General features: G+C 41.4%; 1 protein-coding gene across 2 annotated transcripts; it reads left to right on the forward strand.

The window, feature by feature from the left end:
- The first annotated feature begins 23,362 nt into the window (after positions 1–23,362).
- Positions 23,363–63,117, forward strand: MFAP3L (microfibril associated protein 3 like). 2 transcript variants are annotated; one of them, XM_059374073.1, is made up of 3 exons: positions 23,363–23,451; positions 44,768–45,194; positions 57,307–63,117. In XM_059374073.1, the coding sequence occupies exons 2-3, from the start codon at positions 44,900–44,902 to the stop codon at positions 58,239–58,241; spliced, it is 1,230 nt and encodes a 409-aa protein (XP_059230056.1). In that variant the 5' UTR covers positions 23,363–23,451; positions 44,768–44,899; the 3' UTR covers positions 58,242–63,117. The 2 variants fall into 2 exon arrangements, with proteins under 2 accessions (XP_059230056.1, XP_059230046.1); XM_059374063.1 differs by having other exon boundaries at positions 23,382–24,260.
- The last annotated feature ends 81,062 nt before the right edge of the window (positions 63,118–144,179 follow it).

The following is a 144,179-nucleotide window of genomic DNA, read 5'->3' on the forward strand; positions in this document are numbered from 1 at the left end:
TGAAAACCAGTGATTTCTACCTACTATTGGGCCGGCATCTCATTCTCCCCATTCTTGCTTCTGTAAATCCCCTAAGCCCCCAAAAGAGCTTGTGCTCCCCCATCAGCACCCCCATCCTCTGCCTTCCCTGCCCCAGCCTCACAGTGGGGCTCCTTCCCAGCCTCTGCCCTCACAGAAGCCCGTGCCCACACAGTTTACTTCTGGTGACCAGACAGCAAGCTGACAGGGTCCTTGCAGTCTTAGGACCAGTGGAGAGAGCAGCCCTACCCACCACGGTTCAGCCCTGAAGTGCTGCCATAACCACAGCTTGCAAAAGCGTGTAAACCACATAGCAGGTTAGCCCTGAAGCTAGTTAATCTGAGGCCACGTAGTGTAATAGCACTGAATGAGAAAACTGTTACTTACCTACCGGTAGATTGTTCCATTGAATCATCTATGCGATGATCAAAGGAACTCCCACGTGAGAGTATTGTACTTGAATCATATAAAACTGCTGTAAACAGATAAACGTCTTAGCGTTAGCTGTGACCCTCCTGGTCCCATTTTTTGTGTTTCTTTCTTTTTCATTCTCACCCCTGAACTCTATTTCTCCATTCAGTCAAGACTGGTCCTTGGCAGGTGGTGCCGGAACAGGGACCTGAGCACTTGGGATTATTAGCCTATGCCACAGCAGGTGAGGAATTCCTCTGGGGTAAGGAGGTCTTGGCATTTGGAATTGGTACATGAAGAAGCGCTTGTGCATTGGAAGTAAGAAATTATGGGACAGTTAAATTCTAAGAATTGTGTACTTTTTGTACAAGGGCTTAAATCTATGTTAAAGGCCCATGGGACAAAAGTTAGTGATGCTCAAACAGAAAGATTTCTTAAATTTGTCCAAGAAGTTTGCCCCTGGTTTCCTGAGGAGGGCACAGTTAATCTTCCTACCTGGGAAAAGATAGGAGAACAGCTTAAAGATGATGACTCTGTACATGGTCTTACCAAGGCTCTTGTTGATACTTTTTCTTTGTGGAACTGTGTATGTGATTGCCTTGATCTGATCCATGAATTGGAAAAGGTCTTGGGCTTTTTACAACCCCTTTCTGGAACTGGGTTAAGGAAAAAGTCTTCTACTAAAAATATTTTAAAGAAGTGCCTTTCCGAGCCCATCTTTTTTTTTTTTTTTAAGATTTTATTTATTTATTTTCTTTTCACTAGAGAGATCACAAGTAGACAGAGAGGGAGAGAGAGAGGGAAGCAGGCTCCCTGCTGAGTAGAGAGCCCAATTCAGGACTCAATCCCAGGACCCTAAGATCATGACTTGAGCCGAAGGCAGTGGCTTAACCCACTGAGCCACCCAGGAACCTTCCAAGCCCATCTTATCATCCAGTCAGCGCACTCCTGTGATTCAGATGGCTATAACTGAAGCCAACTGTTGTTCGTCTTCCTCAGGATTGAGACTTTAAGGAATATTCCCAAGCAGCTGCCAAAACTCCCTTTGTTTCAGGGAAAGTCCCGGTCTTCTCTGGCCCCACATGGACTGCCTAACCCCTCCCCTGTGTTGGTGCGTACTCCTCTGTTGGAGCTGATGAGCTCTGAAACCAGGAAACCTTTCTCTGTCTTCTGGCAGCAGGTTCTCTTCTGTTCCCCGCTTCTGTTTCTGCACCAACTAGGGTGCAGCCTGCACAACCGGCCTCTAGACCATCCTTGGTGCCTCCTGCACCAGGGCTCTTCCCCTCTTCACTGTCAAGGAGCAAGAAGAGCACCCCCTGGACTTAGCACCACCCACTCCAGATTTCCCCACCTGTGTCTCAGGTAAAAATTGAAAATGGGGTGGGCCCAGGTGGAACTGTTGCAGAAGTTCTGAGGCAACTGAGAAATTCAAGCGGCCTGCGGAGAGCTGGGAGAATGCAGCTTTATTACCACCTGCAGGCTCAGCAGGATCCTTCCCAAAGTCTGAGCGCATGGCCTTTGCTAGGACAGGTATTTATAGGCAAACTAGGGATTTTTCGCCATTTCTCACAGCTGATTGGCTCAGGGGTCTTGCGGTAGCTCTTAAAGCTATACGGAAGTGACTTGGTGGAGAAGTGCCAAGTCATCCTTGGTGGCTCCTCATCTCAGTGAGGTGCCCATTTGGGGCTTTCTGCCTCATGTCCCCCCTCTTGATGATCGATAGGGATTCCCTAAAGATCATCATTTATATCTGGGGGCGATATCCTCAGAGCACGAGGTTGCAGGCGTTCGGGTACTGGGAGAGTTTCCCTGATAAAGCGAACAAGGCCAGTGAGGATGCAGGGGCCTAGGTTTATTAAGAGGAATAGGGTTAGGAGGGGGCCCGTGAGGGGAAGTAACCACGATGTCCATGTCTGAAGGTTAAATCCCCAGGTGGTGGGTTCTTCTCTGTGCCGTTGAATGCGGTCGCGAAGCTCTTGAAACTTGGACGCAAAAATTCCAGACTTGTTGACATAGTAGCAGCATTCTTCTTGCAGGAAAAGGCATGCCCCCCCCTTTCTCGGCAGTGAGGAGATCTAGAGCTTGTCGGTTCTGTAGGGCAACCGCGGGTAAGGTGGTGAGTTGCATCTGTAAGGATGTCAAGGATCCGCGATTCCTTCCATGTCATCGTTGAGTTCCTGTGAATGCTTATAATAAAAGTTAATAAAAGTTCCAAGACCTGAGGCACCAGTGGCTACCCCAGCAAAGATACCAATGCCCTGGAGGATAGGTAAGGCAACAACAGCTCGTCGGCTCTGGTGGTAGGAAGAGACCCGGAACTGGAGTTGGGGGTCAGAGTACAGCTAGGCTGAGGGTGACAAAAATATAAGTATGCATCCATAGCTGGTGTCATCTTTGTCACGGCACCTAAAGAGAAGGTTGTCCTCGCAGGAGAGAAAGATGTTGGGGGGAACACAGTAGGGAAGGGGGGCTGTAAAGTTAAGGCAATGGTCTTCTGGGGGTTGAGCAAGGACTAGGGGCAGGAAGCAAGTAAGATTGGGTGCCGGAGCCAGGGGAATAAGATTGCTTAGAGGTCCGATGGTTACGGAAAAGTTGGTGACATTTGGTAGTGGCCAGCTGGGCAGAACGGGAATCCTGAACACAGCCAACTGGGTGAGGGGGAGACAGACCCAACAGGCTTTATTGCTGGGATCCTGAGAAAAATTGAACCATATTTGATAGCTGATGCTGATGAGTTGTCTCGTGAGTCCCTGGGTGTCTGGAAGTCCAGTGAGGTGTTGAAGTGAGGTTAGGTTGATTCCTCGGTAATGAGGCTGGGGTACTGGAGTTTGGCTGGCTAGATCCTTTAGTTGAGTCATACCCTGCTCTCGGAGGGCAAGAGATTGGATGCAGCCCCCATCCGAAGAACCAGCCTGGGCTAGATAGGTCCAACATACTGGACCCGATTTTGGATATTTTGTACAGGGGGACCGAGAGGTCTGTGTCAAGATTGCCATCCAGAAAGTCTGGCCAGGAACATGGGAGGAGTTGCAAGTAGTCAGAGTTTTTCCCTGGTAACAGGCCAGAGGCATTAGGTAAAGGATTGAAAGTATAGAGACCTTCCAGAGCCTTTCATGCAGTTACATTTGGTGGAGGTCCTCGGCAGGAAAAGGCAGGAGAAACTTAATAGCCCTAGTAGGAGGCCCCAGCTGGGTCAAAGAAGAAGATGTATTTTAGAGTTTAGGGGCCCTTCTTTAAAGTGACCTTCAGAGGGTTTGATGGTGATGGATGTGGGGTGCAGGTAGCTTGGCCCAGGTTTGTCTTTTTCAGTCTTGAGTGGTGGATCCATGGTGTGATGTCAGAGACCTTGAGAGCGGTAGGGGTTATAAGGATTACTGTTTGTGGACCGGTCCAGGTTGGGTGCAGGGGTTACTGTTTGTGGACCGGTCCAGGTTGGGTGCAGGGGGTTACTGTTTGTGGACCAGCCCAGGTTAGGCACAGAGGTTCATGTTTCCAATCTTTTACCCAGACCTCATCCCCAGGGCAGAAGGAATGGACAGGAGTTCCTAGAGATATGGGGGCTCTAATAGGTGGGCATGTAGCTTTGTGAAGACTTGTCCTAGGGATTTTAGTTGACTCTGGAGGTGTACATCTCCTAGACACTGAGATTGCCTGGGGTGGGAATTAATAGGGGAGGTGGTCTGCCATAAAGCACTTCAAATGAAGAAAACCCATGTTTTTGTGGAGTACAGCAGGAGCGGAGGAGTGCTAAGGGGAGTAACTCTGCCCACCCCAGAGAGGTTTCAGCATGTAATTTGGATAGGGTTTCCTTTAGGGTACGGTTCATGCACTCTACTTTCCCTGAACTCTGTCTGAGTTGATAGGCCATATGGATTTTCCAGGAGATGTTAAGGGCCGAAGTTAGTCCTCGTAAAACTTCAGAGATGAAAGCAGGGCCGTTGTCACTGTGAATGTTGAGCAGGATCCCATATCGGGGAACAATTTCCTGGAGTAGTACCCTGGTGACCTCTTTGGCTCACTCAGTTCAGGTGGAAAATGCTTCAGCCTATCCTGAGAAGGTGCAGACTAAGACCAAAAGGTATTTGATACCTCGGTGAGGGGTCATCTCGGTAAAATCTATCTCTAAATCTTCAAAGGGTGTTGCCCCTATGTACTGTACCCCGGGGTGGGGGTTGGTAGGGCGGGTTATTTTTGGGTTATGTTTAGCACAAGTGACACAACAATCTGTGACCAACTTACACAGAGGTGCGAGTCTGGCAATGTAGAAGTGTTTTGCCAGAAGTTTTTCGAGTCCTGTTTTTCCCAGGTGTGAGGTTGAATGTTGTTCTGCGACTGCATGAGGGGCGAGGGCTGCGGGAAGAAACAGTCGCTCGTTGGGGAGGATCCACCATCCCTGCGGATGTCGGATTGTTCCTTCGGTCTTGGCCCAGCTATCCTCAGCAGCTGTGTACATGGGATTCTGTAGGGAGGGAGTGACGGGGGCTATGATGGCAGGTTGCCCATTCTGTGCAGCTTCTCTGGCCGCCTGATCAGCTAGGTGGTTCCTGGTCACAGGTTCTTTATCCCCTTTCTGGTGTCCCCGACAATGAATGAAGCTAGACTCCAGGGCACCCATACCACCTCTAATAACTGAAGGATTTCCTTTTTACTTTTGGTGGTCTTCCCTTCTGATGTCAGGAAACCCCTATCTTTGTAAATTGCCCCATGTACATGTAAGGCGGTGAAGGCATATCTTGAGTTGGTGTATATGTTGACCTATTTGTCCCTCGATAACTTTAGCACCTGTATTAAGGCCCAGAGTTCAGCCCTTGGAGCAGACCATCCTGTAGGAAGGGCTTTAGCTTCCAGGACCCCTGGGGTCTTGGTGACGGCATAACCTGCTTTCCTTGAACCATTACTCACGAAAGTGTTGCCATCAGTGTATAGGGTGAGGTCAACATTTGTTAAAGGGGAGTCCTTGAAGTCTGGATGGGTGGCATACACTTCAGTAATGATTTCCAGGCAGTTATGTTCTGGTTCTCCTTCTGCCATTGGAAGGTATATGGCTGGGTTGAGAGCCTGTCAGTCTTCAAGGTAATGCGGGAATTTTCCAGGAGTAGTCCTTGATACTGAGTGAGCCTTGCATTTGATATCCATTTTTGACCTTGGCTATTCATTAGAATTACTACTGAGTGGGGAACCTTTATGGTTAGTTGCTGTCCAAGAGTGAGCTTGTCAGCTTCTTTGATAAGGAGTATGGTGGCTGCCAGGGCTCACAGGCAAGGGGGCCATCCAGAAGTGCTGGGATCTAATTTCTTGGACAGGTATGCGATGGGCTTTCCCCAGGGGCCCAAGGGCTGAGTTAGAAGCCTTAAGGCTGTTTTATCCTTTTCAGGACATACAGGCAGAAAGGTTTTCCAGTGTCAAGTAGGCCCAGGGCTGGAGTCTTTACAAGTAGGTCTTAAGTTCCCTAAAGACTTTTTCTTGTATGTCTTTACACTGTAAAGGTTGTGTCTCGGGTCCCGCTTGTATAGATTGTATAGGGGCCTGGCTATGACTGAGAACCCTGGTATCCAGATCCAGCAGAATCCTGCAGCTCCTAGGAACTTGTGTAGGGCCCATCTAGTAGTGGACTGTGGAAGGCTAGCCTTCCATTCTATGCTGAGGGCTCACTTTCCTTGAGTTATTATGAACCCCAAATACATGACTTCTTTTCTGCATAGTTGAGCTTTCTTCCAAGAAACTCAATATCCTCTTTTTGTTATAGGAGGTCGAGTGTTGCTCAGTGGCAGGTCTCTGCAGTTGAGCTGGCAATGAGGAGGTCATTGACGTACTGGAGGACCATGCCTCCAATCTGGTCCTAGGGAATGTCAGCTAGGTCAGAGGCTAGGGCTTCACTGAATATTGTTGGTGAGTTTTTAAATCCTTGTGGGAGCCAGGTCCAAATGAGTTCCATTTGTTGCCCTGTGTCAGTGTCTGTCCATTCAAAAGCAAAAAGGGGCTGACTTACTGGGTCAAGTAGATGCAGAAAAAGGTATCCTTTAAGTCGAGGCAGGTGAACCAGGCAGCGTCCAGTGGGATCTGGCTTAAAAGGGGGTAGGGGCTGGGCACTACTGGGTGTAGGGTTTGAGTAACTTGATTCAGAGCACACAAGTCCTGGATGGGTTGGTAGTCACCATTAGGTTTTTTGACTGGGAGCAGTGGGGTGTTCCAGGGGGATTGGCACTCAATTAGGATGTCTGCCTCTTTCAGTCGCTCCAGATGAGCCTGTATGCCCAACTGAGCTTCCCACAGAGATTGGATATTATCTCTGCCAGTGAGGTTGAGTTCCAATTTTTCGTTCTGTAATAACTGGGGCTTGCCAGATGGTGAGCCCGGGTGGGTTATCTTCTGCCCATACATTGGGAACTGCAGTCCGGAAAGCTTCAAGGTTGACTTCAGGATGGTCTTGTTCAAATAGTCTCCATTCCTCATCTTGGGGTGTGTTTAAGGACATGATTATCCCAGGCTCGGTGGGGCTTAGATTCATGGTGGCCTGTCCTGATGGGTTGAAAGAAAACTATGCCTCTAATTTTGAAAGTAAGTCTCTTCCCAATAGCAGTAGTGGGCTGTCTGGGACATATAGGAATTCATGGGAGACTACATGTCCTCCCAGTTTACAGGTCCAAGATTGACAGAAGGGTTAACCTGTGGCCCAATCCCCCATGGCCCCCATGATGGTTATGGTTCGTCCTTTTAGGGCTGCCACTTCTAGTAGTCACTACTGAGTGCTCTGTTCCAGTGTCGGCCATGAAAGTGATCTTTTGGCCCCCAATGCTCATATCAACATGGGCTCCCGAGGACCTAACATCATTGAGCCTGGTCTCTGTCAGTCTGAATCTATATTTGTTAGCCCAATGAAGTCAGGATCTTGGTTTGCCTGAGTCTCAGGTTGAGTGGAGGGCTTGAATGACCTGGGCTTCCGATTCAGGCATTCATTTTTCCAGTGTCCCATTTCCTTGCAATATGCACATTGACCCTTTTTGAGGGCTCTGTGCTGCTGAGGTCATGCCTCTGATTGTCCTGTTGTTCCATGTAGTTGGAGCCTTGTTGGAGGGCTGCAGCTAGCAGAGTGACTTTCTGTTTCATTTTCTTTTCACCCTTTCATTTGGCTATGGTGTCTAGGTTGCAGTACGCCTTGTTTGCTATTTCTAGTAGTTGAGTGATGTTCATCCCGGCAAAACCATCAAGTTTTTGGAGTTTGAGTTGGATGTCAGGGACTGACTGAGCCATGAACGCTGCATTTACCATTTGTTGGTTCTCTGGTGCCTCTGGATCAAGTGGAGTATATATGCAGAAAGCCTCTCAGAGCCGCTCATAATAAATACCGGGTTTCTCTTCTCTGTCCTGAGTCCTGAGTCACATCAGCCATTTTTGATGTTAGTAGGCCTTTTGGCTCCTTGACAGAGGCCCCACAGGATAGCGTCTTGGTAGTGCTTGATGGCATTCCAGCCTTCCTCTATGTTGAAGCTCCAGCCAGGTCGGTTTTCCAGGGCAGACTCTTGGGCCCCTCCCTCTGGGTTTAAGGTGCCGACTTGTGCCATATCTTTGAGACATTTATGCATCTCCTGGAGAATTTTTCCTCTTTCCTCTGTGTTGAACAAGGTGCGAAGGAGCTGTTGGCAGTCTTCCCAGGCTGGTCGGTGGTCTGGAAGGTGGATTCCATAAGGTTGATCATTGCCCGTGATTTTTCCAAATAGGTGGGAGTGTGATACTTCCAGTTCAGGAGGTCGGTGGTTGTGAAGGGCTGGTAGTAGATAATGGGCCTGCCTGGTTGGGTGTCATCTACTCCAATTATGTCAGGATCTCGGGTTTCTCGGAGGGGCATCTGGTAAGCAAGGATTTCTCACATGAGGAGGTGATGTGTGATGTTCCATGGCTCGTGTTCTGGGGAGGGGTCCCTGTCAGGGACAGTCAGTAAGGAGTCTGGGGAGAGGTCCCCATTAGGAACAGCTGGCAAGGAGGCTGGTGCTGGTTGAGGGGTTACTGGCATCTTGGGGAGTCAGAGATGGTGGGGAAATTGTTGCTGTTGGTGAAACCAGAGGCATCAGTGGGACGACTGATGGTGTAGGAGTGGGTGAAGGCAGAGAAGGTATGTCTGGTGGTGAAATGGAAGGTGGTGGTGTGTTGGGTCCCACTTTGAGTGCAGTTGGGAGGGCTGAGGCAGTTGAGAGGACCGGAGGCCCATAGGATGGTGGGAGTTTGTCATCTGGGTCCCCTTGATGTATAGCCTTATTTCAGATGCCTTTGGTCGATTGTGCGATGAGAATCCTGCACTGTCTCTTGCCATTGACACAGAACTATACCCATGAGGGGAGGGTCCTGGGTATCTCTAACCAGGAACTGATATATGAGAACTTGTCTGGATGTCCTGGGTCTCCCTTGACTACACAATAAATTTGTTGGACAGTGGGGAGGTCTAAGTTTTCTTCTGAAGGCCAGCCATCATAAAAAGTGGGCCACTCCAGCTCACATAGGGTTCTCAGTTTTCCTGGGGTCATATGTACCCTGTAGTCAGCACTAAAGCCTTTCCTGAAGTTTTTTCTTTTCTTTTTTTTTTCTTTAAATATTTTACTTATTTATTTGGACAGACAAAGATCACAAGTAGGCAGAGAGGCAGGCAGAGAGAGAGGAGGAAGCAGGCTCCCCACCAAGCAGAGAACCCGATGTGGGGCTCGATCCCAGGACCCTGGGACCATGACCTGAGCTGAAGGCAGAGGCTTTAACCCACTGAGCTACCCAGACACCCTTTTCCTGAAGTTTTTAAGCATACAAGCTAAGACAGTGGGTTTGCTGGGTTTCCCACCCATTGTGAAAGGTGTCGCAAACAAAGGGTCGGGTACAGCACTCAGGTGCTGCCCTGCTCGTGTTCCTTGTGGGAACTTAGGAGTCTTAGCTAAGGTCTATCCGTATAAACCCTGGACCAGGCTACTCCGTAGAGTAGATGACCATTATGCCATATGACACTCTGCAGGACTCAGGGTGCAGCCCACTCAGACTCCATAGCCGAAGCAGTGGAGCCATACAGACACACTCATACATTCAAGCGTTCCTCAGATTTAAACAGGTTGGACACCCTCCTCTGGTTATCGCTGGCTAATGGGAGGTGATCAATCTCCCCTTCCATCCTGATAGACGGGTCTGACTCGGACAGTGGCCCTGGGGCTTACCTGGTTCGAGGGGTGGATCCAGTCAGTTCTCGCCAGTCTCCTATTGTTGGTCCAGCAGGACGGAGGCAAGCCGCGGCTGTCCAGGAGAACCCAGCCTTGGGTCCACTGAAATCAGCAGGGCACGCCTAAACCCTAGGGTAGGTACTCCGTTGCCCTCCGCGGCCCATCTCCAAATCCACACTGGTGGCACAATGGGCCAGTGTGGTTGGGTTTCCTGGTCAGGGAACCAAAAGTTGTGGAAGTTCTGAGGTGATCGAGAAACTCAAGCGGCATGTGGAGCGCTGGGAGAACGCAGCTTTATTAACGCCAGCGGGCTCAGCGGGATCCTTCCCAAAGTTTGAGCAATGGACTTTTGCTGGGACAGGTATTTATAGGCAAACTAGGGATTTTTCTCCATTTCTCACAGCTGATTGGCTCAGGGGTCTCGTGGTAGTTCTTAAAGCCATGTGGAAGTGACTTGGTGAGAAGTGCCAAGTCATCCTTGGTGGCTCCTCATCTCAGTAAGGTGGCCATTTTGGGCTTTCCACCTTAGAACAAATCAGTATTTGAATTAAGTATTTGAATTGTTGGTTTAATTAAGATAGACATGTCTTTAAAATTAATCAGTACTAAATGTAAAACTTACTCTATCGAGGTTTGCTGAAGGTCAAATAAGCTCATATTATCTCTGTTGTAATTTGTTAGCAAAAAGATGACTAAACTGACAGTTAACTGTCTCTGAAATTTTGATGGCTAATTGTTAAAATCGCTTTCAAAGTCTTTGGTAATCTGAAACTTTAAAGTTTTGCTTGCATGATAAATGGAATTAAATTTGCTGGACATCTAGGTCTTTCCCAATGGGATAAAGTGCTAAATCACTGTTAACTGAGCATAAATTTGTGTTTTTACTTCTTACTGCAAAGAAACTATGGATATTTAAATCTGTTGGTAAACATGTTTTGTGCTTAACTGATTCACAAGTTTGCCAACTGAAGAATTCTGGTATAACAGTTCATAATTGGTTAATACTTAGTCGTCACTGGAGACTAAGGAGTTTCTAAGAAATTTGCAAATTTCTGCTAACTGTGACTAAGACCGATGGAAATAAGGGAAACAACTCTGTATATGGAAAAGTAGGAGATATGTAAGAAAGATATGAGAAATGGGAATACATTTTTGTTGAAGGTATAAGAAGATAATTTGTCCTAAATGAGAGGGTTGTCAGTAAAGAAATGGCTTGGGACAAAATCAGAATGCCCGGGAAACTTGTAGAAGGTTTTTGATGGGAAATCTTTGGAAAGGAATTTTAGGTGTGGTCAGGACGGACTAAGATAGAAATGAATGGATTATAAAGGTACGCTTTATAGGTACACTATATAAAGGTACATATATGTGTATGTGTATATATATATATGTGGTGTGTGTATGTATATATATAGATATATAAATTATATATACACACATACATATATGTACACATGTACATATGTACCACATATGTATATGTGTGTATATATATATGCTGTATATATATATATAAAGGTACACTATAAAAGTACACTTTTGAAAATTCTCTTTTCAAAAGACAAGTTTTCTTGAATTGTTAATCTGCTCTGGTTAAGAAAATGGTGAACAAAGTTTTTCTTTTTTTTTTTTTCTTCTTTTGTCTGCTCAGAAAACCAGTTTTTATGTTTTGTCTTTTATCCTGTCTTCATTACTTGGTTAAACCTTCTCAATATTAAGGGGGTTACATTTTGCTAACAACTATAGAATCCTATGTATTTGCCTTTCAAATTTTTGTCACCTTGGTTAAAAAAAATAAATTTTTGTAATCATCTGTAATGCTATGCAGGCATGTGTCATAACTTCCTAAGGTTTTAACAAACTCCCCAAGATTTAAATTATAAATGAATTCTCTTTAATTCATTAGGCCTTTTTCTTCGGTATGCTAAGTTATTCCTGAAGTACTGTTTAACAAATAATAAGCCTTAGATTACATTTGGATAAATGCTGTAACTATTGTAAAGATAGTATCCGATTCCTAAAGTTTTAGTGTGTTAATACAAGGTCATCATTACTGGATCTTCTGGCTGTTGAAGTGTTATGTGTCACAGGAATAACCTGGTTTCCTTGCCAGCTCTGTTGTAAACTCTCATCAGATCTGGAGCTATGTCCATCCTGAGTTTTCATCATTTATAATTGTTCTAATTCTCTTGTAAAACGAGTTTTATCTTCAGGGAGATTCATATAAGGGACTTTCAGGGCAACACCGGTATTCAATATCTTTAAGATCAAAACTGAAATGGGTAAGAATTTCCAAAACTAACTAAAGCTGCATTCAAACTGAACAAGAACTAGTAGCATGGGACTAAATAAATTAAAAAGATGACTTATAGTGTTATGACCCTTGTTTGAAATATTGCTGGTTCTCTGCTCTTTCATACTAAGGAAACTTTTTCTTAATCTGTGACTTACAGAAATGTAAAAATATTCATTTGTAAACAAATCAAAGCATTCAACTTCTGTATCTGAACCCTCTGAAACACAAAATGTCTCAGTAAGTATTCCTTCTTCCATGGAAATCCTAGTCATTTGCATAAGTCCAATAAGAATCTGTTCTCCTTGTAACAGGACACCATAGGAAACATTGGTTATTTTACCAAGGTTTTGACTGGAATGTCATATTTGAGAAACATGCTTAGACTCAGATATGACCAGACAGCGTAAAGGAGCTAAGGTTGACTTTATGAAACCTGGAATCATTTATGGAACCGTTGGCTTGATACCTTACTTACAGATTTCCCAGCAGCCTCACCAGGTGAGTAAAGGATGCCATTTACTGGCAGGTGCAAGAGCCTCAGGATACGTTGGGAACCTCAGGAGGAGGAGTTTACCCAAGTCTGCAGGTATCTCAGGCATGTCTGATGGCAACCACTGGACGTGGCTTCTGGCCTGCAGAGGATACTGAAAGTTCAACCTAGAGATTCCTCATAAATTTCCATCAAAGCAGATTAAGAAAGATCTGTATGATAATGCACTGTTCTTGCTGAGCTTATGTAAATAATTAGACCAAGTTTGTTAAAACTGAACTTGTTTTTCAAATAAATTAGTCCTGATTTGGCTATCTCTGGAAATGAGGGTTATTTTAGAGAGAAAAATTAGTTTTAATAACACGCCTTTATGGGTGTTAAATTCTAGATTTGGTTGTCCTTAAATGTTTGTTTACCTAAGCTAGATAACTTGAGGTAAACTTCAGAGAAGTTACTCGATAACTCGTGTAAACGATCTTGCCTTTGTCAGTCAGTCAGCCCTAGACAAACAGCCTTACTGAGTGCCCTAGCACTGGCCATCCCAGACATTACCAAGCCCTTCCACTTGTATGTGGATGAAAAGGCAGGGGTGGCTAAAGGAGTTTTGACTCAGACTCTGGGGCCTTGGCAAAGGCCAGTAGCCTATCTTAGCAAGAAACTAGACCTAGTAGTGGCTGGGTTCCCCCTAGCCTCCACATAATTGCTGCCATGGCCTCCTGGTCAAAGATGCAGATATATTTACAGAAATGGACTAAATTAGGATCCCCTATGAAGAGGATTGGGCTAAGACTAGAACAGGAAATAATTCCCCCTTGAAGACTAGGAAGAAATTAGTAAGCCAGATACATCAGATACTCATTTGGGGACATGAGCTTAAAGAGCTTATGGTCAAACAGTTCCAGGTTTCTAAATTAGGGCATACGGCTCAGGATGTGGTTGACAGATGTACTCAATGTGAGGCGGTAAATGCGGGAGAAACCAGAATGGAAAGAGGGAAAAGAGAAAGGAACCAGGAATTTATTGGGAAATAGATTTTACAGAGATGAAACTGGGAAAATACGGGCACAAGTATATGTTAGTTTTTGTAGATGCCTTTTCAGGCTGGGTAAAGGCTTTTTCTGCTGAACATGAGATGGCTGGAATGGTAACCAAAAAGCTACTAGAGGTTTGGGTTACCTCTTGCGATCGGGTCAGACAATGGCCCTGCGTTTGTGAGTTCAGTCTCACAGGTATTGGCCAAAGCCATAGGCACTAATTGGAAACTACATTGTGCCTACCGGCCCTGGAGCTCGGGGCAAATAGAAAGAATGAATCGGACTCTTGAAGAGACCTTGACAAAGTTAATTCTGGAGACTGGAGGTGGGTGGGTGGATCTCCTTCCCTTTGCCCTCCTCAGGGCGCGATGTACACCCTACTTAAATAAGGGGACCCCATTTGAAATAATGTTTGGGAGACACCCCCCCTTGATTACAAGAGGTTGCTATAACAGAAATGACTGATCAGTCTGTACTCCAGTCACTGCAGGCATTACAGTCTGTCTAGCCCACACAAGGATCCTAACTGCCCACACTGAGATGGAGACTGAGCTGGAACCACATCCTTACCAACCTGGGGACTTGGTTTGGATGCGCTGCCACCAAGTGAAAAACTTGGAGCTTCACTGGAAGGGACCCTACATCGTGATCCTGACCACTCCCACTGCTCTCAAGGTCAACTCCCTGGGTCCACTACACCTACATCTGGCCAGCTGACCTGCATGTTATTCTCAAGGACTTTGTTCCAGAATGGAAAAGTTAGTCCGACAAGACAATCCCCTAAAGCTAAGACTGTACCGTTCTCACGTACCCCACTAATGTTACTTATACTATGCCCTCTTCTTACACAAGTATGGGGAATGGAAAGTAACCCTCATTATCCCCCTTCTTCTCTTTACCTTTTGGCCCTGCATTAGGCAGAGTCAGTACAGTTCAACTCATGGTACTCAGACAGCAATACCAACCACTGGACTTTGTTACTGAGCAGCTTGGACCCATGATTGGGTACTTCCTTAGGTTCCTCTGAGAGGGGGAAATGTGGAGGCTAAGAAAAACAAGGCTGTACCCACCCTGAGTCTAGCCCTGACATAAGTGCAGCCATCTTGATGTTCCCGATTATCACAAAATATTTCTTGTGTTCTGACCTACTCAGGTTAGCACTTTAAACAGTCTCTCTCTCTCCTTTAATGATTGATTTTAACCCCTGGATTCAGCTGCCTCCGTCTTTCATAACTCCCCTACACATTCCTTAACTGATCAATGTTGACCCAAGTAGGTAGGGAAAACTCTACGCCCCTACTCAGCAGGAAGAAGTTACAGAAGATGAGACCTTCCACCTTCAACAACCTTAAAGATTTAAGGGTCAAAATTGTTAAGGGGGAAATGTGGAGGCCAAGAAAATTAAGGCCATCCCATCTCAAGTTTAGCTGATGGGGGAAACAGAGGGAGAAGAAAATCATTAAAATTCCTCACCTATTGACAAGCCCTTGAAACAGAGTGGCTCTCCCCTGGGGACTTAACTGCCCTGACCTTGAGATTTTGCTAAGGACAATCCTAGCTTGACCAACCCCCTACCCTGACAGGTCCGACCAGAATCCTGTTAAGTCTACTTTAACAATTACTTTAGGAAACTTTATCTCTAAACCTCTAAGATAGTGTCAAGAATCATTCCCAAGTATATACATCTAAAGGGTCTCACAAGAAGATTTTCATTATTGGTAATGAATAACCTTTTCCTCAGACAACAGCTGGCCCCTCAAGGTCCTGGAGACCTTGCTTCCAAAATTCCTTAGAGACTTATATCATCCATAATCCCCTTCCTTTGTCCTCACCCAGGGCCGAGTCCACCCCTACTCTGCCTTTAAAACCTCTGACTGTAATCTGGCTCGGGGTCCAAGTCCCTACTCCGCTGTGTCCGTATACTTGGGCCCAAGCTTAAGCTTGTCAAATTAACCCTTGTGCGATTGCATCGGTGCTTGACTCCTTGGTGGTCTCTCGGATGCGAAAACTCGGGCATAACACGGTCACTGCCAAAACTTCCAGCTAACAGATGATCCTTTCTGCTCAGGGAGAAGTTCATGTGTTTACAGCGTTGGATTCAGCTGCCTCCACCTTTCCTAACCCCCCTACACATTCCCCAGCTGATCAATGTTGACCTCGGTAGGTAGGGACAACTCTTGAGCCCCCATTCAGCAGTAATAAGTTACAGAAGTTGAGACCTTCCACCTTCAACAACCTTAAAGATTTAAGGGTCAAAACTGTTTTGGGGGGGGGCACCTGGGTGGCTCAGTGGGTTAAAGCCTCTGCCTTCGGCTCAGGTCATGATCCCAGGGTCCTGGGATTGAGCCCCGCATCAGGCTCTCTGCTCAGCAGGGAGCCTGCTTCCTCCTCTCTCTCTCTTCCTGCCTCTCTGCCTGCTTGTGGTCTCTGTCTGTCAAATAAATAAATAAAATCTTTATTAAAAAAAACTCTTTTGGGGGGTATGATGAGGAAATAGAAGGCAAACTGAGGACAGCGGCGGGGGGGGGGGGGGGAAGCTGACGAGCAGCAACCTCTTGGCACCACCCACTCCTGGGTGGGACCTGTGTGACATTCCTGCAGGAATCACCCATCTTTGTTAACACCTTGCTAGAGGGGAAAAACAACCTTAACCTGACAATGGCAAGGCCTCAAGTTCTCTAGTATCTTGTAGGTTTAATTTAGCATATGAAAGTTCTTTGAAACCTCCTCACATTCTTGTCTTAATCAAGCTTTATATACTTTAAACTGTTTAAATCTCTGTACTGATGGTCTGCGCCCAAAAAATATTATGCCAAAGTGCAGCGGAAGGACCCTTTAAAAAAAATCAGTGGTCTGGTCCTGGTCCTGTTTTAATTTCTGTGTATTTTTCCTAGGAACGCTGACGGACCCATGTGACTCCCTGAGCGCCTGGTACACACCTGCAATTGCTCACACTCCAGAGGAACTTCTGGATTCATCCCAAACACCTCATCCCACCATTCTGGAGGCTGAGGATTATGGCCCTAAAGCCTGTTCCTCCACAACAGCCACCTCATGGGAGAGCAACCTGCCAAGCAGTGATCCCAACTTGGGGGCAACTGAAGACCCTCACAGTGCAGGCATGGGAATTGCTGGAGGGTCAGAAAGTTAAGAGTGAACCCAAAACACTTTATCTAGCCATGATAGCACTTGTTGCCTTGCCAGGTATCCACTGCCTATGCCGATACAACTTACTGGGCCATTGCTCAAGCCATCCGAACTTGCCAAACAAGCATTTGATAATATACAAAATTCATTGCACTCAAATGGCCTTACTTCCTTTATTCGATTGCTGTCACCCTAACTTTTGTCCTGTTTGCGTGTCCTTTGCCAGTCTGCATTCCAGTGGGGTTCCCATCCCTCCGGGGGTTCCCATCCCTCCGGCAGCTCCAATCTGGCCTCCATGAGTTTCATATAAAAAATAAAGAAGGTGTGGGGGGGCGGGGGGCGTGGAGACCAGACTGCAAGCTGACAGGGTCCTTGCAATGTTAGGGCCAGTGGAAAGAGCAGCCCTACCCACCACTGTTCAGCCCTAAAGCGCTGCCATAACACAACTTGCAGAAGCCTGTAAACCACACAACATGTTAGCCCTGAAGCTAGTTGATCTGAGGCCACGAAGTGTAATAGCACTGAATGAGAAAACTGTTACTTACCTACCGGTAGATTGTTCCATTGAACCATCTATGCAATGATCAAAGGAACTCCCACGTGAGTGTATTGTATCATAATACACGTGAGTGTATTGAATCATAAAACTGCTGTAAACAAATAAACATCTTAGCTTTGGCTGTGACCCTCCCGGTCCCTTTCTTTGTGTTTCTTTCTCATCCCCACCCCCACCTCCAGTTTCTCCCTTCAGTCAAGGCTGGTCCTTGGCATTTTCTGGTGTTACATTTAACTATAAGCTAAAAAGAAAGAACGTAGACTTTCCTTCCCTCCCTTCCAATTCTAGTATACTTACTAAAGAGAGGCATGAAAATCAACGGCACCCAAATGGGCAATTCACCTTTCCGAGTTTATTTTGGGTTTCTCGTTGTGCGGATGTACCAGGTTATTCCGCCTAAGGTCACAGCGATGCAGCAGATGCTCACCTGGGCTGGAGAGCGCCTCCGGCCTGAGTAGCGTTCTGACCTTGGAACCGTGACCTCCTTGTCAAGTGCAGGGAACAAAGGAATGCCCTTGGGAGACTCCTGGAGGATATGTTGGCTTCCTTCAGATGTTCGCTTTCCCACTAGTTGAACAGTGATTTGTTTGATTACTTGGGTCCCTCTACAGTGTCTTCTGCCACTCTATGGTGGGAAAGTGGATGTCTGGCCTTCTCTCCTTCCCAAGGAAATTATAAACCAAAAACTTCCAGCTATGTGCAAAATATAACTTTTCCAGAATCCAAGAGAGAAGCCCCTGTGAAGTCAAGTTTTTACAGAGGGTTCCCTGCAGAACTCACCCAATCTCCCCAGCCAGTCTTTCCAGGGCCCTTTTCACATCTCGCTTAAGGGATCCCCTCTTCTAACCTTCCTGTGCAAATACTGTTCGCCATTCAGAAAGCCCCTACACACGGGAAAAGATTCCTGGATTCATCCCTATGTGACTCATTGTGTGCACGGAAGTCCTGACATTGGGAGGCTTGGCTGCAATGACCATTAATGTTCCAGGCTGGCAAAGTGTCCAGGACAGTAGGGCTTTGGTGCCGTCCCCCAGGGAGGGCCAGGAAGGGCGTGACCCTTTGAGCTGGAGCTTCTGCCCCTTGTGAGTTGCAGGCACACCATCTGCTCTCCTGATTGTTGCTGCTGGCTAACTGGTTAGACCACACACACGTGCACACACACCTCCAAAGGACCAACACAAATGTTCAGTCTAAACCTATAATGAGGAAGGGAGTATTTTTCTAATAGTGATTCATACTTCTCAAGATGCTTCACTCTCCTTGGCCAGCAAATCACAAGATTGTGGAGAGAAGTATTTGTTTTCTGTCATTCCTCCCCCAGGCCCTGTCCTAATTGTGTCTTTTCAGACTCCCAGGAACAAGGAAAAAGACAAAGGTAGAGTCATAGACCTCTTACTGTCCTCTTGCAGGAAAGGGGTAAGGTCAGAACTTCCACAGCCCCACCCACCCTTTGTCAAAGGAGGCTGAATTGAAGAAAGGTGCTGGTGAATAACATGGGGTCTACATGGTTACTGAATAAAAATCCCTGTGTTTCAACACAGAGAAAGAAGCTCCCTTACTATGGGCTCTTCCATATTCTCCAGATTATAAAATAAGTCAAGGCTATTTAATAAGCACAAACATGAATGATACTTTTTTGAAAGGGACCAATGATACCCTTTCCACTCACATATATCTCTCTGACAAGGAAAAAGAATTACTGGGGCTACTTGAAGTTCTAGACTAACAGTTACTATTTTCCCTTTTATCTGTATGAGGTAGAGCTATGTTTCTCAAATACAGTGTGTGAAATCCCCTTGAGGGCTTGTTAAAATTGCTGCCCCCGAGACCATTCTATCCAGGAGGTCTGGAAGACATTCCCCACCCTGCAGGTGGGGAGGTGTAGCTTCCAAAGCAGGTAGTTAATTAAGTTCCCTCCACAGTTAACTCTAGGTGCTCTGAGCAGACAAGGGGAGCTGGAAGAACTCTAAAGAGTATGTTCATTCCTAAAGGGTTAATCTGCTTTCCAGAGGTGCCATATCTTTAACACACAAAAAAATAAAATCTATTCTAAGGACTAACTATATAATTAGAGGATAATAACAACCCCATGGGGGAAAAAACCACAGTGATAAAGAATAATGGAATTTTTGGGTTAATTACCAATACAATGTTGAGCTTTGTGCAATTAGAGACAGATAATACAAGGACAAAAGACTGGCTCACAACACACTTCCCGGATTTCTGAAACTGAAAAAAATTTACTGCGTTTAAGATCAAGTCCGAGATCTTGCTTATACTATTCAAAAAAGCTGGGGCACCTGTGTGGCTCAGTCGGTTGAAGCCTCTGCCTTCCGCTTGGGTCATGATCCTGGGGTCCTGGGATGGAGCCCTACATCGGGCTCTCTGCTCAGCGGGGAGCCTGCTTCCTCCTCCCTCTACCACTTGTGATCTCTCTCTCTCTCTCTCTGTCAAATGAATAAATAAAATCTTAAAAAAAAAAAAGCATAACTATTCAGCAGGTTGTATGTGATATGACTTTTGTTCTGGTACTTTTTCTTTGCATTCTATTTATAATACTCAAGAGGAATTTTAAAAATGAATGAACTTTAAATATTGTATGGGTACAAATGTCGATCATTCATTTATTAAGTAAAACGTTACTGAAAACTGAAAAGCAAAGACACAAAGATGACTGGGGCAAGCCCTTGTTGTCATATGGCCTACAATGTAATGGAGGAGTTGAAAAAAAAAACAAGGTTAGGTGTCAAAATGAAGACAAAGTATATGGTATATAGGTGAAGTATTCCCAAGGAAGTCATCTTGAGGAGGTCGCAGGGCACCAAGCCTGACCTGGACATTGAAGGCTTAACAGTTGCCAAGGGGTGAACAAGTGCAAAGAAGAAACAAAAGAACTAAAGGAACATGGAGGCATGAATTTGCATAGCAAGTAGTTCGGGTTGGCTAGGATATGGGCCATTAGGAGACATTGGCTGGAGATTAATCTGGAGAGGGAGACAGGGGCCAGTTCATGCTTCAAACTTGGACTTTATCCTGAAGGCACTATGAATCCATGCACTAAGGGCTTAGCAAATATACTAAAATATAATTTGCTCAGAAAGAGAAGTCTGAGGAGGCATGGAGACTGGATTGGAGGAAACATGGGGAGAGAGAGGACTCATTTGGAAGGGATAATGGGCCTGAGAGGGTAGTGCAGGTGGATGGTCCATATGCGGAGATGCCTAAATGTAGGGTGGGCAGTTCCCAGTGGCTAGCTGGATGACAGAGGAAAGACAGATGGATGAATCGAGGATAACATCTTTACTTGTGGTGTGCAGAGTTGAGAAGATGCGGGTACCAGGAACAAGTTAGGACACAGAAGCAGGAGAGTGACTCTTGAGTTGCTCTTGAGTTGTGTTTGGGACATACGGAGTTCAAGTTTCCTGAGGGTCACAGCAATTAAGATATTGGTAGACCACATATAAGAGTCCAAACCCAGGGAGATTTGGACAGAATATAACATTTGGGGCAAAGATACTCAAATGTATCTTTGGGGCAAAGATACTCAAAATATTAATAACCAGTACAGACCAATGGTCAGGCATAGATACTGACCAAAGAGAATAGGTACCTGATTGACCAGAAAGAACTGTGGCAATTAACAGCTTGCATGACCTTATGTGTACACACCAACTGAACACCACCTTGGTACTGTCAGTCATCGAATTAGAAGAGTAGAAGGGAAAGCAGAAGGGAAGAGGCCACAGGACAGAACACTTAAGATGGGGTGGTGAAAAGGAAAAGAACCCGGAGGAACCATCAGAAAGATAGGAAAACTAAGAAAGGTTTAGGTTACGGAAGACTGGGGACCGGGAAGCTTCAGTGGGGAAGGAATGGCAGTATGAACTATTAGAGAGACGCCTTACCCACCTCTTCCCCAGCCAGACTGTTTGTGGTGTAGATGTCTACATGGAACAAGAGCACTGCTCAGGAACTTGGGGGGTCTCAAAGCTGAGGGATGAGGGTGACCCAGCACAAATTAGAGTCTAGGGGGAAACACTTAAGCTCTTCCCAGGAGTGACGGTCCACTAAGAACAGTGTCTCCAATCATGCTGAAGTTGAAACAGGGAGGGATGAGAGGGAGAGGTTGAAATGAAGCCAACCCTTACTGAGGGTGTCTCCCACTATCACAGCAAACCTCACTGAGCAGCTGACCCATCTGCCCATTTTCCTCCTCAGACAGAAAACAGACACCTATCCCACTAACCTGCCTGGGCTCACTGCAAGGCTCTGGGCTTTTGCGTTTATTCACCTCAAACCTGTAAAATCTCTTCCCTGTAATCTTTCTCCACTTCAGTCTTCTCTTCTGTGACAGAGCATTAAAAGCAAGTTTCCCCACACCCTCCTCAAGCCAATTTAAGCCAGCAGGAGAGCATTCTGCTCATTCTCTGAAAAATTGAAAAAAGATGGACAGGGGTCGCAGTGAACACAGAATTGTTGGAAGGAAAAAAAAAGTAGTATGATACTGTGGTATTATTTGAAAGTGACGACATTTAATCTTTGATAAAACAGGAGAAAATTTAGGGTTCTAGTGCAAATGTGAAGAAGTGAAAATTCAGGGTTCTAGTGCGAATGTAAAGAATACTTTATAAAAAGGGTGTCGGTTTCTTTAAAGAAAGAGGGGCTGAGAAGTTCGTAATTATTGAAGATGCCATAAAGCCAATGCTAAACCAGTATTCCTAATTTTAATCTCTGCGGGAAAAATCAGGCTTTGAATCGCCTGTAAGCCAGATCCCACGCACCCAGCCCCTCAACGCGGGCCTGGCTAGGGGTGACCTGTCCACGTGTCGAAGCTATAGCGCACCTCCAGGGCCCTGCTTCCACCGGCCTCCTGACCTTCGATGTCGTGACAAGCGAGCGCAGCCCCATCAACCTTGAGCAGAACGCCGCGTGCGGCATTCTGGCACTGTCCGGAGCATGCTCAGTCGAATCCTGACCCACTTTGCAGGTCCGAGCTCGGGGCAGGGGGTCGGAGGTGCTACTTAGTTCAGTTTGCCAAGGACGGAGAGAAGGAGGAGAGAGACGGGGAGTTGCTTAAAGATGCCTCTCTCTCCTTGTCAGCGGTCCCTGACCCGGCGGCGGAACATGCCCAGTCTGGCACAGGAGCCACCGGGAACGTCCGTGTGGAAAGTCCACCCTTCCGCGTTTTCTCAGCAACCAAGAGAAGGGGGCGGTACTGGAGCGAAAGGGTCAGATTGAAGGCGTGGCCAAGGGGCGGCCCGAAAAGAGCCGGGGAGGAGGAGTCTGGTCCCAGCCCCAGAAATTGTCTCTCTCAAGTCTAAAAAATAAAAAGTGGGGGTGGTGGTGGGGGTGGTGTGCTTACAGCGCGGAATGGTGCTGCCGAAGTTCTGCGGGCGTTTTTAAAAAATAATTTTAGAATAACATGTCTTACTTCAAAAGCACGGGACTGTCCGTTACAGAATACTTAGAAACAGTAAATAATCAAAAAAGAAGAAAATTAAAAATCCTGTGGAACCCCACCACTCAGAAGCCACCGGGGAACATCCTGCTGTACTTTCTCGCAGCCGCTTCTGTGTGGTCTTTGGAAGTGACAGCATAGGCACCCGGAAAGGCCTGCGAAGCTTTTGATGGCCAGGTGGCCTCCCAGGTGGCCTCCCAGGTGACCGTGGAGTAGGCAGGTCCGGAGGCTGGACGCTCGTCTTCTCCCGTGTCCCAGGAGGGTAACCCAGGAACGACACTGCGACGCGACGCTCAGGAGAGTAGCGCTGGAAGCAGGGCGCTCCCCGACAATTATCAGTCACCTGCCCAAGCACCGCAGCGTCGGAAACGAGCCCTCGGCCCCAGGGACACCCTAGGCGCGCTGGAGCCGATCCCGGGAGACCTAGGCCAGCCGCAGAGCCAGCGCCGGCAGAAGGAGGGACTCCCGGGCACGCTCAGCCCGCCCCCCACCCCCGCGGGCGGACCCCGCGGCTCTCCCAGGTCCGCCCGGCACCGCCCGCTCCGCCCCGCGCCGGTGGCTTCTGCGAAAACCCGGCGGCGACACCCCGCGCGGCCACGCGCCTCCGCGCAGCCCTGCGAGTCGCACTGGGCATGCTCGGCACCGGCCGGCTCCGGCTGCTGTAGGTGGGGAGCTCCGCACTCCCGGCCACCCGCGGCGCAGCCCGCATCGCTGCCCGGCGCGGGCGGACTCAGCTTGCCCGCAGTAGGCGCTCCCGGGCATCGGGCGCGGGGCGTGGAGCGGGGACAGCTCGCAGACTGGCCATGGCGAGGGGCGCAAGGCGGCCACCTGAGTGGCGCGGCGGCGTCAGGTTAGCAGGGGCGCCCGGACAGCAGGGGCGGGGGGGCGAGGGTGGCAGGGAGCCCGGCACGGGGTGGGCGGCCAGGTCGCTGTGGCCGCTGGGGCCGAGGAACTTTCGGGCGCTTAGGCTGGCGGAGCCTAGGGAGGAGGCGTCGTGCAGGAGGCGCCGCGAGGTCCCAGTAGCGAGCTCCTGCGGGTCGTAGGATGCTTCGAGATCCGTGCGGGGTGGGACCTGGGGGGCGGTGGGCTGGAGACAGCCAGCCACCTCTCAGGCTAGTGCCATAATCTTTCTACGGCGAAGAGCGCGGTGTCTACCGTGTGCTGCCGAGGAGCCTCCCAAACCTCCGGCGGGCAAGGGAAGCCAAGCAGCGGCGGTGGCCTTCGCCGGACTCCAGATCGCTCTGGTCACCGTGCCTCAGTTTCCCCGGGACGGGGATAGGGTATACTGTCCCGTGGCCCGGAGGCCCCGAGTTCGGGTTCTGTGCCCAGTCTGGAGAGTGCTGCGTCCTGATGCTGCAGGAGTGCGGGAAGCTGTGGGTGCAGCAAGCCGCGGGTGCAGCAAGCCGCCGCCTCGCGACTGGAGCTCTCGGAGTTTGTCGCATTTGACTCCATAGCAAGTTAACATCGCATTGCTTCATGGCGTGGAATGGGGAAACGTGCTTCATCAGCTTAAAAAAAAAAAAAGAAAAGTAATTGCAAAGCCGATTTATTTTAAGCTCGACTATTAACTTGTCTTTGCCTCCAAAAAAACCCTTGAGCTTGCAAGTTGCAAGATTTATGAACCAAGCTAGCAAAAAACAAAAAGAAGAAGAAGAAGAAGTATGTAGGTTCATTATCTGCTCACTGTAGAAAATAATCTATTATGGTTGAATTGTCATTGTTTTTAAGGATACTTGTTAGCAGAAAAGTTTGGTTACTGTAGCAGTCTTTATTTTGTGTTAGCATATATTAAGAACTTGGAAATCTAGCTTTGGAGAAGCTGAGTGTTTTTTGTAAAGGTTTCTCACTTTTGCTTCTAGATGAAACACATTTTTTTTTTTTTCAGTTGCTACTATGGTGAACATAGTAAAATTGTTCAGGATGAAATGTAAGATGGAAGAAGATTTATATTGAGAAGGGAGAATGTTGGAACGATGTGGTTTTACTGGCATTTCACTTTTACAGAAAAATGAAGTTTGTAGATCCCACTGGGGTTTCTACTGTTGGTTCTTCCTGAAACATTTAGTACCATTACCACTTTTAGGATTATTGGATTTAATCCCAGCAAGGTAAACAATCTTTGTTCTAGTGGGAACCTGTTCTACCTCTCAGGCTATATCCTTGAGTCTGTTCCCGGAAGTACCACTTAGTAGGTTCAGTTGTTTTATTTATTACGCTTATTACAAAACTTGTTTGCATTCTTGACAGACCTTAATAGACTTTGGAGGTGCGTTGACTTTTTGTTGGTTTGTGAATAGCCTTTAATGTTTGTTCTGGTCTGAGATGGCTCCCGCTCTAATTCCAGATCCTCTGTGTGATTTCCTCAGTGAGCTTTATGCTTACCCTATACATCACCAAGATTTAAGAACAGGGAAGGTTTGAAATGTCCGGACAACAGCAATAGCAACAACCTGATTAGTATTTCTACTACTTAGGCCTGAAGTCCTCCATGTTAGCTCAGTTGGTTGGTCGGTGGTGTTCATGGCCCCTAAATGTACTTCTAAATACAGTTACAGAACAGTTTAGAAGTTAGGAAAAAACACCTAACACCAGCACTGAGAAATTGCACATCCCTTCTCTGTAAAACTGCGCCAAGTTGAAAGTCGGCCTTGAAGCATGGCATCCATGAACAGCTGATCCGTAGAGCAAGTCTTCTGTTCTCAGGCTGTGTTCCCAAGGATCAGGCAGTGATGTCTCCCCCTTAGCCTTGGCTTCTTCCTGACCTAGAGGAAGCAGCAAAGCTTCAGCGTCCCTCTTTGTCAATGTGAGCTTTAATACGGATCAGTAGGCCCCTTTTTGGATCTAAAAAATCTCATTTTTTTCAAGATTAGGAAAAGCAGTGAAATTGAACAAAAGGCGTGTTTGAACGTCATTTATTGCTTCAGAAATTCCGCAAAAGAATGGGGTTTCCTAAACTAAAATGACCCAAACTGACAGGATTTAGATCGAAGAGGGCTTTTACTCTTGCTGATGAAGAAAAAATAGCAAAGTAGACTTTGTATTCAAATTAGGAAATAGGTGATAATTTCTTCTTTTTTGGTGCCTCTTGGGTTCTTTCAGCTCAGCTGCTAGGCAAATAATTTTTCGTCTTATTTCTGTACTGTATGGTGGTATCAATGACATGAGATATTCACAGCAAACTATTGGCCTTTAAAAATAGATCTTCCAGCATTCACATGGCCATAATTTATTCAACCTCTCATTTGACTTGTCATTTGAATAGTTGAGTAGATAAGGCTATTTAAATTTTGTTTAATTTTGGACTTTTTGTTCTATTTTTTTAAATGAAAAACTTCTAGATACTGAAATACCAAATAAATATTGTGGTAAAGTGGCTTTTAACCTCCAACGTAGTACAGTCAGATGTGTTAGATGGGTATCATCTTTGGGAATTCAGAAGTCATTCAGAGAGTATCACTTCGCTCACCTAAACGAGCACTTGGGGTGCCGCTTGCCCTTTTCCAGCCACGCCCAGGAGGACACTTAAAACTGAAATGTTTTGATCCATGGTGACTTACATTAAAGTTAGAAATGTCTTTTTTTTTTTTTTTTAAGATTTTATTTATTTATTTGCCAGAAAGAGAGGGAGAGGGAGAGAGAGAGAGCGCGCACAAGCGAGCACAGGCAGGCAGAGTGGCAGCAGAGGCAGAGGGAGAAGCAGGCTCCCGGCCGAGCAAGGAGCCCGATGTGGGACTCAATCCCAGGACCCTGGGATCATGACCTGAGCTGAATGCAGCTGCTTAACCAACTGAGCCACCCAGGCGTCCCAAAGTTAGAAATGTCTTAAGAAAATATCCTTAGATGTGAATGGTTTAAGTTTGCTATAATATGTCCCTGGAATGGTTAAAGAATTCAGGAGTTTGACTGATAATGTGTTAAGACCCAGTTAAGAGCTGTCGGAACTAGTTTCTAAGCTATACTCAAAACAGAAGCCGTGTGAATTTACTATGTTGCCTCTGCCTCTACCTGAGGTCTTGACTTATTAAAATAATCACCTTCATTTTTCTTCCCCACAGTGTTTAATAGTTAGGCCCCAGGGCTGCAGAAATGAATAAGACTTAGTGACTCAGAATCTAGTCAGACAGACATACTTGAGGACAAGTAAACTATAGTGCAAGGTATGTGCTCCAGGAGAGGTATTTGTACATGGGACTAAGGAGACAAGAGAAATGAGCCCCTTGGGTTGGAGGAAGAGGAGGGCCCTGTGAAAACGGTGGTATTTCCATAGGATCTTAAGGATTGCCTTAGGAATTTGGGTAGAAGTCTTCTAACTGTCCAGGCAGAAGGAACACTACTATGGTAGTTAGAATAATGACCCCCGCAAAGATGTCCACTCTGTGACCTTGCAGATGTGATTAAGTTGAAGATTTGGAAATGGAGAGATTATCTGGATCATTCCATGGGCCGAATGTAATCATGAGAGTCTGGATAGGTGAAGCAGGAAAGCCGAAGTCAGTGTCAGAGTGAGTGAGGCCATGTGAAATAGATTTTGACTGGCCGTTGCTGACTTTGAAGATGGGAGGGGGCCACGACTCAAGAATGCAGGCAGCCTCTAGAAGCTGGCAAAGGCAGGGAAACAGATGCTGTTCTGGAGCAACCAGAAGGAACACAGCACTGCCAGTTCTCGTTTAGCCTGGTGAGATCCCCTTTGAACTTTTAACCCACATAACTGAAAGATGATACATTTGTATGTTGAAGTCACTAAGTTTACGACTTAGTGTCATAGAAAGGAGCAATAGAAAGCTAATACAACCATTATGCAAAGAAAGACTTGGTGTGATGGAATATTGAGCAGAGGCAGGAGAAGGGGAATGCAATGGTCCTTTCATTGTGATGGTGCCATGCAAAGGAGTTTGGATTTTATCTTGTCACATGTAGAGAAGCAGTGGGAAACCAGCTAAGCATTTTTAAACAGGAACATGGGAGGAACAGACTGCTGCCAGACTTATCTTCCTAAAAAAGCAATATATGGCTAAACTCCAAGTTTCATACAGCTTTTTGACAAAGGGTGTCCAGCCAGAAGTGGTCAGTGACAGAAATCTAGAACCCGCATGATATATAATTCAGTTCTCCGAATTGTTCTGAAATGGCATTTATATACATCTGTGAAATTAATAGCTGAAGAGACTCTTTTTCACAATTTGTAGAAGAAGGTCATAGAAAATAAAGTAGAAGGGCCAAGTCACATTTTGATTCCTTTGTTTCTGCCCATTGTCCTCTTAGCACACAGCTGCTCTGCTGACTGTATACCGCGCAGACATAACCAGGGAGCCATGAGAGCCCAAATCTAGTGAGCTTTCTCTAGTGCAGTTCACTTGAGATGATGTAATGTCACCTGGGCCAGCTCTGACTGGTTGCTGTTTCTTGTGGGGTGTTTGTGGGCTTGTACAGGCTCAGCTGGGAAATGGCCAAAATCAATTAGTAATCTTCACTATAGGCTCCGTATTTGCCAGGGTATGGATGAAAGCTATGATTCTAGATGACCTAACTTCTGTAAGAAATTCAGTCATTCTTTCCAAACATATTTGTTGACTCTTCAATATAAGGGCTTAATTTCTGTCCTAGAAAAACTTGTAGTTGGTCGAGTTGCCATCTCTGTGTCTGGAAAACCTCACCTGAAGAAATCTACCTTAGTGTTAAAGAGTGGCTCTGAACTGAAGTTAAACTATATGTTAGAAAAAATTGGTAAGAGAAAAAATACTTTCCTGACAACATGGAAGCCCCATGGCTACCTGGGGGAATCCTGGAGGGCTTTTTTTTTTTTTTTAATTAAATTTTTTATTTTTTATAAACATATATTTTTATCCCCAGGAGTACAGGTCTGTTTCTGGAGGGCTTTTGAACCAAGACTTAAAAGCCAAGTAGGGGTTTGCCGGATGTGTAAGGAAATGAAGGGCAGCATGGCCAGCCGGACACATGCGAGGAAGTCAGGAAAGAAGAGAGGCCAGGGATGTTCCAGAGATGAGAATAGTAGGAGATCAGTAGGAGTCAGAGCATGAAGGATCAGGTATGTCCTGCCAAGGACTTTAGCTTTATACTACTGACAAAGATGTGGAATATGTGCTAAGTCTGATCTTTCGTAGTCTGCTGACTTTGGCAACAGCCTGGTCTGTGGATTGGAGACAGGCAAGACTAGGGGCTGGGCAGTGAGGAAGGAGTCTAGTAGAGGGGTGCCCATCAGAGATCATGAGCACATAAAGCTGGGCCCAACAAGAGACGTGTGGCCATGTGGCCGTGTGGGCAGGGAAGGAAAGGAGGAGACATTGGAAGTGACTCGCATGTAATCGGATTTTGTGTGTCAGGTCCTGCAGAATGTGGAAGGTGCCCTCTCTCTAGGGTTCTGCAGAGCACAACACTTTGCAGGATCAGAGACACTGACTTCCGCTGCAGATGCTTAACCAGAGGGACCTGGAAGGGACCAGAGGAGCAGGAAGCCCAAACTCACAGGTGTGTGTGGAGGAGGAAATCAGAATTTCCTTGCCGGACACATACTTTGTAAGGGAAACATGGAAGAGAGAAAAAAGGAATTGATCTCTGATGGTTCTTCAGCTTCTGGGCAGAAGTATTTGGGGATGCTAGTGAGGCTGAAATGATAGTGATACGGGGTAGACTTCCCTAATTCTGCATTGGAAGATAACTGTCTTAGAGGCTGGGCTGAAGTTGACTCTTTGTAATCCGCGGAAAAGAGGAAGTTTGCTGAGCAGATATTTAACTATAATTCAAAATCTTTCCTTCCATTGAGGATTTGAGTTGGCTCATGGTGCCAGGAAGGCTGTACTCCTTAAGGAAATAAATGGGTTGGAATAAAGTGCTCCAGAATTACTCATTGACAGGTCCCACCCAGTTTAGCCCTGGAGAGCCCTGGCTGGGGCTAATTCACTTCATTTTCATCGGTTTATTAAAGGGTACCTCTCCTAGACAAGAGGGGATGCATCTGTTCCAGGGTCTGTATCTTGCTGTACTCTTTTGGAAATAGCAAGAACTCTGTATTTGTGAAAGTGGGAACTATTCCAAGTTGGCCAGTTAATTCCTTTCTTCCCAGTGGCCAAGCTCTCCTGTAAGGAAATAAGTGGATGTATGTGTAGGCACTATGTTTTCTTAAAGATACAAAACCCACTTTCCTTGGTCTTCAGCAGGGGGAGGTATTTGAGTAAAGACTGCATTAGTATTTGGCTCCAAGCTTCATCCAGGACTTTGTTCTTGGCCTTTACACCCCAGGATAGCCACAGGATGGTTTGAACATCTAGTAACCCCTGAGATACCTTGCTCCTCAGCTGCTAGTGCGAACTTCACTTTGTAAAATTTCTGCTTTGTTACCAAAGACAGGTGCTGGGCTGCGTTGCCCTTAGTAATCACACCTGGGCTTCTGCTCTTGCTTTCTCCCCACCCACCTTTGTGCCATTCCTGTTGTCAGTCCCAGGCTGGAGGGAAGGTTTTATTCCTTCAGGGTTTCAACAACGCAGGATTATCTGGTGTCTGAGTGAGTCTTGCTCATTAGACTTCCCAAAGGTAACTTGGTTTTTTCCTTCTTAAGACACTTTTGAGGAACTTGAAATAATTTCTAGAAAATAGTTACATATCACTAGTACTTTGCTTCACCGAGGGCAGAGCATTTATTCCTGTGCAGCTGGACCCAGGACATACAGTGGCCTTTTGCTTCCTTCCTGCCTTCCTAAGGCGTCTCATCTCTACCTCTGTGCTATGGCTGTCTCCCCTTCTTTAACTGGTGTGTTAGTTTTACATTCAAAGTGATGGATCATCCATCCCAGAATCCTCTTTATCAGTTCTCCTAAGTAACCCTTAAGCCCCCTTATTAATTAGAATTGCTGGAGGAATACTCTGATATCCCAGAGTTCTTGAGATGAGGATGCACATCAGACCCATTGCACGAGCCTCGCAAAAACCTACTCTAACATCAGGTTAGATTTTTAGATTAGATTTTTTTTTTAATTAATTTTTTTAAAGATTTTTTTAAAAGATTTTATTTATTTATTTGACAGAGATCACAAGTAGTGAGAGAGACAGGCAGAGAGAGGGGGGAAGCAGGCTCCCTGCTCAGCAGAGAGCCCGACCGTGGGGCTCTATCCCAGGACCCTGGGATCATGACCTGAGCTGAAGGCAGAGGCTTTAATCCACTGAGCCACCCAGGTGCTCCTAAATTTTTATTTTTAAGTGGCATGCCGTGTTTATTTCTATTCTATTTGTCTAAAGTAAGCCATTATTCCTGCTGAGAAAATTATCCTGTCTCCTTTATTCATCCTTCAGGATTTGACCAACCCCAGGGAACATTCTGTGACCTTTCCATCTGGCCCTCCTCTGAATTTCTGTGGTATTTGCCCAGTTTAGTGCTTACTTATATACTGCTTGGTATGTGGTTATCACCAAGATTCCAGACACCATTAGAGTAAAGAACTGATCTCACAATTTCTTTTTTTCAGCTCACAACAGTTGGTACTAAACATAATAGTGGCCTCATAAGTACTTTGAGTTCAGCTTAACTGATATAACTGGCTCCTGGATTTTTATCACTTAGCTGAATTTGACTGCACAGGTGAGACATCATTAAGAACATCTGGCAAGTGTGTGTAGGGCCTGTTCCCATCAACGCTGAGAGGATAGCAAAGCTTCCTTTAAAATTCTGGGTGGCAATCACTGAATCCATGTTTTCAGCTTTCTTCTGGTTTTTTGTTTAGTTAAGGTAATTTTCCATATTGTCGCATGGAAAAAACACTTAATTTGGGGGAAAGGTTGATCTTAGGGTATGCGCTAAAGTCAAGCTAGAAGATTATGAGTAAGATTTGCTTTCAACCAAATTTTGAAAGATATTTGATTTTATGTCCAAAATTTTAAAATAATTTTTAAAAATATTAACAATATTTCAAAATAAGCAATTTTTAAAAAAGATTTTATTTATTTATTTGTCAGAGAGAGAGAGCAAGCGAGCACAGGCAGGCAGAGTGGCAGCAGAGGCAGAGGGAGAAACAGGCTCCCTGCCAAGCAAGGAGCCCAATGTGGGACTCGATCCCAGGACGCTGGGATCATGACCTGAGCTGAAGGCAGCCGCTTAACCAACTGAGCCACCCAGGCGTCCCCAAAATAAGCAATTTTATATAACGATTCTGACAGCTTTAGGTGCTCATGACGTTCAGAGAGTTTGGCCAAGCTTTGGTATTCACTTGGTGGTCACTGTGCATGACGTAGCCCGGGGGTGAGTGTAGATGAGATTCTGTGAGGGGCTTCTCCTCTTGGGCTGGTGGCTGGGCCTCTGCTGCTTTCACTGTCAGTGTGGACAGAAAGAACCGCAAGGGCCTGCCTGTGTCCTAGGGTAGTGTGAGACTCCAACGGGGTACCATCCATGGGAGTGTTTTATAAACCATAAGTGCTAGGTAAGCATAAGGGCCATTGTTATTGAGCTCTTCATAACAAGTCAGATAGGGTTTGAGTTACAGGATCTCTTCTGATCTGCTTTCCACTAAGATCCAGGTCCTAGTGTCTATGAAAAACACTCAGCATATGGGATTCAGATAAATATTCATTATGTAATTCCACTTTGTGATAATAAGCTGGTAAAGAAAGAAGGAGGAAAGGCTTTTCTAACTATCCTCTTCAGTTATCGAGCATATTTTTACAAATAGATGAAACTTGACTCTGCTGAAAGAAGAAACCCTGGGTAATCCACTTCCTACCGTGAATTTGAATGGCCTTAATCAAACAAGCAGAAAGATAAGGAGTTTAAGGGATGGTTTCAACATTTGATGTATAAATTAAGTAGGCGGTTGCTTTTCTTCTCAACAATAAAAGGAATGTATATTTCAGGCATAGAAAATAGTCCCCAGATACATTCTTTGTGGCAGACAGCTGCCCCAAGTCCTCTGACAGACCCACACTCCCTCAGCCTCTGCTCCCGGGCCCCGTTGGGAGCCCTCAGCCTCTCAGGACCCTCTGTAAGGAAAGATGTGTTTCTGAAGACTGACCTTTAAAGAAATCTTGGTTTATATTTTAAGGTTAGTTTCATGGTAAGGACTAGAGCCAGTTACCCAGAATTTCTAAGAAATGGGTAGACTTTGCAGAAAATGTAGGGCAAATGTCAGTGCCTTGTGAGTTAGTAAACTGAGAGGAGATAGAACCAGTATAAGTTCACTCAGCAGATATCCAAGCCCTTGCAATAAGCACAGCGAGTTTCTACACACAGGGATACGACAGCGAACAATGTCCACAGCAGAAGTCCGTCCATCCAGGTGCTCACATCTTAGTAGGGACAGGATAGTTCACAGTATGAAGGAAAAGGCAGGCAGGGTAAAGGGGACAAGGACTGTTGGGGGTTGGAACACACAGTTTTTTGTAAGATGACCAGGGAGGGCCTTGCTGATGAGGTGACATATGAGAAAGGAAATGTAGGAAGTGAGCCTGCAGGCATCCTGGGGACTGACTTCAGACGGAAGGAATAGTTAAGTGCGAGGGTTCCAGTGTAGCTGGCACATTCCAGGATTAGCAGGGCCCCGTGTGGTTGGCAGGGAGCGAGGGAAGGGTAGAGAGGTCAGAAATGAAGATTGCGAGGCTGCTGGGGGCCACATATCGTAGGGCCGTGGGCAGGCCTTCTCTGGCCTTTACCCTTGAAAGAAGAACCCCTGGAAATGCACCTTGTAATAATTTAAAGTGTTTGTGTTTTATTTTCATTTTCTTTGAAGCTTCCCCATGCATAGATTGTTACTAGTCATTAAAAAAGGAAAAAAAAAAAGTAACGAATGCTTGGTTCCTAGGACAGTCAGTAAATACCTCAACACCAACCATATTTTGTCAGTGGAATTTCGTGATAAAAATTATACCCCCAAATGGCCAGAGCAGACCCAAGACCTCTCTGTAGTGAAATGACGATCTTAAGCCCCCAGTGGGGGACTGTGGTTCGCCTAGACCAGCCCCTCAGTGCTACAGCCTTGCAGGAATCTGAGCTCATTCACCTCAGCAGTGTGGTGAGAGTGTCTGGAGGGTGTGGATGGAGGGTCCAAAGGCCTTGGGAGCTTGAGTAGGTTTTCTTTTTTATTATAATGCTTAGGATGTGAATAATACTCAAGAGGTTTCCTTCCCTACGGAGGAGAACGAGTAACTGTGTGCTGTGTGATGCACAAGCTGGTTCCTGGGTCATCACCAAGTCACAAATGGCTTGGCAACCACAGTTCTTGGCCCTAATTGAATTTCTGGCAATAGGATCTTCATTGTACATAAAGAACTCCCTCCTCTTTCCCTCTTCTTATTGAGCACTCACCATTCCATCCCTTGGCCAGCCCCAGCCACACTCCTGGTGGTCACAGAATGGTAGATAAGAAGGGGCCCAAGAGATGGGTCTGTAGCTCAGAGGGATCAGCTGATTCCCAGAGGTCATCTACTAACTAGTAAATGGCAAAACTGAGGAAAGGAGTTTTTAGGTTTTAATCCTGAAATGCTAAACTGGTACCCTTTTTCCAGCTCACCCCAAAATTTCTGTCCTTGACTTTAACCTCAGGGCCCATCCCATTTTTTATCCTAGGAACCTAATTCCAACGTTTTGCTATATTATGATCTCAGTTCTCTGGCTGTAGGGAGTCCTGTACCAAGTTCCTTTTCACACTGGCTATCCCTTGGAACACTGGATGTAGTCCTCTTAGACAGTACTCTGTGTCTTGTTTGGGTTCTATTACTACTGTCCTTCATACTCATGATCAATGAAATACCTCTATCACGGGCTGTCCTGGGGTGCCTGAGTGGCTCAGTGGGTTAAAGCCTCTGTCTTTGGCTTAGGTCATGATCCCAGGGTCCTGGGATCAAGCCCCATATCGGTCTCTCTGCTCAGCAGGGAGCCTGCTTCCCGCCCCCCACCCACCCCCCTGCCCCAGGCCTGTCTCTCTGCCTGCTTGTCATCTCTGTCAAATAAATAAATAAAATCTTAAAAAAAAAAATTTATCACGGGCTGTCCTAGCACTAAACAGTCAACCCTCCTCATAATATCACGTCGATGGAAAACTGTCCACAAGTGCATTACATCTGGCGGGTTGGGAAGCCGTCTGTATCCAGTCAGATGGGGAAACTGAGAAAGGCACTTTTACTATGAAGGCCTGAGGAGTTTACAAAGTATACCAGATCCATAAGAAAATGTAATTGTTGGCAATTGCCTCAGTCTATATATTCTATTTAGGAAAGCAAGTTAAGAATACGGCTTCTGATTTATAGAGCAGTCTCCTGTGCTGCACGGCGGACATGCTCTCTGCCCTCCTCTGTCTGGGCAGAGAGCTGTCCAGCCTGGATCTGCTGGCAGGCAGCTAGGGGTCAGCACCTCAGTAAAACATCTCCCTGATACCGTGGGATCTTCTGGCCATTTTTCTAGGCTGGAGGAGAGTTCTTGCTCATTGATGTGTTCAGCCTTCCAGATGCCCATCAGCCCTGCCTGGCTTCACTCTGGATACAGGGGCTTTTATACAGAGCACATCCAGAACTTCTGAGGAAACGAACGGACTTGAGCTGAAATGAAAAAAAGAACTGAACGTTGGCAGAAGTAGTGTGATAGATTAGCAGGTGGCATAAATAATGGTACTAGGCACCCACTCCGAGTGAGTAGGGAAAATATTTTGTAAGGACACAATTATTTTTTAAAGGGAGAAGACACCAGAAAAAATATCTTATAATAGGGACAGGAAGAGAAAGACAGAGGTGCTTCTGGACAGGCTTTAGGTTTTATAGGTGTAGAGAATCTGATACACAATGGTGTCAGAGATTCAAGAAGAACACTGCCACAGCATTGTAACCCCTTTATCTACACTGTAATGTGTTTTGGGTGTTGAGCTGGGACCATCCACTAGTGCATCTATCCCATTTGTATTCATTTCCCAGGTTTGGTTTATTCCCTTGACCATCAGATTCCGGAGGAAGCATCCCTCGGATCTGTTAAGGATTTGCATTAATGGGGCCCGGAACTATTTTAGCCTCTTTATTTAGAATGAGAATTCGAAGACGCTGAATACACACGGAAACATCAGTAAACTCTTCCACGGATAGACCCAAGATTAGAACAGCTGTCAACGCATGTTTCAGCTGCTGGGACAACTCAGAAATGGCCTTTGTGAAACCAAGAGATTGTAATGTAATTCAGGCCCAGTCTAGGTTTGAGCTTTTTATCCTACTTCTAAGCCACTAAACTGTGTGATGCTGGGAAACTGCTCATCTTCTGTGGGCCTCCCGTTCTCATCTTGCATAAAGGAAAACCTTTATGAAAACACGTGAGTTTTTCCAGATCGAATATTCTAGTTAGGTGAACAGATAATGTATGATAGACCTGTTTTTATCTTGCCTAATGATAATTGTACCTGCAGAGGAAAACCTTTACTATAATCCTTTTTATCTTCCTCCTTTTTAGAAGATTACACTTCTGGGAGCTTTATTTTATATCAGCCTTACTTTTAATCAGAAAAACATACTGTGTGGGAAAATTGTGGTGAAGATCCAAGGATGATTTCTTAATATGATGCACCACCAAAAATAAAGTATTACAAAGATGGCATCTCTGGGCCTAGGGAAGGTTCCTTTTCAGGTTTGAAAAACAGTGATTTAAAAACAGATCCGTTTTTGAAGAGTCTGTGCCTTTCATGTATTGAAAAAAAAAAAACAAAAACAAAAACCTAGACTTCTGTAGAGGCCTGAACATTAGTGCAGTTGGTAAAGTAAAGTAGAATTGAGACCTTTTGTTGTACCTCCTAAATTGTTGGATGAGCTTAGAAGAGCTCATCTGGTGGCCATCAACAGCAGTCCTGCCCATCAGGGTATGTATTTTGTTTTACCCATTAAGTAGCTATGAATTATGCCAATGCCATCCAGTTAACAGACAGAGGGGCTGTCCAGAATGCCACGAGGCCTCACAGGGTCTGACTACTTTCTTAAGACAGTCCTACTTCTTCCCATGAGATGCTGCCATACGGCTCCCAGTTCATAAATGTAAGTGTCGCGGAGGCCGCTTGTCCTCACAAACCTTCATCGGCCAGGACTTGTAGAGCAAGGAGAGTGTGAAGCCAGGGGGAGAGGTCGGTGGAACGGCAGGAGCCACCATGGGCTCTGCTCAGCCACACGGCCGGCATTCGGGCCTTCATCCAAGTGTAGCAGCAACTGGGCAGTGCAGCCCCAGGGAATTGTCAGTGGAAATTCCTAACTCATGTGTTCATGTGTATTTCGCCCACCGTGCCAGGCATTGGTTCTTAGAGAATGAAACACTCCTTTTCTCAGACGGCTGTTGGTATGACCATGGGCACTGCTGCTCCAGAAGTCCGGGGTTCATATCACCTGCTGTATAGTCAGACACTCATTAAGGCCTGCACATTCTAATTCCTCTACCTCTTTTGGATCTGCCCACGTCTTGGCTTCCCCACTGCTGTTAGTCCGTGCCCCGGTTCTTTGTTTCCTTCCTTCCTTCCTCTGTGTCATCAGCCACACTCTGAGCAAGGTGATCTAAACACGAAGCTGGCCATGTCACCTCCCCCTTCCAGAACCTGTGAGTGCTCCCCATCCTTGGTATTTCACACCAGTCCCTCCGTTATGTGGACCGGCCTACCTCAGTCTTCCTCCTCCTCCTCTCTTCTTACCGCAAAGTGGTGCCTAATTCTGTGCAGCTCCCTAAATGTGCAAGGTTCCCTCTAATCAGCATTTTCTTCAATATGCTCTTCCTCCTTTGGGGTCCGCTTCACTCCCTTGGTCTATTTGGTGAACTCCTTTATAACTAAACTAAAGGGCCACTTCTTATAGAATGTTCTCCCCGGTCCTTCCAGACCGCTTGGGTCTCCTCTCCTGTACCCTCAGCGGATCTTTGACCTCTTTCTGATGGAACAGTTTTCACATTTTTAGTTGTTGCCTTACTTTTCTTTCTCCACCTACTAGATTTGCAGATGAATGAGGGTAAGGACTATGTCTTACCTTTATACTCCTCATCCCTGGCAGTATGCCAGGCACGGAAAAATTCCTCCATTAATGTGTAGTGATTCGGATTGAACTGACCTATCTGGGTACTTCGAAAAGTAACCTAAACACAACGTTCTTCCATTCTTTCCTGTAATGATCCCATTTGCCATCTAAGTGAGCAGTTACTTTTGTGTTATTAGAGGCATTAAGAACTCTACACAGACAGATTCTAGAACATCTGTAGGAAAGAAACAGACAGTATGAATCTTTCTGCAACGTAACTGGACCCATTCAGATAAAACTTACTATACTTAGCACTTACATAATTTGATTCTGGACTGTAGTAATTGCTGCAGGAATATTCTTGTTCTGCAAGGTTTTTGGACTTTGGATTCCCATTGTTCATATTCAGACACCACGTTAGCTACCTAAAAACTCTGTATATGTTGATCTTAAAAGAAATTAGGGGAGTCCACATTAGGGCCATAACAAAAATGGCCTCATTTGCCTGCCAGTTTTAAAAAGTTAGTGTTTAGGGGCGCCTGCATGGCTCGGTTGGTTGGGCGGCTGCCTTCGGCTCAGGCCATTGTTCCAGGGTCCTGGGATCGAGCCCCACATCGTGCTTCCTGTTCAGCAGAGAGCCTGCTTCTCTCTCTCCCTCTGCCTGCTGCTCTGCTTACTTGTGCTCTCTATTCTGTCAAATAACTAAATAAAATCTAAAAAAAAAAAAAGTTAGTGTTTATGATTAGAGTATTTCAGTGTCTTTCTTCATTTCCCATGAACTTGAGATGTCTTCTTGCTGCATGAGGAGAAACCTATCAAGAATGTGTTCTAAACTAAAAGGCAGCCTTTGTGTCTATGGCATCATTTATGCACAAATGAAAATAGTGGTCACTCTCAGAAGATGTTGTGACAAAATCTAGTTATGTAACTACAAAATTACTCATCATAGTTGATGGGGAAATGGCAGCATGAACTGTGCCAAGAAAAAAACAACAATGTATATTCATTTAGTCCAAACACCCTTAAACAAGGGGCCCTTTCCTCCCAACTCCAGAAATACATGGCCAGCAGTCATGTTTTATTATAGGTGAAGGAACAAAAATAAGATCCAGCAAAGCATTTTATTACATGTTTTTAAGATAAAATACAATCATTGGGAAATAGGGAAGTGGCTGAGTAAAGAAAGGACATTTGATGTCTGCTAAATATTTTCTCTTTTGTTTTATTTATAGAAAATATTCTATGAAAGTTTTCCCAAAGGCCATGAGCAAACACATGAAGCTTAACAATTTGTCCATTGTAGCTTTTGTTAAACCCTGGTTTTGGAATCTGTGGCCTTTGTTCTTGTATTTTGAAGGACTGCATTTTAAAACTGCTGGATTATAGTGCTCATGGTTTAGTCATTGGTAGCTAAAGTCTTTCACAATGTTACAGTGTTATTAACCGAACTTTTCAGGATGCCGTCTGTAACATCTGACGGGCTGCACAAAGTACATTTGTAGAATATTTCTCAGTGCCCAAAGTGACATGATGTCTATATGCTTTTCTGGCAATACATTGTGAATTTATTCCAGTTGCCATTGGATCCCAAATAAGTGTGGCTTCATATAGCAAGTGTGTAAGCATTACTTAGGGTGCCCAGTACTCAGAAATTTCTACAGAGCTTTTTGCGCAGGGTTTCTGCCATCAAGGGGCTCTGCTTGTAATTGTGAAAAGAAGTTTCTTCAACACAAAGCTAAGAAAAATGTAAGATCATATGCCAGGGAGGAGTGTCACAAGTTCGGTACAAGCTACAGGCTCATTGGAAGATTAGAAGGACTGGGATGGTTGTGAACAATGGGGCCGTGGGAAGGGGAGGGTGACACCGGGATTGGGTGCTGGGTAGGCAGTCAACAAACATCTCCAAGCGTCACTCAGACCAGCCAGTGCTCCTTCTGCATACTCACTGCTAAGCTCATTTGCACCTGGAGAATGTACTGGAATTAGCTGTATCTCTCTCCCTGATAGATTATAAGTGGACTAGCCTATGGCTTAGTGAGCTTTGTAGCACTCCCACACCCAACTGCCTGCCCCAGACCCTAGCAGTGTGGCCAGCACACAGACCATACTTCAAACAAATAGACAAACAAACCTCAAAGGGCATGGTATGAAATCCGTCGAATTCCTACTGACAACTTTTAATTCATTAGTGTTAACCAGTTAAATGCTTTATTTTAGAAAATAAATGTTCACAGAGTTTTTGAGCAAAAATGCATTGACACAAACAACTTACAAATCACCCGTTGTGATTTCTGTACTTTGATAACTTTTCAAAATAGGAAAGGATGGGAGTGAGATGGCGGAGGGAGGAATGAGTGTGCTACCTGAAATCCTGCATTAAGATCACAGTCTCTGCCTCTGTACCTGTGAAGGTCTCTAAGGGAGCTAGTTATAGTTTTGGAATAGTTGCTGTGTTTCTAGCCCAAAGTTCCTACTGGCATCATTAAAATAAAATAGAACAGCAGTGTCCCATTCTCTTTATTCTTGCTAGCACAAGGTGTTTGAATTAGAAAACCACAGTGGCCAGCCTTTGCTTGAAAACAGTTTTAGAGTTCTGCATTTTATTTATTTATTTTTTTAAAAGATTTTATTTATTTATCAGAGAGTGGGGGGGGGGGAGAGCGAGCACAGGCAGACAGAATGGCAGGCAGAGGCAGAGGGAGAAGCAGGCTCCCTGCCGAGCAAGGTGCCCGATGTGGGACTCGATCCCAGGACACTGGGATCATGACCCGAGCGGAAGGCAGCTGCTCAACCAACTGAGCCACCCAGCCATCCCTAGAGTTCTGCATTTTAAAACCCAGTTTGATCTTCCGTTGGTTGCATTCTCCCTCATTGTGAAAAAGGAAATGGTATAGTCTATTTACTACACACACTTACTGGAACCTACCTCGTACTTTGTCTAGTCTCTCATTCTCCCCCAAGCTCTTTAGTTAGGCATTGGGTCTGGTATAGGCATCAGGGAGTCAGCAGTGACCCCAGATACTGTCCCCAGGATGCTCACTGCAGTGTCTGTCAGAGGGGCAGCTAGTGTATTTTCAGACTCGAGGCCCTGCAAAAGGACCCAGTGCAGAAAATCCCTTGTAATTATTTCCAGGTGGTGGGAGGGCAGTCAGTAAGGTCTTAAAACCAAAAACAAGGTAGGTCTTCTAAATGCTATAATAAAAATCAACTTGAGAAGCGTAATTTCAGCAAAGCATGCTTTATACATTATGCTGACAATTCTTGTCTATCAAGCCGAGGGTTATGTAAGTACAGTATGTACATAAATCCTTAGAATTGTCCTGTACTCGGTGAGTTCTTGGCCAAAAACACACAGCCAGTGAGGGTGGTTAGATCCAGGATCCTGGCCCAGTCTATCTACAACCTGAGGCCATGCTCTTAACTACCATCCTGTACTGAATCGGTCAGCTTTACAACTTCCCTGTTCAAAGGAAACCACGAGTTAGCCAAGTAGAGAAAGCATTTACAAAGTCATAACAGGGTATGTGTCATGCTGCAGCAGCCTGTGCTATCTCCCATAAACCACGATTCCTGCTGGTGGAGAAATGCGTTGGCTTTCCTGGGGCAGGAAGGCACTTGAGTGTATGTGGGAGTGTGGAAGTCTGCAGCACGAAGAAAACTCTTTGTCTTTCCCACTGAAGAAATGTATGGTCTGAAGCTAATTTATCACCCCTGATTTATTTATCTCCTCAGTTTCATTGTCTACAGAATCGGCATAATTATTTCTGCCTTTGGAGAGAGATTCATTTATTCAGTAACTTGTTGTCCGGGAGGACTTGAGACATGGCAGATACCAAGATGAATGAGGCAGACAGAGCGGTTCGTGTGGTACACACCCAAGGAGAGACGTAAACGTTAGTGGAACAGAATAGTTTAGAAGTGGACTCACTGTTGATGAGAAGAAGACAAGACAATCCATTGAAAAAATGATAGTCTTTTTTAGAAATGGTGCTGAACTAACCGGATATCCATATGGGGGAAAACTGAACCTCAGTCCTTACCTCATGCCATACAGATACACACAGCAAATACGGGAATGAATCAGTGTAAACATGAGGCACAAGGGAACTTCTGGAGATGGTGGAAACATTCCATATTTTGTTTATTGTGGTAGTTACATAGTTATATACATTTGTCAATATCCACTACAGTGTTTACCTAAAATGGGCAGATTTCATTGTCAATTATACCATAGTAAAGTTGATTTTATTTTATTTTTATTTTTATTTTTATTTTTTTAAGATTTTATTTGTTTATTTGACAGAGATCGCAAGTAGGCAGAGAGGCAGGCAGAGAGGTGGGGGGAAGCAGACTTTCTGCCCAGCAGAGAACCCGATGCAGGACTCAATCCCAGGACCCTGAGTCCATGACCTGAGCAGAAGGCAGAGGCTTTAACCTACTGAGCCACCCAGGCACCCGTAAAGTTGATTTTAAAAAAGAATCATATCCCGTCACTCCTTTGCTTAAAATTTTCCAGTGAATGTTAGGTAAATCCAAACTCCTTACTCTGTCCTACAAAGTCCTAGGTGATCTGCACCTTTCTACTCTGACCATCCTATAGTGTTCCATTTGCTTTTGTTCTTCCTGGAATGCTCTTCTCCCAGATCTAGGTATGGCTGATTCCTGAAGCAGCTGTAGCCCAGGGGCCACCTCCTCAGGGAAGTTCTCCCTGATTACCTGACTTCGCATTTGAGTATCCTGTGGTGTGTTTTCCGAAGTGTGCATCATTAGCCGAAATTCTTATTTACCTAATATTTATTTATTGTCTGTTTTTCCCCATGAAAATATAATATCCACAGAACAGGAGAGATACGTCTTATCTACTCTTCTATCTCCAGGATCTGTAATAACGCCTGCCTAAGAGTTCATGTGCAGTAACTATTTAAAAAAATAATATAATACAGTAATAAAAAGGGTAAGGCATTCAGATTCTATAACGTAGACAATGCAGAAATACTGAAGGTTGCTAAGTAAAAAAATGGCACCATAGAATTTGTGTCGCAGAATGGTTATAGGGATTGGATTGGGAACCGGGGTAAGACCAAAGGCAGGCAGTTTATCTAGAAGGCAGCCACACCATTTCTGGTAAGGAGAAGAGAGGGGGGCTAACCTGAGCCTCAGAAAGAGGACACAAGGGATGGAACAAGCCAAGCAACACTTAAGAGATGGGGTCAGCAACCTGTAGCTACATTCTGAGAGACCCAGGGTCACAGTGGAATTGAGGATTCTGTCCATGCATACCTGAGCTAATGATGGTGCCCTGAACTGATAGAAGGGATGTGGGAAATGTAGCGTAGTTAGCAGATGAGTTTGGCTTGGGAGTGTTAATTTTGAGTTACCTGCAAAACATCCTCCTAAAGCTGCTCCGTGCTCCGTGTTACAGCTGGTAACACCTGTCAGAAATTCAGGAAGGAGTCAGGACTGAGGACAGGGATTTGAGACTTCTTAAATAAAGGCATGAAAATAGAACTTGGGTAATAGCTGAGGGTAAAAAGAGAAGAGGGCCAATGATGAAACTCTGGGGGTTAACTGCCTTGTAAGGACTGGAAAGAGGAAGAGGAACCAGTGAAGAATAATGAGAGGGGTTAAGAGGAATGGAGTGTGGAAGCCAGGGAAGGAACTTTGTTCGTAAGAGTGGCAATTGCCACAGAGCTCCGGCAAGAGAAAGACTGAAAACTTGGCAACGTGCAGTGACTGGTGACTTGAGCAAGAGCTGTTTCAAGTAAAGAGCAGGCAAAATGCGGAATGTAGTTCTTTGAGGAGTGAGTGGCAAGGGAGGGGGAGGAGGGAGTGAGGATAAGATGCAGAGGATTCTTTCCAAAAGGTGGCACAGTAGGAATTCGTGCCTGCACAACCTAGTAGGAGAAGGCGGTCTTTTGAGAAAGGTAAGGATACCACTGGGCTAAGGTGCTTGATTCAAAAGCTTAAGGAGTCTATGGGCATCTTGGGAAAAGGATACCGAATGGACTCAGCACTGATACAGAGATTACCAGATATCACTGAGGGCCTGGCGGGGGTTGAGGTGGTTCTTTTAGTTTGGTAGTAATGAGGTGGTGGTGTGATTCTTTCCAGGAGGTGCACCAGCCTCCTGGGTACAGGCCCCGGGATGACAAGTGATCAGCTTGATCACAGTTGCATCCTGGCACAGTAGTTGTGGCGGAAGGATGGGGTGAGGATATTGGGGACTGTGGTCCATGTGATTGGGTCTAGGCTGAGACAGAAGTGGAGCATGCAGGTTGGGATGGGGAGTGGAGATCGAGACTGAGGAAAATGGAAGAGCTAGCAAGTTCAGTGAGGGGAGTCAGAGATCTGGAAGAATGGGCGGGTACAGCTAAAGATGGTAGAACTTCAGAACTACTTGGCACTTTGGAACTTAGAGTGTGGAGAGATGAAAGGTCCAGGGTGTGGCTACATGATTTGTGGATGAAATGGAAGATAGAGATGTAAGTGAAGGTTAGACCTTTGGACGTGAGAAGTGTAGCCACCACAATGTCACCCCACTTCTACTAATTTTCCCCTGCCTCCGGGAGACGGATGAAGACCGAAACCAGGGAATTCAGTGAGTGATCACGGGTTGGTGGATGGCAGTTAATGTGGAACAGAGGGAGCTAGATGGGCTGAAGCTCAAAAGAGCATGAGCATTTGCCTGAAAAGGGGGAAGCCATATGTAGAAGCCGTAATGGGGAGTGAGGAGAACGCCAGACTGATTCCAGTAGAGCCCTCGCAAATGCTGGCAGCACGCAAGCTGGGGCCACTGAAATCAGCTAGAAGGAAAGAGAAGAGGGGAAGAAGGACCCCAGGTGAACAGTCAGGTCATCCGCAATAGCAGCAGGTGACAGGGCAGAAGGAGACCTTAGCATGCTAAATGAAGGAAGCCTGAATTGGTTTGGGAACTCTCAGAAGTCATGTGATACAAATTTAACATACAAAGCCTATATTTGTTCCTACTAAGAGCCATATGTTTCAATAGCAAACATAACAAAATTACACTCTTACGATTTCTGTGGAAAAATATACCTTAACATTCGGAACATCTTCTCGTTTGTGTGTTTGAAAATGATAGAAGTGTATATTTTACATGGGTTTCTAACATTTTATAAATAAAGTATTAACGTTTGAATGCTAGTATTTATGTGTGTGGGTTTTTGTTTGTTTGTTTGTTTTTTAAACAGGTTCTTAATCAGGAACCAACTCTATGGATCCAGGACAGGCTTGTCCCACGGCCTGCTCTGAACAGCTTGCTGTCCGATAGAAGATTCCCATCGGCAAACCATCTCTGTTGCCTTATAGAGCAAGCAAAGAAGATGGATCGATTGAAGAACCATCTGCCTGTGTGCTTTCTACCTACTGTGCCCTTTTTAATCCTAGTATCCACTCTCGCGACTGCTAAGAGTGTGACTAATAGCACTTTAAATGGCACTGACGGGGTCTCGGGCTCTGTGCCTGTCATCATTGCCAGAACTGACCATATCATAGTCAAGGAGGGGAACAGTGCCTTGATCAACTGTAGTGTTCATGGCATCCCTGATCCACAATTCAAGTGGTATAATTCCGTTGGCAAGCTGCTGCAGGACGACGAGGGGAAGGAGCAAGGAGGAGGTAGGCTTTCACGTTGTGTCAGATGTCATCGAATAGAAACAGACGCTGGAAGCCACACGGAGAATGTTAGTTGCTCTTATTCAAGTCCTTTAAAGATCTCGTTCTGTCTTCTTTGCTAAGGCAAGAGAGAGAAATAATATATCGTTAAGGATTCAAAGCAGTAATTAATTCATAGTCTTCACTCTGCCACTCAGAAGACCAAGGGCAAACATAAAAGTCTCTTAAAAGGCTTCTTGGAATTTTATAGTATAATGCATACAAAATGTTACAGGGGCGAATGTAAAGTGGATTTCCCATTAGTATACGTTCCATTTATAAGGGAGTTTTATTTCGTTTCATGGGGCCGGCTCTAGTATTCAGTATAGCAGTTTATGGTTAAGCGTCAGTTTAATTCATTGACTGTGGATTTAAGGACCACACTTCCTAAAAGAAGTCTCTGTGCAAAGTTGTCAGCCGCTGACTAGAGATGGCTCTGTGCTCCCCAAGACCTGGCTGAAGTTTCTAGATTGTCTCTTGCAGCTGAGGCCAAGACAGAGGGAGGATTCAAGAGCAAGAAATAACATGTGGCAATAGGGGAGTGTTTGGTTTTTAATGAGTGCCTTTCTGGCCAAGAAATGTGAATCACCTACCTAAGCACCAAGCTTGCTTCAGGAAAGTCTTGATTGAGATGGGAGAGGTACTTGTCTGAAAACCCAAGCCTGCTTTAATTGATCTGAAGGAGTTAATGTGCTTTCTCAAGCATTTATTGTGTGCAGTAGGGGGCTGAGGGTGGGGGAGTAAAACGACCCTTGTTCCTGAAGCAGCAGCTTACTAGTTTCTGTCACCTTTCATTCATATTGTACTTCCCAGTCCACACCCTTTGACCAATGAGTAATCCCCAGAGAGTTTCTGCTGCAAGAAAACCTACACTCTTAATCTCTGTCCCTCATTTCATCTTCTGTACTCTGAAAAATAGTAGAAGCTAATGTCTTAGGTCTTCTTGGGAGCTGAGTGAATGGCGTTTTCTTACAATTACATGTGGTTGAGGCCACTAGCAGTCCAGCTCCCTGGGACGTGGGGTTTCCTTATAGTGCTCTCATTACATTGCTTTTGGTTAGCCATCCAAGGATGTATAGTATGACAAAGCTTCTTCTCTTAATGTTATATATCACATGTGTATCTATTGGTTTAACCTAGGAGAGCAGAACTCTTTGCCCACCAAGTAAAATTATGGGTTAAAAATTTGGATTACACTTGGAGACAGTGTAATCCAAATCCCTCTTTTACCCACATTTCCCAGGGTCCTACTGTTACTAAGTGGCTTTGACTAGAACCTTCACTACTGATGATGAGAAGATGAGACACCACCACCCCTTAGCCCACAGGTGGTTTCCATTCCTCCCGTTCCTTCCTCCTAGACTCCCAAGTCAAAAGGAAGTGATATCACACTTGTGAGGGGGCAGTCACCGTGGTAACATACACACTCTCCAGTCCCTGTACCTCATCAGATCTCTCCGCAAGCTGGGCCACTGTGAGGAATAACAAGGTAACTGAAGTGAGGGGAACAAGGACTCCAGACCTGCATCTGCCTTTCACATGGACGTGGAAGCACAGGTTATGCCGGGTACCCAGGAGCTGGGGCTGGGGCCCCGAGCCCCTGAGTCTTAGAGGGGAAGACAACTGTGGGAACTTTTGAGCGCTGGGCCTGAATTTCAGGCGCAATATTTTGAGGGCATTCCTGAAGTAGTACCTTTCTCCTTCAAAGAGATCCCCTGTTGCCTCCATTGAAAAGGTCCTTTCAGCTGTTGACTCAGTCCGGCAAGCACACGGTGCACCTTGCCTTCTCTACTTGTGTCCTGCCTGGGAAGCTGGCCTAGAGGGAAGCCCCACATGGCTTAATTGCCCTTTGTTTTGTGGGTGCTCAGGCGACCCTATGGTAACAGCCTGTCCCAGACCCTGGAAGCAGGGGTAGCCACCAAAAGCCTTTGGCGCAGACACCTGCTCCGTCAGAAGCCAGTGCTTGCGTCACTGTGCAGCCGGCAGTATTGCTGATAAGCCAGTTAGCTGTTTTTGAATCTCGTAAGGAAGATGCGCTGCTGACTTTTAAAAAGAACTCATTATACTAGTACTTGATGTTCCAACTCAGCTTTTGTGTTACGATGCGTAGTGATAGTTGGAACATCAGTAACACAGGGTAATACAGAAATGACTACACCTAACCAAGCAGGATACAAGAAAGCAGAAATGAGTCCTCATCATGCAGTATTCGAATTTTAGTGCTCAAATGGCCTATTAGAGGACCCATAAGTCTTTAATTCAATTTCTGATGGGGAAAATGCCCATATTATGACTATGGACAAAAATTTCAGTTTTCTGGCTTAGTCTAGAAGTTTAAATAGAGCAGTGTTTCCCTTATAACTCAACAAAGAGGTAATTGAATGTAGTATGAAAAATGATGCTAATATTCCAGAACATTACCTAGATACAATGGACTACTGTTAAACCAAACTAACAAAATTAATGCAATTTTCATTAATAATCCCTACCATTGAATAAGCCCCCCATACCAAGTTTCAGATACTATTTCTAATCCTTACAACACATGTGATGGGTAGATGTTACTAATCTTTATGCATAGAGATGAGGAACCAGGTAAACAGGATATTACACAACCAGTGTGTGGCCAAGTGTGTGTGTATTCTCCTCTGCCCAGCCAGTATCTGCTCACCCTTTAGGTCTTGGTAGGCGAAAACCATTGAAGAGCATTGAACCCAGATGGGGTGAGTGCGAGAAGTCTTCCTGGATGGAAAGCGCACGGTGATCACCCCCATCACAGTCACAGATGGGTTAGGATGCATGCTACCTCGTGTACACACGACCTATGCGTGCACACACCCATCGTCAGAATCCAGGAACACACCACCATTAGCATGGAAAGGAGGAATGTCATTTCTTGGTTATGCTGGAGAAGTGAGATCGCTATTATTCATGCCAGCACTGCCAGTCCTAGAAAGAATGGGGCTATTTCCTGTAGGAGCCGCAGCTGCTTTGCCTTGGTTCACTGGTGCTTGTGACTTAAAGTCTGCAGGATCAGGAGAGGCTAACGTGTAATCTATTTCTGGAGGAGGACTTTATTTTCTTCTTCCTTTGGTAGTTCACCGAAGGACATGTTGGGGGTGGTCCACCAACCACATTACAGAAATAACTCAGAATTCGAGTAACATGCATAACCACAAATGGCCACAGACTGCACTGTTTTCAAATTTCCTTCTGCTAGAGGTGAGTAGAAATAGATAGTTGTCAGAAAGTATTATGAGAAAAGACCCAGTTATTTCAGGTACGAATTAGCCAGTGTATTTTTCTGTGCTTTCTTGCTCTGATTTTAAGCCATGTAAATGCACATTAGCATCTTTATCAGATGATAAATAGCAAGCATTTCAAGAAAGTCAGCTGGTATAGGCCTTGGTAAACACGTCTGGCTTGTTAGTGATTACGTTTGAAATTCAAGTTAGGTTTGAGACTTGCTGTGGGTTTGTCTCCATAGCCTTGCTGCATTCTTTCACCAAAAATATTGAAGAAAAATAGAACAATCTTTGAAAGTAAACATGCACAGAGTAAACTGAGCTGAACTGCTTAGAGTTCACAGGTGTCACAACTGGAATTCATGGTTACAAGTTTTGCATTTCTTGTCACTCCATTGTTTTTTATCTCCACTTTTCAGGTATTTTGAATAGACTATGAAACGCTTATTAGCTATTTCTGCAAGGGACAGCAAGCTGTGCCATAGCTTCGACCTCCCTGCTTACTATATGTAGAAGGAGGTCCATTTCCACCTGGAAGGTAAATTATTCTTTGCCTCCAAGATCGGCGTGAAGTAGCTAGCTCATTAAATCCTGAAAATGTGCTGAATTCTTCTTTTAGTAGATTCACTAAGATGAAAAAATCAACTTATCAAAGGCTTAAAACAAGATTGATGTAATTATGAATATATTGTGGGGAATTCAGAAGAATCACACAAGAGTCTTTGAGCAAGTGCCTCAACTTTCCTGAGCATCAGTTTTTGTATCTGTAAAATAGAGGCAATCCTTTTTTATTAGCAGGTGGGGCTGAGAGTCTTAAATAAACTATTGTATATGAAATGTTTTGGATAGTTACCTGGAGCACACCAAGCTGTCCATGGCAGCTGCTCTCACTGTTATTGGTAATACTGTCCTGTGTTGTCACAGTAATAGATTCCAAGGGCTTAAATCTATGTTTCATAGTCCAGTGTGTTTTTGAAAAGACAGGAAATAATTTTCTGGGTGATTTCTTATTCTCTAGCTCAGTTTCTCAACCTTAAAAGCGTTTAATTGATACAAAAATTTTTATGTCCCTTAAAAGTTATTGGAAATTTCAAAACAAGGTTGTGACTGCAAGGTTAGCAGGTCTGGAACCCTCTTCTCCCTCAGAGACTTAGCCTTGCCCCAACATCACTCTTGGGTACAAAGGGCCCATTGATAACCAGTAATGCTTCTATCTCTGAGAAGGCCATATATGTGCAGATTACTAAGCATATCATGCACAAGATAAACTTCACATTTGCCAAAACCAGTGGTTCTCAGTAGGGGCCTGTTTTCCACCCAGCAGCCATTTGGCAAAGTCTGGAGATACTCTTCGTTTGTCATAACTTGGGGGAGGAGAAGGAGGAAGGGGGAGATGATACTGCTGGCATCTGGTGGGCAGAAGGGAGGAACGCTGCTAAGCATCCTATAATGCAAAGGATAGAATTACTGGGCACAAAACATCAGTGGCGTCAAAGCTGAGAAACCCTGATCTAACCCAAAGAAGCAAGCAATTCTCAGCTAACTAAAGAATCGTTCCAAAGTAGATCTTCAGGTCAGTTGTTTGAACCCATTAAGTATTTTCCCACAAAAGTGGTTTAATTTAAAGTTATTTTGGTTCACTGAGCCATTTCAAGGGCCAACCTGATAACCACCATCGATAGTTATTCTTTAATGAGGTGTGCTCTCTTTGGGATATGAATTCAGAGTGCTCTACTCTCAGCTGTGAAAAGACCCTTCCAGACCCATCTCAGATAAGGATGACAGCTGAGAGTCCCCAAATGGAAGTTATTTATGTGAACCCAGTGTAGGGTGCTCTTGTCTTGGAAAACCACCTGTAGCTCTTCTCAGAAAAGACTGTTGTTCGCCTCCATGGAATTACATGCTTGGCACTTTTTTAAAAAATTAAGATCACCAGATCAAATTAGCTAGAGGGTCAGTTGTTTCCTTAGCCAGGAAATGCAAAGACAATAGGTCCTCGTCAGATATTATTTATACCTTTAAGCAGAGCGTCACTGCAGGCTCTGAACAGCGTGGCCTCCCCACCCCACACCTTTCGGCGCTGAAAACTGAGCAAAGCCAGTATTATCCCAGGCCACCTTTGCTCCACGTGAAATAGGAAATAGCTTGTTAGAACTGCCCTAGTACACTCTGAAGAGGTCTCTTGGGAGGACTGGGGAGTGGGAGCGGGGACAGGGAGAGGTACAAGAGCTCTCGCAGCCTGCAGTGTTTATAACCAGAGTCTTGGCAGTGGCTTCAAGGAGCTGTCATCTCCTGCAGAAGCCTTATAACAGGTGCAACCATGCAGTGCTAAATTTGTTTTCAACTAGGCTTTTAAAAAATTATTTTTATTAACATATAATGTATTATTAGCCCCAGGGGTACAGGCCTGTGCATCATCAGGCTTACACATTTCACAGCACTCACCACAGCACATACCCCCCGCAATGTCCATACCTCAACCACCCTCAATTATGTTTTGTAAAAAGATGTGGGTCCTTTGTCATCAGCGGTCTGTATTTCACATATTGGACAAGAAGTGCCACGTTTATAGGCACTACCCACATGTGCATTTTAGTCTTATTTGAAGAGTGTCAATTCAACATGTTTCTCATTCGAGTGAACCTTGTACTCCATTTATGTCAGCATAAACATTTCTTGGAACTCTTACCACATAAAAATGTTTACAGATTTTTTTTTTAAAGATTTTATTTATGTATTTGACAGACAGAGATCACAAGTAGGCAGAGGCAGGCAGAGAGAGGGGAGGAAGCAGGCTCCCCGCTGAGCAGAGAGCCCAATGCGGGGCTCGATCCCAGGACCCTAAGATCATGACCTGAGCCGAAGGCAGTGGCTTAACCCGCTGAGCCACCCAGGCGCCCCACCACATAAAAATGTTTAAAGCTGGTTTCAAGAAAGTAACCTACTTATTTTGGCCAATTGAACCCCCTCTAAAAAGCATGGGCATGTAAGGCTCCAGAGCCTTCTCCAAATGGGATTGTGAATAGAGCTTTAATCTTTTCAAACCACTTAACAGATAAACTATACATAAACTTGTTTCCACATTCCCAGAAAGCTATCACCAGAGAAGAAGAAATCCTTATCTAATGAGTAATCTGCAGGAGATTCTAAGAGCTTGGTATTTGGGCATAATTGTTGATGTCTGATGTTCCATGGTCCTCAGGAAAAGCTGGGGAAGTGTTGGATTGCAGTGGACATGGTGTTTGAAGGAAGCTATAATTACAGTTTCTTTGTAGGTTGTGCTCTCACTTTCTTTGTAGTTCTTTAGTTCTAGAAGGTATACGGACGCTGCTCATTTCTCTACAGCACGAATTTGGTCAGAAGTTGCATGAACCATAGCTCTGATCCGGGGCCATACTGTGGCTGGACACCGAGGCACAGTCACTGTGACAGGTTTGACATATGATGCCATATTTGACTGCAGCCATATGACGCCATATTGCCTTGCTTCTCATTACCGGACGGTCTGCCTGACGCTGTCCCAGTGACATGACATTGTACTTTGTGGAGCGGCCTCCCCGCTGCATGTGTGTATGCCCCACAGTGAGCATAGTGGTATCGGGTCAGCCACCCTCCTGGCTTGGGACCAAGGTTATTATGGTTTATCCCAGGGGATGTTGGCAGGGGAAGAAAGTTCTGGAGCTATGTCCCTGGGAGAAAAACTATCTTGAAAAGGAGATTTTTTTTTTTTTGTTACCTCAGTTTTCTTATATTCATTAATATTTTTCCAGTCAAGTTAAGGCTTGTCTGATTTGAAGAATTTCAAGAAATCTAAAAGTGGGTCACAGATTATATTCATTCTGAATTTCTCCAGATGCCTCCATATCAACCTTCCAAAAGTTTTGCCAACTCCTGCCTGCAGTGTGTGTGAGCGTCCCTTTTCCCCATTCTCTCAACATCATGTCTAATCAGTGCCTCCCCACTTTTCCTGGCATTCTGAAAGCTTAAAATGTTACCTTTTAAAAAATTACTTTGATCTCTTTCAGTTTCTCTGTAATGTAATCCTTAGTGATTTTTATATTTAGACACTATATTTTTTCTGTGACCTATCCATATGTTTTCTCCATTTTTTTCTTTTGGGTTATTTATCTTGATTTATAGGAGTTCTTTTTGTTCTATACTGATGAAGCATTGTCAAATATTAGCATTTTCTCCCTGTCATTTGCATTTTTTTTTAAAGATTTTATTTATTTATTTGACAGAGAGAGATTACAAGTAGGCAGAGAGGCAGGCAGAGAGAGAGAGGAGGAAGCAGGCTCCCCGCTGAGCAGAGAGCCCGATGCGGGACTCGATCCCAGGACCCTGGGATCATGACCTGAGCCGAAGGCAGCGGCTTAACACACTGAGCCACCCAGGCGCCCTGTCATTTGCATTTAATTTTATTTAGTATGACATATTCTGTAGTGTAAAAACTTTTAATTGCAGAGAAATCCGGTGTTTTCCTTTAGTATTTCTGGGATTCTCATGATGCTTTAAAAGGCCCTCCTATTCCCAGTTTGTAAAAATGTTCTTATATGCTCTATTAATTTTGTACTTTCAATTTACATTTAGATCTTCAGAATACTTAGAACTTTATTTTTATGTATCACACAAAATAGGAGTATAACTTTATTTTCTTTTAAATGAATAGTCAATTATCCTGAAATTCTTTTCCCTGCTGATTTAAAATATCTTCCTTATTTTTTAAAATTCCCATGCTTATCAGCATCTGCTTCTGGACTTTTCTGATTTTCTTGACTGGTTTAATCAGAGGTCAGAGAAGGCTTTCTCAGGGAGTGCAATGAGAGGTGAGGTGCTATCTAAACTGGGCTAAGAATGTGTAAGGTAAGGGCTTGGAGTGAGGAGGGAAGAGAGCTTTCCAGGCAGAGAGAAAAGCATGTGGGAAGGTCCTGTGGCAGCTCGAAGAAATGAAATAAGGCTAGCTTGTCAGGGGGAAGTCCTGCAGGGCAAGGGGTTCCTGTTCTCCCACAGGATAAATAGGAAACTCTTAAGCACTGGGATAATTGACTCTGCATTCCTCTTATCCCTGTCTCCACCCTACCCCTTCTCTTTGGTGTTTGTCGGTCAGCTGGAGGAGCAGTGTCTGGCTTCCCTCTTTTGCTCATACCCTCATGGCGTCCCCTTCCTGTCTGTATCCCCCAGCCTGCCCTCACCCCATACCTTTCTAAGAAGCTGGTGCTCAGCCCCACTCCCCTGGGCCAGTGTCTCTGCCAAGTGATCCACAGTTGTTTGTAGCTGTCGATGTCCCTTCTTGGGCTGGATGATTTTCTCGTCAGGGATCTTACTCATCTTCGTATTTGCACAGTCTAGCATAGAACCCAGTGCAAATGCAATTTACCCAGTAATATTTGTTGACTAAAGGCATGAACAAGATTTTAAAAAGATCACTGCCCTTCTAAAAATGTCAGCCTTTTCTTTTTTCTCTTTTTTTTTTTTTCTGTGCCACGTAATAGACACTGCAATGACAGCTAAGAAATATCTGTTAGCTTTTCTCTTTGCAAAGGAGGGATTGTCCGCACACTACTTCTGTTCGCATGTGGGAGATTTTCACGTGTGGTTTTGCTGTCTGGAGTTTCTTGGGAAGACTGTGACAGATTCCTTGGCAAACTCTGGTCTCCAGTAGAGGAGACTCCAGCATCCCTCTCCTACTGTGTGTGGCAGTATTTTATCATGAAGCCTTCAGGTGAGGGTCCCCTTACAGGACCACAGCTGGTGGAGAGGAGTTGGGGGAAGAGCTTTCTGAAAGATGAGCCACCATCTGAGCGAGGCACAGGACGTGAATAAGTGAACCACTGTCAAGGGCTTTAGAGAAACATTTTGCACATCATCTTTGGTAATATATTCAGAAAGTCGTGGTTAAACAACCGCCTCTTTCTTTCCTCTAAAGTCATTGCATGTAGAACGGACTTGGCATCGGCTGCTGACATTTTAGGTTTTTATTTGTGAAGTGATGCAGCTTAATGAAAATTCAACACATAAGTTTGACATTCCCACTCAATTACCATCTTAAATACATGAGAACAGCACTGTATCTCCACTCCATGTATAGCCCTGATGGTTTCCTGAGACAGTCATTGTGGGTTATTTTTGTTTCTTTAAAGTTAAAGCCAAAGTCAGGACCCTTCCAGAACGAGTCTCAGGGCAGGGTATTTATAGACAGAGGTGAATGGCAGTGTGCAGCAGAGAAAATGCTCTCAAGATGATCCCAGCTGCTGTGTTCCATATGGAGATTCTTTGTGTGTCTGGGCCTGAAGATGTGGGAGATACTCTCAGTGTGCAGTTTATGCCATCTTCCTATTTTTCAGGGCTCCAAATGGTAGTAGAACATGCAGAAAGCTTTATTTTGTACTAATCAAAGGTCAGGCTTAGACTGAGAGGAAATCTGTAGTCTTAGGATCAGCCTTTAAAAAAAAAAAGATACAGATATACATCACCTTTGAGGTTGGTATCTTAGCTTTTCTGACACTGTAGTCTTTGGAAGTGTGTGTGTGTGTGTGTGTGTGTGTGTGTTGGCTACCAAAGACCTGCTTTGTGACCCATAACAATTAGAATACAGTTATCACTGAACTATTTATTATGTAGGTATGAAAATAAAGCTGTTTATAGTGCCATCGGATGCCTGCCTTCTCAGTTTAGTGTTCTTGTTTGCATTTCTTCTCCTACAGCCCAGGTTCCAATTATTTTGGAGGTAATTCCTCCATAAAAGGAGTGGCCATGGGTGGTTAGGAGGTAACAATTTGGCCGTCACCATTCCCCATACAAATCACCTCACCTTGCCCTCTTCCATGCTTTCTCTGTTATATTTTCCAACAAAAGAAGGAAGGTAAATTTGAGAAACTACTATTGAGTATAGTCTGTAAATCTCTAGAACCAAGTACCTTACACATCCCCAATAAGCTTTCAGTCATCTAGAGCTTTTTTCCTATGCCTGCTGTCGTCCACTTCCGTGAAACATGTAAATTTTAAGAAAGTCAGTGGATAATTTCCCTTGCCTCAGATCATTTCCATATTTGAATAGATCTGCAGCTGAACTATCAAAATCCAAGTTCAGGGAACAAAGAGGGTAGAAGGCTTGCCCCAGCCCCATCTAAATGAGAGGTTTCGTAGACTGGGTGCCTAGGTTTGTCTGTTAAGACACAGTCACAAGAAACTGAAAATTCACTAGATTTTCCAAACCAGTGTTTTCTATGCTTGGGGAAAATACACTGGCTGAATTGTTAGAAAAGGGTTACTCAGGGACACCAGGAACCACTCTCCACAGATGTTCTTTCAGAAAGCGAAGTAATGGGACAGCATAAAACGAGAGGCGCCCTGCCAGATCCAGCTTGGCTAGCAAGGAGAAGGAACTGCAGGCCCTCAGAAGGCACCTTGCTGCTCTGCCTAGCTTTCTGAAGAATGTTCCTTGGACCAGAAGATGCTGGAAAAAAGAAGGCCCTCTTTTGCCTCCTTCCATAGTCACTTAGGTGCTCACAAATTTAAAGTAGGGTGGGGAAGGGAACATGAACATGTTGCTTGTTGCTTTGGGGAAATACCAGACTTCTAAAAAAATGAAAAGTCACCGCCAGAAGGGGAAGAAACAAGAAAACAATGCAGGTCAAGAATAGATGCTTAAAAGGGAAACTGATGTTAACTTACCTCATCTCTCAGGAGAGGTTCCTCCAGTTGGCTTAGGGAACTGGAGCGCTTTTATGGAGAACTACCTGCCTGCCTGCTCCTCAGAACTCCCAGGGACTTGATCTGGACCTTCCTTTCTCTGTAGGACAGTATAGGGAGCTCGTAGGATTTCAGAAAGCATCAGACCCAAGACCTGGCAGCCAAACATTGTGTCATGTTTCCCGGGGGTCTTCTGACATGTGGGCGCACAGGCAAACTAAGAGTCAGTCCCAACTAAAGAGTTTCTCCTGATTCAGAGAGCTTCATTGCCAGGGCAACACTAGATCCTTTCCAGGCCATAGAAGGAAATAAGAATTGCACTTACCAACAAGCATTCCCCATTATGTGAGGCTTCTTTTCAACTTGATGGGTCTATAATTTGCAAGGCTAAAACAAATTGATAGTAATTCATGCCCAGCCTCTGAAGGTTCACATTGTTAGCTTGTAGCTTTTAAGTACTATAAACAAGTCCTTGTAAATTCTCAAAATTAAGGATATGTTAAATTTTAGTTAACTGAGGTCATACAAGGATAACTCCAACCTCAAATACGAGAAACCCAGGTAAACAATTACAATTTAATTAACTTACTGCAGATTTTATGTTGATCCTAAAATACCTTATATTCTGAGATGCATTAAACTCCCCAGTGAACTTATATCCAGCAGAGCCATGCTCACAGGCAGGTTAGAAAACCAGATGCTACATTTACAGCATTCTTTAACAGCACAAGATTTTCCAGATGGTTTATTTTTCCTATTTTTCACAAAGCCGTGGCAATTCATAGTATAGTTTTGGGATTAAGGATATAGCCTTTTGAACTTGAGTTCTTTAGCTAGCTCTGCTCCTTCCAAACTTGGTGACCTGGGGAAGGTGGTTTAACCTAACACCACCTTCGTTTTTTCATCCTGAGAAGGGGAGCCAGGATTCATACCTGCCTCATTGGAGTTGTTGTGAAGATGAAATGAGTTAGTATACGTCACTGTCTGGTGCATGGTAAAGGTCCATTGTCATTATCATTTGTAGTAGTAGAAGCAGCAGCAGCGGTCGTAGCAAGAGTTGTTTTTAGTAACGTGAGAGTTCATAGACACTTTGGTGGGACCTGTATGTCCTTGGTTGAATTCTCCACTCTTCCTTCCAGCAGGAAAATGGCAGATGCACGACAGCGGCCTCCTGAACATCACCAAGGTGTCTTTTTCGGACCGAGGTAAATACACGTGTGTTGCTTCTAACGTCCATGGCACTGTGAACAACACGGTGACCCTGAGAGTCATCTTTACCTCTGGAGACATGGGCGTCTACTACATGGTTGTCTGCCTCGTGGCCTTCACTGTTGTCATGATCCTGAACATCACCCGCCTCTGCATGATGAGCAGCCACCTGAAGAAGACCGAGAAAGCTATCAACGAGTTCTTTAGGACAGAAGGCGCCGAGAAGTTGCAAAAGGCATTTGAGATTGCCAAGCGGATCCCCATCATCACCTCAGCCAAAACTCTAGAGCTTGCCAAAGTCACCCAGTTCAAAACCATGGAGTTTGCCCGCTACATTGAAGAGCTTGCCAGGAGTGTGCCTCTGCCTCCCCTCATTATGAACTGTAGGACTATCATGGAGGAAATCATGGAAGTGGTTGGGCTGGAGGAGCAGGGGCAGAATTTTGTGCGGCATACTCCAGAAGGCCAGGAGGCCTCTGACAGGGATGAGGTTTACACGATCCCCAACTCCCTGAAGAGAAGTGACTCGCCCACCGCTGACTCGGACGCCTCGTCGCTGCATGAGCAGCCCCAGCAAATTGCCATCAAGGTGTCTGTGCACCCGCAGTCCAAAAAAGATCCCGTGGGTGACCCAGATGGTGTACAGTTTGAAGTCAAAGATGAAGAGGAGACAGAACCGTCTGCTGAACATTCCCCAGAAACTGCAGAGCCTTCTACGGATATAACCTCCACGGAGCTAACATCTGAAGAACCAACGCCTGTTGAGGTATTAGATCGAGTCCTGCCACCAGCCCACCTGGAAACTGCAGAGCCAGCGGTGGCACATGACAAAAACACCTGCATTATTTATGAAAGCCATGTCTAATATCAACTACGAAAAGCTATGCATATCAAGAAAATCAGGGGCTGCTCCTTGTAGTGCAGATGTAGTACGCACTTGCCGCTAAGCCTTACCAGGAGACTCTCATCCCTTAGGTAGGAGTGATGCCATTTTCAAAGGGGAAACTCCTGAGTGCAGGTATGATGTGACTGGAATTTCCCCAGTAGAAAAGGATGCGAGAAACATCAGGGTGCAGAATCGATAATACTGGACAGAAGGCGTCTGTCCACCTGATACGAATTTTAGAGGCTCTTCTCTGCCAAATACCTTAATGGGTGATGCCCTTTTGGCAAAGAAAATATTACTATAAGATATTCTGAGCTCAAGAGCCCTGTCCAATGCACACTGCATTGCTTTTCCTTTAAAAAAAAAATATAGGTCTGCTACAGTAGCAAATGCACGTACATGGGTTTGTTGCACTTTCTTCTCAGTTTTTATTCCTGTCATTATTCCTTTATAATGGAGTAGTCGATATAGAAATACTAATTGCTCTTTCCGGTTTAGTCCTCTTGGCCACTTTGTCCTTATTTTCCCCTTGAACATGTACCTCACAGACTTTGGTATCAGTCACTCTAGTAGCAGGGCTGATATCTATAAGTCAAGTTGTAATGTTCCATAGTTACTAGGCTCATTATTTTTGTCACTTCCCAAGCCCACTTTCACACATCACTTTTTTTTTTTTTTTTTTTTTTTTTGGTTTCCAGTGAAGCTGCTATTGTGAAACTGAGAAAACCTTTGTCCAGGAATAGCACTTTAATGGCCAAATAAAAATGTGTTTACCTGTCCAGTTCTGAGAGCCTTTTGGTGAGCTCAACTGAAGTATGGAGGGAGATGGTAAAAGGTTGAATATACCCATATTACCCATGAAAACTGCTCTTTTTATGGTTACATAACATCATCCTACAAAGAAAAACAGATTCTTTGTTTGGAAAATGTATTGCTTCCAAGGACAGAGGCATTTGATGAATCCCTGCAGGTTGTAGAGTTTTGGCTTCCCCGGAGGGCTTGCAGGGACATATGCCTTTGGGTAACTCGAACACTGCATCTGGGGCAGCAAAAGAAAGATCTGTGAGGCCGTGTAACCAGGTCCTTTTGTGGACCACACTTTTATGAACCACAGAGCTAACTCATTAGTCTTGAAGGGGAGCGTGAAAGGTTAGAAAAAATGGTGTAGTTGTGTCATCAAATTTCATGTGAGATTGTGGAATTATTTTTTAGTCTTACAAGAAAGCAGTTGTACGTGAGACTGAATGATGATGGAAAGAAGAAAAAGTCGGTCTATGTAAAGGCCAACACCTTACCTGACCGTGCCAATAACCAACTGCCTGACTTTGGGCAGGTCTGGGTCTCAGTTTCCTTTTGTCAGAGGAGAGAGACTAGATGTACTCTGAGCACCATCTAAATGGTCTCACTCTCACAGAACCAAATAAATATCATCATGCTTTTCTCTTTCCAGGTACTTAACAGATTTTTACTTTCTACTCTGGGGTTCAGCTCACGTTGTTTATGCTGCAGGACTTACTCAAAGAGGATCAATTTCAAATAATCATAGCATTTTAAGCAAGTTATGGCTGTTCTCTCCCAAACCATCATTAGGATCACTTTCATAGTTGAAATTTAATCATGGTGAGAATGAGTGGTATTTCATTTTCACTTAGAACCTTAAAGTTTTAAAGGTCATGGCCACATCAAGTGATGGGGTCATGACACTGGAGGTTATACAGGCCACGCTGGTACTGAGAGCAGACCCAGATGTTTAGTCCTCACTCTGTCTCTATCTGGATGAGTGACCTTGGACAACTCCCTTCCCCTCTCCAGGGTTTAGTCTTTCTCTTCTGCAGAATATGGGTGTTGTGCTTGATGAGTCACAAGATCCCTTCTAGCTCAGACATCTACTGCTTTCTAGAAAGTTTGTAATATGCCAAGATGGAATGGCCTGTACTCAAGAGACAAACAACATTGGGAGCAAAACACAGAGACAGGAGATTGGTTGCTTTTGTGGTCCTGATTTTTACAAGAAATGTGTCTGGCTCTGGAGCCAGAGGACGGTGGGTTTGGCTTTAGGGGTGGCTTCTTCATTCATAGATAACTCATGTGGAAGGCACTCTGACAAGACCTGGAGTTTGGTCAGACATCACTTGGCCAGGAAGGAACCGCTGGCATCCAGTTAGAAGTGTCTTGGGTGATCATGGAAAGCAACTAGTAGTTCAGCAGTCAGGAGAAACCATGACTCCCGATGGGCTCTCTGGCTAGGGTTTTATGTATTCGTGTTGCAAACCAGCTTTATCTCCACCTCTCAGAATATAAACATTATCCACTTGTCATGGAGGTCAGCAGATTCTTAGTATGGATCTAGGTGTCCAAAACAAGAACAGAGATTTAAGCTCACTTTGTGATATTATGTGAATTTTTCCCCATTCTGTTCAGTTCTCATTCCATTTAAACCCATGTGCAGATTTCCACATGGAAATTACAGGAGAAGGCATCAGTACGATCTAGACATTGATTAGGAATTAAAAATGTAAAATCAGCAGATATTTTTATGAAGCAGGAGCAGAAATGTGTGACCAAAGAATGTTCCAGATTGGTTTTAGCTTCTTAAGACTGGGGAGATGATTATACAGATTTTCCAAACTTTTCCCTTCTGAGGCATCAAGAAGCTCTTGACACAATAATGGCCAACCTAAAAGGAGGTTGGTTTACAATGGAGATTGCTCCTTCCTGAAATTCTGCGCTCTTCCTATCCATCTTACAGCTTCTTTATGAGAGAAAGGCTCTCCTTCTAGAATATAAAATGCAGAAAGACCTCGTGACTTTCAGCTGATTTTTCAAAGATAAACTGTTCAGCTTCATAGAAATGCATAGAAGTATGGCTGTAGGTGTGTGTGCTTGTGTGCACGCATGCGCATCAGGCTCATTTGGGCAGTTTTAAAACCTTAACACTAAATCCCAAGCCATGTCCTTTGGGTCTTATGTAGTCATTCTCAATATCACACAGTTTCTGGTTTCTGAGTCATAACTCTAACAACTTTTTTTCTTGAAATTCTGAAAATGATTCAGATACATGTGCATATTTAATTCACTTAGATGACCTGTAAACTTGGACGGTATTTATTCTAAATGGAAAAAAAATTTTTATACTGAAAAATCTATGTAATTTATAATGGTTTTCTTTTATATATTATATTTTCATATATTTAGGGCACATCTACTGTTCTCATCTTTTTGTATATCATACTCGGCAAAAAAAATATTAATACTTGACTAAAATCTCTAGGAACCAAATGTGACATATAACGTATAGAAATTACTCTAAAAAGATCTGAATGTTCTCACTCATCCCAACCATTATTGTGCCATTACATCTGGAAGGATTTGTCTCAGATGCTTGTGAACATTCCTTTTTTTTCAAAAGTGAGGTTAAAAGGCCTGACATCCCACAAGGGATTCTGGAATCTCCATCCTCCCCTTACCTTTTGTATTGTTTGTTTCATTTTTAACTGTAGAAGTCTGTGTTGTTTACGTTTCCCTTTGAAGGGCAAAGGTGAGATAAGAAAGCAATTTGACAAAAAAAACTGAATTGAACTACGGCTGTGTAAATTATTTAATGGACTGATGACATGTTTGAAGTCTAATGCTTGGATTGTTATTTGTCGGTGATCTAGGATCTGCTCAGCTCTTTAGCACATGAAGAAAATGTAAGGCACAAAGAGTATTTGCATGTTGTGAACAGGCACCCTCTCAGTGTAGTGCAGCCAACACAAATCAGCCTAACTATAGAAACACCCATCCCAGCCACTGGAGACGCGGTTTTAGAAAGGCAAATCGACAACTTTTATTCGCAGATTGAAATACAGTGTTGTACTGTGCTAAAACTCTTACTGGCGGCCCCTATGGTTCTGTTCACAGGGGATTTCCTCTCAGTGTTTCATTTGGGAAGAAAATGGGACATTTAACTTATCTTTCATATACTCTATTTTATAATCAGCACAGTCACTCTGTGACTATTCTGCACCTATCTTCACAGATCCTTTTGGCATTCCCTTAAGATTATAATCCCTGTTTCTAGTCTTCCTTTTTAAACTAATTTACTGGTACTCTTTCAGCCTACCAAATTTCATTGTATATTCACACACATATTTTGAGCACCTGATACCTTCAAGAAACTAGACATTGTGACATGCACCTATTCAGTTAAAAATCCCTCAGTAGATAACAAAGTTCATTTTCCTAATGACTTTTTTTTTTAGGGTTTCTACAGTGATTAGCCAGGTTTGGATTCAACAAATCAATGGTGGGGGGAAAAAATCAAAAGAAACTTGCTTAGTATGTTTTCCAAAGGACTGAGTGTGTGTCTGTTTCACAGAAAGAATCATCTGAGGGGGATAATGATCTTTGAGATTTTAGAGATACCAATTTTAAGGGGGCTAATACTTAGAATACCACAATCAAAACCGAAGCTGTTAGGGAATGTAAAAATAGAAAACAAATAGCTCTAAGAATATTCTGGCATAAATTGATTTTATTTAACCAGTAATGAAAACCTTCAGATGTATCTGTCAGACACCATAGAGCTGCTTACAATGAGTTAGGGTCGAAGAAGATGCTTGCTTGCACTTAGGTTTTGGCTTGCTATAGCTCTAGTTCTGGATGTCCTTTTTTAAAATTGGAAAATAAGATGAAAAACTTTATCTGAGCAAAATGTCAAACTGTTGATTTCGTGAACTATGAATGTTCACTTTTTAAAAATAATTTAAAGATACAAACAAATGACTTTTAAGTTGATGTTATAGTAGCAAAACAAAAACCATGTGTTCCATCCTGTATTTTGATTGTTGCTTTAATAAAGGATTTGCGCAGGTGTGTGGATTATGTGTCATGTCCCACCTGAAGGACATTTGATTGTGGCCTGATTTACTCTTTCCAGTGGTAGGACATCTGTCACCAATTCTTTTCTCTACCTTTTGCATCCATGACATATCTGGAGAGGAAAAAAAAAGGAAAAAGGAAATAATTTATATGTAAAACTGCAAAATTTATCCAAATTCAGAGACTTCAACTCCATCTTAACAAACTTTGTAGCAGTGCCTTTTTATCTTTATCAAGAAATCATTTTTAACATGTAACATCAAGCATTCTGTAGAGAATCAGAAAGGCCAGGAAACTCATATACTCAACATTCCACAGAAGGTATGAGTAATAGATCTGCCTAGACACCACCTAGACAACAACCAAATCCAGGTCAAATCCAAGAACATGCTAAGTAGGTTCCTTGTGACAATCCCTAAGAAAACAAGAAAAAGGGCACTACCAAACGGGAAAGCAAGACAAAAAGAGCAGAAAGTAATTTACAGCAGACTGAAGAGGCAAACAAAATAACTGAGTTATCCAATAAACTATGCATATAACTAACCATTCCGAGGTTCTCCCAAGCGAAAAAACAGTCTAAGAGAATTATGCTGGCATTAAGGGAAGAATTAACAATGATTGTGTCATTACGAAAGAGAAAATAGGAAAGTTTTGTGCTAACCAGGTAACTTTGGTGCATATTTTCAGACCTGGAGCAAAGAGTTGCTCAATTTTTTGCAGGTTTTGGAGTGCTATGGACCTTAATCAAGGGAGCTAGGTAAAGATTAATATGAATTGGAGTGATTTTCAAATAAGCATATAGTCACTGAGTGGGAAAATAAATGTGAAGTTATCTGATTCGCTTATCTTTTTTACAATGTGCCTACAGGTAGTCATTCAGCGTGGCTTGAAAATCTCTGATAAATGGGGAGCTCATTTCCTCCTGCAGTAGCATATTCCACTGTGGCTGGGTTTTAAGTGATGAGTCAAATTAAAGTGGTACCACACTGGTCCTAGAGCTACCTGGAGCTGAAAGTGTGAGTTAGTCTTGCCACAATAAAATTGCCTTTTTACTGTCAACACAAAACTAAAATTGTAAATGTATTCATGTAAAAGGATTACAAAAATGTGGGGCGCCCCGAAGCTACTACATTAACGTGCCATGTGGCTAACACCCTTCTGAGTGAATGGCTTCTGCCAGTGGGTAGTAGAGGCCGAAGTCCGGTGAATCAGGCGTTCCCCCCTCCCAGCCGAGATGTCCTAAGGCGACAACTCACTAAATAAAGGATGGTTAGCAGCCAGAAGGAAGAAGTGTACCAAGCAGCAGATTAATTGCCTCAGTCTATTAGTATACTTTTGAAAGGCTATTAGAACTGACTACTGAGAGAAGTATATATATGTGTTAGGTGGCATATTGAGGTATTTTAAAACCAATTGGATTAGAGCTGTCCCCAATTGCATTTACACTATTAGGTAAAATGAAGATACCCAGGGTAAAAAAATAATTTTACTAAGATATTAAATAACTAATGAGTAAGGTAAAAATACAAAGATTGATAAAACCATATGAATTTCTCAAAAAAACAAATTTCTCACTACCAGTGGAGTGGGTTTCCTTACAATTATGTTTTAAAGTTCATTATGGATTAGGTGTCCCAGTGAATTATGCAGAAAAATCACCTGCACCTAGAACTCTTAACAGCATTAGGGGACATTTTGTGCAGTGAAAATGCTGTACAACACCTATTTTCTGAAATTTTTCATGATTCTTAGGAAGCTGATGTGTACTGGAGACCCCTGAGGTGGTCGGTGCCTCTGGTTTGAAGTCTGATTGCCTCTCATGTCTGCTGGGGCTGCACGCTTCTTCCAACTAGGCCAATGGTGGGGTGAATAAAATTGTCCCAAAGCTGTAAGAAGCTTCCTAATTCAAACCATCAAGGAAAGAAATGACAAGTGTGTTTAAGAAAGAGGTACAACTCTCTGTCCTGGCTGTACTGAACGCCCCCACTGTCGGTGATGTTTCCCACTCTCATCCCCTCTAGCAATACCTCAGCTGTTCTGCCAAGAGAACCAGGTTACTGTGCGTGAAGTAAAATGCTTGATTACAGAAGAGAGTAGGAAAAAAATTCATCTACCACGTAGTAGACATTTTATCAGTTTAACCTAAAAGAAATAAAATTTATTTTTAAAGATTTTATTTATTTATTTGATGGACAGAGATCACAAGTAGGCAGAGAGGCAGGCAGAGAGAGAGAAGGAAGCAGGCCCCCGGCTGAGCAGAAAGCCCTATTCGGGACTCAATTCCTGGACCCCGGGATCATGACCTGAGCTGAAGGCAAAGGCTTCAACCCACTGAGCCACCCAGGCGCCCCTGAAAGAAGTAAATTTTAATGCTGGTTATGTTTGAAATTATTTTAAAACAAACATTACAAAAATTATGAGTTGGCATCTTTGTAGAAATGTGTTCAACTAAAGAAATTTGAAAGTGTTAAGACCTTAGAAATTGCAGATGATTTAAATACATCCTATTTATAGGGGGGGAATGACCGGCAATGTAGACCATTTGTGATCATTAAATTTTTTAATGTGCAGAATGTAACATTCCTTATTTTTTGGTCATCACAGTAATTACTGTAATTAATAAATTTCTGAAACCCTGCCAGATAGTGAAAAAAATTTAATCTCCCAATTCTAAATATATATGTACTATTGTATCATGTTAACTATTTTGTTACCTTTCATTCCACAATGGGTTTTATGTGATTGGGTTAAATATATTGTACATTCTGTGAGTCCTTTGAAATTGGAAATTGCTATGTTTCAAACAAGCTCACTAATTCTCAGTAATCAAATATCTTATTCCCAATTATTTTGAGTCAAGAGACCTTTACGGTATGATTAAAAAAGCAGAACAGCTAGATGATCTATAAATGCTTTATCTGAAGCTAAAAACGGAAGGCTTTCTGCTGTAGCACAAGAATAAGACATTATTATGCTATGCTTACATACAGACCACACGTTCATGTCCACCTAAAATTCTATGTTGAAATCCTAATCCCCAATGTGATGTTATTTGGAGGTGGGGCCTTTGGTAGGGGATTAGGTCATGAAAGATGAAGCCCTCATCAATGGGATTAGTGCCCTTATTTAAAAAGACCCCACACAACTCCCTCACCTCTTCTGCCATATGAGGACACAGCAAGAGGTCAGTGTCTATGAACCAGGAAGCAGGCTCCCACCAGACACTGAATCTTCCACTGCCTTGATCTTGGACTTCCAGCTTCCAGGACATAAAAAAACAAAACAAAAACAAACCCTTGTTTATGCCACCCAGTCTAAGGTATTTTTGTTTAGTAGCCTGAATGGACCAGGACAGCATGAACAGTGTAAAACAATGCAATGTAGGAAAACATAAAGCATGCAGCTGATTTCCTCCAAGTCCTTACATATGGATTTGGATTGCCTTTTTAAACATGATCCTTATAATTTTTTTGACACTTCAATATAAAAATCAATACAAATATAGAATTATGAACTTTCAATTATTTTTCTTCTTTATTAAACATGTACATTCACCAGGATAGGAAAATTATAAGATAGTCATGATTGTCTTCTTTGTATGAAATCTAAAGAAGATAGCTTTGCCTTATGACACCAAATTTAGATTCAATCCTTTACCTAAACACAAAACTGTCTCCAACTGGTAGCAAAAATGTGTATGTACCTACAATGGTAGGATGAACCTTGCTACTGTTTGTGAACATGTGTGTTTGCTTCTGTGTTGCACATATGAATTTTATCTTCCTAAATACTCTGACGCTAGAATAGCAAACACATTTTAATTAGACTTTGTTTTGAGATCATTGTGGATTCATTTGCAGTTGTAAGAATGAATACGGAGAGATCGCATGTACCCTTTACCAGGGCCCTACAATGGTAACATTTCACAAAATTATAGTACACTATCACGATCAGGATATCAACTGACACAATTACCAGTCTTAATCAGATTTTCCCAGGTTTACATGCACACATCTGCATATGTGTATTTTGTGTATCTACCACCATAATCAAGATATGGAACCATTCCATCACCACAGGGATCCCCTGTGTGGCTCTCTTACAACTACATCTACCCCCATCCCACCCCAGAACACATTCACTGTAAATCAGTAAACTCAGATAACTAAAATGTGTCTGGGGAACCAACTGTATTAAGTGTGTTTTTCCATAGAAATATGTTTAAATTTATCAGTTTCTTGATATCTGGTTTCCTGTCCCTTTTGAAGGATTCACACGGTGAAGACAGAGTTGGTTTCTGAAACACAAAGGAAGGACAGCCACATATATTGAAATTCTAGAAAACTCTTGAGAAGCAGGGGTCTGAGTAGCAACAGGTCACAGTGTGTTGGTGGGGGAACTCTCGGACATCCCATTCATACCCTAAGCTGTTCCTGTAGCCAAAAGATAGCAAACATAGAACAAAGGCATGATTTTTACATGTCTTTGCAAGTCTCAAGGAAAGAAAACGTAGTCACTCCAGTATCTAAAGTGTCTAGTACTCCAGAAATTCTAAAACTAAGGGTGGTAGAAAATCATGAGTGAAGATTCAAACTACCTCTGTGATACTGGTGGTCTTGATAGCCTTGTATTCGTCTCTCTTAGGTAAGACAGGACGTAGAATTTCAAAGCCCAGAACCTAGGCCATAATGAGATATCGATTCTGATGTTACCATAAGCATCAAGGGCCTTAGTAAAACCCTAGTAATGACAGTCACCATTCAAGTATTGAAATCAAGACAATTGGCCACACTGTTGAGGAAAAAGATCCTCTACCTACCCAGCCTGAGGGAATGTGCAGGAGGCAGATTCCTAAGCAGGGTCACTTGAGTCTTAAAAGATCCTCATTCAAAGCCACTGAAATGGCACCATGAAAAACTCATTCCTTCAGAGTAACGTTTTCTCTTATTACACAAATACCCTAGGCTTGTAATCACTTTTAGCCTCTGTCAGGCATCATGAATACAGAGAAGGAACTGGTTTAATCCTATGACTCTACCTAACAAACAGCTGAGATCTGAGCACCTGGGGGTGAGACGTGTTTAAAGGATAGAGGAGAAGAATGTTGAGTCCAAGGAGACTTTCAGAAGGACAGACCTAGACAGAGGTCCAGAGCAGCCAAAAAGCTGAATGCTGACCTCACAGAAATATGAGAGGAGTTGCCTAAGGGAAGTACAAGAAAACTAAAAATAAAATAAGTATGAGAAATATAAAAATTTCATACTATTCCCTAGGACAAGCCATGCCCAGATGATCAGTGAATTTTTAAAATCTGGCAAACAGTATATGCACTAGCTTAATACAAATCAGTCATTAAAATCGCGGAAAATCATACTCATGTAATATCTAGTCCAAAAAAAATCTTCAGTTTTTAAAAAAATTTATTTTTTTAAACTTCTTTTCAGTGTTCCAGAATTCATTGTTTATGCACCACACCCAGTGCTCCATACAATACGTGCCCTCCTTAATACCCACCACCAGGCTCACCTAATCTCCCATACCCCTCCCCTATAAAACCCTCAGTTTGTTTCTCAGAGTCCACAGTCTCTCATGGTTGGTCACCCTCTCCAGTTTCCCCCAACTCACTTCTCCTCTCCATCTCCTCATGTCCTCCATGTTATTCCTTACACTCCACAAATAAGCAAAACCATATAATTGACTCTCTGCTTGACTTACTTCACTCAGCATAATCTCTTCCAGTCCTGTCCATGTTGATACAAAAATTGGGTATTCATCATTTCTGATGGAGGCATAATACTCCATTGTATATATGGACCATATCTTCTTTAACCATTCGTCCACTGAAGGGCATCTTGGTTTTTTCCACAGTTTGGCACTGTGGCCATTTGCTGCTATGAACACTGGGGTATAGATGGTCCTTCTTTTCACATCTGTATCTTTGGGGTAAATACCCAGTAATGCAATTGCAGGGTCATAGGGTAGCTCTCTATTTAATTTCTTAAGGAATCTCCACACTGTTTTCCAAAGCGGTTGCACATACTTGCATTCCCACCAACAGAGTAAGATGGCTCCCCTTCCTCCACATCCTCTCCAACACATGTTGTTTACTGTCTTGTTAATTTTGGCCATTCTAACTGATAATCATGTCAAAAAATGGGCAGAAGACATGAACAGACACTTCTTCAAAGAAGACATACAAATGGCTAACAGACACATGAAAAAATGTTCATCATCCCTAGCCATCAGGGAGATTCAGATCAAAACCACACTGAGATACCACCCTACACCAGTGGGAATGGCCAAAATCTCTTCAGTTTTAATCCTTCTTCCCCCCTCAATTACACGAACCTCAGTGCTTAAAGCATTTTGTTCTAAGCCGATCAGCAGTGTCCTGTTATAAAAAATCGAGTTAAATCATTTCTAAGAAATTACCAGTGAAAGTGGCAGACTTTCAGCTGAGTAGCAACACTGAAGCATCTTTGAAATACTTGTTTGTTTTGAATGTGATATATTAATTAGGATGTTTTATTTCAATCACGTTAAAAAATGTTCTTTACAATTGCCAGATCAGTAACACTACTATTCTTTATTTTCCACTCAAGCCCCAAGATTAAACACAAAATTTGCACACCACACTCTAACTATAATGCTCAATTTTATACTGTTCTACCTAAGTTTTGCTCTGTTTTCTCAGCACATGCTGGATTTCACAGTCTTACAGAGTTGTTTCTAGTCATTTATCAACAGTGGAATGTAACATTTCCTGTCTTTTTTTTTTTTTGTCAGAGTAGTTAGATAAAGCAGGGTAAAAACCCTTACGATTTTTCTTTGGTCCTCCCTCTGTAATAACCTTCCTCAATCTTACAGGCAAATTAGCTTAATAGATGATCCTGCATTCTAAAAAAACAAAAAAGTAATTTTTCCAAGACCATACTAGAGTCTTCAGCCTGTGAACTCTCTCCAAACAGGAATCACACCCAAATTGCCATATTGTCACAGTTCTTCCTGCAGAACCTTAAGGATTACTGACCTTTAGTAAGTGTTAAATAAAACCTCCTATGTCTTCTAGCTAATTAAGATTTATTAGGATTGGATTAAATGTCCTCATTTACAGGGGCCAATAAAGGGTAAAAAGTACATTTTGAAGAATCTCTTTGAGCCTAAAACCATACCTGTACAGATTCCTGTGATCTCAGGATGTTTTTTCTGGGTAGATTTCTTTTTTTGTGAACAGCATATAGCTTAAAGCTGTAAATTTCTTCCCGTGTTCTCTTCTTTCACACTTTAACCTACTATTTAAAAGGGCTGCTTAAAAGTCCTCTCCAGGGGTGTCATGGTAAGACAATTTTCTCCAATTAAAAATCTGCAGCAAATCCAAGAGAAATGAATTGTGACATTGAAATTACTTCTATGTTATCACATGTCATGTTCTCTGCAAGAACTATATAGTCACTGGAAGATGGAGCAGAAGCAAATCCTGTCCTTTCTGCGGTGCAGAGATTGGCCAGGATGGTCCATGCATCCCAAAAGGTTAATACATTGCCTGTACAGATTGCCCTCGTTTTGTTCTAGGTTTCTTTTCCCTAAAAAACAAAAACAAAACCAAAAACCAAAAAATGAAACAAAAGAAAATTCTAGAGAATCCAGTTCCTGGAGCTCGTGCTACCTCCTCCTTAAGTCTTTACCCAGACATGGGATGCCTGAGTGGCTCAGTTGGTTAAGCTGCTACCTTCCGCTCAGGTCATGATCCTGGGGTCCTGGGATCGAGTCCTGCATCGGGCTCCTTGCTTAGCTGGGAGCCTGCTTCCTCCTTTCTCTCTGCCTGCCTCTCTCCCTGCTTGTGTGTACTCTCTCTCTCTGCAAATAAATAAAAATCTTAAAAAAAAAAATCTTTACCCAGGCAGACTAGCTCTGACAGAAAAATAATCCCCAAACAGCTGACAAGTTTAAATTTTCCTTTCCTAAATGGTAAGGTGTTTGTCTTCCCCAATTTGCTCTCAAGGCTGCTCTCAAGGCACAAACAGGGCAGTGCTGCGCATGGACCTCATTGTAGGAGCAAAAAAAATCAGGTACATTAGGTGAGGGGATTATTTCAAGATAAAGAAGACTGCAGAGAGAAACACAAACGGCATAATATACCAACTGATACATATATTGATTCCGAAATCGTGAGCCTGAACATCCTGGTGTTGCCCGCATGCATTTCGCTTACGCGAAAGACAGTGTCTACGTGAAGAGCCACTGTTGACCACTCGTTGGGAGACAGAGGCCTTCTGCAGCTTGCTGCTGCTTCATTTTCTCGAGGACTCACCACTGTTTCCTTCCTTCCTCCTCTTTTCCCAAAGAAACCCAGTTTCCCCTTATCTTTTTTTGCCCCTGCATCTTGGTCTTTTTATCTGCCAGGTTGGACCAGTTACCCAGCCTGGCCTCAGCCCCTATGGGTAATGAACACTTTCGTTTTCCTCCTGTCTTGAAATTAGTCAGTTGCTTCTCAGTAACCTGGTGCTCAAATTTACACAGACAACTTCTGAATACACCCCAAGACATACTGGCATTTACTCATATCTCCACCTTAATTATCTCTGGCTCCTCCACCCATTCTTGGTCACCAAATGTCTTCGCTGAGACACAAAAATGTCCAAACATGAATTACCTTCAGGGGGTTAACTTTTCCTCCATATTTTACAAAGGCCTTTGAAAGATAAGCTGCATATTTCCTTAATTCCACCTCTTTCCAAACTTCATAACTGATTAGGCTCAATTTATCTCCGCTCTCCTGACTCTGCCTTACTGTTCTGACCCCCAGACCTCTCAAACTCATTCTCATTCTCCCCTTCCTAAGCCTACCTTCCACTGACCCACACCCTGAACAAGTTACCGCCTTCAGAATATTATCATCATTATTCATCCTTGTTCTCTGGGACACTGAGCAAACTTGTCTTAGAGGCCTTGGGCGATTAGGCCCTGAACTGCTTCCTTAAGTGATAAACTGTTTATGTACCAGTGTGCCCCACTTCCCCCATCATCCCTGCGCATGTGTTCATGTGCCTACACACGTGTACATACAACCCAGCACCAGCATCCTCTTGGCCACCAGAGGCAAGCAAGGAAGAAAAAGAAGTGTCAACAATGATGTGAGCCATTCTGGTCATTCTCAGAAACAGTAAATACAGATCATCAAAAGGATAGGTCTTAGAATGGCAGAACCACGTCACAGTTCAGCACACATGTGATCTTGCAACAGAAGGACTGATAGCTGCAACCATGAAAATCTACCTATCCCCTCTCAGATCCTCTCTGATGCCCCATTCAGACAGAAACACACTCATAACAAAATAAGCCAGTTCTTTGTCCTGCTTCTAATACCACCCTCCATCCTGAAGTTCAATAACATTCTAGAGGCAGTGGCGAAGGCGGAATTCAGAGCCAGATTCCAAACTTGTCTCTGCTCGAGTCCGTCTGCGGCCACTCTTCACGCTCCCCTGAATGGCCTACTTCCATAATCGCTGTTGCATGAATGTGAGAACGTTCTGGGATCCCGGAGTGCTCCACTGACCTGGCATCTGGCAGGGTGGCTCAGCTGCTGCCTTCTTATGTAACCTTGCTCTGCCCAATCTCACTGTAAATCCTCTTTTCTGGCATTTGCAGAGTCATGAGAGGCTGGACCCTAGGTACTATTTAACGGCAGAGTAAAAATCCTTTTGAACCCTCTTTGTAAGTCACGTCTCTCTCCTTATTTGCTGTGTTTCTCTGAGTTCCATTTGACCTCTTTATCACCACTTGGTGAAGGAACTGTCAGATCCAGCTATGGATTGAAGGTGGGCCCAGGTGTTTTTTACTTTTATGAGACTATTGTACAAATAAAATCTTAATTGTTCTTGCTAAGTACTAAGGAATTCAATTTTACCAATTATCAAGTGCTTACTTTGTAATCTGTCCTTAAACTAACTGAGTCAGAACAAATCCTACTGTGGAGTTGGGTTACATTATCTTCTTAGCCAATAAGCAATATTGGAAATGAATCGGGTGCATTTACCCTACAGTTTCTCTGATCTAATAACATCTAGGTCTACTTCTGTTTTACACTGTGTATTAAATTTAAGCTAAACAGCAAGAAAAAACTAAGGGTGAGAAAATGTGGAGAGTAATCCTAAATAGTTCTCAGAATTCCCCCATGCATGGGTATGTATTGCATCGTTTTTCTTCAGGCCAGCAGATTAGAGATTCCAGAAGTTCAATAGAATCTCCCTTGTGTTAATTTTTAACGAGGTAATTATGCATCTCATCACGATACTTACAAGTGAAATGCAGTACACTAAACTTGATAAGCAGGAAAGTCTGCCTTGGGAAGAACTAGGCATTTTTTTTTTTTAATAAAAGTATCCTTCATCTTGATATTGATGCATATGACTCTTGACTCATTGAAAAGTGGTGTTTTCCAGTAAAACAAACCAACCATCTTTTTGTAAAATTCAAATAATAATCTTCAGATGAAAGATCAAAAACTATTACAAATTTGGAGAATAATGCTGAAGCATATTGTTATTCAAACTCTCTTCCAGATTAAGAGTATTTCTGAAGTGAAAAACTAAGTTATCTATCCTCTTTGTAGTTAATATAATTCTGAATTCTTTGCTCTTTAAGAATTTTCCCTCATGAGGTCCATTACTGACCGTCTGAACCAAATAATTTCCCTTTTTTCCAAAATTTTATTACATTTTCATTGATCAGATGGTGATAAGGAAAGGATTGAACAAAAAGCTGGTCACTCTTTAGTAATTCAACTCTATTTATTGGGTGTTTGTTACAATCAAGGAAATACCAGTCTCCAAGATGAACACAAAAATGAACAAGATCTGGTTCCTGTCCTCAAGAACTTTTTTGGTTCCTGTCCTCAAGATCTGATTCCTGTCCTCAAGAACTTATTTACTATATATCTTATGTCCTTTTTTTTTTTTTTTAAAAGATTTTATTATTTATTTGACAGGCAGAGATCACAAGTAGGCAGAGAGGCAGGCAGAGAGAGAGGAGGAAGCAGACCCCCCACAGAGCAGAGAGCCGGATGCGGGGCTCGATCCCAGGACCCTGGGATCATGACCCGAGCCGACGGCAGAGGCTTTAACCCACTGAGCCACCCAGGCGCCCCTCTTATGTCCTTTTTTAAAAGGACATAAGATATATAGTAAATAATTATAATAGATGGTTGAAAAGTAATAAATGCCTTCATTAATAGAGAGATAAAATCCCAGTGAAATCAAAGGGATGAAGAGCACAATAGTTTTGACTGGGAGAAATCAAGAGATCTTTGTAAAGAAAATGGTAATTTCAGATAACCTGTGACTGGTAGTTAGGATTTGAACAGATGAAGATAAGAAATTCAATGTGAGATGAGGGGGTCAAGTCAATAAAAGACAATAAAGGACCTTGTCTTGGACTAGAACATAGAATGTGAAGAGGACAATAGTGACAAGGAAGGTTGAGAGGTCAGTCGGATGGAGCCGCTATTTGGACCTTGTATGCCAGCATGTAGAGATCAGGCTTTATCCTTGAGCAATGTGGACACACTAAGGAGAAAGTAAGCATGACAGATCTCTGTTTTTGAAAGAAAAATGGAGGGACACCTGGGTGGCCCAATCGGTTGAGCCTCTGGCTTTGGATTTTGGCTCAGGTCATGATCTCAGGGTGGTAGGATCGAGCCCCACATCAGTCTCTGCATTGAGTGTGGAGTCTGCTGGAGATTCTCTCTCTCCCTCTTTCTCTACCCTTCCCCCTGTTCGCCCACTTTCTCTCTAAATAAATAAATAAAATTTAAGAAAAAAGAAAGAAGACTGCAGAGAACATGGAAACTCTCTGCAAAGCAGTTCAGAAGACTTCTGATGAACTAAGTTAGTGGCAGTGAGAGTAGAGCAAATGGAAGGCATGTAAGAGTATTTCTAAAATGACATTATTGAGGGCTTGACAACAGACTGTTTCTGGAGTAAGAGAGTAGGGGGAGCCAAAAATAAATTGGAGATTTTAAGCCTGGATGACTAAGAGAATTATAGTGCCATTAGCAGAAATAGCGGGGAGAACATAAAGAAAATGGAACATTTGAAACAATTGTAATTATTAATGTGATTTTTAAAAGTCCTTTTAGTACCTCAAAATTCACATAGATGAGTATATAGACATGCAATGTGACAGAAATGTTTTCTCTCAGTACATTTGGAATTATTAAATATCCTCTTGTCCTTGGACTGATAGAGTAGGCACTTAGTTAGACATGAGCTTGGGCAAAAACAATGATAAACAAGTGACACATTAGAAGCCCCGAGGCACAATATCCTGATTTTGTGACTTTCAAGACCCAGGGGGCTAAGAGACCAAGAGGCACAGGTACCAGAGCATATCCTCTCCTCTTCTGCCTCCTCTACCTCTGCCCCCAAGGTAACCCCTAGACTCATTATAATGCTTTTGTATTGTGATTTGAGCTCCCACTCCCCTGGGGAAAGGCTGCCATGACAGTTCTGGTACAAAACTTGCAGGGTCCGTCCTTTGGGAAGAGTCTTCCAAATGATTAGACGCAGCCTCCATTAGAGACCACCCCTGTCCATGACCCAAGATTTGGCTCACATAAAAAGAAAAGACCCCTGTAACCTCAGGGCAGTTGCCGCCCCTGGGCCTGCCTGCTTCTCCTCCTGAGAGTGTACTGTCCTTAATAAACTGCTTTGTGCTTGCTACCTTCCTTCTGGCTGCTTTATTTGAGCATAAATCTTTTGTGGGGCATTCAAGAACCAATCTCCATTCACATAATGCAATCTCTCCCACCAGTAAGAAAGACTCCCTCACACAGCAGAACTTTAAGAACCTGCTATGATATGAGAATATGCGAGGCATTTTTGTGTATTGAAAATAAAATACAAATAACACTGATTTTTCTAACACTTAAAAATAGAATCAAGGGGCGCCTGGGTGGCTCAGTGAGTTAAAGTCTCTGCCTTTGGCTCAGTTCATGATCCCAGGGTCCTGGGATGGAGCCCTGCATCGGGCTCTCTGCTCAGCGGGGAGCCTGCTTCCCCTTCCCTCTCTGCCCACTTGTGATCTCTATCTGATAAATACATTTAAAAATATTTTTAAAAAAATAGAATCAATACTTTGTCTTCTGTTGAAAATAGAAACCCATCACATTTAGTATCTTAACTAATTAATTCCTGGGAAGTCTTATTGTTATTCAAAAGGCCCCAAACCAACGAAGAGAGGATAATTCTAAAGACATGTTGAGCAAACAACCAGAAGTGAAATGGCTCCGTTAGGATGCTTTTGGCTGCCCTAGGAGGAAACCCAACTCCAAATGATTTAAACAACGTTAGGATTTTTTTTTTTTAAATCTCACATAACAAGAACGCTGGAGAGTTTCCCAGATTGACTAAATCATCAGCATAATTGAGTACTAAGATTTCTCCAGGCTTCAACAGTCCCATTTTCTCCTTAGTCCTTCACCTGGGTTCCCTCATGATTATCCAAGTAGCAAAAGCAACTGCAGGTATGGTCTGTTCGTACTTGCCATTTGGAAACAGAAAATTAAAAAGCCTTACTTCTTCTTATTCCTGTTAGTTCGCTTTGTTTTAAGGAAGGAAAATCTATCTCATCCGTGCACCCAGCACACTTTCTGTCACACACATCTCATTTCTGGCACGGAGTGAAATGCCCATCCTTAAATCCGTCACTGGCTTATAGCAACCAAAACACATACCCTGTTGATAGGACCAACCTCCCCCTGAAATCCTCAACTATTAAGAGGGGTGAGCAAAATCAGGGCTCTAGTGAAAAGGAAGACAATACAGATGAAGTTGGGTGACAACCAGTGGTATCTGCCATGATCTCAAGGGCAGGAGAGAGAGAGAGAAAGAGCGGGGGCGGGGGGGGGGGGGGGGGGGGGGGAATGGGGAGAATAATCAACTTGAGAATGGATTAAGAGGGTGGATTTTCTTAACACTTCATATCAATGAATTCAGAAATTGAGAACAATCTGCCCTTATTTTCTGTCACTCTTTCAGGGGCCTTTTGTAGCCATAGAAACTAGCACTGACTGATTAGAATAAAGTTCTTGGCCTCTTCAGCCACAACCAACGTTTGGAAGGGAATTCAAAGTCACCAGAGAGCTAGCACTGATTCTTGGGAAAATGTGAGCACGAACCCTCCTCACGATGCCAAACTGGCACAGGATACTGCAGCCACTCTGCAATGAGCAGTACACAATAAACAAGCCAAGAGAAAGAGCTTCAAGTCCTAAATGCCCTCTTGAGAGAAGAGAGAAGGCAGTTCCTGGGAACAGTGAACAAATCCTGTCAGAAAAGTAGAATCATTGATTTCTACCATGAATGACTAATCATTATGGTGTGGTTTCGAATAGAAATACAAGTTCTACAGCCCAAAGAACTACTGGCCCTATCTGCTGTGATGTTCCCTTTACACTTGCTTGATAAAAGCATCCCAATAAATTAGACTGTCTAGAGTTTGTTTAAACCAGACCATCGCAGATTCATGAAAGTATTTACCCACGAATGCAATTTTCATTTCCATTTGTCGTGCCTCCGGGAATTTTTTTACTCGATTAGGGATGGCTGATACATGTCTGAGGTTTGGGGAAGGTAAATACTGCCAACACAGCTGAGTTCTTTGTATCTTCATGTCAATGCACATGGTACTTTTAGCCTGTCAATTTAATAAATCTGTGCATTTGCCATCTCACGGCAATAGGAAAACCTTGAAAAATTCATGCTCATGTGTCTAAAGCAACTCACTGGACACCTATCTTTACCAGCAAGTTAACAGATGCAAGACACCTATAACTTACCACCCAAGTTATCAACTCACTGGGTCATACACAAACACTACCGCAGCCAGATGATCAAGGACACCCTGGCCTGTTTGTGGGCTCTACTGTTCTCCATTCTCCTCTATTCACGTTCTTTTAAATCAATATAAAGAATAGATATCAATATACCTAAATCAAATAGATACCACAGAATAATGGTGATGATCAGAAGAACAATAATTATTCACTTGACAAGTGTTATTAAATGCCTGCTAATGTATATGCTAGGAACTATTCTAGGTGTTAGAAGTGCAGCAGTGGACAAGGCAAAAATATTGTATGACATTTATTTATTTTTGCTAAGGCAAAAACAACAATGCAGGGTAAAGAGAAAACGAAGTGTGGTCGGTGAGGACAGGGCCCTAGTCTGTATGTAGTGGTCTTTAGGTGAAGGCCTCAATTATAGGGTAATATTGAAGAAAAACCCTGAGGAAATTTAGAGAGAGCAAGCCAAAGTGGGTATCTGAACAAGGAAATTCTAGGCAGGGGGGAGGAATGAGTACAAAATGCCGAGAGAGAAGAGCGCTCGGTGTGTCCCAGGAGCAGCAAGGATCCAGTGTGGGCTAGTGACAGGGAGCCCCAGGACGTAAGACAGGGAGGAAGAGGCAAATTTCCCAGGCCCTGGATGGCAACTTAAAGATCTGTGATTCTAATTTGAGATGGGATACCCCTGGAGGACTTTGGTCACAGTAATGATGGGATTTAGGAAATCAGCAAAATGAGGAAATTCAATACTAACTTAAAGTCCCAGGATTCAGATGAAATTGTGTGGTGTAACGACCCTAAAGGCAGGCTTTCAGTAGAGCACAGCACCTCTTTTCCGACCCTGACTCCTCTCACCACTCTTCAGTGGCACAGAGTCTGTGCTCTTGGCAGAGTCCAGCTCAATCTGCCCATCTCTACTCTGGTTGACAGCGCATGCTGTGGGGTCTTCCGCCACTACCTAAACCCCCTTCTTGTGTTTGAGGAATCCTCAACCTCGAGATAGAGGGCAGCTCTCACTCTAGAAGCTTAAAAAGCCCAATACTCTACCAGTTTCCCTTGCAGAGAGAACATGGCTTCACAAAGAAGACATAGCATATTTAGAGGTCCATTAGGAAGATGGTGGCCTGTGGAAGCAGGGGTCATGGACTCGCCAGCCTTCCTTCTTCCAGGGCCAGCAATGGCAGAGGTTTGGTAATACCGCTCATGCTAGTCCATGTGATCGTAGTGGTACGAGACTGCAATGTCTATTCGCAGTCTGAGGTAGTGCCTTGTTCTGCTTATCGATTGCTGCACAAAAAAACACTCTATAGGCACACTTTCAAAATACCTAATAAAGTATTGCTACCTACAGACACTACACTGTAAATTACTCCTCCAGGACTTACTTCTCTTGTAACTGGAGGTTTGTACCTTTCCTCTTCTTTCGCGCTTAGATCCCCCAACTCTGGCAACCACCAATCTGTTCTTTATTTCTACAGTTTTAAAAATATATTCTCTATATATCTCTGTCTCATTTATTTTGTTTAGCATAATGCCCTCAAGGTTTATCCATGGTGTCACAAATGGCAGGGTTTCCTTCTTTCTTATTGTGACTGAATAATATTCTACTTCTTACATTTTTCCCCCTTTTTGGGGGGGAAGCATTCTATTTTCTGGTGGTTTAAAACAACAGAACTTTATTATTTTATTTCACAGCTCTAGAGACCAGAAGTCTGAAATCAACTGCAAAACAGTCCAGCAGTTTCTACACTTACCACGTGACCAGTAATTCCAATCCAAATATAAACTCAGTAGAAATAAAACAAATATCCACGTAACAATTTGTACACAAAATGTTTAAAAATGCATACAAACCAGTGTCTGTTCTTTCACAGTTCTGAAAGCCAAAAGTGGAATCAGTTTCACTGGATCAAAATCAAGGTGCCAGCAGGGGCCAGGCTCCTCTGGAACTTCTGGGGGAAGAATATGTTCCTTATACCTTTCAGCTTCTGGTGGTTACTGGCATTCCTTGGCTTCTGGTGCATCCGTCCAATTTCTGCCTCAGTGTCTTCTGTGGCAAATCTCTCTTGCTCTTTTTTAAAGTTTTTATTTTAGTCACCTGGTGCTCATCACAACAAGTGCACTCCTTAATCCCCATCACCTATTTCACCCATCCTCTGGTAACCATCAGTTTGGTTACTGATGGTAACTCTATAGTTAAGAGCCTGTTTCTTGGTTTGACTTCCTATCTCTCACTGCCCCCCTTCACTTGTTTGTTTTGTTCCTAAAATTCCACGTATGAGTGAAGTCCTATGATACTTCTCTTTTTCTGACTTATTTCAATTAGCATAAAGCTTTCTAATTCCATCCATGTCGCTGTCAATGACAAGATTTCATTCTTTTTTATGGCTGAGTAAATATTCCATTGTATATATATATACATCAAATCTTTATCCATTCATCTGTCAGTGGACCCTTGGGCTGTTTCTATATCTTGGCTATTGTAAATAATGCTGCTGTAAGCAGAAGGGTGCATGTATCCCTTTGAATTAGTGTTTTGTATTCATGGGGTAAATACTTAGTAGAGCAATGGCTGGGTCATAGAGTAGTTCCATTTTGAACTTTTTTTTAAGGTAGTGGCAGGCAGAGGAAGAGGAAGAGAGAGAAAATTAAGCAGACTCCACACCCCGCACAGAGCCGGGTATGCGTCTCAATCTTACAACCTTGAAATCATGACCTGAGCTGAAATCAAGAGTCAGATGCTTTACCAACTGAGCCAGCCAGGTGCCCCTATTTTTTTTTAACTTTCTGAGGAACCTCCATATTGCTTTCAAGAGTGGCTGTACCAGATTGCACATTCCTACCAACAATGCAAGAGTGTTCCCCTTCCTCCACATTCTCACCAACACCTGTTGGTTTTTGGGCCATTGATTTTAGACATTCTGACAGGTGTGAGGTGATATCTCATTGTAGTTGTTATTTGTATTTCCCTTATGGTAAGTGAGGATGAGCATCTTTTCATGTGCCTGTTAGCCATCTGTATGCCTTCTTTGGAGAAATGTCTGTTCATGTCTTCTGCCTATTTTTAATTGGATTATTCATTTTGGGGGTGTTTGGTTTTATAAGTCCTTTATATATTTTGGATACTAACCCTTTATTGAATATGTCATTTGCAAATGTCTTCTCCCATTCTGTAGGTTGTCTTTTAGTTTTATTGATTGTTTCCTTCACTGTGTAGAGGGTTTTTTTTGTTTTTGTTTTTGTTTTTTTTTAAGAAGCTTTCTATTCTGCTGTAATGCCAATAGCTATTTTTGCTTTTGTTTCCCTAGCCTCAGGAGACATCTAGAAAGAAGCTGCTATAGCCACTGTTGAAGAAGTTATGGCCTGTGCTCTCTTCTAGGATTTTTATGGTTTCAGGTCCCACATTTGGTCTTTAATCCATTCTGAATTTACTTTTGTGTATCTCATCCCCCCAACTTTCAATCTTCAGGTTTTTTGGGTCTAAAATGAATCTTTTGTAGGCAGCATATAAATGGATCTTGGTTGGTTTTGGGGGGATTCTTGTTTGTTTGTTTTATCTATTCTGTCACTCTATAGCTTTTGATTAGAATATTTAGTCCATTTATATTCAAAGTAATTATTGCTAGATAAGCATTTATTGCTATTTGATTACTGGGTTTGTGATTGTTTCTGAAGATTTTCTCTTATCCTTTCTTGTCTTTCTCTCTTTCATGGTTTGTTGGCTTTCTTTAGTGATATATTTGGATTTCTTTCTTTATATTCTTTGTACATTTATTAGTGGGTTTTTTTGTCGTTATCATTTGGTTTGTATACAGTATCTTCTGCATATTGCAATCTATATTAAGTTGATGGTCTTTTAAGTTTGAACCCATTCTTTACGCCTCTCCTCCCCACAATTTAGGTACATGGTGTCATATTTTACATCCTTTTATTTTGTGAGTTCTTTGATTGATTTTTTTACAGAAATATTCATTTTTACTGCTTTTGTGTTTTCTACTTTTATACTGTGACTTTTTGTCATTCCTTTCCACTCAAAGTGTCTTCTTTAATATTTCTTTCAGGGCTTAGTGGTCACAGACTCCTTTAGTTTTTGTTTGTCAGGGAAACTCTTTATCTCTTCTTCTATTTTGAATGTTAATTTTGCTGGATAGAGTATTCTTGGCTACAGATTTTTCCCTGTCATACTTTGAGTCTATCATGCCACTCATTTCTGGGTTGGAAAGTTCCTGCTGAGAAATACACTGGTAGACTTAAAGGGTTTCCTTTGTACATAGCTGTCTTCTTTTCTTTGGGTGCTTTCAATATTTTCCCCTTATCACTATATTTTGTCATTTTTTAAGCATAAGATGGCTCAGTGCGGATGTGCTTTTGTTGATTTTCTTGAGGGTTTTATGTGCCTCCTAATCTATGTATAAGTCCTTCCCCAGATTTGGGGAATGTTCAGCTATTATTTCTACAAATACATTCTCTGCCCCTTTTCTTGCTCTTCTTCTGGGACTCTTATAATATATATGTTATTATGTTAGATGGGGTCACTGAGTTCCCTAAGTCAATTCTCATTTTGTGAAATTCTTTTTTCCTGTCTTTTGTGCAGCATGATTATTTTGCATTACTCCCTCTTGTAGGTCATTAGTTCATCCCTCTGCTTCCTCCAGCCTGCTGTTCCTTCCATCGAGTGTGTTTCTCATTTCATTTATTGAGGCCCTTATCTCTGCTGTGTTATTCCTTATCTCTGTATTAAGGCTCTCGTTGATGTTCTCTCCTCTCTTCTCAAGTCCAGAGAGTATCCTTATGATCATTGCTTTAAGTTCTCCATCAGGCATGTTTCTTATATCTGTTTCACTTAGATTTCTGGCCATGGCCTTGTCTTGTTCTTTTAATCAGGACAAATTCTTCTGTCTTCTCATTTTGGCTTAGTCTCTGTGCCTGTTTCTCTGTTAGGAAAGTCAGCTATGTCTCCTGTTCTGGAAGGAATGGCTTTAAGAAGAGATCCTGTAGTGCCCTGCAGTTAAGTATTTTCTGTTCTCCAGAACTCCCAAGCCACCCTGAAGTGTCTCCAAGGGCTGCCTATATTCTGGTGCTGTGCCCTGGCTGCTTTATCCCTTAGGCCAAAAGACTAAAGATGCTCTCTTCGTCTGTTCTGGGCAGTGTTTGGTCCCTGGCCTAAATATGGCATGTTTTAACTAGGTGTTCTCTGGTCTGCTTGTGGAATGAAACCTGTTGCTGTTGCCACAAGAACTGTGGCCTCACAAAACTCCCAGGTCAGGAGATGTTTTGTTGGGGAGAGTTTGGGTCAGTCTTCTGGGGAGGGGACACTCTACACTGGGACTGAGGTAAGTGTGACTGGGAAAGGCTGTTCCAACTGAGCACAGAGAGGCAGGGTTTAATGTAAGTAAGTCAGGTAACGAGTGTCAGCACTGCACCGGTTTCCACAGGTGGCCCTTTGTTTATTCTGGGGTGCAGGACAGGGAACTGTTGCCTACCAGTTTCTTTGTTCCCAGAGGGGGTCTCTCCATGCATGCTGCTCTTCTGGAACACATTCCAAGATGAATAAATAACCTCCACACTGTGTGCCCCAGGCACTCTCTGGATTGCTGTTTCCACACTGTATGTCCATGGGTTATTTGCCCTTCCTTCTCTCCAAGAGCAGCCCCAATGTCTTCCAAGCTCCCCTAGAGACAAGGATGCTGACCTTTAAAACTTTAGGCTTTGAGTCCCACTAGTTTTAAGAATTCACAGAACTGAGCCCCTCTCGCTTTCTAGGCCAATTGCTGTGGGGATTTGTTTTCCCCTGGTCCTCCCCTGTGTATCAGTCTGTCTCTCTTCCTTCTCTGTAACTGTGGCTTCCTCACCACCACAACAGCCATAACCCACTTCTCTCCCAAATGGTGGCTCAGCATTTCCTACCTTCTTTGTTGTGGTTTCTTTTCTACCCTTAGTTGTGGAGTTTGTTCTGCCAGTTTTCAGATCAGTTTCTGGGGTATTTAGGATGATTTGATAGTTATATGGTTTATTCATGAGATGACACAAGCCTAGGGTCCTCCTACTCTGCTGCCATTCTCCCCTCCACCTACTTCTCACATTTCTTTATCCACTTATATGTTGGTAAACACTGAAGTTGTTTCCATATCCTAGCTATTACAAATAATACTGCAATGAACTTGAGGGTGTATATATCTCTTTGAGATAGTGATTTTGTTTCCTGTGGATAAATACCCAGGAGTGGAATTGCTGGATCATATGCTAGTTCAATTTTTAAATTTTTGAGGAACCTCCATGATGTTTTCCATAGTGGCGGCACCAATTCACATTCCCACCAATAGTGCACATGGTTTCCCTTTCTCCACATTCTTGCCAACACTTGTTACCTCTTGATTGAGCTGATATCTCAATGTAGTTTTGATTTGCATTTCCCTGACTATTAGTGATGTTGAGCATCTTTTCATGTACATGTTGGCCATTTGTATGTCTCCTGTGGAAAAATGTCTATTCAGACCCTCTGCCCATTTTTAAACTGGATTATTTGTGGATTTTTTTTTTAAGATTTTATTTATTTTATTTGACAGACAGAGATCACAAGTAGGCAGAGAGGCAGGCAGAGAGAGAGAGAGAGAGAGTGGGGAAGCAGGCTCCCTGTGGAGCAGAGAGCCGGATGAGGGGCTGGATCCCAGGACCCTGAGATCATGACCTGAGCCAAAGGCAGAGGCTTTAACCCACTGAGCCACCCAGGCGCCCCTTATTTGTAGATTTTAAAAATTCAGTTGTATGAGTTCTTTACATGTTTTGGATATTAACCTCTTATCAGAGATATGATTTATAAATACTTTCTTCCATTCCATTGATTGTCTTCATTTTGCTGATGTTTCCTTTGCAGTACAGAAGCTTTTTAATTTGATGTAGTCCCAATTCTTTATTCTTTCTTTTGTTTCCTTTACTTTTGGTGTCAAATTCAAAAAAATCACTGCCAAAACTGATAACAAGGGGTTTACTCCTTATGTTTTCTTCTATGAGTTTTCTGTCTTATGTTCAAGTCATTAATTCATTTTGAATTCATTTTTGTATATGATATAAGATAGAGATCCACTTTAATTCTTTTGCATATGGCTGTCCAGTTTTCCTAGCACCATTTAGTAAATAGGTTATCCTTTTCACCGTTTTATATTCTTGGCCTTTTTGTCATAAATCAATTGACTATATATGCATGGAAAAGACTTGAATTCTCTAAACCTATAGCATTCCTATTAGTGTTTTCATCCCTGAAATCAGTTCATGGTTTTTGTAACCATAGAATCTTGGGTCTATGAAAATTACATTCATACACATTTTTTTCTTTTTTCTGATCCAGCATTCTGATGGCCCCAGTTGCAGTTAGAGAGGAAGAAATTTCCAGAAGCCCCAAAGGAATTTGAAATCTCCATCTATCTTTAAGATGTTGGGATACATAAGCAGTACCTCACTAAAGTTATCAAAGAACAATTCTTTTCAGACTCCTAGATCTTAGGGCAATCAGTTGAAACAACAACAACAGAAGAAGAAGAAGAAGGAAGAATAGAAGGAAGTGGAGGGGGAGGAGTAAGAGATAAAGAAGAAGAAAAGAAACTAAGAGTACGTGCTATACATTTTGACTATGAAATTTTAAAGTTGAGGCTTATTATATACAAAGAGAAACATTTAACAGGGACACTCGGGTTTTTAAGTCCCAAGTATCTACAAATTTGTTATTTATGAATAGCTTTCTACTTAGACGGCCCACGTTTTGTCTAGAAATATCTTGACATTACCTTTGTGTTTCCCAGCTCTCTTAAAGATCTGGGGGACAAATATAACCGTCAAACATCATGAGCTCCCCAGAATATTAGAGTTCTGTAATATTAACCATCATGATTATGGCTATTAGTATTATGGCTAGAAAACATGCTTTTTTGTTTGTTTGTGTGTTTGTTTGCCAATGTAGTGTGAACATCAAGTATCAGGGGGGAAAAAGTACTGATTCACCAGATTGGGGAAAAAAAGTACTGATTCACCTCTCTCAGAGGCTAAGACACATTTCCAATGGTTTCCCACATAACTATTTTGGAGCATAGTATTTTTACAGATTGGCCTTGTGCCTAATCATACAATCAGATTGCTTCAACCACCCAGATGTATAGGGGCAAAAATAGTAGTTCCACATAAGTTATTATTAGCTTTTGCTGCCTGAATCATGGCTTGAGATCTATTTGTTTTTAGAAGTGATATTGACATAGTCAGATTACAATTAATTTGAATTTTTTTTCCAGTCTGTGCCCCCTTAGCAGCTCTCAGAAATCTTTTCATGAATGGACAAAGTATTCTTCCCTTAAGCATTATCAGTTTACCCATACCACTTGATCCTTTTAGGAAGTCTGACCTACTGTGTATGTTATAATAATGAACTTTTTAAGTATAAAACATTAGTTTTAGACTTGGCTACTATTATTGAGGGCTCTAAATATATATAAATATATATATATATATATATATACAAATATATATATATATATACACACACACATAGTGCTCTAAAGTTGAAAACAATCAGCCAACAGACTAAGAGATTCTGACATAGTAAGAATTAAATATTACACACAGTATTAGAATCAGAACAGTCAGTCCATGATATTACGTAACAATGCCCTTTCCCTAATGGGGAGTGTGAAATACAGGGATCACTATATAAATATGAAATGTGTGTATATTAGTTGGAATTATTTGGGAAGTTTTATTTCATTTGGTTTTAAATAAGTGTCAAGTGTTAAGGTAACAATTCTAAACCACCTAAAATCCTTTTTTTTTTTTTTTTTTAAAGATTTTATTTATTTATTTGAGAGAGAGAGGGAGTACAAGATGGGGAGAAATGCAGAGGGAGAAGAAGCAGGGAGCTGCTGAGCAGGGAGCCAGATGCAGGGCTCAATCCCAGGACCCCAAGATTATGACCTGAGCCCAAGGCAGATGCTTAACCCACTGAGCCACCCAGGCGCCCCCTAAAATCCTTTCTAATGGTAGACAATATAAGTATATTAATTTGAAATATATCTGTAAATAACAGTGTTTCATTTTTGAGAGGGTATAAGCTGGGTGTTACTTTTAAAGACAGCATTTGGAGTTTTCCTAGACTAGCAGTTCAGATTTAACATGAGTTACTGGCTCAATTAATCCTTTTATGAAGCAGCAATTTGAGGGAATCAGGCCAAATTAAATGTGGGGTAGGGGAGGCAAAACATGTAATCTTGGTTTTGTCAGTTCTCCACCTTACCTTTCAGTTTTTCCTCCTCATTCTTGATGCTCCTGCTTTCACCAGCTTCCTATCTTATACACCGCTTCTTCTAGGTCTTATTTGTTTTCTAAGATTTTATTTATTTATTTGACAGACAGAGATCACAAGTAGACAGGGAGGCGGCCGAGAGAGGAGGAAGCAGGCTCTCCTCAGAGCAGAGAGCCCGATGCGGGGCTCCATCCCAGGACCCTGGGATCATGACCTGAGCTGAAAGCAGAGGCTTTAACCCACTGGGCCACGCAGGCACCCTTTCCTAGGTCTTCTGCCCATCCAGCTATTCAACAAACCTCCAAGTAAGTTTGAACCTGATAACTTTTTAAACAAGATAAAAAAAAATCACTAACAGTACAATTTCAGGTAGATGGTGATAGGCCAGGATGGTAATTGAATCCAGTAGGAGTGGTTGGAAGGACTTTGAAATGGGAATTTTGAATACCTCATCTGCCTCCCCTTAGGTTCTAAAGGTCAGAGATGAAGAATATTAAGAATACCCCATCATTACTGTTTTTGCCTATCACAAACTTTTTCCAGACCAACCTCCAACCAATGCCCTTAAAATAGATATGCCAGAGATATTGGCTAACCCTGGTCTATCATTCTTCTGCCAATAAAACAGTAACTATAAATAACAGAATACAATTGCTGGAAAAAATGGCAAAGCAAAAGTTCATTCTACATTGACAGATAAAAGCAACATTTTAAATCAGATAAGACTGAAGCACTGACAATATTTAATAAAATGTTTCTAAGCAACAGAGTGGAAGAATCAAAGAGCTTCAACAGAGCTGATATTAATAGAATGAAAAGAGATCCAAAAATAGCCTCGTTTTCTTATAAGCAATTCAGTCCACAAGGTAAAACAAACTCCTTCCCAAAACTCAGCCTATTGAATAATAATCTCTTTACAAACATCCTGAATTTGGCCTCAGCAGGGAATAACCACGTTAGTAGCCAAGTTTTAATATGTATGAAAACTTGGGGAGTAAGTACCGGGGATTAAGTACCGGGGAGCAGCAGTGATTTTGATGCCCTGGCCATGTGATAGACCCTTCTTCAACTCTTGGTTACCAAGATAACCAAAAATAAAAAGGAATACTCAACTTCTCTTTTAAATTTGTTCTAAGCCCATCTAAGTGGAAGTTTTGAAATCCCATTGTTAGTGGCACCTAGCTTTGTCAGCAAGAAAGACTTTTGAAAGAGAAATTCAAATCTCTGTAATAGGCCAGACTGAGTACTTAATAGATTTGAGTCAAGGGGAATATGTGATCTTTCCTTGTCACCTTCATGCCACAAGACTAAGAATACTTTAATACTTGTAGATCAATTTTCCCACCATCGTGTCTTTGAAATTACAGCTTAGGAGTCAGTAAACATTCTCATTAGCTTTTTCAAAAGATGAGTACAGTGTGTGTGAATGCCCTTTTAAAATAACAGTCTAGAGAAGGCCTGTGGCATACAAATGTGTATCCTCAGCTCTTTCTCACTCTGCATTTAAAGAAAAAAATAAAGGAAAAAAAAAAAGGGAAAAAAAGGAAACCCCTGTGCAGGCTACTGGTCTGATTGACAGACCAGTACTGGATACTTTTATTTCTCCATTTCTGCAGCCAGCTGGAGGTGGGAATAGAGTCAAGGAAGGAAACTCTATGGATCATTTCATTGGCGAAAAAGATGTTTAGTGAAATACATACATACACGCATACATTCAGGGAACCGCCGTTTTTAGGGTTATTTGATGGCTAACCACTCTGAGAAAACTCACCAAAAATATGTAGTGTGTGTGTCCACTTAAGCCCATGAGAGATGATTTGTAAGATCAGGACCCATAACTTTGGTCCCAATAAGTTCCAGTCCAGTGAGTGCATACCTCCTGCCCAAACAAGCCTGACTTTTCTCCATGATGTGTCTTTCTACACTCCAGACACAAATTCCAGAACACTGGTCTGTTCTTTTCAACCATCTTCAATTTCAAAATTAACTTATACTCATCCAGTCCTTTTTCTTGAGTTTCCTTGGTGGATTTTTTTTTTTTTTTAAGATTTAAATTTTTTTTTTTTAATTTATTTGACACAGAGAGAGAGATCACAAGTAGGCAGAGATGAGGCAGAGAGAGAGGGGAAAGCAGGCTCCCTGATGAGCAGAGAGCCCGATGGGGGGCTCAATCCCAGGACCCTGAGATCCCAACCCGAGACTAAGGCAGAGGCTTAACCCACTGAGCCAACCAGGCACCCCCTTGGTGGACATTTTTGAGACAGGGGTTTGACACTATGGTTTTCATTGTTTTTATTATTCCTAGCACCTTTTAATATACCTCAGTGAAAATGTAAAGTCACCCAAAAGTAAAATGTTTAAATTTTTTATAGAAAATGATTAGCACAACGTCCGTTTTAAATCATTGTCACAAAGGCTGAAATTAAGCTGCCAACTGCTCCTACCATTTTTCTAAGGTATCCATTATAGTGTGCCTCCCCTGACTTTTTAAACTATTATGCATCTTGGGTTCTATAATAACTATATGAGGGAGTCAGAGATGTGAGACCGAAATTGAGTGCAAGGTTAATGTTCTTTTACTTGGGCTCCATCCCTAATACTCTGCTGATATAGCCATTTTTCATTGTAATAATATAATGGCATTTTCATTCAGACATATTGCCTGCATTAATGCTGTCTGTCCTGATGTCAGCATGTATATTTAAATTGCACCACTCCACACAGCAAAATATTAGGTAAGCCATAGCTCATGGCAGTAAAAAACAGTGCTGAATTGATAGAGAAATTAAACTGCTTCTAATTATAAATTGCATTTTATCTTTGAGAGTCAAACTATGAACTATGCTTTGCATTACTCTAGATTAGCCTTAAAATGACCCTCGTAGGTAAATCAACTGATTTGACTTAACCTGGAGAGAACCTTGCAAATAAATCCTGAGTGGCAAGGCATGAATTACCCTCATTGCTTGCTGCTTCTTCAAGAGCCCAAGCTCTTAAATCATGATTGAAAAGATTGAGAAGTGGTGCTGAACCATGAAATAATCTCTCCAGGCACAAGAGCTTTGGGGAAGAGCAAAGAATGCTGAACTAAGAAGCAAAATACTTGTTTTCTTATCTGGCTCAGCCAATAACTAGCTATGTGAACACAGTTTAGACCACATTTATTGTCACTGTAGTTGCTCTAGGTGGCTGCCAGTTACCATACAGACCAAATCCAAGCTCCCAGTGTGGCTTTCAATTTCAGCCACTGTTCTGCTCCAACTGTCTGAGAGGTGATCTTGTTTAGTGGTAAGGTGTCCACTCTGCTGTGAATCCTCAGTCTGCCACTGGCGAGTTATATGTTCTTGGGCAAATTATTTAACTTCTCTGGCACTCAATTTCCTAATTTAGAAATGAGAGGTAATAACCATAGCTGCCTTGTTGGGTTGTGGTGACGATTAAATGTGTTGAAATGGCCATGTCCTTAGTATTGTACCTGTAAAAAGTAAGTACTCTGTGTTTGCTAAAGAAAAAGGAGTCTCTTCACAACCCACACTTTAAACCCATCTGCTGTGTACTGCTTTCCCAAATGAATGTACATGCATTCAGAATCGATGGACAATTGTTGAGTTGCATTAGAGGCTCAGACATGTTGTTGTGTTCAAGGTGTCTGAAAGCAATGAGACTGATTTTCTTTTGATGCCTGATCTGCTTCATAGGGATCCTTCATGTGTCCTCTTCTGTTTCTTTGTTCCCTGTATATGTAAGCCTGAGAGATGTTGTTTCCTCTGAAGAATCACTTCTCACCCACGCCACGTCTCCCAACAAATTTCCATTCTTCTTTCAATACCACCTCTCCTGTGAAGCCTTCCCTGACTCCCCAAGTTCGTAAGTCACTGTCTTTTCACAGCAGTTTTTAAATGGCTACAAATTCCTTGACATTCTTCTCATTCAGAGTTAGGATCCATGTTCCTTCCCCCTGCTACTGGTGGACTTGCAGCTGCTTCATCAGAGAGGGTATGTGGAAGAAGTGAAATTCGTGTCTTATGAAGCCAGGTCATGAGAAGTGATAAGGCTTCCACCTGGTTTGCTGGGACACCTGCACTTGGAGCCTGAGGCTGCTGCACATGAGGAAAACTGGCTGTGTATGTGAGCTCTCTGGTCAGTAGTCATAGTCATCACGCCTTCCCAGTGGGGTCCCAAACATTATGCAACACACACAAGCCATTAGTATGCGATCTCTTCTGTGCCCTTTCCAAATTCCTAACCCACCAAATCTGTGAGAAATGAAAAAGGTTGCTTCAAGCCACTAAGTCCTGGGCTAATTTATTCCATGGCAGAGTAACTAGAACATTTTGTCTCTGACTGCAAAAGACTTTGTATGTATCACCATTATAGCACTCAGTAACACTGCAGAATAGTGATTTTTATTTGTCCTACTCACTGGATTGTGAACTCCACAAAGACGGGAATCCTGCTTTATTTGTATGTTAGCATGGAATATGGTGACTGGCACCTAACAGATGTTCAATATATGTTTGTTGAGAAAATTATTTCTTAAAGAGTACAGATGTCAAATGTTAAATTATGGTAAATTAAGATATAATTTTAGTTTATAATCACCAGAAGTTTTTGTTCAATGCCCCAAGCTCTATGAATTCTCAAAAAATGGATATAATGGACAGCAGTGCTTGTATATCTGTATAGACATTTGATGCATATGAATGTACATACCCCTTTGTGTGCATTCATTCACCCCAGACTCCCTGCCCCCACCTCACCAGCACCTACATTTATTGGGCTTTTCACTTAAAGTGATCATCTAATTTGGACTAGCTTAGAGAAAATTCTTCTTTCCTCCTGGCCCTAAATCATGCCTACGTATAAAAGCCTTCCTGGAAGCCAACCTTGTTAAATTAATACAGAACAGGATAAGAAGCTGGCCTCTGAGTTCCAAACCAAAGGGCAGTCAGACTGCAAGATTCTTAACAGATTCTTTCATGGGAAATGCACACACCCTTTAACTAGCAGTGGCTTGCATATTGTTCTCTATTTTTACTCAGTTTAAGTAAGCCAAGAAAGTACAGAGTTTTTGTTTTCATTGCCAGCTTTAGCTGACTATATATAGATACGATATTATATGCTCACGTAGACATGTAACATATATATGTATATTCACGCCAAGTTTTTTCCACTGGGTTAGCAGCCTGATTTGGCTCGACTCCATAGCTTAGAGCTCCTGGTAATACTTCAGGGAATGCTGTTCACTTGCTCCTCCATGTGCTATGCTGGGGAAATCTGTGCCATCCCTGCTAAATGCCAAGCAGGAGCCTCATTCTGGCTTCATTTATTTTGTTGGGTTTGAGGTAAATCTTTGATTCAGTGTCTACATGCAAAATTTTGCCACTTCTCAAATGTCTAATTCTATAAATAGGATTTAAGAGACCATGTGAGTCAACAAGCATGTAAAAGGGCTGAGATTGAAATAAACATGAAATTGACTCAAAAAGTGACATCACAGACTCTGAGATTGGGATTTATGGGGGGGATGCCAGCCTGTGAACCACGGAAGGGGAAGGTGGGATTTTCTGGGCTGGGACAGTGCCTGCAAGACCATGCAATGAAAACTGAGGGTCAGGGAGGAGGAATACATTGGCGGAGCAGTTGCTGCCCTGTGGGCCCTGGACTGAAAAGAGTCCACATTCAGGAATCTGTTAAGTTACATAATGAAAAATAAAAGAGGGGTCAAACATTTACTGAGCACCGGTTAGTCATGTGCCAGGAATTTTTCTAGATACTTTACTTGTTGGCCCATGTGCTTTGCACCACCCTCATGGCAAGTTACATGATCCCTGGGTCTGTTTCCTCATCTGAGACAATGGTTCTCACTCCCAAGGTTGTTTTACCCCACTTCCACCACCATGTTCAAGACTGTTCCCTCCCTTCACTGAGATTAGAGCATCTAGTGTGAAGTCACTGTGCTTCTGAATTTTTCATTATCTTCACTTACATTTGTTATTGTTTTTCTTTCCTGATTTCAGAAAAATTTTTCCAAGGCCCCTCCTTCGATCCCCAATTTCCTCTCTCTTCTATCTTCAAATATTACTTCTGAAGCTGCCCTTTCCCCTCAGCCTCTAAATTTTGTTTCCCAATTTATTTTGTTGTATTTCTTTTCAGTGTTCCAGCATTCATTTATGCACCACACCCAGTCCTTGAAACCCAGAGACATCCTCTTGACTGCTCTCTCTTCCAGAGACTCTCTTCAGTGTCTACTTCAAGAAATGTTGAACTCCCAAACCCCTGAGGTTCAAGTCCCTCTAAATATGGTTGAAAAAAATTTCCCAACTTTATCTTCTACTGCTCTTCAGATCACATTTTCTAGATCTATCAGCTTATTTGTTACTCTCTACCCTATGCCCCAGACTGCCTGAATTTTTCCACATTTGTACCTTAATACATATATATGTATATATATATGCAAAGTATATATATATATATGCAAAAATATATATATTTTTTCTTCTGCCTTCTCTGTCCATTAAATCTTACTTATACCTCAGAGTAAATCTTACATTGCACCTCTCCCTCCCAGAATACTTACACAAGATCTGCCACAAAATGAAATTTCTGTCTTCCATGGGTATCAACCTATTTCTATGCAAGAGCAAACAACCCCCAAATCTCAGGGACTTAAAGTTTCATACCCTCATTGCATATATATTGTGTATCCCTTCATTCTAGGACCCAGCCTAAAGGATCAACCCAATCTGGGTTACTCTTTTGGCTGACAGAAAGAACAAGTGAGCTGAGAGAAACTCACAATGACTCTTGCATCTTTTGCTTGGAGGCAGCACACCTCTGGTTCTCTTACATTCCATTGGCCAAAGAATATCACATGGCCAAGTCCAAAGTCATGGGAATGAAGATGTCTAATCATCTTCCAGGGAAAGGAGAAGTACATAATTGCAAATCTGATCTCATGGTACTTTACTTGTATCTTTACGAGAGCATGAAGCACAGTACCTCTTATTTCACTTTTATTTGAGGTAAGAAATAAGTTTTGATCATTATTGTATCTCTCATACTTGTCTTATATATGAGATACTGAAATATTTAGAGACTTTAAAATACTCTAAGTTGCTTAATATAGAACACCTAATTTCATTTTTCAATAAAACTTCTTTGTATTGGGCAAGTATTGCATTCAATAAATATTTATTGAGCACTGATTATAATTAATTTCCTCTTAAAAGAAAAAAAAAGAGCCCCAAGTGGTCATATAGAGTGAATTTGATTGACTCCCTAGTAGGCTTTTCACTAAGGGAATAGTAGCAGTCAGGGTTTTCAAGCACAATGAGACTTTGTACAGGATATCAAGCACCTACAAAATCATAGGCTAGTGCTAGTAGTTGTAAACCACCATCAGACTTCTGATTTCAAAGACACACCACCACAAGTGAAAATCAGATAGTACCAGAAGGCTGATACTGTTGTTGCCTCTACTGCTAAAACAATCGCTTCCCATTCTCACTGAGCTGAGTACCACACACTGAAATGCTGCATCCAGCTAAAAACTTCAGGCCTCAGTAGTACAAAATGACCTCTGCTCCTCTTCCACCTTCCACAAGTATATCTCATTGTGAAAATATGTTCACTTCCAGAACACTAGGTGCAAGGGAGTCAAATAAATGTCGCTTTTGGTTTTTGAGCTAAGTGTGTTTTAGAAAGGTAGATGCATGGATGGGAGCATTATGCTGAGTGCCTCATGTCATAGGCAGCACCTACATGAGGCTAGCTGTACCCTCTCGCACAGGAGTCATGGAACTTTATCTCCCATCCACACTCTGATGTTTGGGATAATTGCTTAATATTTCATCATGAACATGGAGACTGACTTCATAGCATTGCTGTATGAAATATTTGGTCATATTAAAGCACAGAAAATAGGTGGTAACTAGTGTCATTTATTAAAATGCAGTTTAAGTTGAGTGCTGTTGGGTCTGTTTAGGGACTTCGACTAAATTCTGAAGTAAGATGGGACTCCGAAAATAGCCCTCATCTACCAGCATGAATCAAGGATAATGTGATGGTAGAAGACAAGAAGATAAAAGAGGGAACATGAAAAGCAAGAAATTGGGTATTAACTGAAGTACATGACAAGCTTCAACTACTCCTAGAAGATATGATGCTGAGACTTGTCTGGCTATGTAAGAAAATAGAAGTCTATGAAGGAAGGTCTTTGATTTCTCAAACTTCCTCTCTAAAAGATGGAACCTGGGGTGAGAACTAGAGTTTGCAAGCTGAATAATATAGATAGAAAGCAACCTCTCAGGTCTTTCCTTTGGAATATTCCCTGAAATTACGATTCACTTCAAAAAATATGTTTAATATTGAAATACTAAGCCAGTATTGAAAGAAATTCTATATCAAAAAATATCCCTTATCAAACAACTACCTTTATTTTTTCATGTCCCACTTTGGTCTTGTCATGTGTATATTTATTCCTTCAATTATTGTGCTCCTTCTAGGAGCCAGACACTGGTCTGAGTGCTGGTATACCATGGTGAACAGGAAGGAGACAGCATGTATCCTCATGGAAGTTATATTCCAGTGGGAGAGTGAGATCATGAACAAGTAATAAATAAAATAAGAGCAGGATGTGTCAAGGTGCTCTGCAGAAACAAAGGGATGCAGGGGACCACTTTATTTAGGAAGGTCTGGGAAGGCCTCTCTGAAAATGGTTACAATCTCAATGTGTATACACATATAGGTACTGAGAAACCAAACTTCTTCTTCTTTTTTTTTTTAAACATCAATTTATATGCCTTTTTATTTATCTTTAAAGTGTATGAGTCATATATATTGGAAGCTAAGTAAATATTTAGTATATACTTTTTGTTTTCTTTTCTTTTCAGCGTAACAGTATTCATTGTTTTTTCACCACACCCAGTGCTCCATGCAATACGTGCCCTCCATAATACCCACTACCTGGCTCCCCCAACCTCCCAACCCCGCCCCTTCAAAACCCTCAGATTGTTTTTCAGAGTCCATAGTCTCTCATGGTTCACCTCCCCTTCCAATTTCCCTCAACTCCCTTCTCCTCTCCATCTCCCCTTGTCCTCCATGCTATTTGTTATGCTCCACAAATAAGTGAAACCATATGATAATTGACTCTCTCTGCCTGACTTATTTCACTCAGCATAATCTCTTCCAGTCCCGTCCATGTTGCCACAAAAGTTGGGTATTCATCCTTTCTGATGGAGGCATAATACTCCATAGTGTATATGGACCACATCTTCCTTATCCATTCGTCCGTTGAAGGGCATCTTGGTTCCTTTCACAGTTTGGCGACTGTGGCCATTGCTGCTATAAACATTGGGGTACAGATGGCCCTTCTTTTCACTACATCTGTATCTTTGGGGTAAATACCCAGGAGTGCAATTGCAGGGTCATAGGGAATCTCTATTTTTAATTTCTTGAGGAATCTCCACACTGTTTTCCAACAGCTTGCATTCCCACCAACAGTGTAAGAGGGTTCCCCTTTCTCCACATCCTCTCCAACACATGTTGTTTCCTGTCTTGCTAATTTTGGCCATTCTGACTGGTGTAAGGTGGTATCTCAATGTGGTTTTAATTTGAATCTCCCTGATGGCTAGTGATGATGAACATGTTTTCATGTGTCTGATAGCCATTTGTATGTCTTCTTTGGAGAAGCGTCTGTTCATATCTTCTGCCCATTTTTTAATATGATTGTCTGTTTTGTGTGTGTTGAGTTTGAGGAGTTCTTTATAGATCCTGGATATCAACCTTTGTTCTGTACTGTCATTTGCAAATATCTTCTCCCATTCCGTGGGTTGCCTCTTTGTTTTGTTGACTCTTTCCTTTGCTGTGCAGAAGCTTTTGCTCTTGATGAAGTCCCAAAAGTTCATCTTCGCTTTTGTTTCCTTTGCCTTTGGAGACGTATCTTTAAAGAAGTTGCTGTGGCTGATATCAAAGAGGCTACTGCCTATGTTCTCCTCTAGGATTCTGATGGATTCCTGTCTCATGTTGAGGTCTTTTATCTATTTTGAATTTATCTTTGTGTATGGTGTAAGAGAATGGTCGAGTTTCATTCTTCTACATATAGCTGTCCAGTTTTCCCAGCACCATTTATTGAAGAGACTGTCTTTCTTCCACTGTATATTTTTTCCTGGGAGACCAAACTTCTATACTGAATTAGATAATGCTTTGGATATTGGTTACAATTTATTTCTTTCTCCTAAAATAGTATTACTATGTCCTGGTTGTTTAGGACTTCAGGCTTAACTCCAGTTTTAGGTAACAGGCAAGAAGATATATACTTACACTTTATTACAATTTGTCATACATGCAATTAATCTATATTTTATCTACTTAAAATATGGATGTTCAATGTAGCATTCATGTGATATAAATAAAAACACATAAATAATGTAAAATTGTGTATTGTAGGATTTTACTAGAAGAGCTTAATAGCATGTAAAACATCATGCATGCCAAGGACCAGACACTCATTAATTGCTCTTCATCTAGTTTTCTGTATTTTATACACATCCTTATTATACCACCTATCATACTGACTTTCAGCTATTTATATACACCTCTTCGTTTCTCATTACATAGTACATAGAATGATAATGATTACTATTTGTTGAATTCACGCCTTTTGGTTTCCCTCAGATTGAAAGTAACCATCACAATTTGTTATCCATCCATCCCTCATACCCAATATCTCAACAGGGAAGCTTAATGGAAGCCCAGGAGCATGCACATAGACATTTCTTCCTCTCTAGTCATGTGGAGACAAGAATGCCAGGAGACAGACACTTCATAGCAAACTGATGTTCATTTATGTTGCAAGTGATTGTGATGAATGTAAAAAGAAAGTGGGAAGATTTTCCTAGCTTGTACTAGAAAAATGACAGAACTCAAGACATGGGATAGTCAAAGTGAAAGTCACAGAGGTAGGCTTTGCTTCAAGTTTCTCTGGAGTTTCACGAACTAAACTGTGTTCCACATAAAGAGCCTAATTAGTAACCATTCTCTTTTCTCAGGCTACTAGTCAGTGTTCTGCAAATATGTTTTTCATCATCATTACTTAAAGAATCTAACTCCTAAAGACATCTCAGTAGTAAGTACTTTGAGGAGAGCAGAAAATTAATCTTAAGCACCTATCACTTGTGGTTACTAAATGACTCAAGGCAAAAGCCCATCCCAGTCTGGTCCTCAAAGTTTCACATGTAGCAGGATCACCTGAAGAGCTTATGAAAGCACGGATTGCTTCCCCTACCGCTGAGATTCTGATTTAGTAGATCTTAATTGGGGCCCAAGAATTCACATTTCTAACAAATATCCCAAGTGATGCTAATTCTCCTTGACTAGGGACCACATTATGAGAACCACTTACCTCACTCATCTCCTGTGCTAGTCTCCAGGCAGGATCATGTAGGTCGGCATGCCTTCTCATAAACTCTTCCTACCATTCCTGTCTAATGGGATGGGATGCCAGATGATGACTGCAACAATGCCCAGGCATGCTACACCTAAAAAAACAAAGAGATGAAGTTATGAAAAAAGGGAAGTGAGGAAAGATATACATTTAGTTGGAACGGAAGCAAAAAACAGATATCCCACACATTCTACAATACCAAAATTTATACTCTCTCAAGGATAGGGCATGCCTTCTTTAGAGTACCTCTACAAGGACTTAAAACTATCTAATTCACAAAAGTTCTTTTTTTTTAATATTCTTTTAAAATTTAAATTAAATTAGCCAAGGTATACTACATCATTAGTATTTTACATAATGTTCAATGATTCATTAGTTAAATATTATATCCAATGCTCACCATATCACATGCCCTAAAAAGTTCTCTTTGAATCCTCTCAATAGCACACTGTCCTTACCCAAATTTACTGATAATCCTTCCTTCCCATCCCTTCTATTGTTCCATGTAAAGACAATGCTGAATGGTTTGCAGTCATAACATTAATGATAAAGATAACCTTAGACATACATTTGATTTTCACAACTCAGTGTCAACTGGGCACACTTTGTGTTTTGAGATTAAAATGAAATTGGCTCAAATCTCTTGTTCATATAGTCTGGGAAATACTCTGAGCCTCCCAATGTCCCCATGGATTTCACTGGGTTATGTTTTTGCTTAGTCACCTCTAGCTACCATTTTCTCTTCAACTCAATTCTAGATCTCACTCACTCCTTACTTCTTGAATTTGACCCTTTAGCTGCACTGTTTAATCGCCCAAATGGGAAACATAATTATTATATGGTTTCATTCATACGTGAAACATAAGGAATAGTGCCAAGGACCACAGAGGAAGGGAGGGAAAACTGGAAAGAAATCAGAGAGGGAGTCAAATCATGAGAGATTCTGGACTCAGGAAACAAACTGAGGGTTACATAAGGGAGGGATGTGGGGAGATGAGGTAACCTCACGATGGGTATTAAGGAGGGCATGTGTGGTGATGAGCACTGAGTGTTAATACACAACTACTGAGTCGTTGAACACTACATCAAAAACTAATGACGTACTATATGCTGGCTAACTGAACCTAATAATATAAATAAATTAATTTAATTTAATTTAAAAAAAAAAAGGAAATACAGCTGTTGAACCCATATTTCCTCTCAAACATTTTTTATTCAAAGCTCTTTTGTATTGTGGACTCCACTGAAGAGTTGTAGATAATAGTAGGAGATTCCACAACTTCCTAACATAAACTTAAAATTGAATATTAGGTATCTATTTTTTAAGTGAAATGGTCATTAACATGGAAAAAAGATAAGGGAAGGTGTGGAGCCACACATAGATAAAGCCACTCCTTTGAAATCTATTAATGCCTGGAATTGTCTTAACTCTTAGATTCATTCATTCATTCAACAAATATTTATTGAAAAACCACTATGTCACAGGTACTGTGAAAAACATTGCAGGTACAGTAACTAATAAGACAGGATAGTGTTGGAGATAGACAAATGAGAAGGTTAATACTGTGCAATGTCCTAGGTTCATATTCCATAAGACAAGTTGAACCCAGGAAAAGAGAGCTTCCCGGAGGTAGTAACCTCTAAGCTGTTATCTGAAGGATGAGTTGGAATGACCCAGGTGAAGAGGGAAGTATAGACAGAAATGTGACTGGAGAGTTGCACAAGGACCAGATAATAAAAGTCCTGAAAGATCATGCTAAGGATTTGTTCTTTCACATGTATAGTGTGAATCCTAGTGCCTAGCATATAATAAGTTCTCAGTAAATTTTACCCTGTATTATTTATTTTGGGGTAAAAGGAAGTCAATGAAAGACTTTTTTTTCAATGAAGGATTTTAAGTAGTGTATATGTGTCAGGTGAGATGTATTGACATAGTAGTTGCGTTTTGCAAGCTCCCTTGACTACAAGGAGGAAAACAGATTGTAGAGGATTAACATTAGAAGTAGTGAGGCAGGGGCGCCTGGGTGGCTCAGTGGGTTAAGCCTGAGGGGGTTAAGGCTCAGGTCATGATCTCAGGGTCCTGGGATCGAGCCCCACATGGGGCTCTCTGCTCGGCAGGGAGCCTGCTTCCCCTTCTCTCTGCCTGACTCTGCCTACTTGTGATCTCTCTCTCTCTCAAATAAATGAACAAAATCTTTCCTCCCGCTTGTGTTCTCTCTCTTACTGTGTCTTTCTCTGTCAAATAAATAAATAATATCTTAAAAAAAAAAAAAAAAGAAGTAGTGAGGCAGTGTAGGAGCCTGATGGAGTAAGCTGATAAAATATGAGGGTAGCTGGAGTGGAAGAGTGGCAACATAGAAAGGGGGAGTGGTAAAGTGGTACAGATGGCTATAGGTTGAAGAAAACAGTAGTGTCAGGGATGACGTCGAGTTTCCTAGTGGAGCAAATGAGTGTTGGTACCATTCCCCAAAATAGGGAATACTAGAGAAAAGGGAGGGCAAGGAAATAGGGAAAAATGATGTTTTCTATTTTTGAAATGTCCAGCTAAGTGCCCATGGGACATGTAGGCAGCTGGGCACAGGCTGAAACTAATGAGAAAATGTGAACCAGAAATGTAACTTTTGGAAGTTGGCAGCCTTTAGAAAGTAATTAAATCCATGGGAGTGGATGAAATCACCCTTAGAGGATAAGAAGAGAAAACCCTGAGGAAGAAGAGAGGAATAAGAGTTGTTGAGCAAAATCAGAACTCCAGAGAAGTAGGAAACAACACAGAGAGTGCATGTTATGGAAGCCAAGGGAGGAAAATATTTCAAAAACAGAGTATCTCCAATTTTGTTGGAAATGCAAATAAGATTAAGAATTTAAAAATTCTCTTTGCTCTACCACTTTCCCAGTCTTATTGAACCTACTATTTGCCTTCTTAGAAATCTCATGCCCTTCAAACTCCATTAGCATTTTTTTACTTATTCTTGACCTTATTTGCTTCCTTAAATCTTAAATCTCATCATCAATCATTTTAACATCACTTTCATTGTTGGTCAAGTTTTAAATCTGTTCATGATCAACAACTTAATATAGCCCTGTCTTCTGTTTATTATCTTTTTTCTCTCCCTATTTTCACTTCTTCTCAACATCTATAACATTCTCCATAGTACCTATTTCAAATATTTTCCACTTTCCTCAAAGCAGGAATCCCTAACCCTCAGACTTAAGAAATAATATCACCTCCTATTTACCAGGAAGATCTACTGATGAGAACTCTCTTGGAAACATCCCTTCACACTTTAAAACTTCTCTTCCCTTCTCCAGTTACTTCCCTCCTCCTATATTCAAAATGTAAAGTCTTCTTTTCCAGATCTAACTTATATGTGACCTTAACTCCTGCACACCAGTCATCCCTGACGTGTCTCTAAAGATTGTGTTTTCCTCTCCTCTGGCCATTGCCTTCCAGACAATAAACAAATCCAAGTCTTCTGTGGCAAACCAACTCTAGGATGGTCCCTATAATCCCCACTTCCTGGTATTCATGACCTTGTGTGTTCCCTACTGTTAAGTGTGGATGGGACCTGCTTTGTAACAATTAGGAAATAGTGAACGTGACAGGATGTACATGATTACATGTATATGATTAAAATACATAATGTCTGTCTCGTAAGGACATTCATTCCCTCTTGCTGGCTTTGAGAAAGCAAGTGCATGCAGGGAAGTCTCATGCGGCAAGGAACTGAGTGCTGCTAAAACATATGAAAGCCTGGAAATGTCCCTTCCCCAGCTGAGCATTAGATGAGACCTCAGCCCCAAATGATTCTTTAATTGCAGCTTTGTGAAATCTTCATGGCAGAGGATCAACTTGGCCATGCCTAGATTCCTGATCCACAGAAACTGTGAAATCAGAATAGTCATGGTTTTAGGCTGTAAGTTTGAGGTCATACTGGTACACAGTACTACATAATTTATACACTCATCTGTATCCTAAGAAAGCCCTTCCCTAAAATGCCTGCACTCTCAAACAACCACCATCATTCTCTTTTCCCCTTTATTATAATATTTCTTGAAATGTAAATAGTGTATATTAGCTATATCTACCTTCTCATCACCCACCCTGTGGCAAACTAAGAACGGTTTCAAATTCTTGGCCACTTCTCCCATTGAGAAGTAAAGTCTATTTCTCCAACCCCTGAATCTGGCCTTTGAATCCAGCTGGCCTTGTGGCTTGCTTTTACTATAAGAATATGGTTGAAATAATGTTAAATTCAGAGACAGAGATCTATAGCTCTTTTAGGTACTTGAGATATATCTCCTTATAATCCCACTGCCATGCTGTGAGAAACCCAGGTCTCATGGATAAACTCTACATATTTTACTGGATAACCAGTACTCTTTGGCCAACAGCCAGCACTCAATGCCATTCACTGTCATGTGAGTGAGCCACTTTGGATATTTCTGGCCAATCAAACCCCCAAGAACTGCAGACTCCCAGGCCCCAGTCAACACAAGGTGGAGCTGAAGAACCACCCGGCTGAGCCAAATCAATACACGGAAATGTGAGAAACAATAAAGCATGCTCTTATTTTAAAACTTTGTGAATGGAGTTTTTGTTAATCAGCAACAGATCAACACAGAGCTTTTCATCTTTACTTCTCTGGTGAAGTAATTCCTTTAAAGATCAACATTGACCTCAGTCTCAAAGTTCAGTGACCTTTCCTTTATCTTTTCCCTTCTTGACAGCTCCAAGGTAATAAAGTTCTAATGAAATTCTTCCCTTTTCTTTCTGTGATATATCCTAGGACTCGATTTCTTCTCCATATGCCCTAAATACAGATGTTCCCCAAGGTACTATACTTAAACATTTCTCTCTAAACCCTCTTCCCTGTTAGTTTCATCCAATCACATTATTTTATTTTATTTTTTATTTTATTTTTTTTTAAAGATTTTATTTATTTATTTGAGAGAGATTTATTGAGAGAGATCACAAGCAGGCAGAGAGGCAGGCAGAGAGAGAGGAGGAAGCAGGCTCCCCGCCAAGCAGAGAGCCCGATGCGGGGCTCGATCCCAGGACTCCGAGTTCATGACCTGAGCCGAAGGCAGAAGCTTAACCCGCTGAGCCACCCAGGCGCCCCTGTTTTAAATATCACCTCTATGCAGATAATGTTCAAATCCTTTAAAAGGCATAATGATTAAAAGTTCAAGGTTTGGAAATGGGCCAGATGGGGCTTTAATCCTGAATCTGCCAATTACTAGCCATGTGACATTGAAGTGAACCACTGAAGTGGTTTAACATTTCTAAACCTCCATTTTCTCCCCTCTTAAATCTGAATAGCATCTTGCTCATAGGAATGTCACTTGAGTCTGCCACAGAATAAGCACTCAGCAAATCAGTGTCTTCCAATATTTCACAATTTTTCATACCACTGCAGACATAAACAAAATAATAATGTTTGTATGCACCCTGGGATAAATGGAGACAGCTGCTCAGGTCAAAGACAATTGGCTCAAGGGCTCTGGCCTCTCCATCCCCCCAACCCTTCTCCATGCTGTAGCCCTTCTCCAGGGGGTGATCAATACTTGGGCCCATTATTGGCACACCAGTGGGAAGCTTTACAGTAAATGGGAGCAATTATTATCCTTCTCTCTGGGCATGATCTCTCTCCGGGCCCTCTCTACTGGATTCCGCCTCCACTCCAAAAACCAGATGGTGTTTCTCAAAGTGAGGTCCCCTAGTCAGCAGCACAGCATTACCTGGGAACTTGTTAGAAATGCAAATTTCTAACCCAACCCATACCTACTGAATCAGCAATTCTGGGGATGGACCCAGCAATGTGTATTTTAACAAATTCTACAGTGATTCTAATACAGACTAAATTTTGAGAACAAATGACTAGTGGTGATTTCAACTTGTAGTAGCCAAACCTACTTCTCTCTCTTGGCTCCCAATTTGGGTTAATTAGCTCCACTACCCTCTCAGCGACCTGGATCCAAAACCTCAGATTCATTTTTTTTTTTTTAATTTTTTTTTTCAGTGTTCCAAGATTCATTGTTTATGCACCACACCCTGACCTGCCTTCTATATCTAGCTGGTCACCAATCCTGTCTTTGCCTCCAGTAACATTATTTGCATCTTTTTCTCCTCTCTGTTCCTATCACCATGCCCCTTTGAGGTGGAGCTGACCTATTTCTCCCAAACCAATTCACTTAAAATCCAATTTGCCTTGACTAATTTAATGAAGAGTCAGTTAGGATAACACAAATTTAATTTAAAAATTACATTAAGATTAAATTAATATTTAATTAAATGTTAATGAAAATACAACTAAAATATAATTAATTATAATTATATATTAACATTTTAAAATTATAGGTAAATATATTAAGTAAAAATTGAATTAATTTTAATTTAAAAATTAATTTTATACAATCAAATCTGCCCATTCTTTTTTTTTTTTTTTTAAGATTTAACTTATTTGTCAGAGAGAAAGAGAGAACAAGCAGGATGAGGGGCAGAGGGAGAAGCAGGCTCCCTGCTAAGCAAGGAGCCCAATGTTGGTCTTGATCCCAGGACCCTGGGATCATGACTTGAACCAAAGGCAGATGCTTAACCAACACAGTCACCCAGGGGTCCCTCCAATTCTTTTCTTCAAGACTTCTACGGCCACTTCTAAGTTTACTGTGTCCTCTCCCAATGTTTGATAAAATTTAATTCTATTTTTCTAGTTCTTCTATACTTTAATTTTCTCACATGTAACTCAAATTCTCTGAAGTTTGTTTTTGTTTTTGGTATAAAGTCAAGGTCAAATTACTTGCCCACTTACTGCACAAAAGGGAAAGGCTCCTCATTTACAAGTTTAAGTTCTTAGCCACTTACATTTTATTCCCCTCCAGGCCAAGCATAAATATCAAAGAAGATAACCAGGATGTGTAAAGTGCTGTGGTTGCTGTTTTACAAGTGAGTGGTTGTTCCACTTTCTACATTTGACAGACTTTCCCTGACAGATCTATCTATCTATCTTTCTTTCTTTCTTTCTTTCTTTCTTTCTTTAAGATTTTACTTATTTATTTGACAGAGAGAGAGAGAGAGAGAGATCTAGAGAGGGAACAAAGCAGGGGGAGTGAGAGAGGGAGAAGCAGGCTTGCCTGGGAGCCTGATGCAGGGCTTGGTCCCAGGAACCCAGGACTACGACCTGAGCTGAAGGCAGACTGTTTAACAACTGAGCCACCCAGGCATCCCGGACCTTCCTTTCCTATTAGTGGCTTAAAATGGGCTTGTTTACTAGAAACTAAGGCAGAAGTGTCCATGGACAGATCAGCTTGAAAATCCTTAAAAGCTCAAAAATTAGTGTTAGGAAGTTAAAACTTCTGCATCTTCCCTTTCTCTGAGGCAGTTTCTCTCCCTGGCCCAGGGAAGGAGGTAGAAGGAAAAGGGGGTGGAGTAGAAGTCACTATAAGAGGAAATGCCAGGCCCACCCCTTCTTCCCCAATAGATTGCATAAAGGAGGAAGCAGGGATTGGGGAAACAAGGGTCAGACAAATGTGTGATACTGCTCCCTTCCAGATGATTCCCTGAAGGGGAGCAGTATCACAGAGAGAGGGGAAAGCTAAAAAAAAGCAGTGCAGAGTGGTCCCAGACAACATACACAGCTACACCTGAATGAAAGGATCAGGACCACCTCCTTTGAGGAGGAGAGACTGAGTCACCACCCATGAGCTGCCCTCAGCTCCTGTGTGACATGAGGTAAAGTTCTCTCATACCCCAGGATGGAGAGGAAGGCTACTTAATTGAGAGTAGTGGGCCTGAGCTGGGAGGCATGGAGGGGAAAGATGACCCTGCTGAAGAGGATTCGGATGGCTTACTGGAAATGCAGCTGAGACTCAGAGCAGCCACTAGTGCTCGCAGAATCAGCAGGACTGCCCAGACCTGATGAAGCCAAGAGGAAACCAGAAGTTCCTCGCTTTGCCTCATGGGCACTGGCAGAAGGCCCTGGAGCAGGCAAGGCCAGTAGTCCCCCATGGATACCAGCAAGGCTCCAGAGGACAACAAGAGGGTCTACACTAGAAACCCCTTCCCATTTGCCACCATGTCACACCCCTGGTCCCTATATATCCAGGGAGGATAAGAAGAAGAAAGAAGACATCTGAAAGTCTGAACAATTCCCAAGAGAGTGAGTCACCTAAAAAAGACCACTGAAACCTACAGACACAGAGGGACCGATTAAAAGGGCTGACTGTGGCCCCTGCTTTCCCTGCCTATCACCACACAGCAGTGTGAGGATTGAGGAGGAAAATTAGATTATGGAAAATAAAGAACTGGGGCGCCTGGGTGGCTCAGTGGGTTAATCCTCTGCCTTTGGCTCAGGTCATGGTCTCAGGGTCCTGGGATCAAGCCCCACATTGGCCTCTCTGTTCAGCAGGGAGCCTGCTTACTTCCCTCTATCTTTCTGCCTACTTGTAATCTCTCTTTCTGTCAATGGATAAATAAAATCTTAAAAAAAAAAAACAAACTGTATTTTCTTTGCACATCTGAGCAGTAAGTACATGTAAATTAGCAATTCCCTTTACATAATAAAAATAGAAAATGCATCTAAAAATTGCAAAAATGCAGAAAGGTCTGGAAACTTCCTACCATAAATGAACTATCTATTCTCTCCCTATAAAATGTGCTGACTTGCTTAAATTAATTTCTATTTCTTAAATAATCAATAAATTATTCATATATTTATATAGATAATTATACAAATAATTTAATAAATAAAAATTAATACTTATAAAATATGTGTAATGTATGGAATATAGTGACTCAACAAAACCCACATACCCACAGCTTTATTTTTTTTATTTGTTTCAGGGGTAGAATTTAGTGATTTGTCAGTTGCATACAACATCCAGTGCTCATTACATCAAGTGCCCTCCTTAATGCCTATCACCCAATTAACCCTTTCCTCCACCCACCTCCCCTCCACCTTCTATTTGTTTTCTGTAGTTAAGAGTCTCTTTTATGGTTTGGCTCTCTTTCTTTTTCCCCACTATGTTCATCTGTTTTGTTTCTTAAATTCCACAGGTGAGTGAAATAATATGGCATTTATCTTTCTCTGGCTGACTTACTTTGCTTAGCATAATATTCTATCTCTACCCCTGTCATTGCAAATGGCAAGATTTCATTTTTTTGATGGCTGAGTAATAGTCCCTTCCGCACGCGTGCGAGTGTGTGTGTGTGTGTGTGTGTGTGTGTGTATGTGTGTGTGTATACAGCCCCTTTATACATTCATGAGATGATGGACACTTGGGCTCTTTCCATAGTTTGTTTATTGTGGACATTGCTGCTATAAACATTGGGATGCATGTACACCTTCATATCACTGTCTGTATCTTAGGGATAAATACCCAGTAGTGGAATTGCTGGGTTGTAGGGTAGCTCTATTTTAACTTTTTGAGGAACCTACATACTGTTTTCCAGAATGACTGCACCAGTTTATACTCCTACCAACAGTAAGAGGGTTCCCTTTTCTTGCCATCCTTGCCCCTGGGCCTATTTATAAAAAAGGACACTCCCCTAACTCTGATGCCCTGCCCAGTCATCCTTCCCCAGTCCTACCTCCCTTGCTCCCCCAAGGAACAAGGGTTCTGGGTTCTGCATTCATCATTCCTTTGTTTTTCTTAATAGTTTTTTACCACATATGTTTGTTTAATAATATATGGTTCAGTTTTGTAGGTTTTTTTAACTTTATATAGATACAGAGTTGTATGTATTCTTTGGGGAACTTTTTTGGGGTCACCATTTTGTTCAAATGTTTCCATGTAGCTGTAAGTATTGAGGAAGAAAAGGTTCTCCTTACCCTCTTAGGGTCCCTACCTACATCTGAAGATTACGTTGACAAAGCCAGATTGACAGGAGAAATGCATAGATTTATTTAATATAAGTTTTATGTGACATGGGAGGCTTCATAAGAAAATGGAGACCCAAAGGAACAGACTTGTGTATTTTCAGACTTGGTTTGATGAAGAGTGTGTAGTCATGGAGGAATAAGACAGGTTGATGAATATGAAGTCAGAGTAGTAAACTGGGGGAAACTTAATAAGGCTTTTATTTTTTAATTCTTCTTGGCAAACTTCTGTCTTCAGAGATAAGATGTGACTTTTCTCCAGCTAAAGGTAGGCAGGGTCCCTCTGGGGTTTTAAAACCTGTTTAAGGGAAGAAAGGGGAGGCAGGAGGAGGACAGAGTGACCTTCCTGCTTCTACTGTTTCCTTAAACTCCTTCAGCCTAAAACATTCAGCTTAAAATTGAATATTAGGATATTCAATATGTCAAGATGCCATATTTGGAGGTAGCATGTCCTAAGCCTCATCATCAGTAACTGAAAGTCATTCATTTCCCCTGCTGTTTAGTCTCTCAGTGCATCATACCAAATTTATTCATCTACATTTGGGCTGTTCCAGTCATTTGTTATTAACAACAGTGCTGCTCTGTGTATGTCTTGGGGTTCATGATCCAAGAGATTCTCTAAAGTGTATTCCTAGGCAGGGACAGCTTATGGTATGAAACCTGGGCAGTCATACAGGGCCCTGGGCACAGAAGGACGCTGCACTTGGTTTAAAGCTCTACCATCTCCATCTTGAATTCTCAATTTCTGAGAAAGGGGCTCTTCACTTTCATCCCGCACCAAGCCTCACAAAAATGTCATTGGTCCGATACCTAGAGCGGACTTTCTCGGTCAGAGTGCCAAGTTTAGTAGACTATAGGCCCTGTTGTTAAATATGCAAATGGTTTTCCAAAGGTGTTAAACACATTTGTGTTCCCATCAGCTGGGGAGGAAAGTCCTTGTTTCCTTGCCCACACTTACTGCCAAATATTTTAATTTTTGTCAGTGTGAAGGGTATGAAATGCATTTCATTGTATTATTTTTAATTAGACTTTTTATTTTGAGATAATTGTAGATTCACGTGCAGTTGTTAGAAACAGTATAGAGAAATTGCTTGAGCTCTCCACTCAGGCTTCCCAAGGCAACATTCTGAAAAACTTCAGTATATTATTACAACCAGGACACAGACAGATACAATCCCTTGATCCTATTCAGATTTCCCCAATTTTACTTGTTCTCATTTGTGTGAGTGTGTATTTAGTTCTGTACAATTTTTTCACGTATGTAAGTTTGTATATCCACTACCACAGAAAAGTTAAAGAACATTTCCATCATCACAAGGATCCCAGGCTGCCCTATTTAACCATACCCACCTACCTCCCACCTCCCACCTATTCCTTTACCATTCCCACTCCCATCCCTAACTCCTGACAGCTGGAGTTATCGATTTCTATCATTGTTTTTCATTTCAAGAATGTTATATAAGTGGGATCACACAGTATACAGTCTTTTGGGATTTGCTATGTTTTGCTCAGCATAATTCTGTTGACATCCACCCAGGTTACTGCATGTATCAATAGTTTGTCCATTTTATGCATTAGTAGTAGCACATAATATGGATGTACCATGGTTTATTTAACCATTTACCCATTTTAGGAGATCGGGGGTTGTTTTCAGTTTGGTGTTATTACAAATAGAGCTGCTATTAATATGATGCATAGTTTTTTGGTTTTTTTTTTGTTTTTTTTTTTTTAATAAACTCTCATTGTACTTTTAAGATGGATTGCTTTGAAAACTCAAGTTAGGGCACCTGGGTGGCTCAGTGGGTTAAGCTGCTGCCTTCGGCTCGGGTCATGATCTCAGGGTCCTGGAATCGAGTCCCATATTGGGCTCTCTGCTCGGCAGGGAGCCTGCTTCCTCCTCTCTCTCTCTCTCTGCCTGCCTCTATGCCTATTTGTGATCTCTCTCTGTCAAATAAATAAATAAAATCTTTAAAAAGAAAAGAAAAGAAAACTCAAGTTATACATTTTTTCATTTGTGTATAGGCTATTGAGGTTTTCTCTTCTCTGAAATGTCTTTTGCCTGTTGATATTTTTGGTCATTTACTTTTTTCATTTTGATTCATAGGAATTCTTTATAAATTCAGAATACTATTCCTTTGTCAGTATAATGGGTTACAAATACCTCCCAGTTTGTCTTTTGTCCCTCAGGTGTCTTTGGATGAACATAAATTTTAAATTTTAATTTGGTCAGATTTATCACTCTTACCCTTTTAGTTTTACTCTTTGGGTTCTATTTAAGAAATTATTCCTTACCCCAAAGTCTTAAAGATGACTAACACAGTTTCCTAAAATTTTACTTTTGCCTTTCATATTTAAGTCTTTCATCCACCTGGAATTTGATTTGCGTGACCGATGTTAGATAGGGGTCCAATAACATTTTTTGAACATGAATATCCAACTGTCCTAAGACTATTTATTGAAAAGTCTATTCTTCCCCCTAGTGATCTGCAAAGCCGTCTCTTTCATGTATTAAGTGTCCCTATATTTTTGGTTCTGTTTCTGAATTTTCTTCACTCCTCAGCAAAGAATGAGAAAGTTTCCTCTGCATTCCCCTAGGGCCTGGGAGTAGGGTGAGACAGGGCAGCTTTATTTCTAGTACCCTCTTAAATGAAGGCTGTGGTCCTTCAAGATCTTAGTTTTACGCAAATGATAGAATTATCTCTTTATGGAACCCCTGCCTTTAGAGGGTTCTGAGTTGTATTCTTTCTTCCATGCCTCAGGAGGCTCCTGCAGTTTTGCAAATGCTCTTCACATGAAAGCCAACTTCAGTGGTCCACTTACCCATCCATGTACCTGCCTTGGTCTACCTTCTTGCCAGTTTAATTTTTTATAAATTTTTTTCCCTTCTTTCCTGGCTATTTTCACAGGGGTGTCAGGCAGGGTTATCTACTCTGCCATTCTTCAAGAAAGAGAAAATATTAAATGTCAAGACAAACTGACAGGTTAATTGACTTTGAGAGAACTAGATTTTTGGCAAATTGACTTAAGAGGCCCCACATCAATTCCTTGTTACTCTCATCCGGAATAGTTTGAAAGCCTCCAAACTCATCTCCCAGTCTCTAATCTTACCAGTCCAACCCATTTTACCTACTGCTGTCAGATTAACCTCTTCAGAACTAATTTCTTAATAAGCTACGCCCCTCTCCTCTACCCTGTCCTCTCCCTTGGCTGTCCAGCTACTGAACAGTTCCAATAGGGCTTCATTACTTCCAAAAGAAAGACTATGCGCCTCAGCCCAGCCTTTGGAATTCCAATCTCTAGCGATGTCCTCCGTTCCAACAGTGCTGTGTAGGCAGAACAGCCCCCCCAACCATGCCCATGCCCCAGCCTCTAGAGCCTGTCAATCTATTACCTTCCATGGTAAATGGGACTTTGCAGATGTGATTGGAGGTAGGAACTTTAGGTAAGGAGATTATCGTAGATTATCTGGTAGCCCCAAACTTATTACATGAGCCTTAAAAACAGAGAACTTTCTCCAACTAGAGGTAAGAGAGATAAGTGGAAAGGGAGGGGAGAGAGACAGGAAGTATAACAATGACTCAACCCTTCACTGCCAGCTTTGCCCAATAAAAAGGACCATGAACAGGGAATGTGAGCAGCCCCTAGAAGCTGGAACTGACCTTCAGCTGACAATAGTCAGCCAAGAAACAGGGACCTCAATCATATAGATACATGGAGCCAAATTCTACCAATGACCCGAATGAGGCTGGAAGCAGATTCTTACCCAGAGGGGAAGATCAGGCCCCAGGCCAGCCAGCTCCTTGATTTTGGCCTTGTGAAACCCAGAGCTGAAAAACCCATCAAGCACACCCAGATTTCTGACCTAAAAAACTGTGAGATAATAAATTGTGGTTGTTTAAAATAAAGTTTGTGCTAATTTGTCACAGTAACAATAGAAAATTCCCTCTCAGTGGGAAGAACTCTACAGTCAGGCATATGTGTTCAATCCTCTCTTTCTTATTTATCAGCTATTCAACCTCTCTGAGCTTTTGTTTCCTCGTCATTGGAAAAGGATTGTGAATTCTTGGTAGCTTAGCTCACAGGGGTTCTGGGGGGGGGGGATTCTGTATAATAACTTACATAAAATGTCTCATATATTTGCAAGATTTGCAATGAATAGCATCCCCACACATACCCTTTCCCATAAGACAAGGCCTTTGTCTTGCCTCTTACACACTGAAATCTTCACGTCTAAGGGCTGCCCATTCTCCAAGTCCCTGCTGGAGTATCACCTCTCACACAAAGCTGTCAATCACCAACCACAAGTAATGTCTTTCTCCTTGAATGAAATCTTGCAGCATACCATCTTTATCTCTCTAGGTCAGAAAAAAATTAGAGCTCAGGCCTCTTCTTTCTGTAGAATCTCAGGACATAACAGAAAGGAAATGCAGAACTTTAAAAGTTCCTATTAGCACTCTTTCCTTTCATGACAGCTCTGAGAGCATAAGAGAGATGCCACCCACTGCCCCAAAGAAAGTACTCTACTAATTCTCTGAATCCCACTCATTGCTTCCCAGGACAAAACTGTATATTAAGATTGGGAAGTGCTGTGGACTGAATTGTGTCCCCTCAAAATTCAAATGTCAAAGCTTTAACCCCCAGTACCTCAGAATGTGACTGTATTTGAAGACAGGGTCTTTAAAGTGATGACTAATTAAAATGAGCTGATCCAATCTGCATGATGCTCTTGTGAGAAGAGGAAATTTGGACACACGAAGAATGAGGCACCAGGATGCATGCACAGAGGAGACCATGTCCTCATGGGGAGAAGACATCCATTTGCTAAGAGAGAAGCCTCCGAAAAAAGCAAGTCTGCCAACACCTTGATCTTGGAATTCTAGCCTTCAGAACCATGAGAAATACATTTCTGTTGTTCAAACCATCCAATTTGTGGTATTTTGTTATGACAGCCCTAGCAGACTAACACAGGAAGAATAAAACTGTGCAATAGACTTCTGATAATTGGTAATTACCCAGTCATGGCCAAAGTTTGGCTTTGTTTAGAGTAAGTTTTACATTTTAGGACTTACATTTTTAAATATACTATGTATATTATGAAAATAGATCTTCAAGTTCCATCATGAAGATTCTAGAGTAATACTCCAGAATGAAACATGAATCTACATAACCAAGGAGTGTTTAAATCACTCCCTTTGCAGAATCGAATTCTAGTTCAAAATGCAAGAGAAAGGACTAAATTAAAGCTGAGATATTCCACAATTCTTTAAGAAATTCCTTTCTGTCAGAACCAGATCATTGATCATTTAGTAATTGCCTGTGACTGGCAATGTCTCGGAGGAGGCTATGGGTGTTCCTGTGGGAAGAGCTCTATTATTCTAACAATGGAAATTAGTGAATAGTCCCTCCTACGTCTCCATATGGTGAATGAAGAGCTCCCACCTGACATCTGCCCTCCAACATGTTTACAATCATGTTCACGAGTTTCTTCCCAAAAGCATGTGTTGTTATTAGGCATATGTTTATCATGCATTGTTCCTAGTTTCTGTACGTTTTACAACCCTTGATTAAATTGACAGCAATGTCTGAAGGTGGGTGGGAAAAAATGAAAGAGAAAAAGAGAGAGAAAAGACTTCACCTGGAACCACAGTTATTGTGCTTTCACAGCTGCAGTTTTTTTTTTTTTTTTTTTTTTGTTTAGGAAAATGTTTCTATTGGTTTTCAATGGGTATCCCAATGCATTTTAATTTTTAACATGAGGGATTTGTTTTCCTCATTAAGATTTTTTTTTGAACTGCTGTTTTTTTTTTAAATATAATTTTTTATTTTTTATAAACATGTATTTTTATCCCCAGTGGTACAGGTCTGTGAATCACCAGGTTTACACACTTCACAGCACTCACCAAAGCACATACCCTCCCCAATGTCCATAATACCACCCCCTTCTCCCAAACCCCCTCCCCCCAGCAACCCTCAGTCTGTTTTGTGGGCACAGCTGCAGTTTTACAGGGTTTTTTTTTTAAAGATTTTATTTATTTATTTTTATTTATTTATTGTAGAGAGAGAGAGCGAGCGAGCAAGCGTGCAAGCTAGTGGGGGTGGAGCTGAGGAGGAGGAGGAGAAGGGGAGGAAGAGTGAGGGGTTAAGAATCTCAAGCTGGGGCGCCTGGGTGACTCAGTGGGTTAAAGCCTCTGTCTTCAGCTCAGGTCATGATTCCAGGGTCCTGGTATTGAGCCCTACATCAGGGTATCTGCTCAGCAGGGAGCCTGCTTCCCTTCCTCTCTCTCAGGCTGCCTCTCTGCTTACCTATGATCTCTGTCTGTCAAATGAATAAATAAAATCTTTAAAAAAAAAAAAAAAAAAGAATCTCAAGCTGACTCTGCACGGAGCACAGAACCTGACACAGGGCTCCATCTCACCACCCTGAGTTCATGACCTGAGTTGAAACCAAGAGTCAGACAACTAATCCACCTGGGGGCCCCTCCTGTTCCATGTTTTATCACAAACTACCAAAGGGGGCAGCCATGTTGCTGTCCTTTCTAATATACTGGTACAAACAGCAAATGACCTATTAATAGCATACTTTCCTCTCCAAACCATCCTCTTTCTCTCTCTCTTCCCACATTATTAGTATAAAAGAATTTACCTGAATGCACAATTGCTAAATTATGCTCAAGTTATTATACATACTCTTTATCTCCTTGGAGAGATTATAATAAGCTCCTGGGAACAAGAACCATGATCTCTTGTTTACTGTTGAACCCCAGTGACAAGCACAGTGCCTGGTACGGAGGAGGCAGGTAATAAATACTTGCTTAATGAATGAAATCCAGGTCCCAAGAAAAATATCACGAGAGCAGAGGAGTGCTCTAACAAATCACCTTCCATCCTACTTATTTGTTTCTATAGGTCCAGTCTGAATTCTCTTGGACTCTATAAATACTTGATTCTAAATATGCATACTTTGAGCAGAATCAAATCCAGTCTCTTCCTGACTTTCTAATGGCAAAGTCTGGCCCAAACCAATATTTGTTTCCTCCTCTTTTCCTTCATTTGTGACCCATCCGATGCCTGGGAAGAACTTCTCTTCTCTGCCTTTTCAGATTCTCTGCTTCCATGTGTCAAAGAACAATCCTCTTTTTTCCATTGAGCTTAAGTCAACTACTGCATTTCACACTTATCTTTCCCTCTCAATTCCTATTGTATTTATTAGTTTATAATTCTCCTTTTGTTGATTTGTGTTGCTCACCCACACATCCCACTACAGAATATGCTCAGTAACTCACATGTCAGTAACAGTACCCAACACATGCTACTTAACACACAGCAGGAAGTCAATATTTGTATTTTAACTGCTTTTTCTAAAGTGAGAGGATAACATTCATCCGTATTCTCACATCTCTCTCACTTCCTTCTTGATTCTTCCCAAAAGACAGAGATGCCAAATCCACTGGTCCTATTGTAGAAAACTGATTGGGCAACATTGACTTTGGAGGGATGACTTTTCAAAATTACTCATTTATTAAATCATTATTTACTGAAAACCTCAATAAACAATGCTTGCTTTAGTGAGCAAGCCAGACACCATCTTAGTCCCTGGGGATGTGGCAATGGCTAGACTTAGAACTTCCATTGCAGCAGGAGGTTATAATAAGTACATCTCAACAAATGAGATCATCTTAGATTCAAGATGCTAAGAAAGAATAAAACAGAATGGAGTAATGGGCCTGAGGTGGAGGTAGCTTATTTAGTTTAAGGTGTCAGGAAAGGCCTCTTTAAGGACGTGTCAATTTAGCCTAAGAAAAAGGAATCAGTTACACAAAAATCAGATAGAGCAAAGCCAAGCAGACTGGAGCAGAGACAGGGCAGGGTGGGGAGTGGTCAAAAATAGGTGCAAGAAGCAGACAGCCACTTGGAAGAACCATGAGGACCATAATGGCAGGCTGGTTAGGAGGTTGAGATTTTATTCTAAATGCAGTGGGAAGCCCAAAGAAGATTTTCCACAGGAAAGAATATGAATCAATTTACATTTTAAACCCTGACTCTTGTTTTGGAGCTGGGAATGATTGCAGTAAAGCAAGAATCGAGGCAGGGTCAAAGTTAAAACACTGTCCCAGTAATCCCGGCAGAAACTATAGAGGCCTAGACTACTGTAGTAGCCTAAGAACAGTGAGAAGGGTATGGATTCAGGAGATGCTGGCAGTAAAATCAAGAGGCCTTCTTGAAAGACCAGATACTGTGAATGAGAGTAGAAAAAAGGAGGAATTTAGGGTGAATCCGATTTTTTAGCCTAAGCAATTGGGTACTATTAACCCATACAAGAAAGACTTGGGGATATGGAGGTTTAAAATAGAGGCTGGAGGGGCACTTAGGTGGCTCAGTCCATTAAGCCTTTGACTCTTGGTTTCCACTCAAGTCATGATTTAAGGTTTGTGAGATCAAGACCCAGGTCTGGCTCCATGCTTAGCATGGAGTCTCCTTGAGATTATCTGCCTTTCCTTCTCCCTCAGCCCCTCCCCCAGCTCTCTCTTTAAAAAATAAATCTTAAAAAAAATAAATAGGGATACCTGCATGGCTTAGTCAGTTAAGCATCTGCCATCGGTTCTGGTCATGATCCTTGGGCCAGGGATCGTATCAGGCTCCTTGCTCAATGGGGAGCCTGCTTCTCCATTTGCCTGCTCCTCTCCCTGCTTATGCACTCTCTCTCTCTCACTGTATCGCTGACAAATAAGTAAATATATATCTTTAAAAAATAAAAATAATTAAATGAATGAATGAATGAATAAATAAATAAATAAATGGGGGTTGGATATGGAGACCCCTGTTTTGGACATGTTATTGTTAAGGTTACTTTTAGACATTCAGTGAAGCCCATGTAGGAAGATCAATTAAGTCACCATGGCTTATCTTAGAAGCCAGAAGCCATTTCGTTTTAGGAGCATGGACATCTCATAACAAGGAATGCTACTTTGGTTGGGATCAAAAGCATACGATCCTAGAGTCTAGGTTTTTACCCCTCTATCATAGCCATTTACTATACAATTTATTATATGTATATTTCCACCCCTACCTATACACAGCATACATAGGAAGAAGCTAGAAAGAATTACACAGTCTATCTTGAGGCTTGTTTTAATATTCTCTTACTCTCTAGGACCATGGCCTTGGGAACTTTCACTAATAAACTATTTCTTTTATTAGTCTCTGAAGTTACCTGAACCCTTTGTACTACACTGCCAAACCTCTTTCATGTTTGAGGAGAGTAGGTGGTGGTATCATGCTTAGATCAGATTCAAAAAGTTTTTTAAAAAGCAAATATTCAATTTCTTATATAATGTTATTCTTTTTGTGAATAATTCCTTTGAGAACCACATGGGAAGAGGCATCCTCTAGCTAAATACCATCAAATAATATCCAGTTCCTAACCTCATTCTAGAAAAAAACCCAATACTACTTTCATATAAAATTATACTATTTTCATATATATATATACATATATATATGTATATATATATATGATAGCTAAAAGCCATAAAAAAACAAGGTATTAAATCATGCTTATAGTGGAGCTACCTGAAAAATAATTTTAAAAGAGCTTTATGATTTTTTTAATGACTTAGCTATCAATTCAGGCTCTGGGAAATAACCACAAGCATACCTGTCATTGTGAGATAGCCTAACAAACCTCTGTAAAAATATCAACCATTAATTCACTAAGACAAAAAAACCGAGAACAGAAAATGCCAAAGCAAGCATATGCACTATTTTCTTCATTATTGATGGACATTAGATGTTAACAGGCATTCTCATGGATTCCATAAATGTATATCCTTATGTAAGCACCTATATCAATATTTTAAAAAATATTTTATTTATTTATTTATTTGAGAGAGAGAGAGAGAGATCACAGTGGCAGAGGGAAAGGGAGAAGCAGACTCACTGCTGAGCAGAGAGCTGGACGTGGAGCTCAATCCCAGGATCCCAAGATCATGACTTGAGCCGAAGGCAGACGTTAACTGACTGAGCCACCCAGGTGCCCCTATATCAATATTTTTCATACCCACTTTATCTTTCCCCAGGCTCTACCAGATGATTTGATGAGCACAGTATTCGGGGGTGGGGGGGGGCGGGGAAGTAGGCACCAAAGGAGGTGCAGTGCCTTCCTCAACAAGAATCCATTCGTTTCCTCACACTGGCAGTTGTGCAGGAACTCCACATTGTATCTCAAGACACTAGAGCATTTTCTATTTTAAAGCCTGAGAAAGATCTATTTGGCATAAAACCTCACAGGAGTGAGATTGGCCTTCCTTATCTGCTTTCCCTCTTCCTGACATATCTCAGACCTGATCAGAACACAAGGCAGCACTTTTCTTGTGACCTGGATGCTGATACTCCAACCTGGTACCCTGAGGCTCTGCAAAGACTTAAGTGCTTTGAGGCTAGTCTTTGTGGCTTAGCCTTAACCTAGCCTGATTTTGAACTTTACCTTTCCCAGTCCACTGAGATTTTTCTCCTTTTCTATTATCAGTCATTGGTCAAAATGTGTTGTATCCTTTATTTCTCGCTAAACATGGCATTTCCCTCTCAGTATTTAAATTGTTGAGGAATTCACTCAATAGCATCAAAGTTTAAGGCATGGATATACAAGAAGATACACGTTGCTCCCTCCCACCTTCCCCATGGGTCACCAAAATGCCTCTCTGTGCACTAATTTTTTAAAAAGATAATTTCTGAGATCTTGCATGACTTCAAACTGAAGCCTACTTCAGTGGAAGAAGGACAATTAAGAGCTTCTGTGTGTTTGTGGTTTTAATATTTACATCTCAGCTGTGCAGGATGAAGGGTGGGTGTAAGACAGAAAGCAAAGCAATGCTCAGCCCTACTTTTCCTTGTTGTTTTATAGCTCGTCAGGAGGCAGTGTGTATGCCAAGCCCATCTCTTTTACTTTCCACCCTCTTAACTACAAATAACTTCCCTAAAAGCCAGCCTTATCTTGCAGGTGTTACACAATGTTGTTTTTAATGTAATTTATGTGGAAGGATAATTATGCAGTGGCCATCAACTTTGCCTCACGATCATTCATCATTGCTGAGTATTTGTTGGTGATAATGTGCCACTGAAGACATATGGGGTTTCTGTTCCAATAAAGAAGAAGGATTTATGAAAGTTTGTCCCTGACTTTGATGAAGCAGAGGTCTAAATGCCATCATAACAGAAATGCAGGCCACATTTTTTAAAGTTATCCCAGGGGAAAACAAACCAAACATGTAACAGCAACTCTTAAAAAATCTCTGAGCATTTAGGCTATAAATATTAATAGTATCTTCTACTTGTATAAACACTTTCTTATTCATTGTTTCATTTATTCTCCACAATACCCTTGTAATAAAAAGAAGAAAGCTATTACTCTTTTTTTCTATTTTCCAGATCGAACAACGATTGTTCAAGAGCCCACAGTCATATGGGTGGTAAGTGGCCTGGGCTTGAACCTAGGTATAGCACTTTCTCAATATATTGTTAATAATGTGCTGTCCTTCGAATATAAGGCCAAGGTCTTTGTGTTGCTTTTGCCAGTAATTGTGACAGGTAAACATGACATAAACATTCTGGAGCCCAGTCATCTTGTGTCTAGTGATGCACATTGCTTAACAAGCCAATCTCAGTTGGGGGTTCTGTTTATAAATGTGAACTAGACTGTTTTATTTAATTGGCCTATGTGGAGATCAAAATTGTGATCTTGATTACACTAGCCCCACCTTAATTCAGAATATTTTTTCCAGTTGCTGAAAGAGCTTTATAGGTGTTCTATAAACACTCTTGCTATGATGTGAACTTCAACAAAAACAAAAATACGAGCTCTGACCAGAATGGATACACATGGTACTCCACTGGTCATAGTAATTACTAAATTTTTGTTCTAGTCTGTGGATATTGGGGACCTAATGGTACTATACCCTTCTCTTGTCATCATCCATATTAGCCAAAGAAGTATTTTACAACCATTCTGCCCATTTGATTCATCCACAGGGAGGATGTACTGATTTGGAGTGCTCTTAAAAGAATGGTAATGAATGGAATTGGAACAATTTATGCTCACCCAGATTACATACCAGAGATTCACCTCCCAGGATAGTGCTTTTATAGTTTCCTACTGTTATGCATTTCTTCTCTCCAGATAGTGCAACAGGTTATCGTGTGCATTCCATTTTAACCTTAATTATTGGTCTTCAACTCTTCCCTATTTTTTACATAAGAACTACATTATTTGGATATTATTTTCCCATCCTGGAACCGATCATTAAGGAGGAAATATGTGGATTCTAACGATAAGCTTTCAGCTGCTGTTTTCAACAAATTGAGGGTTGCTGGAGGGGTTGGGGAATGGGCAAAATGGGTGAAGGGGAGAAGGAGATATGGGCTTCCAATCATGAAATAAATAAGTCCCAGGGATGAAAGGTACAGCACACAGTATACAGTCAGTGGTATTGTAATAGCATCATATGGTGACAGATGGTAGCTACACTTGATGACGGCTTTCTAAAGAGGAGGCCATGGACTTTAACTCATCCTTCAACTCCATGGGCTATTCCAATATCTTCCCCAAAACTACCTACCTTTTAAAATTTTCTTGAGCTAAGCAGAAGTGGGTTCTGTTATTTGCAACCCAAAGAACTTTATATAAGTGTATGGGGTCAGGAAACTGAATTATCTTGTGTTGGGTTCTATGTTAAACCCTTGAAAAGTTTAAGGATTCTTAAAATTGAAAGTTGCCACCCATATATGCATTATGAAATCGTGGGATTTAGACTAACCCAGTGGGAAGCTGAATAAATAATAATTTATGACGAATCTTGTGTTTTTTAGAGGTGGATGGGGAATAACTGTAGCATAGCGTAAAAACTTGAATTACTATGTTATAAACTGTGCTTAAACTAATATAATATTGTATGTCAACTATACTTTTTAAAAGGTTCCTTATTAATACCAATTTTTTGAATCTAGAAGGGGTTACTCTTATGTATCTTTGTGGTTCATATAACTTATTTTAAACAAATAAATAAAGTAGACCACTCTGTCCAATAACCTTGAAATTTAAAACCTGTAGCAGCCAGAGGCTGCTTCATCCCTAGGGGGGGATCAAGCTTTGAAAACAGTTACACTGAAGAAAAAGGTGCATTCGTTTCTATTCCATTTTTCAAATGTCGATACAAATATGATTCAGTCATACATAAACTAAAAAACACAAAAATCTTCCAGGGTTTCAAGAACAGAAGTCGAGGTTTAAAGTTTCTCACGACTGTTTCACCAGGTGGTTGTTGTTGTTTTCTGACAATGGGACAATACTTGAAAATATCTCATTTGACTCCTTCCTTCTTTCCTCTCCCCTTTCTCTCTCCTCCCCTCTCTTCTTGCCTCCCTTCCTCCCTTTTTTCCTCCATCTCTCCCTTAATTTTTTAACCGCAGAATGGGTTAGGTTTATTGGTTTATTCCCCCTATGTTCCTATGTTTTCAAAAATTATTATAGACAGCATGATACCGCATTTTGGAAAATCTGGCAAATTGGAGAAAATGATGGGGAAGGGAGCATCTGTAATTCCTCGACTGCCTCAAATAGGTACTGGAACTTTATTCTATTTCCTTTTAAATCTCCTAACATAAATGTTTGTTTTTATTTTTACCTTATTGGTATGATTATAATATGTGAATGTATATTCCTTTTAAAAAATAACACTTCTTTTTTTTCTTTTTTTTTTAATCTTTTTTTTTTTTTTAAGATTTTATTTATTTTACAGACAGAGATCTTTTTTTTTTTTTTTTTTTTTAATCTTTTTTTTTTTTTTAAGATTTTATTTATTTGACAGACAGAGATCACAAGTAGGCAGAGAGGCAGGCAGAAAGAGAGAGAGGAGGAAGCAGGCTCCCTGCAGAGCAGAGAGCCCGACATGGGGCTCGATCCCAGGTCCCTGGGATCATGAAAATAACACTTCTATTTTTTACATTTACTAACATAAAGATTAGTGCTTGAAATAAGGCACTTTTTTCATTCATTCCTTTTAAAAACACTCCTGATGCGTTAGGGAAGGAAATAGAAAGCACTGCTCCTTTAAAAGTGATATTAAGCCAGACAAACTTGGTGAGGTCTAATGAAGCCAAACCATGAGATGAGCTTTCCATGGGGTCAATGAAAAGAACTTTCTGCACATGGGAAAGTTTTATGTAGTGCAAGTGGCAAAAGGAAAAACAGTTATTCCCCATCCACCTCTAAAAAACACAAGATTCGTCATAAATTATTATTTATTCAGCTTCCCACTGGGTTAGTCTAAATCCCACGATTTCATAATGCATATATGGGTGGCAACTTTCAATTTTAAGAATCCTTAAACTTTTCAAGGGTTTAACATAGAACCCAACACAAGATAATTCAGTTTCCTGACCCCATACACTTATATAAAGTTCTTTGGGTTGCAAATAACAGAACCCACTTCTGCTTAGCTCAAGAAAATTTTAAAAGGTGGGTAGTTTTGGGGAAGATATTGGAATAGCCCATGGAGTTGAAGGATGAGTTAAAGTCCATGGCCTCCTCTTTAGAAAGCCGTCATCAATGTGACTCAGCTCTGTATCTATCCCAGATCCAAATTTTAAATTTCCAGGTAAAAAAATTAAAACAATTTTTTGGTATCACACACGCACCTTGTACCGACCAGCTTGTGGCAGGGGAGAGTGTCACATGGAATGTTCCAGGACACATGGAAGGTCCTCAGCATGAGCTAGACAATGACCCCAAGGAATCTATTACTCTCAGTCTCAGGGAAAGAGCTCCATCACATCTTAAGCAATACATTTTATTTTGGGTTCTTTTTACTAGACCTTTCTTGCAGGCTAATTATGAATATGATGGGGGCAGGAGGTCCTGCATTAAAGAATAGGAAGCCAATACTGGGTGCAAATTCTTCTTAGAAAAAGATTAGTATAAGCACACCAGAGTTCCAGAGGGAGAAACTTCTCTAGTCACTCAAATTCTAATGCCAGCTAAAGTCATATTTGGCCAGTAGAACAGTCATCTTTTTCCCAAGCGCCACTATAAAGAAGTGACAGCTTCTATGTCCTGCTCAGCAATCTGACAATATGACATCTTCAGCTACATTCTCATGGCAAAAAGTTTAGAAACACTAAGAAGTGGCAGCACAATGTTCAAAAGCAGCCTCACCAATGAAACCTTCCCTAGGCACCCAACTAATGCACTCTCTACCTCAAAACCTTGCAGTGTTCACCCCTGGAGCCTGACATTACTGTAAAGTGGTCTGTGGATCTGCATGCTCCCCAACCTGTCATTAAGCCAAGCCAATAATATGTCTCACCCATATATTCTCTACTACTTTCTTTTTTTTTCCTACTACTTTCAAATGTATGTTATTATTGTGATCAAGGAAAGCATTCTGATTTCACAATGGCTTTATATAAATATAAATATATATTTCTTCTGTCAACAAATAATTCAATCAAGTATTACATGATTCCCCCAAATGTTTAATGTTAAAAAGGAGCCACTCAAGATATCATGTGACAGGGAATAATACAGATCAGCAAATGTCATGGTACCAGCTGGACACAAAGAATAGAGGACCCAAAGAGGGCCATGACAGATGTGATTTTCTTAGCAGCACCTGGCTATGGCTTTAGTAAGGGGATTAATTTGAAGCTAAATCCAGAACCATTTTTCATAATAACTGCACTTTGTGATATATTAAATGATATCGCATAAAGGCTAGTTCAAATTAATGGCTTGTTTAAAAATACATATATATATATATAATTTAACTGTTAATTAAAACTAATTAACTTAATAAAGTTACATTCAATAGAAATAAAAAAGAGTGGCTTTAGCCCCATTTCTTTCACAAACATGGTCTTCTAAGTGGTCACTCTCATTTTGTACATATTTTCTCCTTATTTTTATTGCCTCTGTCTCTCTATTTTACACACTGGAAGTGCTCAATAAATATTTGTTTCTGAAAGTTTGTATCTTCCTGAGGCAAAACGGAATTATTAGGTGGAACCATTGGGGAAATTCAAAGTCTGGCTGGGTTCTTCCTACCCACGCCTCTGTTTTGGGGTTTAGGCAATCTGGTTGCTCCTATCTGAGCCACATCCTCCTCACCGCTCATCCCTCCTGCTCTCCCCACCCCACCCACTGTGAGGCTGGTTTCCTCCTCCTCCTCACAAGAACTTACTTTTTCCAGTCGAGGACTAATAAAACAGTGGTTTTCTGAATCCAGCTGTGGAAAACATTTAAACCAGTAACTCACCTCTATTTACAAGAATTTAATCTGCAAGGAAAGAAAAATCTAACAAGACAAGATCTTTTGCTTCAGATTTAATGAGACATAAAGGAGATTATTAAACTTCTAATGAATTAGAGGTTACAATTGGCCTAAGGTACAATATTTAGCTTTGATAGTGAATTTCAGTTTTGCTTTTCCTTTTGCTGAATTTGTGGTCTTCTTTATCGTGAATGATGCTGACTTGAAATTTGATTTTGTTAAGTAATTTTTTTTCCTTAGTAGATCTCTTGATGGCTAGACAATTGCTGAACCATAAAGCAGGTACAGTTCTAAAGCTGTTTTTTTTTTTTCCAGACAAATGACCAGGCAGAGCAATATTTAGTCATCACTGTCTAGAGTCTGGGTGGCAAGAGAAAGAGTCTAAGGCAGAGGCGGGAGCTTTACCAACTGAAATACCAGCACCTGCATTATTCTGTAGCACACCATGCCCTCAGGAGATGTCACAATTACATTTCAGGAACAACTTGAGGCCCCAACAGCAGCAGGAGCATCTTATTTCTCGTTTCCTATCTCACAGCCTCACAGTGCTATTAAAGCCTTCATTTCTTTTTGTGCTTTATTTTTTTTTTAAAGATTTTATTTATTTATTTGAGAGAGAGAGACAGTGAGAGAGAGCATGAGCGAGGAGAAGGTCAGAGGGAGAAGCAGACTCCCCATGGAGCTGGGAGCCTGATGTGGGATTTGATCCTGCGATTCCGGGATCATGACCTGAGCCGAAGGCAGTCGTCCAACCAACTGAGCCACCCAGGCATCCCATCTTTTTGTGCTTTAAAACAGAAATTACAGCATATGTAATTGCTCACAAGAAGAAGAAGGAGCTCACAAGAAGAAGGGCATGGTGACCACCTGGCCAAAGTGGAATCATGCTATATACTGGGAAAACTGTACATTCTGATTCCAGACAATGATTTCAATTCCTTCTCTACTTTCCTTCCATCACCCTACACTCTCCAATCCCTCCCTCCCTCCCTTCTATCCCCCTCTCTTCATCTCTCTCCACTCTCTGTCTCCATCTCTAGCTCTTCTCTCTTCCTAATACAATTCACAACACGACTGCAGGCCTGCTGCACCTCAAAAAATCCAAGGAAATGGTTAAAGAGTCTCAAAGCACCCCACTAAGAGTCAACCAGAGTTATTTGTATGCAGCACCATTTCCCACCAAAGACAAAGAATGAATTCAGGAACATTCAGAAGGGAAATTAAAGGATTTTGGTTTTGTTTTTATCCTAGGATTCTAAATAGTACCTAAGTCATAATCTTCTTAAGTGTTTGATATTTTAGGTTGAAGATGTCCTGCCTGTCCCATTGAAATATTAAGTCACCAGATTAATGACAATATAGTTAGGACACATTATAATCAATGTTTTTTGAGCTTGGGAAGAGGGCAGAGTAGGAGGACCCTGAGCTCATCCTGTCCCACATTTTCAACTGGATATTATCCACATGCAAGTCAATAAACCAGAGGACAACCCAAAGACTGGCAGAACAAATTCCACAACTGAATATAGAGAAGAAGCTGCAGCTAGAGGGTTAGGAAAGTCAGAAATGCTGAGGGAGGCTGCCCACAGGAGGGAGGAAGATCGTGGGAAGAGAGGGCAGAGAAATGGGTCCTCCTACCAGGGAGCTCACAAGAAGAAGACAAATCCCCATAACATTTGGCTTTAAAACCCAGAAGGGCTAAATTCCCTGAGTTTGTAAAACCAGTGGGACTTGGGCCTAGAGCTTTAAAGGTCAGCTGACTCAGCACTGGTTGAGCCTGGAGGGTGAGTTAGAGCTGGGTTTCTGCCATTAAAGAGACAGCAGCCTGCAGAGAGGCAATGTAAAAATGGCAGTTTGCATGTGTGGGGACAGCAGATGGGAGACAAATCTGTTCAGACTGGGGGAGACCTCTTTGAAAATGAGGGAGTAGGCAGTCTCTGTTTTCTTCTCCTACCCCCTGCATAAACACAGAGCCACCTGTGGGAAGTGGGGCTCAGCTCAGGTTTCAGGGCAAATTTTGTTAAAGCTGCATGCAAGCCCTTCCCAGCCGCAGTGCAGAGCCCAGCCACATGCTCCCAGCCACCATAATGCATGGCATCTAAACACCAGGTGCATAGCTTCCAGCCTCTGCAATATGCCCAGCCACAGCTGTGCTTCAGGGGATCTGGCATAAGCTAGTGACTCAATGCAAATTTTGCTAACACTGCTGTTCTACTCCTGAGTTTCTGGAGGGCATGCCCCCTCAGAGCTGCCCTGCCTGGGTCGATTAACCAGACAGAGAGCAAGCACAGCCCACGACAGGCTGAGAGTCAGTGCAGAAGACTGTACTGAAAGGAAAAGTGCCTCAGACACAACAGCAGGACATAAGCAACACACCTAGTTTACTCTCCTGAAGTGCAAGGTTCTGGTGAACAAGGGACACCGCACTATAGGGCACTACAGGACCTCGTCTTCATAAAGTCACTACGTTCAAGAGCAGAAGACATAGCCAACTTTCTCAGCATAGAGAAACAAACACAGAGAGGCAGTCAATTTGTCCCAAATGAAAAACAGGACGAGGCCATAACCAGAGGTCTAAGTGAAATAGATAAAAGTAACATGAATGATAGAGAATTTAAAGGAATGATCATAAGGATACTCCCTGGACTTGAGAAAAGAGTGAGACCCTTAACATAGAAATAAGGAATAACATAGCATAGATAAAAGGCTAAATAAATGAAATAAGAAACACACTTGATGGAATAAATGAGGGTGGAAGAAGTAGAGGAGTGAATTAATGACCAAGAAGATACAATAGTGGAAAGTGATCAAGCTGAACAAAAAAGAGAAAAGGGGATTGCACAAAATGAGAATAGACTTAGGGAACTCAATGACTCCATAAAACACAATAACATTCATAATATAGAAGTCCAGAAGAAGAAAGAGGATATAGGTGGCAGAGAAAATATTTGAAGAAATAATAGCAGAAAACATCCCTAATCTGGGGAATGAAACAGATATCCAGATCTAGGAGACACAGAGAACTCCCACCAAAATACAAAAGCAGACCTGAACCAAAACATATTACAATTGAATTTGCAAAATATGGTGACAAAGAAAAATCTTAAAAGCAGCAAGACAAATGAAGTCAGTAACTTAAAAGGAAAAACTCATAAGGCTAGCAGATTTTTCAACAGAAACTTCGCAAACCTAAAGAGAGTGGTATGATATATTCAAAGTACTGAATGGGAAAAATCTGTAACTAAGAAGACTCTATCCAGCAAAGCTAACATTCAAAATAGGAGAGATAAAGAGTTTCCCTGACAAACAAAAACTAAAGGAGTCTGTGACCACCAAACCAGCCCTGGAAGAAATATTAAAGGGGATTCTTTGAGGGGAATGGAAAGACCAAAAATCACAGTATAAAAGTAGGAAACACAAAATCAGTCAAGAATCTAACCCAAAAAAAGGATATGAAATATTTAAAAATGCCTAAAACATGGGGATTTGAGGAGAAAAGAAATGGGTTCAAATTTAAACAACAATCAGTATAGACTGCTATATGCAGAAGAGATTATATACAAACCTAATGGCAATCACAAAGCAAAAACCACTAATAAACATGCAAAAATAAAGAGAAAGAAATGCAAATCTATCACTAAAGGATTTCAACAAACCATGAAAGAGAGAAAGACAAGAAAGGATCAGAGAAAATCTTCAGAAACAACCACAAAACAAGCAATAAAGTGGCAATAAATACATATCTATCAGTAATTATTTTGAAGGTCAATGGACTAAATGTTCCAATCAAAAGCTACAGTGTGACAGAATGGATAAAAAAAAAAAGATCCATCTATATGCTGTCTACAAGAGACTCATTCTAGACTTAAAGACACCTGCTGATTGAAAGTGAGGGGATGAAGAAATATCTATCATGCAAATGGCTGTCAAAAGACAGCCAGAGTAGCAATCAGACAAATTAACTTTAAAGTAAGTGTAGCAATAAAGTAGCAATCAGGCAAATTAACTTTAAAGCAAAAGAAGCAATAAAGTAGCAATCAGACAAATTAACTTTAAAGCAAAGACTGCAACAAGAGCAAAGAAGTCTATTTAATAATAAAGGGGGACAACACAGCAAGAAGATCAAACAATTCTAAATATTTATGCACCCAACGTGGGACCACCCAAATATATAAAATGGTTGATAACAAACATAAAGGAAGCCATCAATAATAATACAATAATAGTAGGAGACATTAATACCCTACTTATATCAATGGATCACATAAACAGAAAATTGACAAGGAAACAATGGTTTTGAATGACACACTGGACCAGATGGACTTAACAGACATATTCAGAACATTCCAACCTAAAATAGCAGAATATACATCCTCTTCAAGTACACATGGAACATTCTCCAGAATAAATCACATTTTAGGTCACAAAACCAGACTCAACAAATTCAAGATCGAAGTCTTATCATTCATCTTTTCTGACCATAACACTATGAAAGTAGAAATAAACCACAAGAAAGAATCTGGAGTGACCACAAATACATGGCAATTAAATAATATGCTACTAAACAATGATTGGGTCAATTAGGAAATAAAAGATTAAATTTAAAAAGTACATAGAAGCAAATAAAAATGACAACACAATAGTCCAAAATCTTTAGGATGCAACAAAAGTAGTTTTAAGAGGGAAGATTATAGCAATACAGACTTACCTCAAGAAGCAAAAAAAATAAAAAAAAAAAAAAAAAAAAAAAAAAAAAAAAAAAAAAAAAAAAAAATCTGAAACAACCTAACCTTACACCTAAAGGAGCTAGAAAAAGTACAGCAAACAAAACCTAAAAGCAAAGAAAGGAAGGAAACAATAAAGATTAGAGTAAAAATACATGACATAGAAACTAAAAAAACAACAGATCTATGAAACCAGGAGCTGTTTTTTTTAATAAATAAAATTGATAAACCTCTATCCAGACTTGCTAAAAAAAAAAAAGACTCAAATAAATAAAATCATAAATGAGAAAGGAAAATAACAAGAACCACAGAAACACGAACAATCATAAAAGAATATTACAAAAAACCATGTGCCAAAATTGGACAACTTATAAGAAAGAAATTCCTAGAAATATATAAACTACCAAATTTAAAAGAAGAAGAGGTAGAAAATTTCATACCTAGGATAAACTAATAACCTGCAAAGAAATAGAATCAGTAATTTAAAAACTCCCAACAAATAAAAGTTTAGGACCAGATGGCTTCACACTCAATTCTACCAAACATTTAAAGATGAGTTATACCTACTTTTCTCAAAATATTCCAAAAAACAGAACAGGAAGGAAAACTTCCAAATTCATTCTATGAGGCCAGCATTATCCTGATACCAAAATCAGATAAAGACACAACTACAAAAGAAGAGAGCACAGGCCAATATTCCTGAAAGACACAGATGTGAAAATTCTCAATAAAATATTAGGAAATGGAATCCAATGATACATTAAAAAAAAACATTCACTATGATCAAGTGGGATTTATTGATGGGTTCCAACTCTGCTTCAGTATTCATAAATTGATCAGTGTGATATATCATATCAGTAAGAGAAAGGATAAGAACCATATGATCATTTCAATAGACAAAGAGCATTTGACAAAGAACAGCATCCATTCGCAATAAAAATCCTTAACAAAGTACGTTTAGAGGGAACGTACCTCAACATAATAAAAGCCGTATATGAAAACACACAACTAACATCATCCTTAATGGGGGAAAAACTGCAGTTTTTCCCTTAAGGTCAGGAAAAAGACAAGAATGTCTACTCTCAGCATTTTTATTGAACACAGTATTAGAAGTCCAGGCTACAAAAATTAGAAATAAAATGAAACTGAAGGCATTCAAATGGTAAGGAAAAAGCAAAACTTCCAGTACTTGCAGATTACACGATACTACATATAGAAAACCTGAAAGACTCCACCAAAAATAAGTAAATCTTTAAAAAACAAAAAGAAGTTTTAAAAAAAGAGTAAACCTTTAAAAAAAACTTCTAAAAATAGAAGTAAAAAAGAAAGAAAGAAAAAAAAAAAACAACAGGTGCTGTGGGGGTGCAGAGAAGGGGAACAACCTTGCACTGTTAGTGGGAATGCAAACTGGTGCAGCCACTCTGAAGAACAGTATGGAAGTTCCTCAAGAAGTTAAAAATAGACTTACTCCATAACCCAGCAATTGTCCTACTAGGTGTTTACCCAAAGAATATACAAATACAGATCTGAAGGGGTACATGTACCCTGACGTTGATAGCAGCATTATCAACAATTGCCAAACTATGGAGAGAGCCCAAATGTCCATTGACTGTTGAATGGATAAAGATGTGGTACATATATACAATGGAATATTACTCAACTATCAAAAATAATGAACTCTTGCCATTTGCAATGACATGGATAGAGCTAGAGCCTATTGTCCTAAGCGAAATCACTCAGTCAGAGAACAGATAAATACCATATGATTTCACTCATATGTAGACTTTAAGAAATAAAACAGATGAACATAGAGGAAGGGGGGGGGAGGAGAGAGGGAAAAAAACCATAAGAGACTCTTTAAAAAAAAAAAAAGATTTTATTTATTTGAGAGAGAGTGAGCAAGAGAGAGGGCATGAGCAGGGTGGAGGAGCAGGAGGAGAGAGCAAAGCAGACTCCCCGTGGGGCAGGGAGACTGATGCACGACTCAATTTCAGGACCAGGACCTGAGCTGAGGTAAACATTTAACCAACTTAGCCACCCAGGTGCCCCAAAAGACTCTTTTTCTTTTTCTTTTTTTTTTAAGATTTTTAAAATTTATTTATTTGAGAGAAAGAGAGAAAGTGAGAGAGAGAGCATGAGAGGGGAGAAGGTCAGATGGAGAATTCAACTCCCCACAGAGCTGGGAGCCTGATGTGGGACTTGATCCCAGGACTCTGGGATCATGACCTGAGCTGAAGGCAGTCAATTAACCAACTGAGCTACCCAAACATCTCCCCAAGAGACTCTTAACAGTAGAGACTAACTGAGGGTTGCTTGAGGGCAGTGGAGGGGGAAGGGCTAGATGGGTGATGGGTATTAAAGAGGGTCCTTGGGGTGTCTGGGTGGTTCAGTGGGTTAAAACCTCTGCCTTTCGCTCAGGTCATGATCCCAGGTTCCTGGGATCGAGTCCCACCTCAGGCTCTCTGCTCAGCTTCCTCCTCTCTCTGCCTGTCTCTCTGCTTACTTGTGATCTCTGCCTGTCAAATAAATAAAATCTTTGGGAAAAAAAGTCTTTAAAAAAGAAAATAAAGAGGGTCCTTGTTGTGATGAGTACTGAGTATTATATGTAAGTAATGAATCACTGAATTCTACTACAGAAACCAATATTGCACTGTATGTTAACCAAAATTTTAATTAAAAAAAAAAAGAAATATAAACTCTGAAACCCAGATTTCTGTCAGAGAAAGAATAAACCCTGTAGTATTGGATTGAGTTGGGATGGAGCTATGAACTCCTAATTTTAGTGTGTGTGTGCATACACTATATAGTATTATATATATATATATACATAGTTTTTAGATTATATATACACTATACATAGTTATTACTGTGTGTGTGTGTGTGTATATATATATATGTATATATATATATACATACTACATATGTACCAATAAAGATGTAGAAACAAATACAAAAAAGAAGTGAAACTTTTTTTAAAAAGTAGATCTTTAGGGCACCTGGGTGGCTCAGTGGGTTAAGCCTCTGCCTTTAGCTCAGGTCATGATCCCAGGGTCCTGGGATCAAGTCCCACATCGGGTTCTCTGCTAATCAGGGAGCCTGCTTCCCCTCTCTCTCTGCCTGCCTCTCTGCCTACTTGTGATCTCTGTCTGTCAAATAAATAAATAATTTTTTTTAAAAGGTAGATCTTTAAAAAAAAACTTAAAAAAAGTAACTTAAAAAAAATCTTTAAAATAAATAAATCTTTATAAAAAAGAAATATTTAAAAGAATCTTTAAAAAAGAAACCTTTAAAACAAAAAAGGAAGTAAATCTTTTTTTTTAAAAAAAAGAATATTATTCAGCCATAAAAATGAATGAAATCTTGTCATTTGCCATAACATGAATGGAGCTATATACTAAGCAAAAATAAGTTAGTCAAAAAAAGACAAATACCACATGATTTCGCTCATGTGTGGAATTTAAGAAACAAAACAAATGAGCAGAGGGAAAGAGAAAAAGAGAGAAAGACAAACCAAGATACAGACTCTTAACTAGGAAACAAACTGATGATTACCAGAGGGGAGTGGGGTTAGGGGATGGGTTAAGCAGGTGATAGGGATTAAGGAGGGCACTTGTCATGATGAGCATAGGATGATGTACAGAATTGCTGAATCACTATATTGTACACCTGAAACTAATGTAACACTGTGTGTTAAATAACTGGAATTAAAATAAAAATTTAGGGGCGCCTGGGTGGCTCAGTGGGTTAGAGCCTCTGCCTTCGGCTCAGGTCATGATCTCAGGGTCCTGGGATCGAGTTCTGCATTGGGCTCTCTGCTCGGCAGGGAACCTGATTCTTCCTCTCGCTCCCTCTGCCTGCCTTTCTGCCTACTTGTGATCTCCCTCTGTCAAATAAATAAATAAAATCTTTAATAATAAAAAATAAAATAAAAACTTAATAATGATAGTTAAATTTCCCTGTTTATTCTTAGTACAGTGCAGTGTGCACTATAGCTCTCTCTTCCCTGATCCTGAAGCACATCTGCTGTTGCCCATACTGCCTTGAAGAGCAAACACAAATTCTCTCCATCCTGCAACATGGTTATTGGGTATTGGAGAAGGAGACAAAAGAGAGGGAGAAATATATACAGAAAGATAGAAAGGAGCAGAGAAGCAGAGAAATGTGTGTTTACTGATAGGACCTGGACTTCAGGAAGAAGACATCTGCCTAACCAGGCTCTCGCTAGCAGTCTCTAAAGTGCCCAGGCACACAAGCATCTTCATCTTATGTCACTTCAAGTGGCTCCCAAATTTGTTCCTATTCAAAGATAATCCCACCAAAGAATGAGAGACGTCAAGGAGTGTACTTCCAAAGAACATGTCAGAATACACTTTCACCCAGGCCCTCTTCACACTGTCTTTCTGAGCCCTGGAACAGAATGTATTCCAGGACTTTAATAGCCAACACAAGTTCCATTCAAAGCCATGGCGGGAGGAGAGCGGGCAGCACAGGACACAGAGGGTCCCACCAGACAGATAGCCTGTTAACTAGGGCACCCTGCAAATGCATTTACATTACAATAAATGTGAGCTTCAGGATCCTAACTCATTCTTTTGATTAGTAAGGCCACTGTTTAGGAACCTGAGGCATATGTGATGGACCAGTAACATAATAAAGGCAATGGGGAAGCGTTTCTGTCCCAGTTGGTTAATTTCTATTCTACTCAGGTAAGAGACTGACCAAATGGGTCATCATGACTGTCTACTTCATTATCATACCATTTACCTTCAATATGCCCCAGCAGGAATAAGTGTGCCTTTGTATTCGCTGCTAAATATAATGAGAGACTATCTTTATGACTGTTCTGGAACATTATCATCAGTATAATGATTACTTTAGAGAACTATAATCGTATATACTTGTAGTACAGATATGCAGGGAGTCAAATGCAGAAATATAGAAGATCAAGAAGAGACCATAAGGATTTTACAGAAGCTGTAATAAATGTTGAAAATTAACTAATTTACATAAAGGAACAAGTCTATATAGAATATCATTAGCTCAGTAGACTCTGCAAAGGAGAAAAATTGATAACAAAAATTTAAAACTACCTAGTACATTAATGCTTGAAATTCCATACTTATAAGCAATCTATACTATGGAGGTTTAAGAATTATCTTCAGTTAAAATACAAATATCTTTAGATGAAGTTGCACATTGAATCCTTGAGTCAAAAACTATCTAAGTAACTATGTGTGTACATTTATAGTATGAAAGAGACATGACACATTGTTTTTATTCCTTTTTCTTCCTCACTTTCTTGCATAGGACATTTCATCTCTTCAACCAGAAGATTCCATCTGCCTTGGGGAGATGGAATTTTTTCTATACAAATACAAAGAGAAAGAAAGTTTGAGTCTGAGAACAGGATTTTGAAACCCACAGAAACATAATAGTCTTGAAAGACTAGAAATAGGAGAGAGAAAAAATTTTTCCAAAGCCTGAAGTACCTCCTTTATAGCTCACAAATGTAAAACCTGCAGGACTGATCATAAATTTACACTAAGCCATCAGCGGGAAGAACTTAAGATGTGCCATAAAGAAGGTTCCAGCCAGAGAGAAACGTTTGCACTTAAAGTGATGTTTTATGATTATAAGTTTATGCACTAGTTGTGAGAATGAATGAGTTGAACTGCCTGCAGCATTTAGCACAATTCCTGACATGTGATATACCCACATGTTTATAATAAATATGACTGCACTTGCCACACCACCTAGTAAATATTACTTCTTTCTTTGTCTGTCCTCCTCCCAGCAGGCTGCACAAGGTTTAAGGGCAGTGATCCCATTTTTCTCACTGTTGCATCCTTGGCTCCTGGCAGAGCTTCATCCTTAATAAATATCTGTTGAAGGAATAAAATTCAATGCTTTTTCTAGACAAAGAACATGCATAATAAGAGAAGAAAAGTTGAGCCTGCTTTTTGTCATCCACCTACATGACACCATTATGAAAAGAATCAGTCTGTGGTTGCTTGTGGAAAAGAAAATACAAATACAAATTAAGCCATCTGAATTTTAAGTTGGGTATGGATGAGATTTTTTTTTTTTTTTTTTTTTTTTACTCTCAGGGTGAGGAATTAATCATATGGGTTACCAAAAAAAAAAATGGAGGCCTCTCTATCCTTTGTGAGCAATTTGAGGTGTGAATGAGCTCTGTCCTGGATAATTTAGATATTCTTTGCTTGAAGATAGAGCCTGGGCCAGATCATCTCCGGGAGTGCCTTTAGCTCTATTATCCTATGATTCTATTAACCAGTTAATATTTTCCTGTAATTTTCTCTTAGCAACTGCTTAATAGCATTATAGTTTCTTTCATACATTGCACTGATGACATTAATCTAATTCCATGTAACCCCTCTGCCTGCTCCACCAAAGTCACTTACTCTACATTTCTGAAGAATTATTCAAAGACACTTTCTTTCCTTTTCTTCAGCTAAACAAAGACCATCTTTAGGACTTTAAAACAATTTCTAGAATCTCCTTAGTACTTATTAAAAATCCACCTGTAGGGACACCAGGGTGGCTCAGTAGTTAAGCCTCTGCCTTCAGCTCAGGTCATGATCTCAGGGTCCTGGGATAGAGCCCCACATTGGGCTCTCTGCTCAGCGGGGAGCCTGCTTCCCTCCCCACCCCCTGCCTCTCTGACCACTTGTGATCTCTGTAAAATAAATAAATAAATAAATAAATAAATGAGATTAAGTGACTCTTAATCTCACAAAACAAACTGAGGGTTGCTGGGGGGAGGGGGTTTGGGAGAAGGGAGTGGGATTATGGACATTGGGGAGGGTATGTGCTTTGGTGAGTGCTGTGAAGTGTGTAAACCTGGTGATTCACAGACCTGTACCCCTGGGGATAAAAATATATGTTTATAAAAAATAAAAAAATTAAAAAAAAGAAACTAATAACAAAAAGCTATAATAAAAATTCTATGTATTTGAAAAAAAATTGTCAATTAATCTATGGCAAAGGATGCAGTAATAAACAGTGGGGGAAAGATAGTCTCTTCAATAAATGGACTTGGGGATATTGGACAGCCACATACAAAAGAATGACACTGAATCACTCTTATACCATACACAAAAAGAAACTCAAAATGGATGAAACACTTGTATGTAAGAAAAAAAAAATTTTAAAAATAAAAACCCACCTGTAGTAAATTTCCGATATTTCGTTCACTAGGTCTTAAATCCCATCCAAACTATATTCTCTTTGCTGTGATGAACTAAACCAACTGCTAACCATATAAACTGATCAAGAATCGGAATGTCATCACATTCCAAATGTCTGAAAATGCCCAGACCTCACTGTAAGCCTTTGCCTATCTTTTCTCAGTGGCACAGGCGGATATCACCAAACCTATAAGGACAGACTAGAGAAGAGATCATGGTCAGAGGGTCAGGGTCTCAATAGTTCCTTTCTCCTCCATCTCTCAACCTCATATAATAGGAAAGAGAGATAGAACTGATTATTTACAGGGAACTTACTGAGACAATAAGTAGTGCAGCTTCACAAAGCAGCTGATTCATCCCTAAGCAGAATTAAAATCTATATGGAGATTTGAAGCCTGAGCCAAAGGTAGCTCTTTCACTGCCAACTTACACACTGTTCAACTTTGCCTCTGCTGGGCGTGTCTTCTCTATAGTTTAAAAATCAAGTGAATGGTGGGACACTGGGTGGCTCAGTGGGTTAAGTCTGCCTTTGGCTCAGGTCCTAACCTCAGGGGGGAGTCTGTTTCCTTTCTCCCTCTGCCCCTCCTCCCAGCACATGTGCACTCTCTCTCTCTCTCTCAAATAAGTAAGTAAAATCTAAAACAAAAACAAACCCACAGAAAAAAACAGGTGAAAGGGATTTAGTGATAGCAGTAATAACTGGAATGTATTGGGTGTCTAATATGTATTAGGCAGTGCCATGCACATCACAGTCTACATGGACGGCAGCCCTGGAGCATACAATTCAGTCCAATTAATAACGACACAAGGTGGTATTATCGTTGCTGTTTCCAGATGACAAAACTGGCTCATCAAGGTAATAGGATTAACCAGAGTCACACAAGTAATAAAAGAAGAGCTGTGTTTAAAGCTTAGTTGAGGTCAGATACCAAATGGTATGCTACTGTTAGGTTTTCTGCTCCACACTGTGGGGTTCAAAAATAAGCAAGTGGATCTGGTCTTTAAGGACTCTGAAATGCAATTAGAGAAAATAAGACAAAGTCATGTAAAATTAAGTAGCAATAAAATAATAGTTTAAGTTAAAAGGGAAAATTTGTCACAAGCAGTACATGATTCATTGGTAAATGGACCATCAGGCAATAATTGGTAAAACCATTTAGAGGAAAGAGGGATCTATAAATATTTACAAGCTTTGGTAAACATAATACATGCACTGAGAGTTCCTAAAGAAGTCTTGAAAACTAGAGGTAGAAAAACAGTTTTTTAAGAGAAAATTATGTCCTTGTATCTAACGCAAAAAGATGTTGAGGAAGAAAAGCCAGAAGACACTTAGCTGGAGAAACAAAAAGATAAAAAGTCCACGGCAAAATTTCAGAACTCTGTGAGAATGATTGGATGTGGGTTTTTATTTCAGATTTAGTTTATGGCCATGGGAGTTCAGTATTTTTTTTTTAAGATTTTTTTTTTTAATTTATTTATTTGTCAGAGAGAGCGAGCAAGCGAGAGCGAGCACAGGCAGACAGAGTCAGAGGGAGAAGCAGGCCCCCTGCAGAGAAAGGAGCCTGATATGGGACTCGATCCCAGGACACTGGGATCATGACCCGAGCCGAAGGCAGCTGCTTAACCAACTGAGCCACCCAGGCGTCCCGGGAGTTCAGTATTTAAAAAGCGTGAAAGACTTTATTTGAAGTGAAAATGTATATTCTTTGGGTTTTATTTTATAATTTATTATAAAAATTACCTGAAAGAGCTGTGGTTTTTACAAAGGAGTCTTAAAGAATTTTAAGTTTAAAACTGAAAAAAAGTTTCACACTGGAAAAAATCTAAATTAAACAATAACTTCCAATGTAATTCTAATGTTAATCAATGAGACAATTAAAACATAATGTTCTTCCAAGTTCCAATATGTGGGCAAAGGAGATGCTGATAAATAATACTACAGTTTTCTCTCTTAAATCTGCACCACAGATAGTAGCCATGTGCATTTTCAACTAAGATCAAATAAATTTGGGTTTATAAAAAGCCTAGAAATACAGTGCCAAATTTAGACCTGTGCTCTTATTCTTTCTTGTGCCAGAATGGTGCTTCTCCTTCAAATAGTTACCTTGGTGGTTTGTTAAGCAAACCATTTTACAGCCAAAACTATGACATCAAAAAAGTGTGCTACTACAGTTATAGAAGGCTAAAGAAGAAGGACTAATTATTTTATGGACCTTAGTATGCAATCACTTTCACATGCATTTAATTCTCAAAACTACCTCTGGTAAATGTTATTATTAGCTCCAATTTATAGATGAGAAATTAGCTCATAAAAGTTAAATGATTTATCTAGTAAACTGTAGAATCATAATTAAATTCGTGTATGTGAATTCTAACTTAAAGAGCTTATAACAAACCATTGCGGGTGACCTCTTCTATTAGAAATATGCATGTCTCTTCTTACCTACTGACTGCTGTGGAAAACTTGGTTAATTCTTCTAAGCCAATATTCAAGGCATAAAGGGTTCAAAAATATGACTGCATTCTGATGCAAAGAATCCAAAGGAATGAAATTAGAGAAAACCACTGGCTTTAGATTCGGACAGGCAGCTAAACTTGACTTCCACCTTTTATTAGCAACTAAGACCTTCAGGAAGTTGTTTGATCTCTCTGGGCTTCAATTTCCTCTTTTGTAAAATATGGGTAACAAGATCTAGGTCATAGCATAGTTGTGATCATTAAAGAAGATATTGTATACGGATAGCTTAGTTAATGTCTAAATTTAGTATATGCTCAATAAATAATAAGTCTGCTGCTATCATTCTTTCAAAAAATAAATTGTAGTGGTGCATGGGTGGCTCAGTGGATTAAGCCTCTGTCTTCAGCTCAGATCATGATCTCAGGATCCTGGGATCAAGCCCCACATCTGGCTCTCTGTTCAGCAGGGAGCCCGCTTCCCCCTCTCTTTCTGCCTGCCTCTCTGCCTACTTAGGATCTCTGTCTGTCAAATAAATAAAATCTTTTAAAAAAAATGTATATTAGGTGATGAGAATACAGAAGGAGAGAATGTGATTTTGTCCTCATAAACAACACATTTTAGTGTTAGCTGCCTTTATAATTTTTATCAAAAGCTCATTATGAAAACATTTCTGAGCAATTACCCCAATACATAAAGATATATATTAATTTATAAATTATATGCATGTACTACAATATATAAATTATGTACTTTATAAAATATACAAAATAAAAACTTCAAAAGAACAAAAGAATAAATAGTTAAGGTCCTACTAGATTGGGATGCCTGGGTGGCTCAGACAGTTAAGCATCCAACTATTGGTTTTGACTCAGGTCAGGATTTCAGGGTCCTTAGATTGAGCCCCATTTTGGGCTCTGTGCTCCTTGAGGATTCTCTCTTTCCCTCTTCCTCTACGCACCTCCTCCGCCCCCTGCCCCAAGCTCATGTGCTCTCCCTCTTTTTCTCTCTCTCTCCCTCTCTCAAATAAATAAATCTTTAAAAAAAAAAAAAGAGAAAAGATCCCACTAGTATATCTTGTACATCCTTCGGACTGTACACAGTGCCTTTTGGAAACCATTGTTTTAGACCAAGAATCCACAAAATTTTCTGCAGAAGGCCAGATAGTAAATAAGATTTAAGTTTTTCACATGATGCAACATCTCCATTGCATTAAAAAAAAATAGACAATGCTTTAAAAATGTAAAGCACTTCTTAGCTCCAGGGCCATATAAAAATAGGACTTGGACTGTAGTTTGCCCAATCTGTTTCAGACCATAGACTATTCTAGAATACATGATTCCAGACAATTAACTAGTAAAAAAACCCAAAGTACATGGTAATTATTAGGAATGAAGTCAACTGTCAAATGCAACGGAGAGTAAAGGAGAAGAGGTGAATTTGGGCTAAGATGGCCAGAGAAAGCCATGTTTAAGCTGAGATCTGAAGAACAGGAAGGTGTCAGTCCCAGAGGAGCGGAAGAAAACCTTTCCTGCCAAAGGAAGAGCCTGTAAGCACAGGGTACTGAGGTGGTAAGAGCTGCTTGTTCAAGGACTGAAAGGAAGTCTGTGCCTCAAACTTGTGAGTGAGAAAACAGCAAGGTATGAGATGTGCTTTGGGAGTCTGGCAGGAGCCAGCTTTTGAAAATGATTTTGAGAGCAAAGCATCTGAAGCAGAAATGTTGTTAGAAAGGATAAAATCAGCAGATTATATGTCTCAGGAATAGGACAAAGTGAAATAATAACCAGAAGGTCATGGGTCAAGGATTGGCTCCTGGGGCAAAGCTAAAAGTTAAAGAGAAGTAGACTGCTTTGATTATGTCCTCAAACTATTTAAGACAATTATTAAACTTGTAAATTCTTTATTCCTATTCAACCTTGAAATAAAGTCATCACTGAGGCATATGTTGTTCTTTCATTAACTAAACCAAGTTTAGGACAAAATCCTTATATTCCCATGTACTCATTTTTAAGTTTATTCTTTTCAAATTAAAATGCCTTCCTTGGAAGGCTACATAAGAAATACATAACACTGTTGCCTCCAGGGAGGGAAATTAGTAGTCTATAGCACAGAGGTAGGAGGGAGACAATATACTACCTATCTTAGTGTACCTCCAGACTTTTGAACCATGGGGCTCTAGTACTGATTCAAAAAGCAAGTAAATAAAATTAAATTCAAATTGAAAAATTTTAAACTGAATTAATTATGGGCAGAGAAATGAAACAGTTCTCTAAAAACTTGTTTGGCTGGAAAAAACATGGCAATTTGCCATTCCAGTATTTTCAAAACATGATTGAGGTGACAACTTTGCAAAGTATGTTTATACATGTAACAACAATATGATACCTAGAAAATATATAAATTAATGAGAAAACTGTAAGCCTGCTTCTTCTCATCTCCCTCTGTCTTTCTCTGCCTACTTGTGATCTCTCTCTCTCTGTCAAATAAATAAATAAAATCTTTTTTAAAAATTAATGAATAAACTTAGTGTAACAGAGAATGGAAGTATGGGCAGCATTTTTTTTTAATTTATTTATTTATTTGGCATACAGAGAGCACTAGTAGGCAGAGAGGCAGGCAAAGAGAGAGAGGGGGAAGCAGGCTCCCTGCTGAAGCAGAGAGCCAGATGAGGGACTCGATCCCAGGACCCCGGGATCATGACCTGAGCCGAAGGCAGCGGATTAACCCACTGAACCACCCAGGCGCTATGGGCAGCATTTTTAACGTCAAGTTATACTTTGGAAAATGATTTGGCATTATCTCAAAAACTCTAAGTGGCCATATGACCCAGTAATTCTACTGCTAGGTATACAAACAAGAGAAATGAAGCTACACATCCACATGAAGCTTGTACACTAATGTTAAAGTAACATTACTCATAGTAGCCAAAAACTGAGAACAACCCAATTATCCCTCAACTGATGAAGAGATTAATAAAATGTGGTATATTCATGTAATGGACTATATTTTTAGGCCATACAAAGAAATAAAGTACTGAGAAATGCTACAACATGGATGAAACTTGAAAACACTATGGTAAGTGGAAAAAGCTAGTGACAACAGACCACATATTGTAGGGTTTCATTTTTATAAACCATCCATATAGACAAATTCATAGAAACAGAGAAAGGAGACTAGTAGTGGCCTAGGGGCTGATTGGAGAAGGCAGATGGGTACTGACTACTAGTGGGTATTGAGTTTCCTTTAGGAGGGATAAAAATATTCTAAAATTAAATTGTGGTGATAGTTGCATAACCCTATGAATATACTAAATACCATGGAATTTTATACCTTAACCATTGAATTTTTTAAACTGTGGACTTTTAGGGCTACCTAAACATAGTATTATAATTTAAGGTAGATTAACTACCACTTAAAATCAAAGACTAAAATGTCAATTTATAAAAATGGAAACTAACAAGACATCTTTTGTTACAAAAAATTTAGTTTGGATTTTTACTTCTTAAGTTGAGAAAGTATGACCTCCATGGAGTTTGTTATTTTGGAACACAACAAGTTGCCTGCGGTGATCTTCTCCCCTTAACTGCCCTTGATCATGCAAGTTGGTGGACTAGAGGTGAAAACATTACAAAACTATAAATCAGTAAGAATGGCCTCTAGGAAGCACTGATACACACAGATATTAGACATTTATGTGCCATGACTACAATTCCCTTTTACCCGTATGGAACTGATGAAAATCTGCAAATAGATAATCTACTTGGGGGTAGTGGAGAGTTTGGGCAGCATACGTATTTTTCTTTTTGTTTTTTTTAAAGATTTTATTTATTTGACAGAGAGATCATAATTAGGCAGAGATGCAGACAGAGAGAGGGGGAAGCAGGCTCCCCGCTAAGCAGAGAGCCTGATTCGGGGCTCGACCCTAGGACCCTGAGATCATTACCTGAGCCGAAGGCAGAAGCTTAATCCACTGAGCCACCCAGGTGCCCCTGGCAGCATACATATTTATACCTGATTCCTATAAACTGCCCTCCACTCTTCACAATTGTTTTGCTGACACAGATGAGCAATTTCTTTTGTGTTGTAAAATATTCCTACTTTTTTACCTAATATAGTCTTGTTTTGCAAATTTTATAAGCTCCTAAAATCAGGATAACTGCTAATAATAGCATATACTGACCACAATGACTTTTACTCTTGCTACATAAAATAATTTCCAAATGAGTTGTCATATTAGGTCAAATTCAAATTTTCTGTAAGAAAATTCAGTGGCTAGATATTCTCTAAAGCTAAATTTTTAAAAACCTGACTCAGTCTTAATTTCATAATTTTATAAAAGCAGATACTTCTAATAATAATTTGCTCAAAGTATTTTGTAAGCTTTTCAGAGACAGAATTGCAAACTAAAACAAACATTTATTCAGTTCATATTAAAAGGTAGAGAAGTGTGAAATGGGGGGCAGCCTGTTACAAATGTTAGGTAGAAGTTGTATACTTACTAACATCATAAACCATTAAAAGGCAAATGATTACAGACATTTGGGTAAGACTTAATCACCATCAATGAATGAATTAGCAAGGTGACAGTAGATGTGGTGAAAATTGTGTAGTCAAATTCTGTAAATACTTTGAAAGAGCAAAGGATTCATTGCAGATTGAATGTGGGGTGTGAAGGAAGGAGTAGAGTTAAGATTGCTACCAGGGTTTTTGACCTAAGCCACTGGAAGAATTAAGTTGTCCTTAACTGAGGTGGGGAAGACTTCAGGAGGAGCTGGTTTGTGTGCAAAGACCAGCAGCTGTGCTTTGGACATATGAAGGTTGGGATGTCTGTTAGACATCATGTGGAATGTCACATAGACATTTGAATACTTGGGTACAAGATGGGGCTGGAGTAAAAAAAAG

This window comes from Mustela nigripes, chromosome 1 (genome assembly GCF_022355385.1).
Source record: "Mustela nigripes isolate SB6536 chromosome 1, MUSNIG.SB6536, whole genome shotgun sequence".
Taxonomy (NCBI): Eukaryota; Metazoa; Chordata; class Mammalia; order Carnivora; family Mustelidae; genus Mustela; species Mustela nigripes.

Coding starts and splice junctions, on each gene's coding strand:
- MFAP3L (XM_059374063.1), top strand. CDS start 24,219: ATGAACCAAGCTAGCAAAAAACAAAAAGAAGAAGAAGAAGAA. Junction 24,261..44,767: donor AAAAAGAAGAAGAAGAAGAA/GTATGTAGGTTC, acceptor TTTTTTAAACAG/GTTCTTAATCAGGAACCAAC. Junction 45,195..57,306: donor GGGGAAGGAGCAAGGAGGAG/GTAGGCTTTCAC, acceptor TCTTCCTTCCAG/CAGGAAAATGGCAGATGCAC.